General features: G+C 40.5%; 6 protein-coding genes across 9 annotated transcripts; 1 reads left to right on the top strand and 5 right to left on the bottom strand.

Moving 5' to 3' along the window:
• Positions 1–293: 293 nt before the first annotated feature.
• cables2b (Cdk5 and Abl enzyme substrate 2b) lies at positions 294–44,552 on the top strand. Its single transcript, XM_085444630.1, has 10 exons — positions 294–1,026; positions 24,969–25,064; positions 30,854–30,931; positions 33,283–33,391; positions 33,493–33,661; positions 36,737–36,834; positions 40,648–40,754; positions 40,997–41,116; positions 41,922–42,006; positions 43,812–44,552. The coding sequence occupies exons 1-10, from the start codon at positions 419–421 to the stop codon at positions 43,956–43,958; spliced, it is 1,617 nt and encodes a 538-aa protein (XP_085300756.1). The 5' UTR covers positions 294–418; the 3' UTR covers positions 43,959–44,552.
• Positions 44,553–47,524: 2,972 nt separating this feature from the next.
• On the bottom strand, positions 47,525–66,666 carry LOC146685140 (uncharacterized). Its single transcript, XM_085444631.1, has 7 exons — positions 66,147–66,666; positions 65,074–65,427; positions 64,700–64,846; positions 64,231–64,332; positions 50,219–50,244; positions 49,981–50,136; positions 47,525–49,855 (listed from the first exon to the last, which is right to left on the bottom strand). Exons 1-7 carry the CDS (start codon positions 66,178–66,180, stop codon positions 49,670–49,672), a joined length of 1,005 nt encoding a protein of 334 aa, XP_085300757.1. The 5' UTR covers positions 66,181–66,666; the 3' UTR covers positions 47,525–49,669.
• A 10,708-nt stretch (positions 66,667–77,374) lies between these two features.
• Positions 77,375–82,937, bottom strand: LOC146685139 (uncharacterized). 2 transcript variants are annotated; one of them, XM_085444245.1, is made up of 6 exons: positions 82,529–82,937; positions 81,640–81,993; positions 81,260–81,412; positions 80,584–80,685; positions 79,736–79,770; positions 77,375–78,075 (listed from the first exon to the last, which is right to left on the bottom strand). In XM_085444245.1, the coding sequence occupies exons 1-6, from the start codon at positions 82,560–82,562 to the stop codon at positions 77,902–77,904; spliced, it is 852 nt and encodes a 283-aa protein (XP_085300371.1). In that variant the 5' UTR covers positions 82,563–82,937; the 3' UTR covers positions 77,375–77,901. The 2 variants fall into 2 exon arrangements, with proteins under 2 accessions (XP_085300371.1, XP_085300372.1); XM_085444246.1 differs by having other exon boundaries at positions 81,640–81,990.
• Positions 82,938–91,960: 9,023 nt separating this feature from the next.
• On the bottom strand, positions 91,961–93,554 carry LOC146685138 (uncharacterized). Of its 2 annotated transcripts, none has more exons than XM_085444247.1 (3): positions 93,487–93,554; positions 92,408–92,755; positions 91,961–92,180 (listed from the first exon to the last, which is right to left on the bottom strand). In XM_085444247.1, exons 1-3 carry the CDS (start codon positions 93,518–93,520, stop codon positions 92,023–92,025), a joined length of 540 nt encoding a protein of 179 aa, XP_085300373.1. In that variant the 5' UTR covers positions 93,521–93,554; the 3' UTR covers positions 91,961–92,022. The 2 variants fall into 2 exon arrangements, with proteins under 2 accessions (XP_085300373.1, XP_085300374.1); XM_085444248.1 differs by having other exon boundaries at positions 92,408–92,752.
• A 943-nt stretch (positions 93,555–94,497) lies between these two features.
• On the bottom strand, positions 94,498–100,344 carry LOC146685137 (uncharacterized). Of its 2 annotated transcripts, none has more exons than XM_085443819.1 (7): positions 100,239–100,344; positions 99,154–99,501; positions 98,780–98,926; positions 97,846–97,947; positions 95,305–95,342; positions 95,069–95,224; positions 94,498–94,609 (listed from the first exon to the last, which is right to left on the bottom strand). In XM_085443819.1, exons 1-7 carry the CDS (start codon positions 100,270–100,272, stop codon positions 94,499–94,501), a joined length of 936 nt encoding a protein of 311 aa, XP_085299945.1. In that variant the 5' UTR covers positions 100,273–100,344; the 3' UTR covers position 94,498. The 2 variants fall into 2 exon arrangements, with proteins under 2 accessions (XP_085299945.1, XP_085299946.1); XM_085443820.1 differs by having other exon boundaries at positions 99,154–99,498.
• Positions 100,345–109,083: 8,739 nt separating this feature from the next.
• Positions 109,084–113,702, bottom strand: LOC146685136 (uncharacterized). The gene is made up of 7 exons (XM_085444348.1): positions 113,647–113,702; positions 112,644–112,982; positions 112,201–112,416; positions 111,630–111,731; positions 111,257–111,291; positions 111,019–111,174; positions 109,084–110,451 (listed from the first exon to the last, which is right to left on the bottom strand). Exons 1-7 carry the CDS (start codon positions 113,678–113,680, stop codon positions 110,281–110,283), a joined length of 1,053 nt encoding a protein of 350 aa, XP_085300474.1. The 5' UTR covers positions 113,681–113,702; the 3' UTR covers positions 109,084–110,280.
• Between the last annotated feature and the right edge of the window lie 8,194 nt (positions 113,703–121,896).

Raw genomic sequence — 121,896 nt, 5'->3', positions numbered from 1 at the left:
TTATAGGTTATTTAACATGAACAAAGCAGAATTTACAATTAATTAATGTAGATTAATTAGTCTCAAATAAAGATTTGATCATTGCAAACAAACCTTAAGAAGTAATGTAATTACTTTTGGAACTTTTTTAACCCAGCATGTAGAGCTAATGTCTCTAAAAAATGCCATTTCTATTGTTATTATTGTTGTTTTGCAGTTGTACATCAAGCCTTTTATGGTCAGTACAGTCACATTATTAACCAACAGTATGTTGTTGTTTACAGCGTGCCTCAAAACGTCATTACGTATTCCCCCAGCTGGACCAATGAGAGCACAGGAGGGCGTAAAGCGGTCTGGCGCCGGGTAAAAGGGATTTGACAGTAGCAGGTTTCTAGCTGATCCTTCAGTTGACTTCCTCAGTGGGGCCGAGACAGAGACGATGGCGGCGGCTGCCTGCAGCCAGCACACCGCTGTCACTACCGCCACCGTTAGTGGCAAAAAACCGCATGCTAACAGAGAACATAGCCGGAGGAACCGTGAGAACTCTCGACGGAGACAAGCGGCTCTTTTGTTTCTCAGTAACATCTCCCTGGACGGCCGGCCAGTCCAGAGTAATTCCGCTGAAAATCAAGGAACCCGCCACCACAAACACAACGACTCGGAGGGAGCAGACTCCAGCTCTGCGGCGGGGGCTGCAGCCGGTTTGTGTCCGGATACCGGCAACAGTAGTAGCTACGGGACATTCTCTAATGTACCAGCTTCCGTAAGCAGCGGGACAGTCACTCATTCCGCGGCACCGAGAACGGGACTCACCACCGTGCCGCCGATTCTCGTCCTGCCGTCGGACACGGACTTCAACGATGTGGGGAGCACCGAGGTGTTGCTGGAGTGTCGCAGAGGCTCGTTTCCTTCCTCCGGGAACAGTAACCTACTCTCGGCGTCCCCTTCCAACACCAGCCTGCTGCCGTCGCCGGTGGGACCGCGGAAGTCGTCCACTTTGCTGTCGGTTCAAAGCTGTAACTCGGTGTCCTCAGAGCCGCGACAAAGGTGAGATATATACGGCGGCGTTTCTGTTCTCTAATCGGGTGAGCGGTGCCATCTGAGCCTGGCTTTCAAGCTTGAATTTGCATGTTTGTCGTCGGTATTCCCCTTTAAACAACACCTGAAAGTTAACAGGGAGACCAGCTCGGCAGGTAGACTGTAGCAGGAGTAGTTTAGTTTGACTTTGACTCGAAACAGTCTTTCTTGTTCACAAACTGAAGCACCGACATTTCATGCTGAATGTGAGCTGGTGATCCCAGAGTTGATGTGTGAGTTCAGCTACTTTTGCTCCGGTCCACTCACTCCTCAGACATTTAAGGACGTTTTAGGACGTGTCAGCGGTCACGATGCAACAAATTCACGGTTAGTGTTGCTGCCTGGAGGTAACCGTGAACTCAGAGCAAGAGCTTGTGTAGTACAGGACTCATAGCAGTTGAATTTGGGACGCAAACTACTGAAAACCCAATACCACCAGCATTTAATGACATCAGACTCACGCTTGCATTTTTTCATTTAGTGGCGTAATATCCTTTCCTAGAAGAAACAAGACATGTGGTGACAGTGTTGTTTATGTCTTTAACTAGGTTGCATTGCGTGGGAAACGGCTGGCATTTAAAAACGAGCTTTTGTTCTTATTTTGTTTCCTATTTTTGGTTTCTGTCTAATTTAGTTTCAGTTAGTTACCGGAGTAACAGTGTGAGGTTTTGTCTTTTTAACTATTCCAACATAGGTGTAGCAAACTCTTGACTCACTCTCATGCAGACATCCCAGTTAGGGTACCCAAGAGCCTGCAACACAGATAATAAACAAAACAAATTGAAAGTTGATAACCTATAAAATAAAACCTATACCTAAAAAAGACCTATAAACAAAATGTGTTTTAAGAAGCGATTTAAAGAAGGTTCCTGACTTCTTGACCCTTATCTCCCCGGGCAGTTAGTTAAAAGCCAAAGGGTCCTGATGAAAAAAAGCAGGGTCACCTTTAGATTTAAGTCTGGACTTTGGAGCTGTAAGGGTTGCACTGCAGTGTAGCCTGGGCCTAGACCCAGATCTGTGGTTTAAATGGGAAGGGCAAAATCTTAAAATCAATTCTAAAATGTGCAGGAAGCCAAGACTTGAGTGATGTGATGTTTGCTAAAACCAGGAAAAAGCTGCACTGCTGCGTTCTGAACTAATCAAAGTCGTGAGAGTAACCTGTTCAAGGTGTTATAATCAAACCTCGAGGTCTTAGTGTGAAAGTACTGTTTTTATTCTCAAGATCGTCGTTGTTTATGTGTTGTTCACCAGGTTTATGGGCAGGTTTATCTGTTTTTTTTTCTCCCTTGAGAAGGTTATGTTTTTGGTAGGGTTTGTGTGTATGTTTTTCAGTCTGTAAACATGGCTCGAAAAGTATTGATTGAATTCTGATAAAACTTTGTAGAGGTGCAGAGTGGGGCCATATCAGCAGTCCTTTAATATTTGTCTTCAAAATCAGCTTAAACTGGCAGAAAATGGACAGGAAGCTTTATAACTTAGAAACTATCATTCTTACACTTGTGGTGTTTATACAGTACTTTCTGAATGTTGAAAATAAAGATTTACAACATCATGTCACATTTGACCTCTGACCTCAACTTCAAGGATAAAATTTCTCTGAAGGTCAAAGTGATGATGATAATGATACTGTAGCTATTTAAAGTGACAATAAGTTTTAAGACTGACAAGAACATGTTGGCACGGGATTTGTTTTGAGTCTAGTTGAATAATTTTATTATGACATTGTTATGTACACTACAGTAACATGTATTTAGATGGTTATAAGCTAACAATTTGAGTACTTGTATATCGTCACTGATTTCTAGAATCGATTCGATCCACGATTTGATTTGATTCTATTCAAATCGGTAAAATTTTGCCTCAGACAGTCAGAAATATTATAATTCAGATAACGCATCAACATTTCCATATTTTTTGTCTATAAAAAGAAAGCTGACACTTGTGAGACTTTATCCAAGGTGTGAGCATCACAGCAGATGTCTTTGTGTCAAAGTAGCTGAGGATAAAAACAGAAAAACATGAAGGTGATTTTCCTGGCCTGCGATTTTATACAAATATTCTGCAGTAGATCAAAAACGAAAGAAAACCATGAATCACCTCATGAACATTACCTGATGCTGCTGAAGTGAAGCAGAGAAGAGTTACAGAGGTTTTATTAGAGACACAGCTGAGCGTTTTGCATAATTTACATAAGTTTAAATTTGTTCAGTAGCCTATTGAACGGCAGAAATGAGGCTTTCTTGTCGGACGTAGGCAAAGGAAAAAACAGCGTCCGACAGCGCTGTAAACAACGGTAGACTTGCGCGTAATAAGCAAGCGAATAATGCAGAAAACAGATTTTTAGACGGGAAACTGTCCTTGAAGTACACACACACAGAGACAGCGCGCTTTGCATGAAGTGTGATTTTTATCATGCTGGAAGCAAAACAGCAAAAGTCAGAGGGAATTCATATTGGAGAGAAGTAAAACCTGCAGCTTCAGAATCAGCGCAAAAATTACGTAAACACAAGGCACGGACCCGCCGATGGATCAGAATCAGCGAGCTGTCAGCTTTCAGCCCCGACCGTGTCCGTGCCGTCGGGTGAGAAAGGCGACATCTCAATGATTTGATGCGTCGGCGGGTCCGCGCTTTGTGTTTACGTCTTTGTGCAGAATCCGTGTTCCTGCTCTCATTTACTGTTTTAGCTGTTTGGTGGTTGTTGAAATTTTGTGAGGTTTAACCTGAGGGCAAAATAAATGTATATTTAAAAATCGATTCAAGATTTTAATGAATCGATATCACGTTATCCAAGCTAGAATCGATTTTAATCAATAATCAAAACCCACCCCTATGTATAATGTATCTGAATAATTATTTTTTGGAAAACAGGCCAAATAAAAATAGCCTAAACTTTGCCCTTATTTTTACTGCACAATAAACTTCTTAAAGTACATTTTAAAAAGAACAACAAAAACAAAATGAATCTATACAAAGTACAAAACTATGTCCTTAAAATTAAATCGTGTATTAAGAGTGCGTGAATCAAATATGACCTAAGATTGAACCTTGTGGTACACCATAGGTGAACAAACTGTAGAAGATAAATTACTTGCATTGAGAAAGTTTATTTCTCAATAAGTTTATTATTTGGTTTCATTGACATAAAATGAAACCAAATAAGTGCACTTTCCTCATGCATGTTTTAAGTTGATCTACTACTTGAAAAGAATGAAGAGAGTCGTGGTTAGCTTCAAGAGGACCTGCATTGTGTAACGCGCTAAAGCATAATTACCAACAATTTTCTTCATGTGTTGGCAAATTTTACTCTATTAGCAAAGCCTAAAGCTAAAGTAAGGTCCTTTATACACTACCGGTTAGAACACCCCAATTTTCTAGTTATTTATTGCAATTCAAGTCATTCAAGTCCAATGAATACCTTGAAATGGTACAATGATAAGCTGTGAAATGCCAGAGGTTAAAAAAGGTAAGGTTACACAAAACTGAAAAATAATGTACATTTCAGAATTATACACAAAGGCCTTTTTCAGGAACCACAAAATGGGTTTACTTAGTCCCTAAGGACCCCAAAGCCCTTTACACTGCATTCAGTCATTCAGGTAATGGCAAGCTACATTGACAGAGCCGAGGCTGCCGGACACTGGCACCACCAGGCCCCCTGACCACCACCAGTAAGCAAACATGGGGTATCTTGCCCAAGGATATTTGGCATGTAGACTGGAGGAGCCTGGGATCGAACCACCGACCTTCCGGTGAGTAGGTGACCCGCTCTACCACCTGAGCTACAGCCACCCAAAAGATAACCAGGCTAGACCAGAACTACCCCAGGAAGAAGGAGCAATATCTGCCAAAGGTGACACATCAAAGTAGACACATTTGACTACTTTGATGTGTGAAAGCTGTAGAATATATTTTGGTCTATAAATTGATTCCATGAGTTCTTTTTTAACTCCAATTGCTTATTTGTGTTATGCTTTTTTCAGAGTGCAATGACACATTAAACTGCATAATTTTCAATAAAAACTGGAAAAATTGGGGTGTTCCAAAATCTTTGACTGGTAATGTACTCTTTATTTTGTTTTATTAGTTGGGTTTTATTTCTTTTTAGAGTTTTAATTTTAAATGTGTACTTTTTTTATTTTTCACTTGGCTTTTATTTTTCAACCCTGGCTCGTTTTAGTTGACTCTGATGACTGTGGTAGCCAGCTGTAGAAGCCAGCGGCTTTGTAGGCAGGATATGAACCCAGAAACGGTTAAAACCACCAACAGACGTGCCGAAGACGAGCTGCCTTCTGTACCACAGTAACCCCCAGTCGGTTTCAGTGAGGTGTTTACTGCTCTACTTATGTTTCTCTTCCTGAAAGAGGGGGGAATTCAGACATGCCTACAAAAACAGATGGAAATGAGCTGGATAAAAAGAAAGTTGCAGCAGCAATGAAAGTGAGAGATGAATTTCTTAACATAAAGCCTGTGTGTGTTTTTTATTTAGTTATTTAATTTTTTCTTGAGTGACAGGGAGTTTGTGTGTTTATGATGCATTCTCACATGGCAGCGGTTCATACACGCTGATCCTGCGTGAGTGCTGATGGATGGATCAGCATCGTCATCATGTTGGCAGCGCTTCAGACCCAGAGAATGCCAGCCACGCAGCGATAAACACCGCTTAACCTATTTACACCTAACAACAGGCTGGGAAATTACCAGCAGATAACAGCTCATCAGTCAGACTGCTGCACCAGCCTTCAGCTGCAGCTCCTGTTGTGTGAGGATTTGATTAATTTACTGTGATGATGCACTTACAGTGTTTTATTATTTTTCCCAGCAAGTGGGCTGCCAATAATATTAATGAGTAAAATTTACACACCTAATATTGGTCTGTGATGTCAAGAGTGTGCGATGTGAGGATAAACTTCATTTGATTTGATTTGACCACATTATTATCATTTTTGATGGTCATGAAGTGTGAGGAAGTAAACAAAGGATCAAATAAAACCACGGACAGGAGGATAGAAAGATAGTTTGAAGTGCCACAATTCCAATTTTTATTTTATGTCTCATATTTTCAAGCTCTCTTTGAGGCCTTTCAACCTTTGCTTTCGTCTGCAACCTTTAGCTGCATTCGTAGAACAGTGCCCCCTAACAGTGCAACAAAGCACTTAGCTTGTTACTGTAACCATGTCTTTAAATTAGTGCAGTAATCATTTATTAATGCTGAAACACTTTCTACACTCGGGCTGAAGCGCTGCTCACTCGCTCGCTGCAGCAGGAACCCAGTTCCCCATGTAAGTCATTAAACTTTGATCCGATTCCCACCAATAATCCACTCGCTGGTTTAGGAGGGAAACTGTTCTGCAGATTTGGGGCTCAAAGAGCTGCTGAACACATAACAAATGTTGAGTTTCCTGTGTTCATTGGTTGCTGGGCCTGGTTTTAAACACACTGTTCTTCTCACCTAGACTCTTCCTGGTGTGATGAAGTTGGCCATCATCAGACATGACCATCAGTCGCACTCTGTTTAGCCTTGAGGTTCAGTGTGTGTGAAGTGCTGCCAGCCAGCTAGCCAACCACTTCATTTGCCTGCTGAGTGAACAAACTGTGAAACTGACACTCTGTTACAGAGTAAGGACACTTAGCTGTTAGCTAACACACTTTCACTGCTGCTGTTTTGATACACCTTCACTCTGTTCAAGGAGCTTTTTGATATTTGATATCTGGAGGAACTTAAGCATCTTTCTTTCTTTCCGACAGTGGGTTTCCAGTCATGTGTGCATGATATTGAAGACTAGTTTTAACAGGCTTTCATGCATGGTTGGTGGGGCTGTGTATCACTGCTTGCTCATGGTTTGATCCATATCTTTCACACATGATGCATATGCACAGGCCATATTTTCGGCACCTGTTTTGTGTTAACCAGTAAAACGACAGCTTGACCTTCCCACTCAGCTCTCTCTTCACCAAAACACAATGGTAATACATCCACATCTCTGCAGACGCTGCTGCAGTCACTTTTTCCTGTCCTCTGCTTGTGAACGGCGGCCCGGAGATTCTTCGTAAACACACTTTTCTGCTTAAGAGCCATGACCTTAGACTTGGAGGTGCTTATTGTAATGTTTGCAGATCGGCTGGTTACAGCAAAGTGGAGTTATCTGGCAGTGCACTCACTTGCACTTTTGCTTTTCTCAAACTGTCTGCTCCCACAGCTAATTTCATGTGACTGCCTGTCACTGTTGCTTTTCCCTCCGTTTTGCCGGTGTCTCCATTGCAAGTAAGTGGCAAGGTTTGTTATACTCCCACTGTACTTGGTAGTATGCAGTTTATCACGCTGCAGTTGTTATATCAACAGCCGTTTGCCTGTTTTTGGTCAGGAAATGGTGAATAACAAACACAAACAGAACCGATTTATGATGTCTATATATGTAGTGGTTGCTTTGTGATGTGCAATACATGCAATATACTTATTTTTATGTGGAAACTAAGGGTTTCAGGGGGGAAATAAAATACACAGAAAAAAATTAACATTGGGTCAGCAGTGGGCAATATCTTGAGATCATACGACGGCCCTTTAGGGCAGAATTCCACTTCATTGTATCTCAAATCTCTCCAAAAATTGAGTTAAAATGATGTCACACATGGTTAGTTTTGCATTAATAATTACTACTCACACGGCTCCAGTTTTACTCATTTTATCAGGCTTTTACGTTTTTGGCACACTTACTCAGTTGCGGTGCAATAAATCGACACAATTGGAGACGTGCTTTGTGTAAGCCTTTTTAATGCTTGTGGTCTGCTTGTTTCTGGTTCAGCCGGTGTCCCTGTTCTGGTCTGGATGTTTGTATATTCTTCTAATTTCTGGATACAAACCATGTCTTTTCAGCCTAAAGGGCCCGTCTTGCATTGTTTTCACTCTGATTCGATTGTGAAATTTCTGATCAGAAATCAGCACCATGCTGGTTTCTGTTTACGAAATAAATGGCAAAATCAGGATGTGAACTGCATCCAGTGTGTGAACGTATTGTGGTTTTGATCCATGTAATTATGGATCAGATCAGTCAACCCTACTTGATGCTCTCCTCGTGGACTTTCTCTGTTCTTGTAGCTGTAATTTTGCAGTATTATGAAAATGCTGGTTGCTCTTTTATGAGCGTATGACAGATGCATGAATAAATGCATGTACGTGATATTTTGAAATTGGATGCATCCATCATTTGTTGAATAATACTGTTGAATTTACTGCACAACAGAGCACAAAAACAGTTCAGCTGATATCCAGCTTCTTAGTTTTGATTATATTACATAATGACTTTATGTTTGAGCTCAAAAATGAAACAAGATAATTCAGTTCAGAAAGCATAAAAGATTTTTTTCTTTTACAGTTTTATTGCTGCTTTTTTTGGAATTTAGGACAGTGTGAAGTTTCAACTGAACTAAACCAAAACATTTATTAGGACACAGTCTGAAAGGGCGTAAAGCATGTAATGACATAATCTAATTCATGATTAAATTTAACCGAGCTTTAATCTAAACCTTAGGTTTTACATTTCTTTATATCGCTCTCCAGCTGTCCTGGAAGAATTTCTCTGTCTGAGGGAGAAAAAAGGAGCAGAGACTTACAGAGCACCGACTGAGCAAAGTCACCAAAGGGTTTTTGTAGGTAATTTAAAGTGAGCGTGTCAGCCTACTCAGAATTTTGTGCTGCTGAGGAGCATTAAAAACGAGGTGATGGTGCTTTTTCGTAGGGTGCTGGAGTATCCTGTCTGTGCGAGTTTGGCTGGGTGTCAGTTATGTTGTGTGGGTGCATGCGTTTGTGTATCTAAAGGCCTGTCACAGTAATTATATTATCAGCACACTGCGTGATATTTGGATATGACCTCAACCATTTTCCCTTTGATAGCAGATCTACATAATAACAAGTGCAAAGACTTTTATGTTCCACCTTTTAACTATTGGCTCATTTTGCATGGAAAGGTGCTTTTGTCACTTCGGGACTGGTTATGATTTTCTTCTGCATTTTTCCACAAGATTCAAAAGTACTCTACCAATTCAGTGTTGTACTTCTACAGCAGACTCATAATTTAAAAAAAAAACAAAAAAAAAAACAGGATACACCTTACACACTTGTGTCTATTAAGTTGATGTTGCACTGATGAGGAGTTACTACCAAATCCTTAAACTCAACTGTCAGAATCAGCCTTCGTGTTGTACTTTTCAGCCCTCAGCTGTAATAGTCTGATGATATTGTCTCCACCCCTCCCTGATCTCAAGGTCAAGGTCACAAGGTCTTGTCTTTTTCAGTCTTCTTGTACCTGCTGATCTGGGTTTGCTTTGCAGACAGCCACTAATTAAGTTGAGTCAAGCCGTGTTGACAGTAATCAGCCTGTGTGTGAACTTTGCAGGATTAATCACGCCTGTGAGCAGTCTCATCAGTGCACGCTGCTTTTCTAGGTTACTTAACAGGATCTTGGCTGTCCTCAATTCATAGATATGAGAATTTAATAGTGATACTACAATCCAAAGGAAATATGTTGATGTCTGTGTGCCTTATCGCCTCAGCTAAATATAGAGGGGAATACCCTGCATATCTATATGTGCTGTGGGCAAATGTCAATGCTTATATCTGATTGTGACTCCTGCGCTGACTCTGTTTTTAAGTACAGCCACCGTTGACATCATACTTGGTTAGTAAGTCCCATTTTGAAGCTTCAAGCTGAGTTGTTTCCATCCAGCTGTTTGACAGCAGAGCAAGGGCCAGATGTGACTGAGAAGTCCATAAATGCTGCATGTTTGTGGCTTACTGAATTGTCAGTCGCACGCTGAGACACACTCGGCTTCATTCTCCTCCTTTCTGACTTGAATTCAATTAAAGTATTGAAGGACTGTTGTGGTGAAGAGAGAGCTGAGCCGGAAAGCAAAGCTCAGGTTTGAGTTGATCTACATTTTAACCCTCACCTATGGTCGTGAACTCTGGGTCGTGACTGACAGAACAAGGCTGTGGATGCAAGCAGCTGACATGAGTTTCCTCTGTAACGTGGCCTTCGAGAGAAGAACTCAAACATGCGGAGCGAGCTCGGTGGAGGAGATGAAGTTGTTTGGACATCTGATCAAGGAGGCATCCTGATCTATACTAAGCCATTAAAATGCATAATCTTACATTTGCCCTAAATGTCTTTTTCTTTTAGTGCACAGTGTAGGTCTAACATCAAGAAAAAACATGTTTGTGCCAAACGCAGTATTTTTTAGCCTTAGCAAAACACACCTGAGGACTTTTAGTTTTCTTTTTTCCTCCAAGACTGACGCAGCAGATCAGTTTTTGTGCCAGGGGAAACACTAAATCTCTCCTGACCTACCTATTAGGCAGCCACTCAGTCAGGCCTCTTTGGCTGAACTTCCCCTGGAGGTTCAGGTGTTCCCTGAATGACTTCATAGAGTCACTGACATCTAATTCAGACTGACTAAAGAGGGTGGTTCCTTGTTTAAATGGAGATTTTCCACTTGTGATATCAGGCTGAAAAGACTCGCTGAGCTCATTTGCATGGATATGTTTTAGGATCTTTGCATCAGTGTTCATTAAACAGTCTTTTACTGCCAGGAGTTTGTAAGCAGTTACTGGCTGAGAAAACTGGAATAAAGCAGAGGAAGAGCAACTGAAGGTCAACACTAATCTTCTCAGTGGAACCAGATGAAAGAGTGAAGTGGTGTTCACACAAGCGCTGTTTTACAGAAGAAGCTGTGATCTGGGTGTAATTAGCAGGACATTCGTGTTAATTTAATCGCATCCTTTTAAACCAGATCATTACCTTTTACTGGCTGTGAGACACCATCATAGATCCAGCATCACTTTAATGATGTAAAATACCAGGAACAACAGTCCTTCAATGATTAATGTGCATTTTATGACCTCAGAATTGAAAGGAGGCACTTAAATCTCTGAACATCCCAACAGTCGCCAAATAAGTGCGGCTTTAAAATGGACCAATCAAACGTTTCTCTTCTGATACTGGTACAGATTCCTTTGCTTTAGTTTGCTCCCGATACTGAGTAAGAGTTTGATACCAGTGTTGGTGTTCTTGCTTTTATGTGCAAGACATCAAGGTCTTTATTCTACTTTTCATTTGTCTCATGAGAACATTTGAATGCTGCCATTTATGGGTACCCACTCAAGGAAGTGGGTTGGATGAGGCACAGACAAAGAGGAGATAACGTTAATGTTACCCTGACTACAATAAAAGCTGCCTAGCATGTGTTTGGCCACACATTATGAAAATGAGAAAGCGGGGGTGAGGCATTTAGTCATGTCAGCTCACTTGTCCAAACTTTGCGGTTAAACCTACTCTAAACAAACAAACAGCAGATAAGACACACCTCCAAACTGTTGAGTCTTTGCTATTAGCTTCCTCCAGGCCGCTGCTGCTGAAGCGTGGTGTAGTAAAGACAGAAAAATATAACATTTAATTGAATCCATCGGCCCATTATCCTTATCCAAACAGGCTTTCTGGGTCACGATTGGACTGATATCCAAATATATTGGACAGTTACACCCTTATTTAATTCTTTACAGCTTTTAAATGGCCATAAAAGGCACAGTCACAGCAGTCGTTTCAACATTAGGAAAAAGCTATGATGTGGGTCGAATGGAAGATAACTATCATTTTCTTTAGGAGTTGATTGTTTTGAGTTTCTTTTTCTTCACTTTATCTTCCTGTTTTTGGTTTTGTTTTTTTTCTCATCATACTATATTTTTTTGTGGTTGTTTGTATGTTGCCAGACATACGTGGTGTCATGTTGCAATTCCTGTTTCGTGATGCCTGTATGTGGCTCTTAACACGTAGTTATTGCATGTTAGTGTGGTGAAAGCAGTAAGGTTTAAAGACTCTTCATGTAATAAATTAGCTGGAAATGATTCAGACTAATAGAGTTTGTTTACTGTTATTTTTTTTTAGTCAAGTCAAGTGTCTTTGTCGTTCCAAACGTGCACTGATACACTACACAGTGAAGCGAGACAACGTTTCTCCAAGACCGTGGTGCTACATATGACATATGGCAGACAATCTACACAGGACTACATAAAGTGCAATGTGCAAAAACCAAAGCAAAGACAGTGCAACAGCAGACAGAACAGAACGATGCAGGCACAGCAGTGCAATAGAAATGTGCAAAAGACTGAGCATTTTTATTCACCTCCTTCAAGGAAAACTGAGATGAACTAAGTGTGGTTTCAGAGAAAATCTCCTTATCAACAAAACTGAACACTTTTCATGCTAACATAACTTTAAACTACCCAAAAGTAGCTGTTCTTGCTTCGGCCTCTACTACAGTACCTGTCTGCTTACTGTGAAGGAGATATGTTTTGTACCGTAAAAGCAAAATCTGTGTGGAATATCAGTCAGCACTCAGGCAACTGATATGTTGGATATTTTCCCTGCCTCTCGCTCTCTGTCTGCACACACCAAAAGTGTTGCAGAATTTGTTGTCTGAAGGAGTAAACTTATCAGATTCAACTGGAAAACTGATTAGTACAGACTTTGACACACACACACACACACACACACACACACACACACACACACTGTGAGAACAAACAAGGGGACCTGGAATCTGACTGACATCATCTGTGTGTCTTACAGTGTTTGTGTTTGTCTAAACATGCACACCTGTCCAATGAAACCAAATGAAACCCCACTCCCATCCACATCCTTAGCACACGTGACGCACAAACACACTTTCTCGCTTCACATCAGCCTGACTGTTCAGATGATTCTGGTACAAACTCTGAAGTCACAGATCAGAAATTTTAGAAATACTTCAGAGGAAAAACGATCCAGAGCGACATTCCCATTGTTGGATGGTAGGAACTAGGCTAGGCGAGGCTAGTGGTACTGACTAGTTAGCTTTCTAGAGGAAGCATTTTGAATTAGCTCTTTGTGTGGGTGACTTCTCTTGTAGAAGAATGAGGAAGACCTCCTTTATGTCTCTTATTTACCACACTCACCAATCAGTAGCTGCATAAATTGCTTACTTTGACATTGAAATATGCTCCCTTGGCATCTGGGTTCTTATTTTTTTTACACTCTCTGCACCATAAAAATATAACCATGTACTCTTATTTGTATCAGCCTACCATGACTCACTCATGCTACTTCAGAGTACTTTAAATCTTTTCTTAACAAAGTGACATGTTACACATGACTTGTTACTTTGTGTTTTGCAGAGAATGTAAAAGTGAAATCTCACACATGCCCACATGTGGGACAAATTCTTCTGCTAATAAAGATGCCCATCAGTGCATTCCTCCCACAAACCCACCGAGTCTTATCAGTCACATCCAGTTTGCAGAACTTTGTTCTCTAGAAACAGTTTAGGCTTCTCAGTAGGCTGATGAAGGGTCATTTCCTCTCACATGCTTCTGCTTTACTGTTTACTTTGTGCGGTTAAAGCCTTGTTAGTAGTGTCAGAGTATCTAAAACAAAAAAAACCCAAAACAACCTCAGCTTAGTTTTATGTCTCTGAAAGTGGACCTCTGATACTTATTTTTCTATTTTCTCATTCAGTTATTTTTGTTTCTGTGATTGTTCTGAATGTTTGTACTAAACATAGCCAAATAGTTAGGTCAGTGTATATGTAAGAAACCTGTCAGCCAACATGTCTGGCTTCAGACTGACTTAGTTTATTTTGTTTTGTAGCTGCCTGTGTAAGGATTGGGTGATTTGCTTCTTAGTTTAATAATAACGATAATAATAACAACAACAGCGATGACAAGGACGACAATAACAACAACAATAATAATTGTTTTTGTTGTGCTCGTCACGGGTCACCTCTCACTCACAGCAGTTTTTCACAGGGAAAAATGTGCGGTGCAACAAGGTTACAGAGACGAGATAAATGAGCATTTCCGCAGATACGATCGTGCTTGGATTTAAAAATCAATCCAGCAGTCAGAAATGCCCTCTGCCTGTTTTCTCTCGTTTGGTGATGATTATTATGGCTCCTTGTAGCTGCTACACAAACACACATGCATGAACTTACATGTATAAACTCGCCTGTGCGTGCTCAGAGACATCTGTGCTGCATGTGTCAGTCATATTTGGATATGACTGACACTGACTGGGGGTATTGGTTAAAAATCACAGCGAGTTATTCCCATAACCTTTTACCATTATTGATCCCTGACATGAGCATCACAACCCGGGTCTGGTCTGGACACAGACATACTGCACAGGGAGAAACGTAACCACACATTTGTTAAACACTTTAACGAAAAACAGCTTTGATTTTGAAAGATTTGTAAGAAGCAAGAGGACAGGAAACATTTTTCTAGGAATCCAAAAGATAACCAAGAAATATTACGTTTTGGGTTTTTTGAGAAAAAAAAGAGGAGTGAGAGAAGAATGATAAGAAATAATGGAAGTTTTTGTTTTTTGGACCCAGGGGATCAGGCTGAAGGCGAAGCAGAAGGCGTTTGTTAATCCGGTGACGTAAGATGCGCAGCAGGCCTGCTGGGTAGACTTGTGTGTGTGTTGCTCAGTCAGACGTCCATGCAGTGTAATCCGTGTGGTGTCCGCTGTCTGTCAGTCACTGTCAGAAGTGTGGACACTGTCCTTATACACTGCTGTGTGTGTCTGTTTGTGTGTAGGATGGAGATTTAAGAACAACATTTAATCTATGGTTTGTGTTTTTATTAGTTTCTATGTTTGCTCAGGATTTAGCATTTAAGTAATTGTAAGTGTGTGTGTGTGTGTGTGTGTGTGTGTGTGTGTGTGTGTGTGAGAGACACAGAGAGAGGGAGGGACACTTTAAGGCATTCACACACGCTCATGCAGACAAGTAAAGACAAAGTGATGGTATGAGAGCAGAGTGTTTAGAATTTCACTTGCCATTTAGTTCCTTTTTTTTACATGACTGTTCTTATTTTAGTCTGTAGTTCCTGCCTTATTCAAACCAGTTACACTGATGTGCAGCAAAGCAAATCTTTGAACGCCACCAGTGAACCTATGAAGGTAATGATGCCAATAATTAATGATGATTTTAAAAATCATTATTAATGACTGAGACAGGTATTATTTTTTATTATTATTATTATAATTATCATTATTATGATTAATGACTGTTGCCTCATAGCACGTAGGTCCTAAGTTCACTTCCACCATCAGGCCAGGGTCTTTCTGTGTGGACTTCACATGTTCTTCCCGTGTTTGCGTGGGTTGTCTCTGGGTACTCCAACTTCCTCCCACAGGGTCAGGCTGATTAATGATTCTAAATTGCCCATAGGTGTGAATGTTAGTGCGAGTGGTTGCGAATGTTAGCCCTGCGGCAGACCTGTCTGGGGTGTACCCTGCCTCTCGCCCTATGACAGCTGGGATAGACTCCAGCCCCCCACCCCCACCTGCGACCCTCAATTGGATAAGCGGAAGAGAATGGATGGAATTAGAGTGACAGGTGCAGGTTTCCTAAACCTAACTATGTTAACTGACCCAACTCTCAGTGAGGTCAATCATGACATCCTTCTCTGGTTTGTGTATTTTTTAATTGTGTTGATTTAGCAGTAGATGTGCAGACATGCAAACAGATGGTTCAGAGTAATGAGCTGCTTGTGGTTTGGTTCTTTCTGGCTGATATGAGATGACTTTAACAAGGTCAGTATTGCTGCGTCCATATTTAAAATAAGACTTAAAAAATATGTTTTTTCCAACATGAAACTATGAACAAAAATCATCTGTGCAGAGCGAGACATACAGGAGAAATAATAATAATAATAATAATGGATTGGATTTATATAGCGCTTTTCAAGGCACCCAAAGCGCTTTACAATGTCACTATTCATTCACTCACTGGTGGAGGCAGCTACAGTTGTAGCCACAGCTGCCCTGGGGCAGACTGACAGAAGCGAGGCTGCCATATCGCGCCATCGGCCCCTCTGGCCAACACCAGTAGGCAAGTAGGGTAAAGTGTCTTGCCCAAGGACACAACGACAAGGACAGAGAGCCCGGGGATCGAACCGGCGACCTTCTGGTTACAGATACGCTTCCCAACTCCCTGAGCCACGGTCGCCCTGAAATGGACGATAATAGGCCTTACAGGTTTCATATAATAGTTGATGTAGGTACTTATTATCTGTGTTGCCTTTTTAACAACTTGTTTTTCTCATGAGAGGAATTATGACTTTGTCCAAAACCAAATGTTCAAATGTTGGCTGCACCTAATTAGATTTGTAATTTTAATTATGATTTTAGCTCCCAACATGAACAACTTCTCCACTCCTGAGTTGATACTTGGGTTTGGGTATCTGCTGATACTAATTAGTGGTCTGACACCAGTGTGGAGTTATTATCATGTTTCTTCATTTTTACTTAGAGACTAGGAGTCTCATGTCATATAAAATGAACCAATGAACCAAAATCGATGGATAATCCTGATAAATAATCATTAAACCTCAATCCAGTTGATTGTGTTTTGTTGTTGTTGATTTTTGCACATGATCTTGCAGCTCTATCTCAGATGAGAATGATAGGGCATTAACATTTAATCTTTTTAGAAAATTATCACCATAATTATTGAAAATAATTGTGATTATGCTTTTTTTCCCATAACCAAATGGCCTGCTTCCTAATGAATTGGCTTCATTAAAAGTGGATTATTAGCCCTGATTGCATGTACTGATGTGGCAAACCAGCAGTGTGTCAGTTAGTGCACAGGTCATTTTTCAGTTTTCATCCAGCCTCGGTTTATCACCAAAGAACACCAATTAATTGTGTCCTGGTGTTTGAGTGTATGAAGTTACTCTTAAATGTCCTGTGATGAACTGAAGTGTAATATTAGAATGAAAGCAGATATTTTTGGACCAACATAAAGGACTGAGAGAGATGAAGGCAACGAAAAGTAGTGAGGAGTTAAAAGTAGCTCTGGCGCAGAGGAGAAGATTATAGCTGTTTTTCAGACTTCATGGATAACGTGACATCTCCTTTGTTGTGCTGTGACTGACTTTTCAATGGATCTGTCTGGTCTCAATAGCTCTCATCGCACAGCGAGAGAAAGAGGTGAAAGCATGTGGAAAAGAGTGTCGGTGCTCAGTTTAACTTCAACTGTATGTTAGTGTTTTTGTCCAGGCACTTAAATGAAGAGACCTCCAAATAGCTCCATAACTAAATTATTATGACAGTATCTTGTCTGAGATATGCTGGTGTCTGTATCCTAAATGTTAGGAAGTGTTTGTTTTTTTTATGATAACTTGAGTGTAAGTGTAACCATCAGTCTATGACAGGAGCTTCTACAGGATCTGTGATAATGGCAGTCTAAGTGAGAAAGAAATTATAGTGAAACCGGCCACCTTCAGAAAACAGCCTGTCACCACATGGCCTATACTTAAATGCAAAGACCAAAATATGACCTGACTAAAATATGACAGTTAGTTAAAAATACACATTCCCATTTCACAAGTAATAATAGTAATAATAATAAAAGCTTCTTTTGTGTGACAGGGTGTGTGAGAAGGGGATGCAGTGACTGTATGTGACTAAGCTGGGAGAAAATAAAGCAAGTGACTGAAGACGAGAAAACACGTTTCAGTGAGGTAGACAAATGGATGTGGAGATCAGGCCAATAAAGTGCAGTGTAAAAATATCCAATAATCATATCCAGCTGGCTTGTACCAGTTTATTTTAGGCTAAAACAACTCGAGCTATTATTAGTGTGACTCTGGTGATCATGACTCAAACTAAACAAAGTGACTCCGACCCAGACAAATTCATCACTGCGGTTCCTAAAAACAGGAGCAGAACCGAACCTGCTCGCTGCTCACTCGCTGTTTCCTGAAGGTCGCTTTATTTCTAAAAAATGCACTTAAACACTATTCATTCAAATCCTAATGGGTCGACCTAAATATTATTAACTTGAATCATCACTTGGGTTTCACTTAGTTCAATGGTTTTGTTTGTAAAATCATAGTTTTTCATTAATGTACTCTGCAGCAGCAAAGTGTTTGGTTTGGCTTAGTGTGAGTATAGAGAACAACCTGGGAACTCAAATGTTCAAACCCCCAATAAAATGACCCCAAATCACCTTTCTTACAGCTGCAGTGAGTAGCTATGGCTCAGGTCATCTTCTAATTCAGGCCAGTATCAGAAAAAATTGTAATAATTGTAATAATCACCAAAGTCACAAATTGTCATGTTTTTCTGTGATATCAGCACAACTTTGAAACCAATATAGTTAGTGTCTGTTGTACTTATGAGCCTTAAAAAATGGCAGCTGCTGTATTAACTGAAGCCAATCGGTGTGAATGTCTAAATCTAATTAATAACGTTAACTGGAACCGTGATATGTGGTGAAAAACCATCAACCCCCAACCTTGAAATGCAGACTGTTTTTGGCTTTTCAAAATAAGAAAATGTTCATTTTGTGCACGTGGACATGAATCAGTACTGCTCATGTGGGACAGATAAAGAGTCACGTTCAGTGACATGAAATTTGGAGTGGGAAATTTGTATCGAGGAACACGAAAAGAAGCTCAAATTAATTTCCAAAACCACAAATCAATACATAGAGACTGTGACTGTTTCACAAACTGCCATTTGAGTGTGCTGACTGCCCCCTCCAAAGGTACGTATGTCCTTGAAATCAAAATTTCAAAAGTCTATCAAACAAAGCCTTGTGTGAATGCATAAATATGTCTCGTTAGGGTAGAATAACCATTAAAACCAGTCCATTTCCAACTTTCAAGTAAATCACAGCAGGATGCACCCACAGTAGATCATTTCACACAGCAATTGTGACATAGTAATAATATGAGTCAGTACAAACAATAATCTACAACACAACCTACATTATATCTGTATCACTGAAGGAGAAAAAAATACCACTTAAAAGTAGGAAGATATGTTTATTATTATTCTACTTATTCTGCAGAATAGTGTCACTGTACCTATCATTCTTCAGTTAAAACTGCGGCCTCCATTAATGTCGTATTATCAGTTGTAAAAGTTCTGGTATATCAAGTTGGCAAAGAAATCGATGTAAAGCAGGGGTGTCACAAATAAGGCCCGGGGGCCAGAATCAGCCCAATCTGGCCCACTGGATGTCTTTGGAAAATGTGATTGTGGTGGTAATAACTTTTGGACTTTTAATTGTATTTTCATAAAGTTAACATCTTGTCCTACTTTGCCAGAGTCATTCATACTAAATTAATTAACAAAAACGTAGCAGTTTGTGCAACGAGTTCCCAGAACACTTTCTGTAGGGTTGTGCATTCATTTCTTATGATTTAAGTGCAGAGAACTGTGCCGACTGACTTCTTTTGCTACAGCAGCATTTCTTTATCATGTAGAAAAACTGAGACATGAAATTGCTCTTCTTCTTATAGTGAGATACAGCTTTAATATGCAGTCAAACTTCTTTACACTGAGGGAAAATGGATTTTCACCAGTTCAGACCACTGAAAATCAAAGTGTGGTCCGTGATGTAAAATTAGTTTTGACATTCCTGATTTGTATTTGAATATAAACGCAAGACGACATTAGAGTTTGCTTTTGGCTAAACATCCTCTGTAAGAAGGAAGTTATGAAAAACAAAATCAGCGGTAAACAAGATAATAGCACCTCGCGTGGTTGTACCCTCAGTATGTCTTTATCTGATCACCAACAATCATCTTCCTTAGTAGCAGCAAGGGAGTTATCACTGGATCTTTCCGTTCCCACAGAATGGGAATTTTCCACAGCATCCCAGACAGATGAGGCTGGCTGGTTCTCATGAAAATGGGCTGCTGGTCAGAGCGTTGTAATCATGAGCCCGCTGATCCACAGCTCAGACACTGGGACAGATTTAGACTGGGAGAGTGGTGGCGTCAGCTATCTCTCTCTTTGCAGATATTGTTGATGTTTATTCCTACAGCGTTTCCTCACTCAACCCTCCAAGCTGAGAAAATAATTTCAAGATAACTGACAGGGCTGTTTATCATGACAGTGCAAAAAAGCCATTCTGTTAAATGTCAGTCACACTCCAGCTGAGGAATTTTATGATAATTGTGTTTGGGTGTCTGATTGTGGTCTCTCCAAACAGGTTGTTAAAGCCAAATTGTTATTTGTAGCTGCCACTCATGAGATGAGTTACTGTCATTACTGCAGCTGCATATTATTCACCCACGTTCGTAAGAAGGGCTGGGCGACAAACCTCAAATCTTTTTTTGTCAGTGTCATAAAGTCTGAGTACCAAAGGTAGCACGGACTTTCTTTACTTGTTCTTGCTAATTTAACTTAACATATTGGAACATATTCTGTATGACTTTCATCTGTAGATGATGTTGGAAGAAAAAGGTCCAGGTAAGTTGGCCTTTCTCACATGTACCAGGAGATTATCCATATTGGATATGTCCCAATAACTGAAAATGCTCTGTGTGGGTTTAAGGATGGGTAATATAAAGAAAATTTGCAGTAATGATATTAATAATGATATTTCTGACCATATAGAAAAAAAATACAGTTTTATTAGCGCTTTCAGGCAGTAGCATTTATAAGGTATACGTGTAAATAAAGGGTGTTCTTCATCCTTTCCCAATGAGCTGCTGTGATTGTGTTCATTCATTACAGCACAAGTCAAATGTGACTACAAAAGTAGCCTAGGTAGAGTTATCCCTGAAATGAATAAGTGAAAGTATAAAATAACTGCTTAACACTTTAGTTTAATGTTAACTAAAGTGTTTAACATTGTAACTCTTCAGGACATGTACAGTATTTTCTATTTAGAAAAGTTGTTTACTACCCCCTTTAAAGTGCGTCGTTTTGACTAGTGTCGTCGATACTTTTGTATGAAATTTCATGTATCATGTAAAAATGTATATTTTTTTTAAATTTTTTATTTACACTTGTTTGGGATGGATTGGAACGTAAAAGCTCTTCTTCTGTCTGAAGGACTAAAAGTAAACCTCATTTTATCCAGAATCCCGGATCTTGTCTGAGTATTTGATTGGTTTTCATTCCATCTTTGATAACTTTGTCATCTTTCTTTGTTTTACTTTTGGTTCCAAACATCAACTTGTCCCCATGACAACCACGGGCAATCCAAGTGGAGTAGTGTCCTGCTCAAAGGCACTTAAGTAGAGCAAGTGTTTGCTCTTGTAAAAGCAGATATGTCTTTATTTGTCTTTATCTTAAACACTGAGCGCCATCATCTTCGTCATATCCCTTACCATTAACTTCATCCAGTGGGCTCTTTCCCTTCCCACACAATGGAAACAATCCACAACATTCCAGTATGCCGCTCACTGATGGTTCCCTTGGAAATGGAATGCTGAGAAGATTCCATCACGTGAGTTTGGCTACCAAAGATAAAATGTTTGGGATTGATAACAAATGAGGCGTGACAGCTTAGAGGGCTTTCGTGGCTTTTTTAATTTTAAATCTATATTTATATCCACAGGAGGAAAATGATCCATGAGGCTAAATGAAATTGTGAACTTCTGTACTGTGCAGCTAGTGACGTGATGTGATTGAGGTTGGCGGTGCCGAGTTCAAGTTCAGTCTGCACGTTGAAGTAGCATGGAAGAGACTGAGCTCAGTGGATCTGACATAGAACTAACTAATTAATTAATGAGCCAATGAAGTTAAAGAAAAGAAGGATGCTTATTATTAAAACTCTCTTGCAGATGTGACCAAAGTATTGTAAACGAGTCCCGCATGGTTCTGAAATGGCACCAGGCAGGCAGTCAAAAACGATTCATGGGAAAAGAGCGAAACATTTAATAGATTTTCAGGGACATAAAAATGTAATGAATCACGGCACCGCTGCACCATCATAATATCATTTTAATTAAGTGTTTGACCAATAAATGTGGCCAGAAATTATTTAGGAGGTGATAAGTTGCTGTTTGAATCAATTTAAATTCCTTTGTCAATATGTGAATTGTGTGTTTGGTCGGGTATTTGTTGACCAGCAGAAGGCAACAATCCTCTTAAAGCCTCACATTCAGATGTTATAACTGCATAACACACATGTACACAAACACACACATGCACACACACACAGCAGCTCTCATCTCCCAGTCATGTATTACTGAGTCAGACAGTGAGCAGCAGCGATAACAGTGATTTAGACTCCATGTGGTGTGGGATCAGCAAGCCGACCATAAAAAAACAGTAGCAGATGCTGTGTGTGTGTGTGTGTGTGTGTGTGTGTGTGTGTGTGTGTGTGTGTGTGTGTGTGTGTGTGTGAATTCATAGTTGTGTAAGCGTTATGTTTCCCAGCAGACAGCCATCTCTCTATGGGCTTGCAGATCAAATCTCCATTGGCTCCTGTGAGAGTGTTTATAAAATGTTCTGCTTAAAAATATGTTATATTGTCCTTCACGCAAATGTTAGGGACTGTATTGAATGATGGCTGTAATATTGTAGGAAGAGATTGGATATGTTTTTTCTGCATGTGTTTATAACATGTTTTCTTCAGACTTTTTGTAATGTTGTTTCTCAAAATAAAAATGATTGATGTATGAAACAAAAGCCATTTATAAAATGCACAGTAAGGTTGGTTTCTGTTTCCTACCAATGACTCCTGATTATAGTCATGCACACTGTTACGTGGGGGAGAAACCATATAAAATCACCCGTTTAGGAAAGTCGCTAACCGACTATTGTCAAAACTGACGAACGATAGGAAGTACGGAGTCACATCATGATATGAATTGTTTTTATAAACCAGCTTGGGTTGCAAATAAAAACTGAATGCAATGGTTTGCATATTTTATAAATATCATCTTTATTTAAAGTACAACATAGTATGTATAAAATATTTAAAGTGAGAAACGGTGCCATTTTAGAATAATATGTGCTAATATTTGCTCTTTAACATGAGGAGACCAGTTGCTAAAATTTGGCTGCTCGGCCATCCTGGGTCTCCTTTGCTATATATTTAATTTCATGGTGCTTCACATGTTTTCAGTTGGTAAAAGGTCTGGACCACAGACAGGCCAGTGCAGTATCCTAACTCCTCTTACTGCAAGAAGCTTCAAATCCACCATGTGGCGAGGCCTTTCTGTGTGGAGTTTGCATGATCTTCCCATGTTTGCGTGGGTTCTCTCTCTCTGGGTCCACACCCACAATCCAAAGACGTGCACTTAGTGGCATTCATTTCATTGGCAATTCTGTGTGTGTGAATGGTTGTCTGTCTGTGTTGTCCCTGCGACAGGACGGCAACCTGTCTGAGGTGTACCCTGCCTCATGCTTTATTGTAGCTGGGCCACTGACCCTGGATTGTTTTAGCAGAAGAGAATGGATGGATGGATGGATGGATGGATGGATGGATGGACTACAGACAAGCCAGTTCAGCACCCAGACTCTTCTGTAAAGCTATGCTTTTTAAAAATTATACAATTCCTTCCTTGAAAAGAAGTCATCTGGACGAGTGCATGTGTTGCTCTGAAATCTGTAAATACCTTTCAGCATTGATGGTGCCTTTCCAGATGTGTAAGCTGTCTATTCTAATGCACTAATACAATCTTTTCTTCTTCCAAAGATGTGATATTTAACCTGCATTTTGTGGATGGGACACAGTGATTTCTGAAAGTGCTCCCGAGCTCAGCGAGGCGTGCACAGGCGTGACAGAATCACGAGAGCCCAAAAGTCACAGGCATCCAATGTTGATTTTATTGGCTTTGTTTTTTGCGCACAGAGATTTCTCCAGATTCCTGGAAGTTTTTGGAAAACATTATGCACTGAAGATGCAATGTTTTATTTTATAGAACATTATTCTGAAACAATATGTAGGCATATTTTTTCCAGTTTGGTAAACTTCTGCCCGTTTTAACTTCTGAGAAACATGTAGATGTTCAAACATTATTAGTTGATCCTCCACCTGTTTAATTTTACTAGCACTTACTGTGGTAAGTATTTATTATATTTGATATTATCTATTGTGAATGAGTGGAGGATTTTGGACACAGCAGTAGTTTTAAATTCTCAAGAACACAGAAGCTAAATCAGCAAAATATAACAAGAAAAAAACAACAAACTCCCCCCGAAGAAAAGAACAGAAACCAACTCGAGAGGCAGATGTATTTATCCAGTTGCATAATCCTGTATTTATGATCTAGTGTAGAGTTATAGGAGAAATATTCATCACCAACCAATAATAGCAAGAGCATTATAAATGTGAGTTTCTATTTGTGGCCAGTTTATTGGCTTAGTTCAAAGCATTGTGTAACCTGATCTGACTGCAGCACTGCATGCTGGTCCTCTGAGTATAAATGAAATATGGGACTTTTCCTTGTTTTTTCTTACATGTAAGATGAGGAGCAACCCTCGCTGAGGAAGTTTCTGTATGTGTTTGCAGAAATGTATGTGCATGATTGTGGCGACTGTGCTGCATCGTGACATGATGTTCATCATGAGACGATGTAAATGACCGCGGTGCAGTAACATGCAGTTTCAGCTTGTGTAGGTGCCGTACGTGTGTGAGACTAATGCTGATGTCAGTAACGTTATGTAACTGCTGTGATGTCACGGCGCTGAGCTTCTTGGCCCGCTTTCATGTCGAGATCTGTTGTTTTAATCCATGAGGGTCGGCACAGTGATACAACCTGGCTCAGAACTTGACCTTCACCAGGCAGACACACAAACTCGGGATGTGTTTAGAACTCAGAGATGTGAACTGTAAGAAGAATTTATTTATTTTAGTGATCCCTAAACTTGTGCTGTATATTTATTCTGAATGTTTTAATTTGTTGTAAAGATGGAAAAATATGTGTTTTGCTCAAGAAGCTTTGGTAACGTTCCGTCTTGAGGCATTTTTAGGCTTAATTCTGTGACTCTGTGAGAGTGTGTGTGCGTGTCTTTTAAGTGGAAACTGTGTCTACTGGCAACCTCTTTCTTGTTTACAGATTTGAGAGCAAATGCCCTTATTAATATTCATGTTTTTTTTCTGTCTCGCTCTCTCTCTGCAGAACTCGTAACCTCTCCGGTGGTTCTCCCAGACCTCGACACACCAAGAAGATTCACTTCATCAAAAATATGAAACAGTACGACACAAGAGGCAGCAGGTGAGCCACACAGACTCCCACAATTCTGTACCATCAGATTTAACAATGAGCAGTAATACAAACTACTTACTTTAATACTCAGAATCTGCAATACACAGGTACATACCAGGACCCTGAAGGTTCATATCTATATCAAATATTATGATGTCATTATGTTGCCTAGCAATCACCGAGCAAAGAGCTGAAATAATCTGGTTTTAGCATATAAGCATCTATAACACCTAATAAAAGTATCCCGTCATTTTAATTTAATCACAGTGGCATCTCATTTTTATCTACAAAGGTTTAATTATACAGGACATGGTATGATGCCATAAGTTCCCTAGCAACCACCTAGCAACAGGATAAAATAACCTTTTCGAGGAATATAAACATCTACTACCCCCTTTAAAAATAAATAAATAAAGTTTCTCAGTGTGATCATGTTTTGTCACCAGCAGCACAAACATGCTGAACACTACTGTAGCATAAATATGTATCATTCTGTTATAGCTCTATTGTTAAATAGAAGTCTTCAGAGTGCAATTATTTTTCTTGTGAGGTCTGTATAAAGTGCTGGTGACTTTTATATCCCATTTTTGTATACATTTTATATTTGGTGTCTTTTAATTTAGCTTTTTGAATTATCAAATCACAAAAGGATGAAAAGTAAAAACAAACAATACTGAAAAACTGAATCTTTGGTCTTGAACTCTGAAAAACAACAAATCTTCGAAATGTTTTGCCCACGTTTGGCTCCACAGTGAGTCTGAAGTTGTTCCCTTAACTATATTTGAGTTTGAAGGTAAAAAACACGTCATTCAGCTGCTTCAGCCAAGGTGTAGACTGTATTTAGAGGCATGTTGATCCCTAATGTCCCCCAGCATGTGGAACAAGGTCGATGCAGCAGGTTGAGGCTTGTGGAGGTCTGTGAAAGCTTTATGTAGAGGTGCGCTATCAGTAGAGGCTACAATGGCAAATGCTCTGGCTCTTTTTCAAACCGTTCCTCCTACATTGACTGCTCAGGAATCACAATGAAAACTGTGTGGTACGTTTTGTAACGCAAAACTCGAGGACTGGCTGAGGCTTTTCTGCTTCTTTCTCATTGGGGCAGTCCTTTGTGACAGTGTACAGAGGTCACAACACTGATCTTTCCGTTATTGTTAAGTCTCTGTCAGAACTAAGCCCTACATACGCTGCTGACTTGCAGAAGTGTGTCGCCTTTACAGCAGGAGAGGAACCAGAGAAGCCTGGACAGTGTCATTCTGTTCTGCTTAACTCTTCTATTGTATTGTATTCGTGTCCTTCCTTGTGGAGTGTATAAATACAACTCTGGGTCAAAAGGGCCCACAGGGCTGCTCATCACATAATAACAGACTGACTGAGGGGTAATTGTTTTAAAATAGATCCAGTAAAGAGCACCAGTGCTGTTTGAAATTCAGCTAAGTCACCATGTTGTCACAGAGAAGAGGAAATGTTAGAGCTGTCTTCCCTCAGAATGGGCTGTTGTGTCCCATGATCCTTGTTTGGGTCATCCTGGGAGACTTTAAATGGTTCACCTTGAGGTCACCTGTAAAAATTGCTTGTTTACTTCCTTTTAAAAAAGGTTTTCTTTGGAAAAAAGAACCAAGACATTGATTGACAGTGAAATATAGAAACAGCTCACAATAACAGTCGTCTCAAGGTGCTTTATTTTGTGAGGTAAAGAACTTAACCCAGGGACAAGACAACACTCCCTGGGAATGTACTTGGTGAGAGTGGGGAGAAAGACCTCCATTTTAACAGGACGAGACCTCAGGGAGGGACAAGCCATTTCTTGCAACAAGTTGAGTGATGAGTGGAAAGTGAAGAGACCAAAAGAAAGCATAAAGAAAATGGACAAAACATAAACTACTGCAGAGAGTAGACAAAATTAACTGACTGCATGGGCAGTGTGGTACTTTTCGGCATTTATCACACCGCAGGCTAGCAGCTGCACGTGTGCAGAGTGTGGTTAGATGCTGCTTCAGTCGATTGTTTATATATCAGTTTACTCTGACATGCCAACTCTCATTTTGCACATCAAAGTGATGGAAAGCAAACAGATGTCATCTGCTTGTTTTCCACCTCACTTGTTTACAACTATAAGTCAGCTGAAAAGAGGGCCGAGCAGTCAGTGGTGCTCGGTGTCATGATATCTTTGAACCAGCAGGTAACGTTTTTGTACTTTAACAGTAAAATATTAGTAATTAGTTTAAGTGACAGGTGAGCAAAGTAGGTGACCTTTTACAGTGTAGAATATCCACCAAGATCCATCCAAGAATTGTAAAAGTTCTTGTTGTGTTTTTTAAAATCAAATTTATGTTAACTAATTATATTTATATATTTTTTTAGTTTATTTTTTGTTTTGTTTTTTGGGGGAAATGGTGAAATGGAGAGTTTTCTGCTCTAGTTAGTTCCCAGCAAGATGAAAATGTTCTGCTGTTGCATATCATTTATTAAAAAGCATAATTGTAAGTCACATTAAACCTTCCACTACGCATACATTTCACTGATGAAGCGTAATTGGAACATAATGCTGTCTACATTTGATTTGAAACATACAAAAAAATGCTAAATGTTTTGTCATTTTAATTTTTTTATCTATAAATTTCCTTTGTTTGTCTGTTGTCAGTGTAGCTACATAGACAAAGCTCTGGGTCAGTGGTTCAGTCCTCAGTGGGAACATTGTCTGTTTTCCTTGAAGGTGATTATGGAATAATGTGCCCCCAGTGTTGTGAAATGTGGTGTAATAAATGGATGGGTGCAGGGGACAGACTCCCCAGCACAGTCACGTTTTCAGCAGCTGTGTTGCGATGTCTCTGCTGTTTCCACTGAGCTCCCTGGTGACTTCCTGCTCTTGACTTTCCCATGCATCACAGGGAACGAGCTTTGTGTGTATTTTTGTGTCTCCGGCTCACACAACCAACAACGGCAAATTCAAACTCATAATCTGTCTCGAGGGATGATCAGAAGGGTAGGAGGAGCAGCCTCCTGTCTAAATTGAACGAGTAATGATTCATGCTTTAATGACCTTTAATGTTGAATTTTCCATCGCGCTGCTGCGTATTTAGCTTCCTAAAGAATTAAACTTTGAACCGCTGGGCTCCCTTTAGTCTGTTTTCATCCCCTTTAAATGATAAATCACTTAGTAGTGTAATACAGTTTTACATCCCGAACCATAATTAGCAAACATGGGTTAAAACTGCGTGTCTCTATTGAGCCTAAGGTTAAAGTCTACTGAATTATTTACCCAGTTGGATCCTCATTAAGATGTGCTAAGCATTTGACCGGGATCATGTCATCTCTGTAAGAAAAACCGCAGTGTTTGGATTAACTGGCTTCCTTCTTCATATGTTTATCCCTCTGTGACTTTCTAAACAAAGAACAGTGTATACAAGTCCACTACATAACAGTTCTTCAGTCTGATGCCAAAGACCAATGCGAAGAGAAATAAAAACGAGTTACTACACATCATAAATTAAATGGATAATTAAAGATACATTTATATTGTTTGGTAACAGTTTTCCAGACTGGCATCATTTAAACAGTCTGTGATTCAAACCTGGAGTCAGATGAGACGGTCAGTGTGTGAAGTGTATATGTGTAGCTACGTGATATTGACCACTGGCTTCTGCACATCAGCATTTTGGCTGGCGTGAGCTTTTTTGTTTGTTTGTTTGTTTTGAAGCCAAAAGTGATCACAGTTACATCGGATGGTGGAGTGATAATTCTAGTAAGCATAGTGAGCACGCTGCATTTGTCAAGTGTACAAGTGCAAAGCAATGTCCAGTGAAAGGAACTCTAATGCTTTATAATTTTGGATAATTTCATGCTCCCAACTTTATTGAAACAGTTTGGGGACCCTTCCTGTTCCAACTGCACACCAGTGCACAAAGCAAGGTCCATAAAGACATGGGCGAGTTTGGTGTGGAAGAAGTTGACTCGCCTGCACAGAGTCCTGACCTCAACCCGATAAAACACCTATTAGAGCAGAGACTGTGAGCCAGGCTTCTTCGTCCAACATCCCTGTCGGATCTCACAAATGCGCTTCTGGAAGAATGGTCAAAAATTCCCATAAACACTCCTAAAGGTTCCTAAAGCCTTCCCAGAAGAACTGAGGCTGTTATATCTGCAAAGGGTGGGGCGACATCACATTAAATCTTACGGATAAGTAAACTTTTATCCACTATCTACACCTTGGCTGAAGCAGTAACCAAGAATGTGATTGGCCAGCTACCAATCACCAATCACAGCTACCAAAAAAACAATTGAAACGCAGTCTTGGAAGCAGCCTGTAAGCAGCTAAACTAAGGATGCACCAATTGCAATTTCACTGGCCAATTAAAGACCAGCTGATATTGATTTTTGCAGATCCTGATTTTCTTTTTAAGAACTAACTGGCAGCATTGAGTAAAAAACCTCAACTTCTCTTCTATGCTAAATATTACGGTCATAATAAAAATAAATTATTAAACTTCACAGCTTCCCCCAAACTGCACTAAGTTACAGGATCTTCTCTCGATTAAACAGCTGAAAATAAAGGGCTCTGCTACTGGAGAGTAATTAACTGAAAATGATTGCACTCTCTTACCAAAGAAAAGTAGGTGCAGCAGATTTATATAACAAGATAAATCAGACACTTATGTTATTCTCCAGTATGTTTATAAATTCATCATACAATAGAACATCTACCCGTTTCTCTTTTTCATACGTTTCCAAAATTTTCGTCATAACTGCTTTGATCCTTTGCTCATACCAAGGTCTGGTTAGCTTTAGTCTGGATAGGTTTAGCTTTAGCCTCTTTGTCTTTGTTGTCTTTTTCAAAATATCCATGTTGATGAAGGTGATTTAAATGCATGATTAAGTTTGTTACTACAAATGTGTTCATGGTAACCCCCCCCCAAACAGTTTATTCTGGCAATGGGCTAATGACATGCTAGCATGTGGCTATGTGTGTGTACGTGCTCGACTCTTTGCTGCTGGCTGGCCAATATTGTTTAATCCAGGTTATATAACTACTTTGATAAATTTACTGCTCGGTCTGCCAGCATCCTGATGAACTATAGAGCCGATTCGTGCCTTGGCTAAATTGGTAACATTTGCTTCAGTTACTCGGAGACCTTGAAACGCTGACCTTGTGTTGCCTTGACAGACAAAGTTGTTCTAACTGACCGAGAAGCTGCATGTTGGACAATTATCTGTTCAGCTCTGAGCTAAGTGTGTTTATTCACTATGTGTGAAAACATAATCTTTTAGTCTCTTGGTTCCTGAGCCAAATATAATGACTGCAAACATTTTCCTCTTGAGACCAAAACCAGGCCAGCAAGCTGTAGTCTCTGCTCCAGATGGGTTTATACTCAGAGGAGCTGCAATAAAAAACAAACACGGACATGCACGTGCACGCACACACTGTGTTCTCCATAATGAAACTCTATTATATCATGTCATAGTTGAGCAGAATTGAGGGTAAGGGTGCAGCTGGAGCCTTTAACTCAATTAAGTTGGTGTCAAGTGTGCATTTGTGTGTTTTGCTCTTTAACGGTGAGTAAATATTACGCCATGCTGAGGAGCGATATGATCCTTTAAACTTTCAATCCTTAAATTTACCCTGGGATTTAGCTTTATCTTCATTTCACCACAAAGATGCAGAGTTAGCGTCTTCATTTTGAAACTTTGTCTGTTTTTGTGTGTGTTTAGTCAGCAAAATGCCTCAGATGGAGAAAAGTAATTCAGCTGGACAGATGTCAAAACACGATAACCACTGATGTGTGTTTTTGTTTGTGTTTCAGAATCGTGCTCATCTGTGCTAAGAGGTCTCTGTGTGCTGCCTTTTCTGTTCTTCCCTACGGAGAGAGCTTCTACCTCAGGTAATCCGTACAGACACATCTGCTTATGTACTCCCACCTTCTGCCTCTCATGATGAAATCAAGAAAAAGGGTTCGACATAACCAATGGGCTGATGGCAGGGGGAAAAAAGTATTTGTGGAAAGTTGATTTAAACACTGCTGGCTTATTTAAAACTGTTATTTACTGAATTGGTCATCGCTGGCCTAAGTTCACCTGAAGCAAGCTGGCTGAAGGAAACCTTATATATAGTTATCTTCATCCTGCCAGTAGCTGTTTTCACATGAAAGGAAATGTTTGAGGTTGCTGAGATAAAGAGGCTGTTCTACTGGCAGGTGATGCTGGTGATGGCCTCAACAGCGTGGAGGTTTCACTCGCAAAAATAGATTCGTGCAGACCATCAAATGAATTTAGAAGCATGTGAATAAAAAGTTTTCAGAGATTTAGCCCAAGCAGAGGTTTAGACCAGTAACTACCCCTGTCGCTGTTCACTAGGCAGGAAGGAGGCAGCGCCGTAACTAAGAGAGTGAACCAAGTGGAGTGAAAGGAAATGTTTGTCCTGCAGCTCTCAAAAATCCGAGACCTTTATTAGATGGACTTTTAAACATGAAGAAACGTGAGCTTTTCAGCTGTTCCCATACACTGCTGGTTCATCCTGCACAGCAACAAAGAAAATGAATACACAAGTTTCAAGGAAATGCACAAGGGGCCCAGAAAATCACTAGAGGGAACAATGCTTGGACACTTACGAGAAGTAGAGGTAGGGAAGTAGAAGTAGCCGAGGTCTCGTTTCTTCATTGTGAGACAAAGGGACATGAGAGTAGAAGAGGGGATGATGCAGAGGAGTATGAGGGAGAAGAGCCGTTTGTTCGGAGGGGGATGATTTTTTCCCATGTGCATCAGAGCCCTCTGACCTGACCTTAGGTCTGAGTGGCTGATGACTCATACAAACACCACGATCACACACAAACATCTCACAGTAACGACAAGAAGAAACAATAATGGAAACAACAATAATGCTGTTCTCTCCAATAGACAAGTCATCCTGATCAATTTTTTTCTCTTTGTGTTCACACAAACGCACGTTTTTTTTCTCAGCTGAAATTCTGAGAAGTCTTAGTGCATGTTGTGTCATGTCACACTCGCACCATGCGCACATGTAATGTACGCAGCTATTATCATGAACACATTCTCAGTTCCCTCTAGTTCCCATTTATAGATGGTTTCAGATGGTGCCAGAAGAAACTTACTGAAATTACAAACAAATTAGGTAAGAAAAAATCAATGGAAAATATATTAAATATCAACCATTTTAATTCAATCAATGTTGGTTTTTTTTTAATTAGTTTGTAAAAAGCAACGTGTTATACTTCAGAGTTTCAGCATTTTTGTGTCCTTCATCCCGTAAACGATTATCTGTTTAGTTTGAAATCTTATTCAAGCCAACGTGCGATTCTGCAGAGGAGGAGGGAGGCGCCGCATGGCTCCTGTCACGCAGGTGGTTGTCTGTGGGACATGTTAAAATATAAAAAACTAAATCCAGGAAGTCTGGGAATTAGGTGTAGCATCTGGAAAGCACACAATCACTATGAAATGGTTAAAGTACAGTCAGATCATATAAGGAAAAGGAAAGAATTAAACCTGTGAAATGAACTGGTATGTACAGTGAAAGGGTGTAAGTCGTATGCTGTGTACATCTAGTATTACACAGAGAGTAAGATTATATTTAATGAGGTAGGTTTTTCAGTGTGAATAAAGATGTTTTGTTGTAGCGGTTCCAGAAAGAAATTTATTTGGATTCATTTTCTATAAATCATAAAAATCCATCAGTTTGAAATTAAGTCTGCAGTAAAAAAGTGATAATTGCAAAACAAAGTTGTATTTTTGTGTAATTTCAGTTGTGCTCAGGCTGTGATGAACTGCTCATAAATGATTAATTCATCGATTCATTTTCAGTGTCTGTCGTGTCTCGGAGCGACACGAGGCTGAACTGTGATTATTAGAGAAACAAACCACAGCGTGACCCGTCTGAAACGCTCGAGCAGTTTCTTTACGATGCTAGCTGATGGCTTGTGGCAAACCGAAGCTGCTGCTAACTTCTGAATCTGTTTTATGGTGTTGTGAATCTTTTATTGCTGTTGTCCTTAATTTAATTTCCTGTAGGTAAACCAGCTGCACTGAGGGGTTTCTGCTCCAGATGCAGCAGATGTTTGGACTGGTTTCAGCTAGGGCACGAGTCGGAAGAACTGGGAACCAAATATTCCTACTGTATGACAGTGCAGCCGTCTGCTGTGTGTTTACAGGCAGGCTGTTTACCAACATTTTATCAATAATTCTCGCTCTCTTTCTTTTCTTGATGCCTTTTTTTCTCCAGTGATCCTTCGTTAAATCATCCCAGGAGGAGACACTCGTCTGGAAACATCTCTACCACCCTGGAAATGCTGCCGGGGCTAGAGGGTTTTCACCTGGACACCTATGGCAGGGTAGAAAATGTGGACCTACTTCTCATGGATGCTTTTATGATCCAAAACAGTTTCTTGTGGTCAGAGCTCAGTTAATAATAATCTTTCTCTTTCTGTGTCAGTCTGTGTCATACGCACAGTTCCTGTACCCCACTAACGCGCTGGTGAGGCAGAAGCCGTCGTCTGCCAGCGACCTGACGCTGCAGATTCCCGTTTCCAGGAGCACACACAGCATTCCGGGCAGGAGCTACCCGCCCAGCCGGCTGAGCAGCACCGTGGGACTGGATCTGGGTAAGAAATGGAACCGAGCTCAGTCACAGCGTGCACGTCTCCTAAAAATAATAATGATTCTTTTTTTCTAGCAACAGTTTAAAACTGTCAAAAATAAATTTCACCAAAGATGTGGCCATTTATTAGATGTAATGTAGATAATTACTGACATCAAGCCACAGACACAGTTAAAGGATTTTATCATGTTAAAGGGAACAACAAAAACACCGTCTGTTTATGGTTCAAACTGTGAAACAGCACAGTCATGGTGCATTAGGACTCTGAGCGATATGACTGATCTGTTTCCTTGAATTCTGAGATTTCAGAAAAGAGGCTGAACTGTAACTGCTCAAACATTTCTGGATTGAAATGCTAAAGAAGGATGTAACGTGAGGAAGAGAAAACAAACACAGGATGCTGGGATGAAGAGAGCAAACGAGAGCTGCTGCAGCTGTGCTGGAGCATCATCCTCTTTATATTTTAAACACATGTGTATGAGCATGTCCTCACATCCTGTGTCTGTAAACACACACATCCACAGTGACAGAGCCCTGAATTAGCCTCTAAACCCCTCTTTCTAATCCACAACCTTTCATTAACACAATACAGCTGTGTGTGAGCGTGAGGCCGTGCGCAGCAGGTTCGATATTTTTAGTCCTCTGGTGACGTTTTTCTTTAGACTCGCAGCTCTTAAGACTGATATGATTGTTAAGTACTGACAGAAACACCAAAGACTCGTTTACTCAGTTATAAATGGCATAATGTTTTTAGCTGTCGATTAGTACAGAGCTGCTCTTGTACCTGTGCATAGATGCTTGGACCACTGGTAGCACTATGAAAGAAAGCCTGGACGCCTTCTGTTGATTCACAGTTGGTGGCAGCAGAGGGCCAGCAAACACTAAATGGATGAAATGGTGATTGGATGATGAAATGCTCTTTAGGCCACAATATGAAACCAGATGAAGGCTTGGTAAAGTTCACAGGTGGTTCTCAAATCCATTTTGTCTTTTGATTCCAGAGGGAAAAAACAAGACAATCTCTGCAGATATCAGAATGATAGATTTTGGTGCTGCTGCCATTTTCAGATCGCACCCAGTCAGCTCTTTTTCGATCACTAGAACCTGCACAGCGGAGGTCATGTGCTGGATCTCCACCACTGCAATTTCATTTTGGGGAAAGAGGACAAAGATCTCTTTGAATTCTGATGATCGGGGAGGTTGTTAGGGAGCAATGTGTTTGGCATAGCCCCAAAAAAGCACAATACTCTGTGCCATAGTTGGGATGCCAAATGTGCACACATGCCCAGGAGTTTGAAGCCAGCCAGCTGGGTGACTTTGCAGAGTTCAGACTTGCTAAGATGAAGGACAAACAATTTAGACTTTTCAACAGGAAGCACTGTATTGCAGCTCAATCAATCTTGCCATAAGTGTGGTTGTTTTATCACTGTCACTGATAAAGAACCAGAATAAAGTGGTTAAACCCCAGGAGCCATGCTGATGGGTTTCTGTAACTTTCTAATGGTATCAGAATCAGAATACTTTATTGATCCCTGGGGGAAATTATTTTTTGTTACAGTGCTCCATTTTAAACCAACATTAAGACAAGACAGACAATACACTAACTAAGAATAGTACAATATATACATATATATACATACATACATACATAAGTCACTTATAAATAAATATTTGGAAAAGAAACATGTGTAGCTGTAGCAGCAAACAGTGTGTTAAGTGGATGCGTTGTACAGGGAGATGGCCACAGGCAGGAATGATTTCCTGTGTCGTTCAGTGGTGCTTTTCGGTAATCTCAGTCTCTCACTGAACGTGCTCCTGTGACTGACCAACATGTCATGGAGTGGGTGGGAGGTGTTATCCAACATTGTCTTTATCTTGGACAGCATCCGCCTCTCCGACACCACCTTGAGGGAGTCCAGCTCCATCCCCACAACATTGCTGGCCTTACGGATCAGTTTATTAAGTCTGTTGGCATCTGCGACCCTCAGCCTGCTCCCCCAGCATGCAACAGCATAGAGGATCGCACTGGCCACAACAGACTCATAGAAAATCCTCAGCATTTTCTGGCAGATGTTGAAGGACCTCAGTCGCCTCAAAAAATAGAGACGACTCTGGCCCTTCCTGTAAAGTGCTGTGGTGTTTTTAGCCCAGTCCAGTTTATTGTCAATGTGTACTCCAAGGTATTTATAGTCCTCCACAATGTCAACACTGACCCCCTGGATTGAAACAGGGGTCAAGTGTTTCCTGGTCTTCCTGAAGTCCACGATCAGTTCCTTGGTCTTTGCCACGTTGAGCTGCAGATGATTCTGCTCACACCACGTGACAAAGGAGTCGACCACAGCCCGGTACAGTTTGTTTGTAAAGACTTTACACTGACTGAATGAGGAAAAACTGAGATTTTTCTGAATGTGAATGTCTGCAAACTGTGCATAAACTCTGTTAACAGTTTAATAAATTTGCTTTTATAAGTTTTTGTGCAATAATGGCCCTCTTAAAATCAACTCCCGTGTCCCGTGAACTAAACTAAGTTCGACACCTCTGCCTTAACAGTTTGAAACGAATGTTAAATGTCTCAGGATGTTGTAGTAGAGCTCTGCACTGACATCCTGGGACATTTAACATTTAACACCTCTTTACGTGAACCTAACTGTTGTCACCAATGCTGATCACCGAGTGGGGCCCTGTCAGTCTAAAGTTGATGTCTGTAGACTCTGTGAGGTTCATGGCAGAAGGGCAGATGTCCTGGGGGTTAAAAGAAAGTAGTGGTTGAGCTGAAAGCAGTTAAGAGGTGCACAAAGGAGTGAGCTGGAGTAGGACAGGAGCCAAATTTCAAGCTGGTAATGTTGCATCAAAGAGGTTTCCCTTTCCCTCAAAGACAAATTATCAGGACTTGGTCAGAGAAACAGGAAAATGGATAAAATTCTCTTTTCCTTAACTGTCTGCAGACAGATCGTGCTTAGATGCACTAAATGTTTTTGCTGTGAGTCAGAGAACTTGTTGATGACACCTCGTGTTACTCTCCTCACCTCGGTTTTGCTCTTTTGACGATATTTCTGAATCGATGTGTATTGTTGTCCAGGTGTGGAGGATGTGATGGATTATGACCCCAACCTGCTCAGTGACCCCCAGTGGCCCTGCGGCAAACACAAACGAGTGCTGATCTTCGCCTCTTACATGGTAAGAAAACACTGCAGATGGTTTGAAATATAGTTGTTTATTTTCGAGGACGCCCACACGGAGCAAATCGCTGACAGCTGTGCGTCTCCTTCACACCACGTTCAGAGCTCCGCAGGCTGTTTGACACCTTTAATGAGCTTTGTGAGAGGACAGATGGTTTTAGTAAACTAATACACTTTGGAGTCTGTAGCACTGCGAACCTGGTGCTGTAGCCCTTACTAGGCTGTGTTTGTGTGTTATCTTATCAAAGTTCTAAAAATAAGCACATTTTTGGGTTTAAGTGACCTCAGCAAGACAGATTTTAAACAGTCATTTTGGCAGTAACTGAATTCGGAGCCTCCAGCCTTAATCTAAAACAGATTTCTTTCTTCTGCATCATCAGGATTAACAGCCTTCATCATAAAGCTGCGGCCTGGTACGGCAGCAATTTGGAGACAGCATTCCCAAATTCTTTTGCCTGATAACAAGAACGGATCTAATATGGGCTTATTCTGAGGAGCTGCTCTTATTAGGTCTAATATTTGTAGCTTGCATCAGTCTGTTGACCAAAAATGTTAATGTTGAGTTAAATAAATCAAGTTTAGTAACAAAAACAATACATGAAAAAGAAAAGTTCAAATCTCAGGAGATCTGCACTGAAAGCTTTGGCATTGGGGGACTTCCATTCAGATTCAGACTCTGTTTCAGGGTTGAGCACACCTCTTGTTTGTAACTCCTGAGTTTATGGATGGTTCAGTTCTGGAAATAAGATTTAAAATGTGAATGAATATGAAAGAAAATTCAATAAGAAATGTTTGTAACTGCACTCACAAGATGCTAGTTTAATCCCAGTATAGTTGTGAACTAGCTGCTAACTAATGCTTGAAATAAGCACCCATTCTCAGATTTAGAGGTTAACACAAACTAAAGTCCAGAAAAGCACCTTGTCATGAAGCTTTGTGGCTGATGAAATGCTAAGCACCACTGTTGAGCTGTCTGTGCATCGCAGCACGCTCATGCTACGTTCAAGTCCCATCAGACTTATACTGATTACCAATTTCCATCTTATAAATACGCTTCTTTGAACTTGTAAACATTGTAATCTTTCCTGTCATCACCAGCCCTCCCCCATGAAATCGACATCAACATCATGCTTACCACAAGTGTTTGATGTCTGTGATGTTTATGCATCTGTAAAGATCCAACCAGTGAAGTCCTGCACACCCTGTCCAGTGATTAGTGACGGGGTGGCGCATCACAGGGGCCAATCAGATTTCAGCTGGGTCCAGCACCTCTCTGAACACGATCAGAAATCTTACTGAAACACATGTGAGCTATTAAAGAGCTGTGGTTTCTAAATTAATTAAAAGAATTCATCATAACGACAGCCAAAACAACACGACCACTTTGATCTAATTTGCTCTCGGTGCTTCTTGCACCACCAAAACAAGCTCCGACCTGCCACAGCAGGGATTCAGCAGGATGTGTGGAGGCTCCAAGACATTAAGAGCAGATCCTATTAGTCCTGTAAGATTTGGAGCCACTGTTATTCCAACACATCCTCCAACACCCTCTTGGTGTTTCACTGTTGGGCCGATCTCAGATGACTGTTTGAAGGTAATCGTCAGCTCACGGGGAGCGCCCAACGAGCCTCGATGTTTCGGGGCGGCTCTGACTCAGACTCATCTGGCTGTAACACCCGTGACTTTACACCTGCCCCTGCTGCTGTTTTTAGGATGACTGCAACTCTCAGCTTTGCATTTACTGTCTTATAGTGGTGACAACAACACTGATGAGAAATAATCAACCTTATTCACCATGTACAGGGTCATAGTGTTTTTGGCTCACTGGTGTGTGACTCATATGAATAACAGGTTCAGTAAAAACTGAGCTGATCACACCAGTAGGTGGTATCTAATCCGTTTAATGTCATCACATGAATTAATGCATCATCCAAGTCAGATACTCACTAATCTCTGGTAACTGGCAGGATTTCTGTATTTGGCTATTTTATTTTATTTTATTTTATTTTTTTTACACATTTTAATTATAATGTTGAGTCAGACAATAACATCTGTGCTTCGGGGAGATTAAAAGTGTAAATTGATCACATTGAACCCCAATTTTAATTTCTCATGTTCTAATAAACAGGAATAAATCTGAAGGAGAGACAAACAGGGTGAATAAAACAGATGATTGTAAGAGTAATCAGAGTACACATGCTCTTTTCTTTTTCACTGTCCTAGAGGCTGCGGCTCAGTTTGATCCCTCTATAGACAAACACACACACATTCTCGTTTTGATATCTTAGTGAGGACATCTCATTGACATAATGCATTCCCTAGTCGCTCACCCTAACCCTCAAAAATGACGGCCTAATCCTGACCCTCAGCCTAAACCTAACCAGAACCTAATCGTAACCCTGACATTAAGACCACATTTTGAGCCTGAGAAATGCCTTCAAACTCGTGAGGACGGCACTTTTGTCCTCATAAGTGACTGTTGGTCCCCACAAATATAATAATATTCCAATTTTTGGTCCAACAAAGATGTCTAAACAGGTACACACACACACACACACACACACACACACTGTATCACAGTGTTTAATTCATGAGACGATTACAGCTGAGGTGAGCTGCTTTTCACTGAGCTTACTGTGAGCAAGTGTGTGTGTGTGTGTGTGTGTGTGTGTGTGTGTGTGTGTGTGTGTGTGTGTGTGTGTGTTAGTATTACACAGTGTGATTTCACCACCTACTGTCAATGTCGCCTAAACTACAAAACACCCCCCACCCACACCAGTTTGGTGCGTTACATGGAAATGGTGCATGTTACCTGCATATGATAAGGTTTAGATCAGGCTGTCTACCAGGATTATCTCGCAGGCTTCTCTCCATTAAATTAGGCCTTGGAAGTGTTGACATGAGCATGTATGTGACTAAATATCAGGATTAAGGTCTAAACTGAGTTGAGCTGTAAAGAAACTGTTGAGGAACCTGCAGCTCTTCACTGTCACCTCTTAATGCTGGTGACTTTAAAGCTGTTTCATGGAAAGGTGTGTCTGTTTCTTCACTTAAGTTGAGTTGTGTGCCATTTAAATAATGAAAGTTGTAAACATGCAACATGTGGTTAAAGGAGCCCTCTTAAGTTTGCAAAATAAAACAAACCCACTGGAGAGAGAGCAGAGCTGCCTTTGGGTGTTTGAGGCTATTAGTGAAAAAGCAGGAATGCTGTGTGGCAATATTGGATTTCTATAAGATCAATGTGATCTAATACGTCAAAGTATTGAGCCATCAATCCATTTTCTTAACTGCTTAAAGAAATCAGCTGAGGTGGGGCTTGAGACTGTGTTTTGGGTGCACAGTGACCAGGTGATCTGTCCATAACAGGACAGACACAGAGACGGACCGACTCAGTGGAACCAAAGCCTGCGTCGTTGTTAGATTTAAAAATAATCAGCAGGGGAGTTTGACTTTTATTTAGTGTGTAAAGTCAGTGCAGCTGTTTTGGAACAGATTTGATGAGGTTATTGGATACTCCTGCGAACAGTCATCACAATACCTGGAAAGACTGTAAACTAAAGCATGAATGAGTTTCCCTGCGTGAGAAATGGTGCCATCTTTGCAACAATAAGTCACAGAAAGAAATATTTACCCGTCGGTGTTTACATCCTCATCAGATTATTTACATTCACTGACAACTGTTTGACTTCTCATTGTCTCTGCTTACAGTTAAATGTGTTCTGTGCTCTGTTTATGCGTTCTTCCGCTCCTTATTGTTCTGGTATGGTTCATTTTCTTTTGCTCTTTTTCTCTTTGTTCTTTTATCCTGCAGACGACAGTTATAGAATATGTCAAACCGTCTGATCTGAAGAAAGATATGAACGAGACTTTTAAGGAGAAGTTTCCTCACATTAAACTCACCCTCAGCAAAATCCGAAGGTAACGTTTCTCATTTCTGCCAATGAAAGGATTTCAGCACAGTAATGTGAAAAAGGGCCGACTGGATCACCACTTGGTCTTAGAGCTGAAGGAGCTCATGGGATGAGACATGAAACATCTTAAAGAAACTTAAAGCAGTCCAGTCGCTCCTTAGATTACCATGACCTGGATGACTAAGAACCTACACAGATATGTGAAAAGGGAGTATTAAATAATTAGAACATGCTTTATTTCTTTTTCAGCCTAAAGAGAGAGATGAGAATAGTCGGGGAGGACTGCGGCCTGCAGCCCGTCACCCTCGCGATGGCATACGTCTACTTTGAAAAGCTGGTGCTGCAGGGTCGCCTCAACAAGCAGAACAGGTTTGTTCGAATCTCGTCCACATGTAAACAGCTCGTCATCGGTTTCTGCTTCGTTCATAGGCTTCACACTCTGCTTGAAATGTTGGTTAATGACGACTATGGATCATGTGTGACTGTTTAGCTCTGTTTATTGTTATTATAAGTGATTCTGCACCATAATTAGTCTCAGGTAGAAAATCTGATTGGTTCAAGACTTCATCACATTGTGTTCCTGTTAGAAAACGTAAAACAAGATTTGTCTGATAGCTTAAAAGGTGGCTGTGCTGCAGTTTTCTGTGTGGAGTCCACAGTGTGAGGTGTGGAAGTGGCTCCCCCTTGTGTTTATTTTCAATAAGCTCGGTTTAAAAGAAAAACTTCTCACTGTTGCTGATGGTTTGTATTCTTTGATTGTGATGCACTGAACTTCAAGTCCTCACTGTCCCATAAACCACATGAAGGAAAGCTCCTGTCTCTGTTAACTGCCTGGAAAATTATTATTGAAGTGTGTGCATCATCACAGTGACATTTATAGTTATTTTATAGAGTATGTTTACATCCAACTCAAGGTCTTTAAGATCTAACTGATGACTGATTCAGTCAAAAACTGACAACAAGTCTTATAATTAGAAACTGATTGTTAACGCAAAGAAAACACCTGATAAAGACTTGATACATTATTTCAAACAAACTACAAACTAAGACAATAATTCTTTTAAGAATAAATGTTGTCCAGAGAGCGAGCAGTCTGCATTGTTACATTGTTACTCTGCTTTTACTCTGTGGCCTGATGTCCTGTCAGTTACGTAACTGTTGATGTTGTTCACAGGAAGTTGGTCTCAGCTGCATGCATCCTATTGGCAGCTAAGATCAGCAGTGACCTCAAGAAACAGGAAGTCAAACATCTAATTGACGTATGTAATACACACACACACACACACACACACACACACACACACACACACACACACACACACACACACACACACACAGTGTCAGTGAAAAAATCTGCCTTGTGAGTCAGATCATGTTCCTCTTGCTCAGCCTCTGAGGCTTTTCTACCTGAGCAGGTGGAAAACGACCTGCTGAGTGTTCGAGCTGCAGGACTAGAGGCTGTTAATGTCCTTTATAGTCGAGTGTTGAGACCATGCAGGAGAGAATCCCTGAGGTCTGATTGAGTCCTGCATTATCACTGTACTGTATTTATGCTGCATATTCACTTTTGTCATGGCTCAAAAATATTGATTTTAATTGTTTCAGTTCTGCGACCACCAAACCAAAAACCCTGCACGCTACTACCAAGCAGACGATCGTTGCACATTTCTTTAGTTTTTATGGAGTTATGGATCTTTTTAGTTTTACCTCATTTATCATATCTAATGAAACACTGATTACAAATACAGTGCTGTGAAAAACTATTTGTCCTTTTCCTGATTTCTTTATTTCTTTATGCTCATTTGTTACACTTTATTTTTCAGAAAATCAAAAAAAAGGCAAAGATAACCTGAGTAACTAAACTGGTGATTACATTTCTTTACATACTTGGCCCTGTGTGAAAGAGTAATTCCCCCCTTGTTAAATTATTAAATGTGATTAGGGACAGTTTTTGTAAAGCTGAGTTTAAGTTACACTAAATGCACTCGGGCCTTATTACTGTTATACATGTTTAATCAAGAAATCACTAAAATAGAAGTTATCTGACAAAGTGAAACAAATGAAAAGATCTCATAAAGCGACACATCGTACCACGATCTAAAGAAACAGTGAAGTTGGAAAAGGGTTTAGAACTGTGATTTTAACAGTCGCTGACATCTATCAATGAAAGGATTACGAAGCCATTTCTGAGGCATGTGGAGAGTATGAATACCCACAAATGGAGAAAACTGTGGGCAGTTCTCAGGAGTGGCCGGCCGACCAAAAATACTCCAAGAACACATGAACAACTCATCCAGGAGGTGACAAAAGACCTTAGAACAACATCTAAAGAACTGCAGGCTTCACTTGCTTCAGTTAAGGTCAGAGGTCATGGCATGGCCATTGGTCAGAGGAAACCACTGTGACCAAAAATCACACTCATCACACTTTTGCCAAACAACATCTTGATGATTCCCACGACTTTGAGGGAAATGTTCTGTGGACAAAAGCTGAACTCTCTGAAAGAGCCGAGTCCCGTTAAAAAGTAACAAAGCATTTCAGAAAGAGAGAACATCAAACCAGCAATCAAACATGGTGGTGGTAGTGTGGAAGCTCTGGGGCTGCTTTGCCGCTTCAGGACACGGAAGACTCGTGATAATTGATAGCCTGACAGAAACACACCAGCAAACCCACCTCTGAGCGGCTAAAAATAAAAAAATGGAAGTTTGAAGGTGAAAGACTCGTTGGCAGTTATTGCAAACACTCAATTGCAATTCTTGCTGCGAAGAACCCTCAATAGATTAAAATAATTATTTAAAAACTGCAGTTTTTATTTAATTGGGTTCTTTTTGGCTAATAAATTAAAAAAAAAAAAAGAAAAAGAAAGAAAGAAATCAGGAAACAGGGTAAATACTTTTTCACAGAAGTTTAGTTAAAATGAACGGCCAGTATAAAAATGTCAAAAGATACTATGTTTATTTTAATTTCAAGATTTAAAACTCCCACAGACGTGGAGTCAGACATGAAACGGTTTGTGTCATCAGAAAGTATTTGTTCTCTCTCACGTGCTGGTTTGTTCCTGCAGAAGCTGGAGGAGCGTTTCAGGATCAGCAGGAGGGAGCTCATATCATTCGAGTTCACCATCCTGGTCGCCCTGGAGATGGCGCTCTACCTCCCAGAGAGCAAAGTCATGCCACATTTCAGACGGTTGGTGCAGCAGCAGCAGGTATAGCAGTGCCTGGCTGAGCAGCACTGCAGCACGCTTCTCCGCCTCTGCAGAGAACCTCAGCACCTTCGAGCTCCAGCACTGTGACGGATCAGTCCTCGTGATGCCTGGCTCAAAGGCTCAGACGCCACCCAGAAATCATCCTCCTCCTTCCTGCGCACTACATCAGACTTCAGCCACGCTGTCGTGGCAGCAAACGGCTCAAAGACGTCACTGCAGAGGAAAAAGTTCCCTTCCTCTCCTCCGTGAAAAACCAAAGTGATCACACACTGTGACTGACGGTTCAATCACTGGAGGTCAAATCAAAATCAGGAAAATTCAGGTTTTCTTCCTCCAGCATTATTTTTATAGTGTAGGCCATTATAACTGTGGGTTTCAAAAATGTGCAAAAATGTACATGTAAAAAGAAAAAGAAAAACAGACTGTGCACCTTGAAAAAACAAAAACAAAAGATGAAAAACAAACAAAAGACAGAGGGAGAAATTAGCTTTGAACAAAACCAGAACTGTCTGACTCTGAAAAAGCTTTTCTCTAAACTCTGTTTTTTAGGTTCTTTATTTTAGCTTTATTAGAAATATTACGAGTAACACTGACACACATGCATCAGATAATCATATTTTTTACGGCTGAAAATAGTGCTGAGTGTTTTCAGCGACTGTAGCTCAGATACAAACCGTTACGAGGACGCTGCCAGTGACTGAAAAAGGCTGCGAGTTCTGTTTTTGAGAAGAGCAGCAGTGTGGTTTCTTTTCTGGTTTGCTTCTGCTTTATCCTTTATCTTCATGACTTCATGCAATACATTTATTTCATGAAGTCAAAATTTTTCTTCAAGCCTGAACATGTGGCTGCTTTTGCTTCAGCCTGTATTTCTTTTGTAAGGTTTATCCTGCCCTGTAATCAGGATATTTGCTCTCAGTCTCTCCGTTTCTGTGTTGCCAGCTTTACATGCAGCTATCTCTATTTTGACTTCATGCCGTTCAGAGAGTGCAGACGTCCTTTTAAACGAAACTATGATGGGGGTTAGTGTTGGTACACAGAGCCTCTATAACATATGAGACAAACGCTGCTGTGATGCTCACTCGTCTCCAGCTGCTTTGCTTCTGTTTGTTATGGACTGCAGTTAAAGGCTGTCTCACTCTGACGATTGCAGTTTTTGCATTCGCTCCAGTTTTTGGAATAAAACAGTTTTTCTTTTGCACGCGCTGCATGTTCATGGGCTGCATTATCTGAAACGAGCAGCAACACAACTGAAAACCACAGACGACACTGACCTGGTTAATAATAGGAAGAAACATGAAGCGCTGACTGTAAGACTGCAGTTTACAGAAAGGACATCAGAATGTGTCTGTCACACTAAACATGGAGCATTAACAGATACTTAAAAGTTGCAGTTCTGCAATGATCATTTACATTTTTAGCACAGATATTCCTGGAAACTGAAACTTGAGCATCTGTTTAAAGTGAAGCGCAAACACATTCATGATGTTAACAGCAGGAACTCGCTGTGGCTACTGACTTCCTTTTTCTGCACTATTAACACTGCAGTTCCTGAGTTTCTGCTTATGAAATACCTTAGAAACACACATCGCTCAGTAGTTTTCTTTTCATTGTATCGTAAAGGGACAGATATTTAACCAAACTGAGGCCTCCAACAGGACGTCTGTTGAAGTCTGGTGTCAGGACACCAGTGGAAGATTTATAGGAGACTCATTCATGTGGACTTCATGTCCCTTTTCCAGCCTTTGTTGAAAGGAGGCTTCAGAAACACTTCCTGTTGAGCCTCAGTTGTTTTTGCACTTTGCCTTTTAGCATCACAGTCCTCAGACTTTATTTTATCACCAAGTAACAACAGTATATAATATTTTTCTACATTTAAAGTAACTTATTGTAATGATGTGTATTTAAAAACTGCCTGATAATAATTTATTACTAATAATCCTGTGGATGAAGAATCGTGTCTCCTTTGAACCTGCAGGTGTTTTATCCTCTCACCAGATAATGTTGGAAACATGATTGTTCATCCTGAGATTTCCACGTTCTTCCACTCATCTTATTTTCCTTCGTGTGTTTATGGACTTGAGTTTTATAGATGTCAGAGCAGGAGAGCCGAATGAGTTTGGACCAGGGTTCTGCTGTAAGACCCCAAAGAGTTTGGATACGATCCGTTTGGTTTTTGGAAAAGCCTAAAACTTTATCTCCTCCTACCGTAGCTCTTGTTGTCCTGAATTAGCCAAAGTTTGTCTTTCTAACTCGCAGTTCATGTGCTTTTAAGACTGTGTTCACCCATAAATGTTATTTTCTAATAAGACTGATCTGATCCCAGAGGCTTCGTGTTAATATCATGTGTAAGTGAGGTGTGTGACTGCAGCCGTGCATGTCGTGTGTGTGTTTAGTACACATGTGAAGAGCTGTGGGCAGACAGACTGCACAGCCAGTGTAACAAAGAAGAAGCAGTGAATGCTGCTTGTTAATTCAATTTGAAATCTTTGAGGTTTTTACATTTTACATTTCAATCCATCATATTTTAATTAATTTACAAACAGGATGTAAACAACACTGGAGTAGCATCAAGTGAGGGTTAAATGTGTTTATTTTTATATGAAGAATTATTTCACACATGGGCCTGGAGTCAACTTAGACTAACATGGAACCAATGTGACGTTCACTGTGACAAACGACCCAAATAAAATCAGTCTGCTCATTGAGTTTAACCAGCAAAAGCATTAAGATGTATAATTTGCTGATGAAGCAATCAGACGTTGGACTGCTCCAGTAAAGACGTGTTTTACAGACAGTGAGGAAGAATCCACACTCAGTGACTTGCTCTGAGATGCTTCAGTTCTTCATACGTACCTAACAGGATGTAGTAAACAGCAGCGCTGATAAAGTCCGAAAAATGTTCAAAACTTCGGTCAACTTAAAGATAAGAATCTGCTTGAGAGTAGAAACGGCACGTGAGCTTCCAAAATCATCTTCTCTACATTAGAGATTTGTGATATTGACTCTATGCAGCTTTTATTCTGTCATCCTCCTCTTCCTCCGTTTGTTTACCTCTAATGTGCCACAATAAAATTTTTTACCTGTCACTGTTATTTAAATGTCACATTAACATTTTGTATTTAGTTTGAGTGCTTACTATCATTTTATTATTCTTTGAGCACTGCGGTGCTGTAAAGGGAAATATTTACCAAGTGTTTGTTTTTGTTTATATTTACCTTTTTTACCTTCTAAGTTCTCTGTTAACTTAAAAAAAAATTGTAATTTTTGTTGACAACACAGACGAAGCACGCAGCAGTTCAGCAGCGTTGCAGTCGAGGCGTCACATAAGTTAAAGCCACAGAAATATTTTTGTTGCTACTTTTGCATAAATACATTTAATGATCCAACACAGTTGAAATAAAGAGGCGAGACTAGTTAAGACGTGTTGCATTGAATTGATTTGCAACTAAGGTAAATATTCTTTGTATGAGGAAGCTGAGCTCAAATACTTCCACTGCACAAGTGAAGGAAATGTGTGTATTGTAATATTTATAAGATATTTTGTAAAGGATAAAGACCATACACTGTTAAAATGCCAATGTTTATGTTTATTTTCATTAAAATATGTAAATTACTGCATCTCTTCATTTTTTTGTTGTTGTTTAGGTATAAAGTTGATGTTAATTTGTTACAGTTAATTATTTAAAGAACAAGTCTGTAAAGGAAAAACAGTCAAAACACTGATACATGTGCAACAATAACTTTATACATTGTGATTCCACGGCAGCTAAATATTTCAATATATATCTCCAACTACCACATGGAAGCTCATGTCGGGCATCACAGTGGCTAATATGAGCGGGGCACAGATATGACTTGGCAAGTATACCGGAGGAGTGAAACACCAGCTACTGGTGGACGAAACAGTCGCCCAAGACTGCAAGACCAGGCTCACCAACCTGTGCACTGCCTGGATTAACTACAAGAAGACCTATGACTGGATGCCCCACAGCTGGATCCTGGACTGCCTAGAGTTGTACAAGATCAACAGGAACTCAATGGGGATGTGGCGTACAACACTGGAGGCCTACTTTAAGCCAATAGCATGTTACCATAAAGTGTGGGATCTACCAAGGAGATGCTCTGTCCCCACTGCTGTTCTGCATAGGCCTGAACCCTCTCAGTGAGATCATTGACAAGACTGGCTACGGATACCGACTACAGAACGGAGCAATTGTCAGCCCATCTTCTACATGGATAACATCAAGCTGTATGAGTGAATGAGACATCGATTCACTGATGCACTACCAGAGGGCAACACTGCAAACATCGAGGACAGCTACAAGTATTTGGGAATCCCACAACCAAATGGAAACAGTGGAGAGGCCGCTAGGAAAGCTGCAACCACCAAGTACCTGCAGAGGGTCAGGCAAGTCCTGAGGAGTCAGCTGACCGGTAAGAACAAGATCCGGGCTATCGACACCTACGCCTTGCCCGTGATCAGGTGCAGGCTGTGTAAAGATCCCCTGAGACAATCCAGCACATAACAGCAGGGTGTAAGATGCTAGCAGGAAGTGAATACATGGAATGCCATTACCAAGCCGGAATAGTATACAGGAACATCTGTATGGCCTGAAAGTCCTGAGGTCAAAATGGAAGATGCCCCCCTAGGGTGGTGGAGAATGACTGAGCTAAGATCCTGTGGGATTTCCAGATACAGACAGACAAATGGGGATGGCCGGAAAGAAAAGTGGTGGACAAGCAGAGAAAGACGGCCATAGTGATAGATGTAGCAATATGACAGCAACATCAGGAAGAAGGAACACGAGAAGTATTAAGGGCTCAGAGAAGAGCTAGAGAAGATGTGGAGGGTGAAGGTAACGGTGGTCCCAGTGGTAATCGGAGCGCTCGGTGCAGTGACTCCCAAGCTAGGAGTGGCTCCACCAGACCCCAGGAACAACATCCGAGATCTGTCCAGAAGAGCGCAGTCCTGGAACAGCAAAGATGGATCTGCGTAGGACCCTCAAGCTCCGAGGCCTCTGGTAGAGGACCGCCCGCCTTATATCCAGTTGTTTTTTCAACTTTGTGTGATTTTTAAGCTTCGGAATGGAAATGAGGGAGCAATATAAAACTATCCTCTCATGCATGAAAAATTAGCTATAATAACCTGTTTTTTGTCCTCCGTACAGAAGGCTGAAAATCTATTTCTGCTATATTTGGGTCTGCTATGACTGACTTGTGAAGAGTGAAACAATCGGTCATAGTAACACCACATGAAGTAGTTTATTTATCTGCATGCTGTGGCTTTTCTCAGCTAAACGTCATCTGAAAGAGGTGAAACGTCCGGGCTGACCTAATCACTCTGCAACATTCATCCTCACACAGCGGTCTGTACATTAACTTTCTGCAGTCTCAACTGCTAAATGCAATGATGGAATACTCCAAAGACGAGTACAGAAGGCTGGAAGTCTTCAAAATGCACAGTTCTCTTCTTATTGGATCTGTGCTGTAGCATCATACCATAATGCTAACATGTGCTATTATAACTGTGGTATTGCAACATTCTTTAGTTCAATGTTAAGCTAAAATAAAAGTCACTTTATCCCGAGGCTGACTCCACGTTTAACTTCAAAACATGTCAAAAGCAGAAAAATAAATAAACTTTTGTATCAGTTGTGTTGAGCTGTTGTCCACTGAGAGAGTTAAGACTTCATCCATAGCTTAAGTCCTGATGTAGTTCATACTGATGTAACAGTAGAGTACAGAGGAGGTGAAGCATCTTTGGTGTGGTTGGTGGTGCTGAGGTCCTCTGAAGACTTGGAGTAGACGACATCAGCTGTGTTACCACAGGGGGCGCCGTTTGTGTCAGGACTGTGGGAAAAATCCACCGCAGCGTAATAGAGACTATGCGAGTTGTCTTCAACCTGGGATACAAAAGTGAGATCAAACTTTAGAATCTGAGTTTGTTGTCTGAGAACAGATGAATTACTTCACTACACAAACAGTTACCGGGTTTATGGCCTCAGAATCACAACACAGTTTTACTCACGTTGTTCTGAGCAGAGGTGACGAGGCAGTAGATGCCTCCGCTTTCATCTCCACCTGAACGGGGACCTTTGGCGTAATCATAAACTGAAGACACTTTTACAGGAGGTGACCTGCTCGCTACGTCACCCTCTCTGATCTCTTCATACAACCTGTCGGCCTGCAGCAGGAGAATAAACCAGCTGACAGATGCAAAGCAAACAATAATGAAGCTGATGTGTGTCACAGGTCCTAAAACTCACCTCTGTGTCCGTTTCCACAGGAGGTCCTGAAAAACATGCAGCTCAGAAAATAAACGTCTGTCTTTAAGACACATAACAGGAAGAAGAACCTGAGGAACTAAACTCAGGAACGATATGAAGAACTTCATATGAACTTCAGTTAAATAAGACACATCAAGAATCAAAACTATGTCAATCAAATCTGCTACCACCAGTTTCTGTTGTGAGTCATAAATGAACATCCGGTGCTCTTTTTACAAACTGAACTTCAAAGGTGAAAACAGCGTGACAGAAACATCACACCTGACTTAATTCATGCAAACTGGGACATTCTGAGCTGAGACAGATCAGCCATGGTGCCATGTTTTCCTGTTTGTTTTATGGTTATTTGATAAAACTGTAATTTTGAAGGATTATTTTTGAACATATCCAAGTGAGACTCTGTTGGTGATCGTCACCATCCGATCAGTAACACCTTTCAGTCCAACGGTCTGTTTTCACAGCAGCTCTGTCAGTCTGAGATTATCTGGTGTTAACATGACGTAGACTGTGATATTATTCTGTTATTATATGTTACCTTATAGATGTAATCAAAATAGTTGAATTATGATATTGTTGTAGATCATATTATACCCTTTAAAATAGAGTGTGTGATCTGTATGTAGTTTAGTTCTCATTATACTTTTGAGTTAACAGAACATATTCACATATTAGTTCATTAGATAAATGTGCATCACTCTGTATCCTTGATCTGCTGGGAATGTGTGACACTGTTTTCTTGACATGCTTAATTGTTGAATCATGAAGAGAAGGTTGTAAGCAGGAGACTCTGTGTCTAAAGACAGGGGAGATAGATAGACCACATTCCACACCCCCACCTTACAGAAAGCAGAGAAACAACTGCCGAGGTCATAACTTAGGCGCTGTAACAGAGAAAAAATGTGATGTTTTGGCTTTTACGACTAGCTGGGGGCCACTAGAGACTATAAAAAGCTGAGCAACCCATCACCATTTTGAGACATGTGCCTGACCCTCTGGTAGCATCTCTCCCGTCCGGACGTTGTAATGCTCTTATTGTTGAATTGTATGGAAATAAATGATTGTTGATTGAGCATTTATACACCGAGTATTGTCCTTCCTTCAGCCCAAAGATTCAAAGAACTGCGTGTTTTCAACAACTTGGTGCCGTGTGACCCGGATCTTTGGTGTGCTGAGGAGGTGTAGATTTGACCTTTGGTGAGATCGTGAGGCGAGGTGAACAGAGGACCGGTCCAAAAATAAAAAGGTAAGCACAGCCTGTTGTATTATAAATACCAAATGTGCATATTGGGCTTTCCAAATTAATCTGTTCACTGAGTCACATGTATTTTCACAGTAAATTTGTCGGTGTCTGGTTTTTGGCGCAAGATACTAACAACATAAGTTGAGGCTGAATTCCAGGGTGTTAAATAAACTGCTTCTACCGAGATACTAATAACATACTACGTTGGTCTAGATTGCAGTAATCTGCCTCTACCGAGATACTAATAACATACTACGTTGGACTAGAGTGCAGCCACTTTACCTTCCACATTTAATTTTGTCTAATACTGGCTTCTGTAGCAATAATACGTTAGAATTTCTTCTGAAGACGCGGCCATTAGTTCAGTACATTGAAGTCGAGGTTTGAAGTTTGTTTATGGTGTCGGTTACGTCCTGGCTCTTGCCGGCTATGAAATAGAAGTTGATTTAAGGAAAAGCAGATGCTGACTTCACGGTGCGGTTAAACACTGGCAACGCGAGAGCGAAACACGTCCGTAGGTTTGGTTTATGATACGGCGTGTTCCGGTGATATGCGGCCGTGAAGTGCAGTAGTGGTTGGTGCTAATTTTAGTACATTGAACAGAGGTTTGACGGTGGTTTGTGGCGTCAGTCGAGTTTTTTTTTTAAGGGCTGCGGTCATAAAACAAAGAAAATTTTACTTGCCAAGAAGTACATAGAGCAAAACCTGGTTTATGATGTCTGGTATAACTTCGGGGATGCAAGCATCACTTTTATGATGCGACTTTGCTCCGTTGTGGCGGTCATAAGCGCAGAGAAAAGGGTATTTTGGTCTATGGTGCAGTGTGCTTTAAGAAGATCTAATAGTTGAGCTCAGAGGTTTCTGTGTAAAATTCCCGCTGAGGAAAAGTGTTGTGTGTGAGTGTCAAAGCGCGCTCTGGGTGAGAGAGTGTGTGTGAAGCTGCGAGGCGCGCTCTGGGTGCTGTCTTGTGGGTGAAGCGCGCACTGAGTGAGAGTGTGAGTGAGGCGCGCTCTGAGTGTGTTTTGTGTGGAGTGTGAAGCGTGAACACAGTGACAGTGACGGTTAATGTGTTTGATTAGGAGGACATTAGAGCAAATACACATTTTAGGATCAAAGGTTGATGCCTAGTGTACCTGTGGAACTTTGCCCTAGGAGTGGCGACCCTCCTGTCCGTGGACGCGTGGCCAGGACCGGCGTTGTCCGGGTGCCGAGGTGGTGACTTGGGGAGGTGAGGGCCCCCGCATAGCTACGGAAATAACACTGGAACGGCCGTGTAATCACGGGTTCACATTTATTTCCGGACTAGAACAAGACACATTTTGCGAACAAACGTTGAGTCTAGATTAGTAAAGAAAAATAAAAAGGTTGAATTCCTCGTTTCAGTGGTTGAAATTGTTGTGTGCCTGTCCCCTGACGAGTGTGAAATTAAAATAAAGAGGGAATTTGGAGCCACATAGAGATAGACGGGCATAATTGGGTGTATTACTCTGTGGTGTAATAAAAATAAAAAGGAGAGATAGTAAGAGGTGTGCAGTGGAGAATTATAGAGGAGTAGAGAGAGGAATGTGTTGGGAGACTGGCGTACAGTTTACGCTGTCAAGGTAGGCGTGTTGCCTGCTTATCGGTTTAAAAGTGATGAAAATGAAATTAAAATAAATCTCTTAGTGTGTTAATACAGGAAGCTGCGGACCTGGACCAACTGCCCCCACAAGCACAGCGGCCGAAGCAAAATTATAGGTAATGGGAACCACACCCAGCACGAATCAGCAGCTGTGAAAAAGACAGCAGCGAGGAGAGAATTAGAGGAGAAATTAAGAGAAGTTTTAACACATAAAATTGGGGCCAACGGACTTGTGGAGGTTGGGAAGGCGTCCGGAGCATCACAACAAAAGGTGAAACAAAAACACACACAAGCAGAGAAATCTGAGAGAAAGGCTCCTTTTAAGGTAACGCCTAGTTTGAGAAAAGATAAAATTAACCTGCTTTTATACAAATGCACATACACGCAATGAAGAAACAGCTTACACTCATGAACACGTGAAGAATTTCCAGCAAGGTTAAAGAAAAATTAACATACTTAAATGATGAAGTCTATACATTACTGACAAAGAAACCCTCTGGGTTGCAGGACAACAATTTAACAAAAAAAAAAAAAAAAAAAAGGGGGAGAGAAGGCTGACACAGGGCCTGGCCCCATTGTCTCCCCTCTGAATAACACAGCCAACACAACATCATTTTCCTGTTCATTTGTTTTTGTTTTTTGTTTGTTTTTGTTTTGTTTTGTTTTTGTTTTTTCTATACATATTTAATTACAGGCTGCTTTGCCGGCCCTGAAAGCCGAGGCTGACTGGACTCCTGCTCTCCCCCATACGTGACACTGACCAAATGCTGCAACAGCTGGACCCACAACAACGACCTGAGAATGTCAACAGACCTGCAGGAATGTGATCTCATGCAGCCGAGACGGAGAGCACTAAACCTAAGGCACTACACGGGGGAAAAATTCCCAGACTGCGTCAGCTGACAGAGCTGTGACGAGACGCCCGCCAAGCCCGAATGAAAAGTAAGGCCGAGCGAAAGAATGCTGACCTTGATAACTTTGCATTCACACTGTGCAGGACAGTGATGGACCAACACGGATGATCGGGTGGCGAAAAAGGGCGTGACCGAGACAGGAGGAGTAACTGAGGTCGGAAGGCACCTCAGAATGGACAAAAACACAGAAGAAGATGCAGGTTTCACCTGCGGTGAACATCGACACTGGAGAAAGGACTGCCCCAATTGGGGTCAGAACCAGGACGGACTGAATTTTGAGCAGCAGCAGCAGCAATGGTCGCAAACAAACTGAAAAAGGAGGGGGGCAGGACCCCAGGGCACGCTTCAGGCCGTGGTTTACCCAGAACACCAGAACAGGAAAGTGATGAACACAAACACCCACACAAACACACACACACACACACACACACACACACACACACACACACACACACACACACACACACACACACACACACACACATCTACATGCACTGACTCAGAATGAAGAGAAACACACACACACACACACACACACACACACACACACGTCTCCAAACACACAGATTCAGAATGAAGTGAAATACACACATGAACACGTGCACTCGTTGAGTGAGTGAGAAATGACACACACACACACACACACGGGAATGTTGATTCACTGAGAAGTGATGCACACACATACACATGCACACGCTTGTGCAATGAAGAGTGATCCACACGCACACACACATACACGCTGATGCAATGAAGAATGCTTTGCTTATGCTGATATGCAAAATGCTGCACACAAACATCCCAAATGCATAATTTTTATGAGGAGCCATTGATTACCATTAAATACTTAGAATGTGTTATATGTCACCCAGAGGGCATTTATGTAGATTTTAGGAATAAGCTCTAAAACGGTTTGGTTATGAAAACAATGTCTGTGCGTGATGTCTGTTTATGGCTCAAGGCCTTGACTGAATTCTTTGCTGTGCTTCACACAGCCCTGATGAGGAACAGTGGCACAGAGTGAAATTGATGAATTAATAGTGTAAGTTTAGGTCGGAGTACGGCATTTTCTGTGATTGAGTTTTAATTCAAGGAGGAACAAAAGGTGTTACGGCACCTGAGCTTCTCATTCCCACACAATATTGTCCCGGCAGGAAGCAAAATGTTCCTGTGAATTTCTGGTTGATTGTTTGGTTTTGCTTAGCGCTAGCTTGATTTTATCAGTGAGCTTTGGCTTGTGTTCTTTCTCGTAAGCGAGAGAGGGATAGTTTTATGCTTGGACATGTCTGCAACGGGCCCTAGTTTGTGTTATTTTAGTAGTATTTTGTTGGTTATGTCTGTTTTCGTTTTTGTTACAGTGCACTGGAGAAAAAACATCTGAGAGGTGTGATCCACCGGTGGTGATATGTTGATATTTTGTGAGTTCATGATTTAACAATCAGCTCTTTAAACAAGGCCTGAAAGATTGAAATTTAAAGCGCTATAAAATATTATTACTGTAAACAGTTGCAAAGTGTGCTTCTCCATGATTGTAATTGGCTTGGGAGAAATTCACTTATAGGGAACACTGATCTAAAAGGATTGCACCGAGTCAATCCGGCCCAAAAAACAACAAGGAATTGTTTTCCTTTAAAATGATGACGTCATCTTGCTGGTGATGGATGCTCGAATAGGTTGCGCGTGAGACTCCATTATCAGCAACATCTGGTATGAATGTGTATGGAGGTATGCATGTGAATGGACTGTGATGGACTGACGACTAAAAGCTTTGACTGACTTGATACTGAGACAATGACTGCACCCACTTTAGGATTAGTAAATGGTTTTTCTTGTGTGGGCTTTTCAAGTGCACTTTAAGGTTAGTGGGACTTTTAGTTTTATAAATGTCCCTCATGTCCCCCTGATGACCCAGTATTCCATTTTTGCACACTGTAGTACACATTTTAGTTTTTGCTTGTAGCTCGCATACTCTACTTGCCACTCCTCTAATTCCTGATGTTTCTTAGAGAGGGCAACAGTACCTTTAAAATTATATCACACGTGTGGGGGTATGGCCTTGCCAATTGTTTTGCCCACCTTTTCAAAATGGCTGGCGTGCCCACAAGCATATTTCATGGAAAAAGAAAGGTAAGCTTGATATTTACATTTAAAATGTTTTGTTAAACTCAGATTTTTATTTTATTCTTTTTGCAAGTACCCCTCCTCGGTGGCGAGAAACTGTTGGTGTGGTCAAGTGGGTGCTCTAGAAACAAACGCTCAGGACAGAACAGTTATCAGTCATGTACTTCCTACAAATTTTGCATATGTTTTATTCCATATTGATCCTCTGAGTGTAATGGTACATTTTAATTCGAATTTATCCAAACTAAACACAATATTTTCTTTATTTACTTTGCTCTTGTTCTTTTACAGTACCACATCCTATCAAATGTCCCTGTCGATTATATTCTACATTTAATAACTTACTATTTCAAGTGAGAACCTAAATCATGTGGACCAATGTTTATTATTGCATATCTCTATTCTGAATGTGGCCAGTCATTCATAGGTATTGTTCAATTTTGGCGATTTTCCTCTATAAAATTTAATTGACTTTTTACAGTGGCCTGCTGTGGTTAATAATAACATATTCCAGTCATGAGTGGTATCAAAAGTCTTCTCCACTGTAGCATTTGGCATTCCCAATAATATAACATGATACCTTAATCAAAACACAGCTACTATAGCACAGTTTTCTTAATGCAAACATCAGTAACTCAAAATCAGCAACCACAGTGTTAAGTCTGCAGTTCATACTTATGTGAAGCTAGAGTCTCCTCCTCCAGTCTCTCTTATCCTCCTGCTCCTGAAAAAACAAAACAAAACAAAGCGAAGCATCCACCCTTCTCTTGTCGGCTGGGTGAATTGTTTATGAATTGTTTATTGGCATTTACTAATCCTAAAGTGGGTGCAGTCATTGTCTCAGTATCAAGTCAGTCAAAACTTTTAGTTGTCAGTCCATCACAGTCCATTCACATGCATACCTCCACACACATTCATACCAGATGTTGCTGATAATGGAGTCTCACGCGCAACCTATTCGAGCATCCATCACCAGCAAGATGACGTCATCATTTTAAAGGAAAACAATTCCTTGTTGTTTTTTGGGCCGGATTGACTCGGTGCAATCCTTTTAGATCAGTGTTCCCTATAAGTGAATTTCTCCCAAGCCAATTACAATCATGGAGAAGCACACTTTGCAACTGTTTACAGTAATAATATTTTATAGCGCTTTAAATTTCAATCTTTCAGGCCTTGTTTAAAGAGCTGATTGTTAAATCATGAACTCACAAAATATCAACATATCACCACCGGTGGATCACACCTCTCAGATGTTTTTTCTCCAGTGCACTGTAACAAAAACGAAAACAGACATAACCAACAAAATACTACTAAAATAACACAAACTAGGGCCCGTTGCAGACATGTCCAAGCATAAAACTATCCCTCTCTCGCTTACGAGAAAGAACACAAGCCAAAGCTCACTGATAAAATCAAGCTAGCGCTAAGCAAAACCAAACAATCAACCAGAAATTCACAGGAACATTTTGCTTCCTGCCGGGACAATATTGTGTGGGAATGAGAAGCTCAGGTGCCGTAACACCTTTTGTTCCTCCTTGAATTAAAACTCAATCACAGAAAATGCCGTACTCCAACCTAAACTTACACTATTAATTCATCAATTTCACTCTGTGCCACTGTTCCTCATCAGGGCTGTGTGAAGCACAGCAAAGAATTCAGTCAAGGCCTTGAGCCATAAACAGACATCACGCACAGACATTGTTTTCATAACCAAACCGTTTTAGAGCTTATTCCTAAAATCTACATAAATGCCCTCTGGGTGACATATAACACATTCTAAGTATTTAATGGTAATCAATGGCTCCTCATAAAAATTATGCATTTGGGATGTTTGTGTGCAGCATTTTGCATATCAGCATAAGCAAAGCATTCTTCATTGCATCAGCGTGTATGTGTGTGTGCGTGTGGATCACTCTTCATTGCACAAGCGTGTGCATGTGTATGTGTGTGCATCACTTCTCAGTGAATCAACATTCCCGTGTGTGTGTGTGTGTGTGTCATTTCTCACTCACTCAACGAGTGCACGTGTTCATGTGTGTATTTCACTTCATTCTGAATCTGTGTGTTTGGAGACGTGTGTGTGTGTGTGTGTGTGTGTGTGTTTCTCTTCATTCTGAGTCAGTGCATGTAGATGTGTGTGTGTGTGTGTGTGTGTGTGTGTGTGTGTGTGTGTGTGTGTGTGTTTGTGTGGGTGTTTGTGTTCATCACTTTCCTGTTCTGGTGTTCTGGGTAAACCACGGCCTGAAGCGTGCCCTGGGGTCCTGCCCCCCTCCTTTTTCAGTTTGTTTGCGACCATTGCTGCTGCTGCTGCTCAAAATTCAGTCCGTCCTGGTTCTGACCCCAATTGGGGCAGTCCTTTCTCCAGTGTCGATGTTCACCGCAGGTGAAACCTGCATCTTCTTCTGTGTTTTTGTCCATTCTGAGGTGCCTTCCGACCTCAGTTACTCCTCCTGTCTCGGTCACGCCCTTTTTCGCCACCCGATCATCCGTGTTGGTCCATCACTGTCCTGCACAGTGTGAATGCAAAGTTATCAAGGTCAGCATTCTTTCGCTCGGCCTTACTTTTCATTCGGGCTTGGCGGGCGTCTCGTCACAGCTCTGTCAGCTGACGCAGTCTGGGAATTTTTCCCCCGTGTAGTGCCTTAGGTTTAGTGCTCTCCGTCTCGGCTGCATGAGATCACATTCCTGCAGGTCTGTTGACATTCTCAGGTCGTTGTTGTGGGTCCAGCTGTTGCAGCATTTGGTCAGTGTCACGTATGGGGGAGAGCAGGAGTCCAGTCAGCCTCGGCTTTCAGGGCCGGCAAAGCAGCCTGTAATTAAATATGTATAGAAAAAACAAAAACAAAACAAAACAAAAACAAACAAAAAACAAAAACAAATGAACAGGAAAATGATGTTGTGTTGGCTGTGTTATTCAGAGGGGAGACAATGGGGCCAGGCCCTGTGTCAGCCTTCTCTCCCCCTTTTTTTTTTTTTTTTTTTTGTTAAATTGTTGTCCTGCAACCCAGAGGGTTTCTTTGTCAGTAATGTATAGACTTCATCATTTAAGTATGTTAATTTTTCTTTAACCTTGCTGGAAATTCTTCACGTGTTCATGAGTGTAAGCTGTTTCTTCATTGCGTGTATGTGCATTTGTATAAAAGCAGGTTAATTTTATCTTTTCTCAAACTAGGCGTTACCTTAAAAGGAGCCTTTCTCTCAGATTTCTCTGCTTGTGTGTGTTTTTGTTTCACCTTTTGTTGTGATGCTCCGGACGCCTTCCCAACCTCCACAAGTCCGTTGGCCCCAATTTTATGTGTTAAAACTTCTCTTAATTTCTCCTCTAATTCTCTCCTCGCTGCTGTCTTTTTCACAGCTGCTGATTCGTGCTGGGTGTGGTTCCCATTACCTATAATTTTGCTTCGGCCGCTGTGCTTGTGGGGGCAGTTGGTCCAGGTCCGCAGCTTCCTGTATTAACACACTAAGAGATTTATTTTAATTTCATTTTCATCACTTTTAAACCGATAAGCAGGCAACACGCCTACCTTGACAGCGTAAACTGTACGCCAGTCTCCCAACACATTCCTCTCTCTACTCCTCTATAATTCTCCACTGCACACCTCTTACTATCTCTCCTTTTTATTTTTATTACACCACAGAGTAATACACCCAATTATGCCCGTCTATCTCTATGTGGCTCCAAATTCCCTCTTTATTTTAATTTCACACTCGTCAGGGGACAGGCACACAACAATTTCAACCACTGAAACGAGGAATTCAACCTTTTTATATTTCTTTACTAAATCTAGACTCAACGTTTGTTCGCAAAATGTGTCTTGTTCTAGTCCGGAAATAAATGTGAACCCGTGATTACACGGCCGTTCCAGTGTTATTTCCGTAGCTATGCGGGGGCCCTCACCTCCCCAAGTCACCACCTCGGCACCCGGACAACGCCGGTCCTGGCCACGCGTCCACGGACAGGAGGGTCGCCACTCCTAGGGCAAAGTTCCACAGGTACACTAGGCATCAACCTTTGATCCTAAAATGTGTATTTGCTCTAATGTCCTCCTAATCAAACACATTAACCGTCACTGTCACTGTGTTCACGCTTCACACTCCACACAAAACACACTCAGAGCGCGCCTCACTCACACTCTCACTCAGTGCGCGCTTCACCCACAAGACAGCACCCAGAGCGCGCCTCGCAGCTTCACACACACTCTCTCACCCAGAGCGCGCTTTGACACTCACACACAACACTTTTCCTCAGCGGGAATTTTACACAGAAACCTCTGAGCTCAACTATTAGATCTTCTTAAAGCACACTGCACCATAGACCAAAATACCCTTTTCTCTGCGCTTATGACCGCCACAACGGAGCAAAGTCGCATCATAAAAGTGATGCTTGCATCCCCGAAGTTATACCAGACATCATAAACCAGGTTTTGCTCTATGTACTTCTTGGCAAGTAAAATTTTCTTTGTTTTATGACCGCAGCCCTTAAAAAAAAAACTCGACTGACGCCACAAACCACCGTCAAACCTCTGTTCAATGTACTAAAATTAGCACCAACCACTACTGCACTTCACGGCCGCATATCACCGGAACACGCCGTATCATAAACCAAACCTACGGACGTGTTTCGCTCTCGCGTTGCCAGTGTTTAACCGCACCGTGAAGTCAGCATCTGCTTTTCCTTAAATCAACTTCTATTTCATAGCCGGCAAGAGCCAGGACGTAACCGACACCATAAACAAACTTCAAACCTCGACTTCAATGTACTGAACTAATGGCCGCGTCTTCAGAAGAAATTCTAACGTATTATTGCTACAGAAGCCAGTATTAGACAAAATTAAATGTGGAAGGTAAAGTGGCTGCACTCTAGTCCAACGTAGTATGTTATTAGTATCTCGGTAGAGGCAGATTACTGCAATCTAGACCAACGTAGTATGTTATTAGTATCTCGGTAGAAGCAGTTTATTTAACACCCTGGAATTCAGCCTCAACTTATGTTGTTAGTGTTACGGAGTATAGCATGGTGGGAAAGGACGGAGAGAAACCCCCCCCCCCCCCTTAAGTTTTGTTGGTTTTGTTTTTGAGTTTGTTTTGGATTAATTGCATGTTTTTGTGTTTATTTACGGTTGTTGCACCTGTGTGGGAGGGGAGATTTTACTCTAGCCTAGCTGCCAGTGAGGCGGAGTTGAATACAGGGAGCGGCTGATTGGAGTTCCTCTTTATAAAGGGGAGAGGAAGCAGGAAGTGTGGTTGTTGTTTTTAGTAGGACCTCGGTGAAGCAGGAGAGCCCCGGAGATCCAGGACAAAGTGTGCGCATTTTTAATAGAAAGGATTTTTTTAGCCTGGCCTGGTTTTTGCTTTTAACGAAACGGAGGATGTGGAAAGGAGGACGTATTCCTATGGAGCTGTGAGAGGACGTGCTGGAAAAGAGAGGACGTGCTGGAGAAGAGAGGACGTGTCGGAAAAGAGAGGACGTGCTGGGAAAAAAGGACGTATTGGAAAAGAGGAAAACGAGCACTAGACTGGAGACCTCCTGCGCCCCGATAAGAAGAACTGGACCAGCTCGGGGAAGCTTAACTGCCGGGAGGTAATGTGGAGACCCAGCCTCGAACAAAGTTAAAGCCTGAAAAGGTGGGTGGCAAACCTGTTTTATGGAGCTGCAGGATTGATACGGTTGGTTGCGTGTTCGTGCAGTGACCCTCTCTCCCCTGTTTGTAACTAGGCGAAGAACTCGGACCGCGGTGGTCTTTGGGCTTTGGATCCCTGGCCGGGGTTGTCTTCAGCCGGTAGTTTGCCTAGAGGAAGAACGAATAAATTTTGTGTAACCCATTGCAGTGTGTGCGTGGTGGTTTGTTGCTGGTCCTCACTAGAATTCCTATTCTTTTTGCATGGAGGCTCTCTTAACAGACCTCCCGTAACATTAGTATCTTGCGCCAAAAACCAGACACCGACAAATTTACTGTGAAAATACATGTGACTCAGTGAACAGATTAATTTGGAAAGCCCAATATGCACATTTGGTATTTATAATACAACAGGCTGTGCTTACCTTTTTATTTTTGGACCGGTCCTCTGTTCACCTCGCCTCACGATCTCACCAAAGGTCAAATCTACACCTCCTCAGCACACCAAAGATCCGGGTCACACGGCACCAAGTTGTTGAAAACACGCAGTTCTTTGAATCTTTGGGCTGAAGGAAGGACAATACTCGGTGTATAAATGCTCAATCAACAATCATTTATTTCCATACAATTCAACACAATGGTTTTATGAACATCTTATGACGTTATTTCTGTGTTTAATAATTTAGCTATGGTAAAACTTAAGCTTATAATGTGTTAGACTTAGAAAGGGTTCACTAATTTTTGATTTCTTTTACACACACATAGATTATGATTAGAATAGGTCCTGAACATAATATTTTAAACCAAATTTGAATCATTAGAACAACAATGGATAACAATATTAGATTATCAAGGCTAGGGAGAGAGGTTTTGGTTTTCTGTCTCTTGCAGAGAAAGGAACAGACACCAGACGGGGGACACGGAGATGTGAGGACCCTTCACAGCAGAGACAGATGTAGGGACTGCCGAGACAGCAACTGGGGTCAAGTGTCATGACGTTTGGGCTCCTGGAGAAGATGGATCCCACAAACACAGCAATAACCATGAAGGGGTTGGCGAAAACCAGGAACACCAGACCAACGAGGTTCGAGAGGCTCTTGGCAAAAAGGGGGACACGCCGGTGAACCCAAAACACACAGATCCTTGTTTGAAATCGGGGCGGAATAATCCCCAGAACTGTGCAATGACTAAAGGGTGGTCTAACCCCGGAGGTCGAAGAAAGAAGCTGAGAATCACCCAACTGGAAGACACTGGTAGCTGCAGCAATAAAAATAAAGGTTAAAAGCTCCTTAGACAGAGGTTCTAGTCTAAGTACATTTGAAAGGTATAAGGGGGCATTAAAATGGGAGTGGAAAACTGGAGCACCAAAATAAAGCTGTGGGAAAATGGGGAGTGATGGGAGTGTCATCTGTAACTGCTGTTATGGTTGTAAATCTAACTTTGCTTGCATCTGAACTGCGTGAACACAGAGGTCATCCCCCATATGGTCCACCCGTTAAAGGGGGACAGAGGGCCTCAGGATCAAGAAAACTTGGACCTTGCAACGCTGAAGTGCTTGTTATTAGTGATCTCTTTAATGAGAGATCAAAAGAGGGTATTGTGATATTATTCTGTTATTATATGTTACCTTATAGATGTAATCAAAATAGTTGAATTATGATATTGTTGTAGATCATATTATACCCTTTAAAATAGAGTGTGTGATCTGTATGTAGTTTAGTTCTCATTATACTTTTGAGTTAACAGAACATATTCACATATTAGTTCATTAGATAAATGTGCATCACTCTGTATCCTTGATCTGCTGGGAATGTGTGACACTGTTTTCTTGACATGCTTAATTGTTGAATCATGAAGAGAAGGTTGTAAGCAGGAGACTCTGTGTCTAAAGACAGGGGAGATAGATAGACCACATTCCACACCCCCACCTTACAGAAAGCAGAGAAACAACTGCCGAGGTCATAACTTAGGCGCTGTAACAGAGAAAAAATGTGATGTTTTGGCTTTTACGACTAGCTGGGGGCCACTAGAGACTATAAAAAGCTGAGCAACCCGTCACCATTTTGAGACATGTGCCTGACCCTCTGGTAGCATCTCTCCCGTCCGGACGTTGTAATGCTCTTATTGTTGAATTGTATGGAAATAAATGATTGTTGATTGAGCATTTATACACCGAGTATTGTCCTTCCTTCAGCCCAAAGATTCAAAGAACTGCGTGTTTTCAACAAGACACACTCTCATCGTGGTGACTGGATCAGAGTTACACTGATACAACAAAAAATGAAAAACTGTGGAAGAGAAAAAATCTTTTCTACTTGGTTGTTGTGTTTAAATGGTGATAAAAAATTATACTTTGTCATCATAAACACCTTTTAAAGGCAGATTATTTACCAGTACACTGAATAAGGCAGCAGATTATAGCGTACATGCTACGTTTTGACATTTCTATTGTTTGACAGAATATTAAATCTGTGCCTCACCTCTGGGTTTAGTGGTCCTCCTCTTCATGTAGAAAATCAGCAGAGCTGCTGATAAGACGACGATCATAACGAGCAGAATCAGACCCACATAAATCAGCACATCTGCAGGAGTTTAACAGAGAAGATTTCTTTTACTCGCAGTGTAAACATGTGGCCTCCAGGTCTGTTCATCTAGCAGTAAAGTTGTGCACATACAGAGTAACAAGTTGTGTTGCAGAAGGCAGAAATGTGCTGATCACAGTCTATATCTGTCTCATGCAGTGCTGCTGTGAGGAAGTCAGCCATGTCCTCTCTCAGCTGCTGTGGTGGAAACTTATTTCTCTTTATTTCTACAGTTTTTCTCTTTTACGTCACTAAAAGATCAGAGTGATTCATCCACAGCTCTTAATGTGTCATTCTTGTGTAGTTCACTCAGTAATGGATCTTCATCACATGTAAATCTGCATACATCTAAAAATCTATAACGTACCTGAACTTCCAGACGAGGCTGATGAAGGTGTGGAGCTTCCTGAAGTTGAGTTTAAACTCTGTGCTGTTGGTGGTGTGGAGGCTGATGAGAGAAACACTGAAGCTGAAAAAGGTCTCAGAGTCCCGTTTGGTGTTGAAGTGGTTGAAGCTGTGAACAATGAAACCATCAGAGTCATAATAAGACCACTTGAAGCAGTTTATATATCTGCATGTGACTGACGTGGTTATGGGCTGTTTGACAGCAGAACTGATGAAACTTGATGTTTCAGATAAATATAACATCTGTAGGTGATTTGAAGGAAAAGTAGCTGCTTTTGAGACGTGAAGCTTCTGTCACACCTTCAAAGACAAACACGACTGTTAGCAGAAACTCACCTTCTGTGACAATCAGCTCAAAATCAGAGTTTCCATCTGTCCACCAGCGTTCGTCCAAAGAGCACCTGTACCGTCCTGAGTCAGACTGTTTCAGCTGTGTGATGCTCACATACATAATATCATATGAGGTAACACCTTTGTTTTCTACATATTTAATGCTGTATCTGCCGTTCTGAGCTGCATCATCAGATGTTTCAACAAGAATGTTTCCATCTTCACATTTTTCCTTACAGAAGAGTTTCCTGCTTCCACGGAAATAAAATTTGCACCCAACTGTGATGTTTCCTCCTTCCTTTTCTGTACGAGTGAGAGTTTGTGCTTTGACCAAACCAGTGTTTCCATCCTGAAGTGCTGCTGAAAGGATGAACAATCATTAGTTACAATCTTACTATAGATTAAATGTGACAGATGATTATGAATTTGAACTGGTGACAGAAGTTCAATTACGGTAACTTCATTTTTCTGTTTTTATTTGCAAACAGCAAACTTCCTGTTTTATACACAAACACAAAACATCTGATGTGGAAGATTCAGAGTTTAAGGTTGTGAAAAAGATTTATTATTATTAATCTTTGATGACATCATCATCATCACCATCATCTGTTTCTATGTTTGCATGTGAAATGAGTGTTTTACATCTGCTGCTAAACATCCAAACGTTTCAGTTCAAAAAGAAATGAAACACAGAGTGCTGTTTCATCAGTGTTGTAAGTCTGTCTCTCAAAGAGGAGGAAAAGTATTTGATTACAGATTCTGTCTACAACATAAAGTAGAAATTTTGGGGATCAAACTGGTGTGAAACAAAAAAATTTGCAAACTGCAAGAAACAAGTTTGTGGAAACATTTAAATTTCACATGTTTATACATTTCAAGGAGTTTTCTTATGCTTTCAATAAGCTGCATGTTTGATTCATTTCCAAACTTCACACTATGTTTAACCACAGAAACCAGTAACTATGACAGAGAAGAAGTGAGTTGTAAAACTGAGCGATTACCTACAAATGAAAATAAAATGGAGACAAATAAAAGTTAGAAGAGAGAAAGTGACAGAAATAAGAAGAGAATTTACTCACTGAGGAAGATGAAGCAGAGCAAAGTGTGTTTCATCTCAGAGCTCTGATGGTTTAATGCTGCTTCAGTTCTTCTTCACTTCAAACCAGGAACTTCTTACTTCTCTTAATGACGAGGTCACGCCTTCAAACCACACACACACACACACACTCCTTCTCTCTCACCAGTCGAGGGTGAGTGATGCGATCCTAAATCCCTGCAGTCTGAGTGTGTGTGCAGGTCTGGATCCTGGAGGTCACGCTGGAAGGATCCATCTAGTGGAATCTCTGGACTCTCTTCATGGAGCTCATGGCTCAGTAAAACAGCTGACAGAGACACGGAGCATCGTTGATCACATGAAACCGGAACTTGTGCGATTTTAGCGGCTTCTCCCGAACATTCATCTGACTGTTAGGGGCCAGCTGATAAACGTCAACAGCTCTGACTCAAGGACAACTTTGATGGAGCTAAACTTCAGCAGACGAGACAGTTTCTGTCTCTAATCACGATCGTGTCAAGTTACCTGGAACAACGTGATGCAGAACTTCCTTTAAATTTCCAAAATAAAGGCTCCTGTTTGACTTAGCAGGAAGTGGAGCAGATAAAACTCTTTTTAGAAGACCAGTATGTATATTTAAATGGAAATAAATGGAAATAAAGAATAACTAGTTATTTAAGCCAGCCTGTTTCCAGCATGGTTATAAGAGGTGTTAGTTATAATACACTGTCAGTCCTGCAGATCAAACAGAACACTACAATCCTACTAATTAATTTTTTCTACATCTAAAAATCAGCATAAAAGTTCTTCACCTACATTTATTTTAGTAAATGTAGAAAAGTAAAAAATGTTATTGCTTGCTGGCCTGACTCCTGTTTACCTGTCAGACCTTCTGCACCCAAACACTCCACAAAGGTCTCTCAGATCAGCTGACCAGTCAGTCCTTGCTGTCCCCATGTCGAGACCGAAACATTGGGGGGACCGAGCTTTAGCTGCTGTGGCCACCAATTTATGGAATCAGCTGCCCCTCCATATCTCCATATTAGGCTGGCCCCAAGACTTGAAATATCTACATTTCTTTTAAAAATGTAAATTTTCTCCAAGGTGTGTTAGGAGTCAGCTTTTAGTAAGTTTTTATTTCGCTTTTGGCCGCTCTCAATCTTTTTTACTTTGTTAATTTCATTTATTGTATAAATAAAATACTCATGTTGTATTATAATCATTTTAATATTGAATGATTTTTTCATTTATGTATTTATTTTATTGTTATTTAACTTTCTTTGTCTGTTTAATGTATGGTTTCTAAACTTTTATCTGTTTTTTATAGGAAAGCACTTTGATCAAACATGTTGTTTTTAAAGTGCTCTATAAATAAAGTAGGATTGGATTAATTAATCAGATATTTGTAGAAAAAGTGAGAAACAGATGAAAAGTCCATCATGACGTGCTTTTGAAATTAAAAATGATGTGATCACAGGAAGACAAAGAAACATTTTCTGTTTTAATGAAAGGTTTTATTGGTTCAAGATATCAATTCACAGGAAAGATTTGATCATAAGCAAATATTAAGCTTTTGTAGACACAATAAAAGAGCAGAACTGATAAATCCAGAACAACCAAGTAAGTAAGTAAAGTAACATTTTATTTGTATTGCACCTTTCAAGATAACAATCACAGAAAAGCTAAAACATAAAAACACAAATCAACCAAAAGCAAGTTTAAAAAGATGAGTTTTTAGCTGTTTTTTGAATGAAAACACTGAATCCACAGATCTCAGGCTCAAAGGAAGGGAGTTCCAGAGTCTGGGGGCCACAGTTACAAACGCTCTATGATGAATGCATCAGAGAGCTGGGATAGGCCTGTGGTATAAACAATAATGACCACAGGCCAATCCCAGCTCTCATTCACATTATATTTACTTTATTGTATCAAATAGTTATTAATTGGTTTTTTTTTCTGGCAAGTGAAATGTTTCAGATTTCTTTTAAATTTATTCTGATCATAACGTGTCCTCTCTCAGCTGCTGACCTGCTGCGGTGGAAACTTATTTTTCATTTATTTCTACAGTTTTTCTCTTTTATGTCTCTAAAAGATCAGAGTGATTCTTCCACAGCTCTTAATGTGTCATCCTTGTGTAGTTCACTCATTAATGGATCTTCAACTCATATAAATGTACATATACACCGCGTTCCAAATCATTATGCAAATTACATTTTCCTCTGATTTTCCTAAGTAGTCGATTCAAATGACAGTCGGCACAACCACAAATCTCTTAACATGCTGATCACGCTTAAGTATTTTCGAAATAGCTGAGTTTTTCATTACATGTCCAAGGCATTCAACTGTTTCATGCTTTTCAGCAGCAGAGAGATCATTTTTCCTTCCTATTGCTTGAAAATGGTGGTGTGCTCAATAATGCGAAACATCCTGCTTTAGTAGTTTTTCCTTTAATTGGGCTCACCTGGCAAACTAATGATAGGTGTCCGAGATTGATTTCAGTCATGCAAAGAGCCCTGAGACACAATTCCATCCATGGGTTTAATTGAAAAAAAAAACTTATTTAATCCTTAAACACAATTTGCATAATAATTTGGAATGAGGTGTATATAATCTATAACGTACCTGAACTTCCAGAGGAGGCTGATGAAGGTGTGGAGCTTCCTGAAGTTGAGCTTAAACTCTGTGCTGTTGGTGGTGTGGAGGCTGATGAGAGAAACACTGAAGCTGAAAAAGGTCTCAGAGTCCCGTTTGGTGTTGAAGTGGTTGAAGCTGTGAACAATGAAAGCATCAGAGTCATAATAAGACCACTTGAAGCAGTTTATATATCTGCATGTGACTGACGTGGTTATGGGCTGTTTGACAGCAGAACTGATGAAACTTGATGTTTCAGATAAATATAACATCTGTAGGTGATTTGAAGGAAAAGTAGCTGCTTTTGAGACGTGAAGCTTCTGTCACACCTTCAAAGACAAACACGACTGTTAGCAGAAACTCACCTTCTGTGACAATCAGCTCGAAATCAGAGTTTCCATCTGTATGCAAAGTTCTGTCCAAAGAGCACCTGTACCGTCCTGAGTCAGACTGTTTCAGCTGTGTGATGCTCACATACGACAGAGTGTCTGTTTTTTCATATTTAATGCTGTATCTGCCGTTCTGAGCTGCATCATCAGATGTTTCAACAAGAATGTTTCCATCTTCACATTTTTCCTTACAGAAGAGTTTCCTGCTTTCACGGAAATAAAATTTGCACGCAACTGTGATGCTTCCTCCTTCCTCTGCTCTGTGAGGGAGAGTTTGTGCTTTGACCAAACCAGTGTTTCCATCCTGAAGTGCTGCTGAAAGGATGAACAATCATTAGTTACAATCTTCTTGTTGTGATATTTTGATACCATGGTAGCATTTACAGGATATTGTTTTGTAGTGATATTATACAGAAAAGAGTTACTCAATAAGGCCCATTTACTAGTTGTTTTTCTCTTTCTCTCTGACCCAAGAATTGATGTGTAAGACTCACAGGCTGGTACCCCAAGGTCGAAAATACCACAGAGACGAGACCACTTCCTTACTCCCATCCTCCCTTCTTTATCTCTTAGAAAAAGGCTCGTTAAAGGCCAGGTGGTTTGTTTCAGAATTCACTAATGAAAGAACTCTGTATTCTATGTCTAGGAGTGTATTTTGCTGGAATGATCATAAATTGTAGCTGAACTGATAAACTACACAAAGGATACTTCTTTGCTCACAAGGCAGGAAGACGTTTCCTTATTTGGTCTGTACCGGTTTTGAACTGAGAACCTGCTGACACACGAACCTTTTTTTCCTCTATATAAGCTGTTATGTACTAAATAAACCTTTGAGTTGATTTGGGAAAGCAACCTGAAGCAGTCTGTGTTTCCTTGTTCTCCCAAGCTACTCCCGGCGCTGTAACTAACCCAGCTGAACGGCATACTTGAGTGTTACTTTGAATAATTAGGAATCTACTAAAGAAAGGACAGAACTCTGCTTATCGGTGCTCGTGCCTTGGAGGGAAACCGGGACGGAGATTTTCCCTTCACTTCTTATATGTTAAACTAAGACAGATGGTTGTCACTGTGTTGTTCCTCTTCAGTATATGAAATAAATAATAATTCAGTGTTGCTTAAGGAGCTCTACTAAGATGTTCAGAAGGATAGAGAAAAAAAATATTTGATTGCAGACTAAATGTACAATAAAAATTCAAAAAGTCATTTCTGGGGTTAAAAGTGAAATCAAAATGATTTGCACAATGCAGTGATGCAAAAGCAGAAGTTTGTGTAAACCTTTGAATTCGACGTATGTTTATATTTCAGGGTTTTATCTTTTTATAACTATTAAAAAGTGTCCTTTCTATAAGCTGCATGTTTGAGTGACTCTTTTCCAAACACTCAGTTTAATCACAGAACGAAATAATTTGTATGAGAGAGAACAAAGTGAAGCAAGTTGTAAAGCCAGCTGATTACATACAAATGACAATAAAATGGAGACAAATAAGACTTAGAACAGAGAAAGTGACAGAAATAAGAAGAGAATTTACTCACTGAGGAAGATGAAGCAGAGCAAAGTGTGTTTCATCTCAGAGCTCTGATGGTTTAATGCTGCTTCGTTTCTTTCTTTACTGCAAACGAGGAACTTCTTACTTCTCTTAATGATGAGGTCACGCCTTCAAACCTCAGGATCAGGACTTTTATGAAACTTTTATGAAAAGTAAAATGTTAGATTATTTAAACAATGATCATGTTCAGAGAGCAGTTTCTCTGATCAGTCAGACATTAAAAACTAAACAAGAAACTAAACCAAGAAGAACAATAACAAAATAAACACTCACTAATAACCACATCAAAAAAGTGTTTTTTCATCTCGCAGTGATGTGCTGTTATACTTCTGCTGTGCATGCACAAAGTTTCACAACACAGCTTGTAAAGAGCTGCAAACTTCTGTATACAGGTACATGTAAGAACTGTGTGTATGTGTTGAGGATACATGATTGGCTAATATTGACCATTTCAACAGTTCACTGCTGCTTCCCCTTAATCCTCTGCAACAGCATGTTTAGATGAGCTTCAGCTGATCTGCATGGACTGCTGGCTGAGCTTAACCCAGGATAATGTGTTTTCAATGTTAAAATAGAGGATCATGTCATGTGTCATGTAAATAATCGTTCATTTGTTTCAATCTGCTCTACCATGATTAACTGAAATTAAGTAGGGGTAATATTGAAGCAGGAGTATATAAACAGTGTTGTGGAGGTGAAGAGAGTGCCAGACAGAATCATGAAATTAAAGCTGGATATTGAAGCTGTGATGATGAGTGTTGTCAGTGAGTTTTCCCCACAGGTTGGATTTCAGTTAGAATAAAGAGAAATTCTGCAGCAAGTATGATTAAGTGTTAAAGAGTGCCACCGGGGGGAGAGAGTGACGACCGAAGCAGACTTCAGTGGACAATGGACAGACTTCAAGGGAACAGAGGCGAAGAGGAAGTGTGGGGTAAGTATGATGTAAAGGAGGGAAATGCAGGAGGGCACACGGTTGTTAATGGTGTGAAAATGATGGAAACGGCTGTAGTGAACACGCTTCAACCAGAGATGACTGATAATATACAGCTGTAGTGCTGAGGGAAACTGCCAAGCAGGAGCCGTAGGTCAGCGTGCCTGGGGGACCCGGTCAATCCGAGCCAGAGGTCAGCACGTTGGAGGGACAAGGTCCACGTCCAGCACGGCCTGCTCGGCCTGCACGTCCACGTCCAGCATGGCCGCCTGAGCTGCAACGCAGCCGCCACTGGACTCCACTATTTTGTGGGAACTATTTAGATACTGCTGGTGGATGCATGGTCGGATTTTGGGAGTATGAACCTGGAAGAGTTTTTTCCTTTTGTTTATTTTGGGAAGGCTCTAGCTCTCCGTGCTAGACCTCCCACCACCCACCCTGGGTTGGTCTGAACTCTGTTTTTGGTTGGTGATTGTTTTTGGGCCTTCGGGAGCCGGTCCTTAGAGGGGGGGGGGGGTTACTGTCAGCAACCTGGGTTTGAGCGACCCAGGGTCCCTGAGCAGTTGTGGACTTTTTTATATTTTGTGAAAATGTGTGTGCACTGCTCTGCTGTCAAGTTTTTTTGTTCTCATGCGTGTATGCATAGGGAGGTGTGTGTGTGGGAGTGGCTGTAGCCGGAAGACCACGAAGAGGATGCTTAATGGTGTGGTGAAGCATCCACCGACCGAGATGATTGAGTGAGACTCCATGTCAGTGTCTTGAGAGCAAAGTCTAAGTCAGTGTATGCCCGCAGGGGTAGTGTGCCTTGACAGCTGTGTCTATTGCATAGGTGTCAAACTCTGGCCTGTGGGCCAAATTTGGCCCGGGGGTCTTGATGGTTCCTCCTCTTCCTGCTCTTTCTTGGGTTTCTGCTGCCCGAGGCCAGTCCCTGGCCTCCTTCTTTCCGCTTAACATACACTCACTAATAACCATATACTTGGCGGTTGCAGCTTTCCTAACAGCCTCTTCGTGGTTCCCATTTGCCTGTGGGATCCCCAGATACTTGTACAGTGGGGCAAAAAAGTATTTAGTCAGCCACCGATTGTGCAAGTTCCCCCACTTAAAATAATGACAGAGGTCAGTAATTTGCACCAGAGGTACACTTCAACTGTGAGAGACAGAATGTGAAAAAAAAATCCATGAATTCACATGGTAGGATTTGTAAAGAATTTATTCGTAAATCAGGGTGGAAAATAAGTATTTGGTCACCTCAAACAAGGAAAATCTCTGGCTCTCACAGACCTGTAACGTCTTCTGTAAGAAGCTTTTCTGTCCCCCACTCGTTACCTGTATGAATGGCACCTGTTTGAACTCATCATCTGTATAAAAGACACCTGTCCACAGCCTCAAACAGTCAGACTCCAAACTCCGCCATGGCCAAGACCAAAGAGCTTTCGAAGGACACCAGGAAAAGTATTGTAGACCTGCACCAGACTGGGAAGAGTGAATCTACAATAGGCAAGCAGCTTGGTGTGAAAAAATCAACTGTGGGAGCAATCATCAGAAAATGGAAGACATACAAGACCACTGATAATCTCCCTCGATCTGGGGCTCCACGCAAGATCTCATCCCGTGGGGTCGAAATGATCATGAGAACGGTGAGCAAAGATCCCAGAACCACACGGGGGGACCTGGTGAATGACCTGCAGAGAGCTGGGACCAAAGTAACAAAGGTCACCATCAGTAACACACTACAACGGCAGGGAATCAAATCCCGCAGTGCCAGACGTGTTCCGCTGCTGAAGCCAGTGCATGTCCAGGCCCGTCTGAAGTTTGCCAGAGAGCACATGGATGATACAGCAGAGGATTGGGAGAATGTCATGTGGTCAGATGAAACCAAAGTAGAACTTTTTGGTATAAACTCAACTCGTCGTGTTTGGAGGAAGAAGAATACTGAGTTGCATCCCAAGAACACCATACCTACTGTGAAGCATGGGGGTGGAAACATCATGCTATGGGGCTGTTTTTCTGCCAAGGGGACAGGACGACTGATCCGTGTTAAGGACAGAATGAATGGGGCCATGTATCGTGAGATTTTGAGCCAAAACCTCCTTCCATCAGTGAGAACTTTGAAGATGAAACGAGGCTGGGTCTTCCAACATGACAATGATCCAAAACACACCGCCCGGGCAACAAAGGAGTGGCTCCGTAAGAAGCATTTGAAAGTCCTGGAGTGGCCTAGCCAGTCTCCAGACCTCAACCCCATAGAAAATCTGTGGCGGGAGTTGAAAGTCCGTGTTGCTCGGCGACAGCCCCAAAACATCACTGCTCTCGAGAAGATCTGCATGGAGGAATGGGCCAAAATACCAGCTACTGTGTGTGCAAACCTGGTAAAGACCTATAGTAAACGTTTGACCTCTGTTATTGCCAACAAAGGTTATGTTACAAAGTATTGAGTTGTATTTTTGTTATTGACCAAATACTTATTTTCCACCCTGATTTACGAATAAATTCTTTACAAATCCTACCATGTGGATTCATGGATTTTTTTTTTCACATTCGTTCTCTCACAGTTGAAGTGTACCTCTGGTGCAAATTACTGACCTCTGTCATCATTTTAGGTGGGGGAACTTGCACAATCGGTGGCTGACTGAATACTTTTTTGCCCCACTGTAGCTGTGCTCCATGTCTGTAATGTTCCCTTCTGGTAGTTTGATCCTCTCAGTTCTGACTACCTTCTCTCTCTTTTTTTATCATCTGACTACACTTCTCCAGTCCAAACGACATTCCAGTATTGTTGCTGTATATCCTGGTGGTGTGGATCAGTGAATCGATGTCTTATTCTCTCTTGGCATACAGCCTGATAGAGGATGAGCTGACGATTGCTCCATTCCATAGTCAGTATCCGTAGCCAGTCTTGCCAATGATCTCAATGAGGGGGTTCAGGCCTATGCAGAACAGCAGTGGGGACAGAGCATCTCATTGGTAGATCCCACACTTCATGGTGACTTGTGCTGTTGGCTTGAAGGTGGCCTCTAGTGTTGTCCGCCACATCCCCATTGAGTTCCTGATGAAGGCTCTTAGGGTCCTGTTGATCTTGTACAATTCTAGGAATTCCAGGATCAAGGTGTGGGGCATCGAGTCATAGGCCTTCTTGTAATAAAGCCAGGCAGTGCACAGGTTGGTCAGCCAAGTCTAGTTAATGTTAAATTAACTAGTTAATCTCTGGCTCAACAGAGATCTGACTTTTTGTGAGCCTGGCTACAGCGCTGAAGACAAACCTAGGGTTCATCTTATTTTCTGCAATCAGTGAAGAATAGTAAGAGGTTCTAGTTTTACAGATGGCTTTTTTATACGGGGTATATAGACGGGTTTTTTTTTTATAGTGGGCTCTTTACATTTTGAGAGAAGCCAGTTGAGTCTAATAATAGATTTAATGCCATATTAAAGCTTTCATTTTCACACGTTCACATTTTTGGGGGTCGATAACAGGAGACTGCAACTCTGCAGCTTCACCAGGCACCCGACGCAACCGACCATTGAGTATTTTACGTTATTGTATTTTTGCACAACTCTGTTGCTTGTGAAGCTCGCACACAAGAATTTCACTCACATGTACTGTACCAGTGTACCTGCACATGTGATGTGACAATAAAAGTGATTTGATTTGATTTGAACTCTGCTTCCTGGTCACACCTCTGATTAGTCACATTTTGGGGTCTTTCTTACATTTGGCTAGATTGGCTAGAAATTAGAGCAGGTCCATCCAAAGTGGGATGGATGCTGTCTCTCCTGACAATGCCAGGTTTTCCCCAGAAAGTTTCCCATATATCTATAAAGCCCACATTGTTTTTATTTTGTCAGGTGATCACCATCCTCTCCCTCTGTCTGTTTACCTTCAATGCCCTGACATTTATTTTTAAAAAACCTGTCACTTTTATTTTAATTGCACATGCACATGCTTTATTTAGTTTGCTTGGAGTATTTACTGTTATTATATTTTTCTTTGAGCATTGTAATGCTGTCTGTAAAACTTTCTGTATGAGTGTAAGAGGTTTTTTTCTGCTTCCAACTGTCACTTTTATTTAAATCTTGCATTGACACATACTGTTTCCAATTTCAGTCCTATATTAACTTAATTTATTTGATGAGCCATGCAGCTGCTTAGCAGCGTTGTAGTCAGAACATCACGTAATTTAGATATACAGAAATATTTTTTGTTGCTACTTTGTACATTTAATGATTGAATACATAAGAAGTAAAAAGGTAAAAATGATTAACAACATGTTGCTGGAATAACAGTGTTTTGATGATGAATCCTTTATTTGGACCCCTTCCAACCATTCATACATTACACAAACATCACACTGGGGAGACAGGTCGGAACAGGTAGCATTAAAGAAGTTGCAGTTGTTCTTAATGTCGACCACTGGTCACCAGGTCTATTAATTTCCCGTTGCAAAGCCATATTGCGTTCAATAAACACAGTCTCAGTACTCATGCCTTGCCCTTTGTCAATCAGCCAGCCTTGTGGGGTTTTGAACAGCTGTAACCGCTTTCTTTGTTCTTCGATAAGCCTGGTCCGAGCCATCTCCGATCAGCCAGAACTCTGTTATCATGGTGTCATGTCATTCAGTGTCCTCCATCGAGAGTGTCGCCAAGCACCCGACGCAACCGACCATTGAGTATCCAGCAGCAAATGTCTCTGCAGGACAATCAGGCTCTCCGAGCCTAGGCTTCTGGTCGAGGGTAGGGTGTCAATTTTGGTAAGGGACCAGTTGATCAAATCAGGTTTTAGAGAGCAAGACTGAGAGTCTCTCTGAGGGTTAGAGTTAGACGAGACTAGACAAGGACATAGAAGCCAAGCAGGAAAGATAAGGGAGGGAGAGGGTGAGAGATGCATCCGCCACCACCAAGAGCTCCCTTATGTAGCAGGTTTTCAGCTAAACTCAGTGCTCATGCCAGTGCACTTCAGACCAGGACAGACCCTAAGACAAACACTAGCTCACCCCAAGGGAAAAAATCTCAAACACAAGCTAATCAATAAATAACAGGAACAAATTACAAACTTGGAAAGCTAGAAAAAAACAGGCAATAAATACAACACCTTAGCAACATTGTGTATGGTGTGCAGTGAGTCCATGGAGCATCCACCCCATAAAAGCATGACAAACATAGAAGAGCCACTTCGACAGGACGAGACTCAGATATACATCTGCACCTTATTCTTTAAAGACGAAAGACATATTTTAAAGAGTGCCAGTGTTCCCATTTCGGACCAAGAAGACAGGTGTTTCTAAAGTGGCCGTCTATGTCCACTGTAAATGACCATCATTGAACAGAGGTGGTGATTTATGAGCTCACCTATCAGCCATCGACAAACAAACCAGTTTTGAGATCCCTTCCCAGGTCCTTCAATCCTAACTCACACCTTGCATCAGGTGACCTCAGTAGATCACATGATGGTGTGGGGCAATAAATATGGCTTCACCCAAAATTGTTTTTCACACCTTGGCTCATTTGATGAGGCACATGATCAATAGTGGGCCAATGACCACTAGGATTCAAACACCTGGGATTCTCCACCTCTGGGTTTTTAGAACTGAAGATGAAACATCCTCAAAAAGTTTAAGAAGTCCTGTTGCTTTCTTTTACAATATTGTTTTTATGAAGAAGCTGAGTCTAAATATTTCCACTGCAGAAGTGAAGGAAATGTGCGTATTCTAATATTTATAAATTATTTTATAAAAAAAACCATACACTGTCAAAAGTGCCAATGTTCATGTTTATTTTCATTAAAAACATGTAGATTACTGCATCTCTTCACTTTTCGTCTTCCTTGAAAGATATCTTGTTTCCAAGCAGTCTGTTTTCTGCAATCGTTTCACTAAATTCATCCAGAATCATAAAAGCAACATTTTTATATTATATATCTGTTGAGCTAAATTATAAGCAGCTCTAATAAAAACAACTTTAACCTCAGGCTATATAACTGCATACTTCAAACTCGATTTTTCCCCCACCCTCATTGTTTTCTCTCGTTTTTCTTTCCTTTTTCTTCTTCTAGTCCTCTGATTTCTTCTCCTGTCTTTTGCCAATTCATCCCTCACCCCCTGTCCATTCCAGCTTAATATCTATACAGAGAAAAATATGAATAATAAAATAAAATAAATAAATAAAACAAAAACCTAAAAAGAGTCTATGGTGCTCCTCTTGGGAAAGCAAATATGTTTGGCACAACAAAGCATTCAGACCATTATTCTGCGCGACAGGACAGATTTAAAAAAACACTACTGATGTAATTCATAGTGAGGCAACAGTAGCGTACAGAGGAGGTGAAGCATCTTTGGTGAGGATGGCAGTACTCAGGTCCACCTGAGGCATTGAGTAGACAACATCAGTTGCTTCACCACAGGGGGCGCTGCTGGTGACAGGAATGTGGGGAAAATGCACTTCAGCGTAGCAGAGGTTATCTGCCTTAAAGAGATAAAGAGGTGAGATCAAACATTAGACTCCAAAAATATGTTATAATTAAAAAAAATCTTAAATATATGAAAACCAAAAACCAAAACAACCCTTTAATTATCATAAAGCCTCTGAAATCATCTTTCAAAATACTTTTGTAACAAAACAACTTTTGATAGACTTGTTTTCCACCAGAAAGGTGTTTATATATATGTGTATATATATCTATAGATATATGTGTGTGTTTGTGTGTATACATACATGTATATGTTTTGCCTGTCCCATTTGATACTTGAATAATTCAGACAATAATTCTGATTGCTAAAGTAATCAGAATTATTGTCTGGAGGCCAAGAAAGATGTCCAATGGATTTATTTTGACCAGTGGATCATTATGGTCTTTGTTGTTATTATTTATTTATTTTATTTCAAGTTATTACAGACCGGACAGACATGACTGGGGGATAGGTAAGGGAGAAAGAAAGAAAGAAAGAAAGGAAGGAGGGAAAGAGGGACAGTGAGAGAAGACACTAGAAGACACTAAAAAATCCACTCGCTCAGCTGTTGAAAGAGAAAAAAAAGAAAACAAGCAAAAAGAGAGCAACACAATAAACACAACACCACAGCAATAACCTAGATAAGTGTTAACCAACAGTAAATACTAAATATTGAATGTTATTGTGCAGCACGTGACCAACAGTGCACGATGTGCTTTGAGGTAGCAGAAAGATATAGTTTGTGTCTGTGAGCACCTGTGTGCACACCTGTGTGCAAACCTGTATGCGTGAGCGTGCTTGTATTCAAAAGGTTACTCCATGTAACAGTCCGCTAGAAGGTGTGGGGAGCCATAGCCCCGTTCCCCAGGGCATGAGCATGCATGCAGGAGATCCAAACCCCAGACATTCAGAGGCCCCCAGAGCACGAGCCCAAGGAGGACCATCCACAACTACCCCACCCTCCTGGAAGGAGCTGAGCCACAGGCGCCAGGCCCTGCCAAGCAGCCACCAGGAGTGCACAGTACATACCTGAGCGCCCAGCCCCCAACACTGAGACACACCAACCACCGACGGCTGAGGGCATCTGCCACTGACAGGGAGTGTGGTGAGATCTTCCCAGAGAGATGGAGTCTAATACCCAACCTGACACACAGACACAAGCATGCATTCCCATCCTCATGCACACATATACAAATACTCAGCGCTCGCCCAACGTGGAGACAAACAGAAAAGGACACCGTACACACACTCACACTCCCCAAGCATACTCTACACACCAGGTCCAGGTACCCTCGCCCCCAGAGGGGCAATCCGCCCCTAGACCCAGGAGATGTTACCCCTTTTCCCTTGGGTGGAGACAAGCAGACTGCCCCTGCAGCAGCAGGGAAGCCCTGCATCCCAGATCCCGACCAGACAGCCAACTCCTCCTACCAGCCTCTGCCCCAATGTCAAAAGAGAACGCGGGTGTGAGGTCTATAATTTCAACTCCATCTGCCTGGGGGTCGTTGGCGGTGGCATAAACTGAAGACACTTCTACAGAAAGTGACCTGCACGGTATGTCACACTTTCCAATATCTTCATAGAACCCGATGGTCTTCAGCAGGAGAACAAACCAGCTGACAGATACAAAGCAAACAATAACGAAGCTGATGTGTGTCACAGGTCCTAAAACTCACCTGCATGTCAGCATACTCTGTTTCCACAGGAGGTCCTGAAAAACATGCAGGTCAGAAAATAAACAGCTGTCTTTAAGACACATAACAGGAAGAAGAACCTGAGGAACTAAACACAGGAACAATATGAGGAACTTCATATGAACTACAGTTAGATAAGACACATGACTGATAAAGAATCAAAATCATATCAGTCAGATTCTGTTGTGAGTCATAAATGAACATCTGGTGCTCTTTTTACAAACAGACTGAACTACAAAGGTGAAAACAGCGTGACAGAAACGTCACACCTGACTTAATTCATGCAAACTGGGACATTCTGAGCTGAGACAGATCAACCATGGTGCCATGTTTCCCTGTTTGTTTTATGGTTATTTGATAAAACTGTAATTTTGAAGGATTATTTTTGAACATATCCAAGTGAGACTCTGTTGGTGATCGTCACCATCCGATCAGTAACACCTTTCAGTCCAACGGTCTGTTTTCACAGCAGCTCTGTCAGTCTGAGATTATCTGGTGTTAACATGACGTAGACACACTCTCATCGTGGTGACTGGATCAGAGTTACGCTGATTTTATACAACAAAAGGTGGAAAACTGGGGAAGAGAAAAACTCTTTTCTATTTGTTCTCCGTGTATAAATCTAAATGACAATTACACTTTGGTAAATAATCTGCTTTAAAGGTGTTTATGATGACAATACACTGAACAAAGGAGCATATTACACATGCTGCATGTTGACATTTGCGTTGATTGACAGAATATTTAATCCAAGCATGAAAAAGTGAGAAAATAATTTTTACTGTGATGAAATGTGATGAAAACACTGTGTTTGTTTCCTGTAGCCTCACCTCTGGGTTTAGTGGTCCTCCTCTTCATGTAGAAAATCAGCAGAGCTGCTGATAAGACGACGATCATAACGAGCAGAATCAGACCCACATAAATCAGAACATCTGCAGGAGTTTAACAGAGAAGATTTCTTTTACTCACAGTGTAAACATGTGGTCTCAACATCTGTTCATTTAGCAGTAAAGTTGTGCACATACAGAGTAATGTGTATTTTTAGATTGAAAACAGTTCCTCAAACATTACCTGACAAACTGTTTATCAAGCATGATGGAACAATTTTTATTTAAAACCACTGACTTCAGTTTCCTTCTGCATTAAATTATTTAATGAAGTAGTTACTCAAAAGCATAGAAACTGTTTACTTTTTCACTAAGTTTTTCTGCATTGAGCACCTGCTTCTCATTTAAGTCACTTAAAGATCTGAGTGCTTCTTCCACAGCTCTTAATGTGTCATTCTTTTGTAGTTCTCTGATAAAAACACATTATGAACCCAAAGCCCTTTTCTACTCGAGCACTCATATGACCTGCCTTATTCATCTTTTTAGACAAACACTTTTGTGCTTTCTATCCAACAGTGACACTGATGAGCACACTGGAATTTGGGATCAAACGACTGGCCCTCCAATTAGCAGATGACAGGCTCTACCTCCTGAGTGACAGCCACCCAGTATATTGTACCTGCATGTTTGGTTTCAGAGGAGGCTGATGAAGGTGTGGAGCTTCCTGAAGTTGAGCTTAAACTCTGTGCTGTTGGTGGTGTGGAGGCTGATGAGAGAAACACTGAAGCTGAAAAAGGTCTCAGAGTCCCGTTTGGTGTTGAAGTGGTTGAAGCTGTGAACAATGAAAGCATCAGAGTCATAATAAGACCACTTGAAGCAGTTTATATATCTGCATGTGACTGACGTGGTTATGGGCTGTTTGACAGCAGAACTGATGAAACTTGATGTTTCAGATAAATATAACATCTGTAGGTGATTTGAAGGAAAAGTAGCTGCTTTTGAGACGTGAAGCTTCTGTCACACCTTCAAAGACAAACACGACTGTTAGCAGAAACTCACCTTCTGTGACAATCAGCTCAAAATCATGGTTTGGATCAAACCGTAGAGCAATGTCCAAAGAGCACCTGTACCGTCCTGAGTCAGACTGTTTCAGCTGTGTGATGCTCACATACATAATATTATATGAGGTAACACCTTTGTTTTCTACATATTTAATGCTGTATCTGCCGTTCTGAGCTGCATCATCAGATGTTTCAACAAGAATGTTTCCATTTTCACATTTTTTCTTACAGAAGAGTTTTCTCCTTCCTGAGGAATTAAACCTGCATTTAACTGTGATGCTTCCTCCTTCCTCTGCTCTGTAGGTGAGAGTTTGTGCTTTGACCAAACCAGTGTTTCCATCCTGAAGTGCTGCTGAAAGGATGAACAATCATTAGTTACAATCTTCTTATATGTTAAACTAAGACAGATGGTTGTCACTGTGTTGTTCCTCTTCAGTATATGAAATAAATAATAAGTCAGTGTTGCTTCAGGAGCTCTACAAAGATGTTCAGAAGGATAGAGAAAAAAAATATTTGATTGCAGACTAAATGTACAATAAAAATTCAAAAAGTCATTTCTGGGGTTAAAAGTGAAATCAAAATGATTTGCACAATGCAGTGATGCAAAAGCAGAAGTTTGTGTAAACCTTTAAATTCGACGTATGTTTATATTTCAGGCTTTTATCTTTTTATAAATATTAAAAAGTGTCCTTTCTATGAGCTGCATGTTTGAGTGACTCTTTTCCAAACACTCAGTTTAATCACAGAACGAAATAATTTGTATGAGAGAAAACAAAGAAGTGAAGCAAGTTGTAAAGCCAGCTGATTACATACAAATGACAATAAAATGGAGACAAATAAAAGTTAGAAGAGAGAAAGTGACAGAAATAAGAAGAGAATTTACTCACTGAGGAAGATGAAGCAGAGCAAAGTGTGTTTCATCTCAGAGCTCTGATGGTTTAATGCTGCTTCAGTTCTTCTTCACTTCAAACCAGGAACTTCTTACTTCTCTTAATGACGAGGTCACGCCTTCAAACCACCCACACACACACACACACACACACACACACACACACACACACACACACACACACACACACACACACACACACACACACACACACACACACACACACACTATTGCAACAGTGTTTCTTTATGGCTCAAAAGAAACTGACTGCTTGAGGTTTACTGAACTACAATTATACATTATTAGTTATAAACTAGACTTGCTCATTGTACTAAAATGCTGTCAGTCCTCCATTTTCATCAGATCAAACACAACACTACAATCTTCCTAAAGGCTATTTTTGCATCTGCTCTGCAAAAATGTTTTTCACAGAGGCATATCTGGAACTTTTGATCAATAAAATGCACCGTTGTTTAACTATTTGATCTCAATACATTATGTCTGATGAAACAGACATAAAAATAACAAATGAATGAAAGTCAGTTAAAGACTTTGGAAATTAAAGAGGGGCAGTATGCAAACAAACAATATTTAATATTTCATTTATCACAAGACTCAGAAATAAAATCTTTATTTATTTAAAATTTCTATTTTAAATTGTGTATCATAACATCTTTTAATGTTCAGAAATTCATGCATTCTCTACCCAAACCTAAACACAATAATGGAGGAAAGGAAAATATTTACCAAGTGTTTACTTTTGTAATAATTCTTTTCTTCTTTATTTGAAGTTTATTTTTTTAATATTGTGTTGTAACAAAACTCTGACCAAACAGAATAACCTTATATATGTTACGTTTTTATTTTACCCATTCACAAGAAATTGTAACCCCAGGTCAAAAAGATACAAAAGAAGTAGACTATATATATATATAAGTCATAATAAATATAAATGTATCCTGTCCACCGCTCAGTTACATAACAACGTGGAGGCAAGGACCTCACAGCACAAGCATACTCCCAGCCTATTATAAGAGTTGCACACAGAGTACAAAAGTACAGACAAGCAATTGCTCCTGAATATTTGGTAGAAAGGCGCACGCGATACGTTTTTGTTTGGGTTGTAATTTTATTTTGCTGACACAATATCTGTGTTTGCTGGTGAAGAGGAGGTAAAAAAAATACTGGTTAAACATCAGTTGGAGCGTGGCTCTTTACTCTAGCTAGAAATCATTTATGGCATACATGTATGCCCTAAATGATCTCTAGCTGCAGCTAGAGATTATTTAGGGTATACAGCTAGAAATCATTTAGGGCATACAGCTAGAAACACAGATATGTAGAGCCAAATACTGTCAATAAGGCCTCTGCAATATTCTGAAGACAGTTAAACTTGTTAGGTAGTGATGTTCAGCAGGTGAAAATGCAAGCTCCATGAACACGCACAGCTGTGGATTCCAGCTGCTTCGATGTTGCATTAACTGGTATTAACTCAGCCAGTTAATGCGAGACAAATCCAGATGCTCATTAAAGATTTCTGGTTTGATCAGAAAAGAAAACATTGGTCCAAACACCTGAAAGTCCCAAAAACACATTGGGACTTCCGTAGACTGTCTCGAGTCTACGGATGTATCCGTGTGTTTCCGTGGTGCTGATGCTGCGCTGAGCGGAAAGCTCCTGAAGCTTTTGAAGTGTCAGAATGTGGAAAGCTAACAACGTCCCTCTCACCAGAAGTTATTTTTAGCCAATTACAAGTTGAATCTGGTAGTTGGGGTTGTTAGCTAAGATACCGTCATTAAGAAGAGTCACAACTAATGTGTCTATGCGAGCTGATTTGCGATGTGCACTGCTGGTGCAGCCATTTATTTTTTGATGCACCCTCTCAGATTAATTCACTGCGTGTCGAGCCCAGGGCTGTACTGGGACAAAAAAACAGCCCGGGCATTTTGACTAAAAGAATAAACAACAATTTTAGGGATTTCTATGAAACTTTATACTAACCACAAATAAACCCGTCTAAAAATGAAATTGATCAGTTTTTTGATGATGTAACCCTTCAAAAATTACTAGACAGTCGAGCAATAGCACTGGATTCGCCACTGACGCCAGGCGAACTCCAGGAAGCTCTGATAAGTATGCCCAATAATAAGGCTCCAGGTCCAGACGGCTTTCCAGCAGAATTCTACAAAGAATTCTGGACAATTCTGGCTCCAGTATTCCACAGAATGTTCCAAGAAATTAAAGAAAATGCCAGACTTCCACCAAATATGAATTCTGCCAACATTAATCTCCTGCAAAAACCAGGCAAAGACCCTTTATTTCCCTCAAGCTATCGTTCAGTATCCCTGATTCATGTAGACCTCAAAATAATCTGCAAAGCTTAGAGAAAATAACCCTTCTCTTAATTCATTCTGACCAAACCAGTTTCAGGCAGGCACTCATCAACAAATACATGTAGATTACTTAATTCAATAGACTAATCATGCAATAAAAACACTGAAATCACAATATTGTCTCTAGATGCAGAAAAAGCATTTGGCAGAGTTAACTGGAAATTTTTATTTGCAGCTTTACAAAAATGTGGTTTTGGAAACTCTTTCATAAACTGGTTAAAATATATAATTCCCCAACAGCCTGTGTCAGAACAAAGGACCAAATATCCTTCAGCTTCTGTCTCCTGAGGGGCACCAGACAGGGATTCAGACAATAATTCTGATTGCTACAGTGCTGAACGGGATAGGCAAAAAATAAAAAATAAAATAATGAAGTAGTTACTCTGAAGCATAGAAAGTATTTATAGTTATAGTATTTATAATCTTTCCTCTGTCTGTGTCTGTTACACTGACACTTGTGAAAAAGCTCTGAAACCAAACAGCAACTAATCACAGTCTGTATCTGTCATCTAGCACAGATCTCATGCAGTGCTGCTCTGAGGAAGTCAGCCATGTCCTCTCTCAGCTGCTGACCTGCTGTGGTGGAAACTTATTTATTTAGCTGTTGTGCTTTTTACTGAACTCACTGCAATGATCAGTTTACAATCAAACACATGCTACATACATTTGACAGTTTTGACTTTAATTCTACTTTGATTGCAATATTTTTGTATTTTCATTTATTTCAACACATTTTTATCTTTTACTCAGAATAGAGTAGCCATTTATTGTCATTCTACATGTACATCAACACCGAGGAAAGAAGTTTACATTTCAGAAATGTTCTTCTTCCACATCTCACAGTGTGTCAGTACTAGATAGTTCACGCATTGATGGATCTTCATCACATATAAATCTGCATACATATAAAAATCTATAACGTACCTGAACTTCCAGAGGAGGCTGATGAAGGTGTGGAGCTTCCTGAAGTTGAGCTTAAACTCTGTGCTTTTGGTGGTGTGGAGGCTGATGAGAGAAACACTGAAGCTGAAAAAGGTCTCAGAGTCATGCAACTGCGATGTTTCCTCCTTCCTCTGCTCTTTGGGTGAGAGTTTGTGCTTTGACCAAACCAGTGTTTCCATCCTGAAGTGCTGCTGAAAGGATGAAGAATTGTTAGTTACAATCTTACTATAGATTAAATGTGACAGCTGTGTTTATGTTTGCATGTGAAATGTGCGTTTTAGTGGTAGGACTGCAAAACATCCAAAGCTTTAAGTTTGTCACCGCTCACTGTGCTGTTGCTCTTCAGCTCATTAAAAGAAGAAATAAAACACAGTGTTTGTTTCATCAGCTCTACTATTATAAGTTTGTCATTCAAAGAAGAGTAGAGGAAAAATAAAAAAATATTTGATTACAGATTCAATGTACAATAAAAAGTAGGAAAATATTTCTGGGGACCAAACTGGTTTGAATCTCAAAATAATTTGCAAACTGCAAGAAACAAGTTTGTGGAAATATTTAAATTCCACTCATTTCCAAACTTCACACTATGTTTAACCACAGAAACCAGTAACTGTGGGAGAAAACAAGCAAACACAGCCTCTCCCTGACAGTTTTTACCAATCAGATAGAAGCACAATTCCATATATAATCCTGTGTAATGTTAAGTGAGCGTCATTTTCTTTCAGCTACTTGCAGACTGTGGCTTTTTGACTAAAGGAGAATCCATGTACAGTAGTCCCTCGCTAAATCGCGGTGCACCTTTCGCGGCTTAGCTGTTTCGCAGATTTCTTTTTTGTGTGCAAATTTGCATGCTTTTTTGTTTTGTTTTGTTTTATTTACAGCGCATTGTGTTCTGCGTGCTGATTGGCTGTAGGCCATTGTCCATCAATCTCGTGCCATGTCTCCTGTACAGTCCAGAATGCATTCAGCTTGTCATATTTACATAAACCTTCGATCGGTGTGACTGTGTGCTGTACTGTTGTTTGTAAGTTTTCTCCCCAACAAATGTGCCTTTGGTTTCATTGTACAACATGTTGTACATGTTACAGTGTGGGTGGGGTGTTTGCCTGCTCTCTCCGCCTCCTTCTCTCTTGCCACTCCTACCCCTCTGTCTCTCTCACCCATCTCTCTCCCCAGGACACAGCTGCTGTTCACTGGCCTCGTTTACCATCTGGGCCCAGTCAGTAATCACCTCTGAGGTTATATAAGCTGGGGATGACCTGTGTGTGAATTGGTTTTTCCCCTGTTGCTCTACACAATTTCTTCTAGGTGTTGGAAAGGCTCCTTTGCGTGTTTGTCATGCCCGTGGTGAGCAGTTACAGGCTTGTGGGCCCCACAGGTGTCTCCCCGTGGCGAGGAGTTAAGTAAGTAGTGTGAGAAGCGGGAAGCGCCTCCTTTATTTGTTTGGTAGTTTTTTTCCTTTGTTGCTGCGACTACTTCCTTTGTTTTTTTTGGCATTACTGGTAAAAAACGGCTTTGCTGGCTCTTTAAGTTAAGATTATTTGTAATAAAACTATTTTACATACTGAACACCTCTGTCTGGTTTCCTTTTCATTCCATTCCTGACCCATTTATCACCGGTCCCCACACTCACACCCCTTATTTTTCTACGAAGGTTTGAGCTTAAACAAGAGAAAATGTGAAAATGTTCATGCCTGTCTGAGAAAAGTGTATAAAGTGTGTAGTGAGGGGTTTTACAGCCTTACATCTATACAGAATATTTTTACATCTATAATAAACGAGGGAACACTGTACATGTTTTGTACACTGATTGTACAAAACATGCACTAAACAAATCATACTTGTGAGTCCTCAAAGTTACACACCAATCATTGTGTACATTTGTAAATCTTACTTTATGGTTGTGGATCATATCGTACATATTTGCAAACCTTCTCTCCATATCTATGCTACGTCAACGTTTCTGACACTATTTAGAGAACAAATAAAAGGAGACACTTCAGACCTTCATCCAGTCTCAACTGAAACTTCAGCGCTGTTATGCTGAAAAGTTAAATATTAACAAGTGTAGGTATTAAAAAACATTTTTTACATTGGAATTTTTTTTTCTGTCTTTTTATTGTGTTTGTTTCAGTCTGACTGATGACAACAGTAACAGGTGACACAGCAGTTAATCGGAGTTCCATTGGTTTGGTAAAATACACACTAACATAAAATAGATGAAGTTAGCCACCTGGAGCTTTGTTACTGACTACATTTAAGGATCGTGCTCCAGGAGCAGCCTGCCAGTCATACCATCATGCCATCTGTTAAACTAAACTAAAAGTAGCTGTAATAAAAACAACATACAGTGTAATTGTTTGACAGCAAGTAATAAAGATGGTCATAAACAGAAAAATATACTGTTGTATGGATTCTGTTCATCTGTTAGCCACCGAGCTTTCATCAGCAGCATCACTAGGCCTACTGATGTTTTTGGACATATGAAGAGGTGAAGCATCTGCGGTGTGGTCGGCAGAGCTGGCATGTACCTGGGGACGAAGTACAAACATAAATTGCATTACCACAGGGGGCGCTGTTGGTGGCACGATAGTGGGAGAAATCCACTTCAGTATAATCAACTGCATTCATGTCATCTTCAGTCCTAAAGGAATCAAACTTCAGTCTCTCAAAATATGATGTAAATGAATAAAAATTCATACAGATAAACTCTGAGAGAAGATAAAATATGTGTACAAGAAATATTTATGTATGAAATCTTAAAAAACATTTGCTATCAGCTTGTTAATGAAACAAGAATGAACCAAAAAAATGCAATTTCTGTTAAATGCAAAAAAAACAAACAAAAAACTAAAAAGCAGCATTTTTAAGCATTAATACTAGCAATCGCATAAAATATCTATCAATGATAAATTACTTTAATGCACAAACTGTGATCTAGATCCTAATTTCTGACCTCAGAGCTTAAAATCCGACCACAGTTTTACTTACTTTGTTGTGAGGAGAGGTGGAGAGGCTGTAGAGGTCTATTGTTTTCATCTCCATCTGGTTGGAGGTTTTTGGTGCAGCATCTGTTGAGGACACTTCTGCAGGAGGTGAACTGCTCTGTCTGTTCCCCTCTCTGATCTCTATATATACATTGTTGCCCTGCAGAAGGAACAAACCAGCTGATTGATACAACTCAAGCTGTGATGAAGCTCAGCTGTCTCACAGTTCCTAAAACTCACCTGTGTGATGTCAGCACGCTCAGATTCCACAGGAGGTCCTGAAAAACATGCAGATAAGAAGATAAACATCAGTCTTTAACCAGTGGAACTACATCTGTAGATCTGAAAGGATCAGGCAAAGAGGACCAACGAGGGATTAATACTAAAGAAAAAGGAGCCTGCCTATCAATAATGAAAATTTCTTTTAACCAGTCATTGTTCTTATTCCCAAATGAAGAACTGATGGTGTTGACAAAGACGGAAGGGTAGACTGATTAGACTGGATAGACTCTGTTTTAAATCTTATTTTCAATTTAGTTTTCAAAAATAATATCAAGAATGTTGGTCATGTGTTAAATATAAATAAAAACAATGCAATGATTCCCAAATCTCTTAAACTGATATTTTATTCATTAGAAAATTAAAAAAAAAAAAAAAAACAATCAAATGAGGCTTTTTTTTATAATGTCATGAAACACAGTAGCTCATTTTGAATTTGATATCAGAAAAAATGCCTCACAAAAGTTTGCATGGGTGCAACAGGAGGCTGGAACAATAAGCATTGCTAAACCCAAACAGCTGGAAGAATAACTCTTTCGTAACAGGTCAGTAACTCGGTATAAAAAGAGCATCTTAAAGAGGTGAAGTTTCAAAGAAGTAAAGGAGTCTTCTCTCAGCTAAAGATCAATTTTCATTGACTGAAGCAAAGTGGAAAAGTGTTCTGTAGTGAGATCAATTAAAAGCTGAAATTCTCTTGGATGTTGCGTCTGCTGGACTAAAGAGAAAGACTGTTCCGTTTATTATCAGTGCTCGGGTCAAAAGCCTGCATCTCTGATGGTACGGGGGTGCATCAGTATCTGTGGAATTGGAAGCTTAAACACCTGAAAAGGCGCCATCAATGCTGGAAGGTGTACTCCCATCCAGACGTCTTTTTAAGGGAAGGTCTTATATATAGGTATATTTCATCAACACAATATTAAACTGCATTCTGTATCTACTACACCAGCCTGGCTTCACGGCCTGGAGTCCAGACCTTTGACCAGCTCAAAATATTTGGAGCATCATGAAACCAAAAACATGACAGAGAAGACTCAGGACTGCTGAGCAGCTCGAAACCTCTAACAGACAAGAACAGGACGACATTCCTAACAGCTAGTCTCCTCAGTCTCCTCGGTCTCCAGATGTTTCCAGACTGTTGTTAAAAGATGAGGGGACGTTATGGTGCGCCATCAAATTCAGAATGAGCTAATAGTTTTCTGAAAATGGTACATGTTCTCAGTTTAAACATTTGATGTAATTTATGTGTTCTATTTGAATTTTGTGTTCATAATGTGACGAAAATGTTATTTTCCCAGTAAACAAACTGCATGATTTTAGAAGTTCTGACAGACTGAATTTGAGAATATTTGAGCCACAGTTGGAAGCTCATTTCAGGCTTTTAATTGTCATTTTCCTTGTGTTACTTATGTTGTCAGGACATTAATATTTTCTGGACAGAAACCAGTTCCCTATGATATGTATTTCTAAATTTTACTATGTTTAAGTTTTTAAAGGGTTTAATGGGACGGCTCTTTGTTATATTTCCCTAAAAAGGTCCAGGGGATGAGGGAAAGTGATAAAAAGTGTCTGGGTCGAAAAAAGGAGACAGGGAGGCAAAATGGTTAAACTAAAGAGTTTTATTAATGCTTCTGTTAGTAACTGAACTAAAAGACATGGTTAAGCCGCTATCACCATTTAAAGAAGCAAACCAAAACTCAGGCATCAGTCAGTGAACTGAAAAAGTAGATTAAAAAAAAGGATTAGTCACCAAACACTCCTCTCCACCGAGCAGGAGCAAACAATCACCAAACACAGCTCACTAGCTGCACCCACCAACATGGCTCTCTGGCACCAGAGCTCACCTTTCTCTGGCTTTTAATTGCTGATGGGAGTCAGCTGTACAAAAAAATGTGGCAGGAGAGACAGCAGGACACACAGGGCAACTAAAGAGTTAAAAACACCATCGTGCGTGTTTCCTGTAGCCTCACCTTTGGGTTTAGCTGTCCTCCTCATCATGTAGAAAATCAACGAAGTTGCTAAAAAGGCGCTGATGATAATGACCACAATAAGACGCACATAAATCAGCACATCTGCAGGTGTTTAACAGAGAAGGGTTCTTTTACTCGCAGTGTAAACATGTGGAGCAAAGCCGGTTCATTTAGCAGTAAACATACAGTATAACATGTGTTTTTGGACTGAACACAGTTACTCAGGCATTTATGTGACAAACTGCTTATCAATCATGACAGAAAAACAAATCAGAAAAAATCAGTTTCCTTCTGCATGAAATTATTTAATGAAGTAGCACAGAAAGTATTTATACTTTAACCAAGTTTTCTGTATTGACTACCTGCTGTTGTACTTTCTGCTAAAACATGAGCAGCTCCCTATTCTGCTTCACTCAGTAACAACTACAGCTCCCACAATGCTTTCCTCTGTCTGTGTCTGTTACACTGACACTTGTGAAAAAGCTCTGAAACCAAACAGCGACTAATCACAGTCTGTATCTGTCATCTAGCACAGATCTCATGCAGTGCTGCTCTGAGGAAGTCAGCCATGTCCTCTCTCAGCTGCTGACCTGCTGTGGTGGAAACTTATTTCTTTAGCTGTTGTGCTTTTTACTGAACTCACTGCAATGATCAGTTTTCAGTCAAACACGTGTTACATTCATTTGACAGTTTTGACTTTAATTCTACTATCATGCCAATATTTTTCTACTTTAATTCGTTTCAACACATTTTTATCTTTTATTCAGAATAGAAAAGCGATTTATTGTCATTCTACATGTACATCAACACCGAGGAAAGAAGTTTACATTTTAGAAATGTTCTTCTTCCACATCTCACAGTGTGTCACTACTAGATAGTTCACTCATTAATGGATCACATATAAATCTGCATACATATAAAAATCTATAACGTACCTGAACTTCCAGAGGAGGCCGATGAAGGTGTGGAGCTTCCTGAAGTTGAGCTTAAACTCTGTGCTGTTGGTGGTGTGGAGGCTGATGAGAGAAACACTGAAGCTGAAAAAGGTCTCAGAGTCCCGTTTGGTGTTGAAGTGGTTGAAGCTGTGAACAATGAAACCATCAGAGTCATAATAAGACCACTTGAAGCAGTTTATATATCTGCATGTGACTGACGTGGTTATGGGCTGTTTGACAGCAGAACTGATGAAACTTGATGTTTCAGATAAATATAACATCTGTAGGTGATTTGAAGGAAAAGTAGCTGCTTTTGAGACGTGAAGCTTCTGTCACACCTTCAAAGACAAACACGACTGTTAGCAGAAACTCACCTTCTGTGACAATCAGCTCAAAATCATCGTTTCCATCTCGAACCAAAGTTCTGTCCAAAGAGCACCTGTACCATCCCGAGTCAGACTGTTTCAGCTGTGTGATGCTCACATACAGAGTATATGACAGAGTGTCTGTTTTTTCATATTTAATGCTGTATCTGCCGTTCTGAGCTGCATCATCAGATGTTTCAACAAGAATGTTTCCATTTTCACATTTTTTCTTACAGAAGAGTTTCCTGCTTCCAGGGAAATAAAAGTTGCATTTAACTGCGATGTTTCCTCCTTCCTCTGCTCTGTGGGTGAGAGTTTGTGCTTTGACCAAACCAGTGTTTCCATCCTGAAGTGCTGCTGAAAGGATGAACAATCATTAGTTACAATCTTACTATAGATTAAATGTGACAGATGATTATGAATTTGAACTGATCACAGAAGTTCAGTTAACTTCACTTTTCTGTTTTTAGTTGCAAACAGCAAACTTCCTGTTTTATACACAAACACAAAGCATCTGATGTGGAAGATTCAGAGTTTAAGGTTGTGAAAAAGATACAAAAATGAAATTTGACTTTTTTTATCTTTGATGACATCATCATCATCAGCAGCAGCAGCAGCAGCTATTTCCATATTTGTATGTGAAATGAACATTTTAGTCGCGCTGCTAAACATCCAGTTCTCACGTTGTCACCGCTCACTTTGTTGCTCTTCAGCTCATTAAGAGAAGAAATGAAACAGAGTGTTTGTTTCATCAGCTCTACTATTATAAGTTTGTCTCTCATAGAAGAGTAGACGGAAAGTATTTGATTATAGATTCCATGTACAAGAAAAAAGTAGAAATTTCTGGGGATCAAACTGTTGGGAAACTAAAAATAATTTGCAAAGTGCAAAAAAAATTTTGTGGAAACATTTAAATTCCACTCATATCCAAACTTCACACTATGTTTAACCACAGAAACCAATAATTATGAGCGAGAACAAAGAAATGAAGAAGTGAGTCGCAAAACGAATTATAAATGAAAATAAAATGGAGACAAATAAGACTTAGAACAGAGAAAGTGACAGAAATAAGAAGAGAATTTACTCACTGAGGAAGATGAAGCAGAGCAAAGTGTGTTTCATCTCAGAGCTCTGATGGTTTAATGCTGCTTCAGTTCGTCTTCACTTCAAACCAGGAACTTCTTACTTCTCTTAATGAGGAGGTCACGCCTTCAAACCTCTCTCTCTCTCTCTCTCACACACACACACACACACACACACACACACACACACACACACACACACACACACACACACACACACACACACACACACCTTCTCTCTCACCAGTCGAGGGTGAGTGATGCGATCCTAAATCCCGTGAAAATGTTCATGCCTGTCTGAGAAAAGTGTATAAAGTGTGTAGTGAGGGGTTTTACAGCCTTACATCTATACAGAATATTTTTACATCTATAATAAACGAGGGAACACTGTACATGTTTTGTACACTGATTGTACAAAACATGCACTAAACAAATCATACTTGTGAGTCCTCAAAGTTACACACCAATCATTGTGTACATTTGTAAATCTTACTTTATGGTTGTGGATCATATCGTACACATTTGCAAACCTTCTCTCCATATCTATGCTACATCAACGTTTCTGACACTATTTAGAGAACAAATAAAAGGAGACACTTCAGACCTTCATCCAGTCTCAACTGAAACTTCAGCGCTGTTATGCTGAAAAGTTAAATATTAACAAGTGTAGGTATTAAAAAAGATTTTTTACATTAGAATTTTTTTTCTGTCTTTTTATTGTGTTTGTTTCAGTCTGACTGATGACAACAGTAACAGGTGACACAGCAGTTAATCTGAGTTCCATTGGTTTGGTAAAATACACACTAACATAAAATAGATGAAGTTAGCCACCTGGAGCTTTGTTACTGACTACATTTAAGGATCGTGCTCCAGGAGCAGCCTGCCAGTCATACCATCATGCCATCTGTTAAACTAAACTAAAAGTAGCTGTAATAAAAGCAACATACAGTGTAATTGTTTGACAGCAAGTAATAAAGATGGTCATAAACAGAAAAATATACTGTTGTATGGATTCTGTTCATCTGTTAGCCACCGAGCTTTCATCAGCAGCATCACTAGGCCTACTGATGTTTTTGGACATATGAGGAGGTGAAGCATCTGCGGTGTGGTCGGCAGAGCTGGCATGTACCTGGGGACGAAGTACAAACATAAATTGCATTACCACAGGGGGCGCTGTTGGTGGCACGATAGTGGGAGAAATCCACTTCAGTATAATCAACTGCATTCATGTCATCTTCAGTCCTAAAGGAATCAAACTTCAGTCTCTCAAAATATGATGTAAATGAATAAAAATTCATACAGATAAACTCTGAGAGAAGATAAAATATGTGTACAAGAAATATTTATGTATGAAATCTTAAAAAACATTTGCTATCAGCTTGTTAATGAAACAAGAATGAACCAAAAAAATGCAATTTCTGTTAAATGCAAAAAAACAAACAAAAAACTAAAAAGCAGCATTTTTAAGCATTAATACTGGCAATCGCATAAAATATCTATCAATGATAAATTACTTTAATGCACAAACTGTGATCTAGATCCTAATTTCTGACCTCAGAGCTTAAAATCCGACCACAGTTTTACTTACTTTGTTGTGAGGAGAGGTGGAGAGGCTGTAGAGGTCTATTGTTTTCATCTCCATCTGGTTGGAGGTTTTTGGTGCAGCATCTGTTGAGGACACTTCTGCAGGAGGTGAACTGCTCTGTCTGTTCCCCTCTCTGATCTCTATATATACATTGTTGCCCTGCAGAAGGAACAAACCAGCTGATTGATACAACTCAAGCTGTGATGAAGCTCAGCTGTCTCACAGTTCCTAAAACTCACCTGTGTGATGTCAGCACGCTCAGATTCCACAGGAGGTCCTGAAAAACATGCAGATAAGAAGATAAACATCAGTCTTTAACCAGTGGAACTACATCTGTAGATCTGAAAGGATCAGGCAAAGAGGACCAACGAGGGATTAATACTAAAGAAAAAGGAGCCTGCCTATCAATAATGAAAATTTCTTTTAACCAGTCATTGTTCTTATTCCCAAATGAAGAACTGATGGTGTTGACAAAGACGGAAGGGTAGACTGATTAGACTGGATAGACTCAGTTTTAAATGTTATTTCAATTTAGTTTTCAAAAATAATATCAAGAATGTTGGTCATGTGTTAAATATAAATAAAAACAATGCAATGATTCCCAAATCTCTTAAACTGATATTTTATTCATTAGAAAATTTAAAAAAAAAACAATCAAATGAGGCTTTTTTTTATAATGTCATGAAACACAGTAGCTCATTTTGAATTTGATATCAGAAAAAATGCCTCACAAAAGTTTGCATGGGGGCAACAGGAGGCTGGAACAATAAGCATTGCTAAACCCAAACAGCTGGAAGAATAACTCTTTCGTAACAGGTCAGTAACTCGGTATAAAAAGAGCATCTTAAAGAGGTGAAGTTTCAAAGAAGTAAAGGAGTCTTCTCTCAGCTAAAGATCAATTTTCATTGACTGAAGCAAAGTGGAAAAGTGTTCTGTAGTGAGATCAATTAAAAGCTGAAATTCTCTTGGATGTTGCGTCTGCTGGACTAAAGAGAAAGACTGTTCCGTTTATTATCAGTGCTCGGGTCAAAAGCCTGCATCTCTGATGGTACGGGGGTGCATCAGTATCTGTGGAATTGGAAGCTTAAACACCTGAAAAGGCACCATCAATGCTGGAAGGTGTACTCCCATCCAGACGTCTTTTTAAGGGAAGGTCTTATAGGTATATTTCATCAACACCATATTAAACTGCATTCTGTATCTACTACACCAGCCTGGCTTCACGGCCTGGAGTCCAGACCTTTGACCAGCTCAAAATATTTGGAGCATCATGAAACCAAAAACATGAGAAGACTCAGGACTGCTGAGCAGCTCGAAACCTCTAACAGACAAGAACAGGACGACATTCCTAACAGCTAGTCTCCTCAGTCCCCTCGGTCTCCACATGTTTCCAGACTGTTGTTAAAAGATGAGGGGACGTTATGGTGCGCCATCAAATTCAGAATGAGCTAATAGTTTTCTGAAAATGGTACATGTTCTCAGTTTAAACATTTGATGTAATTTATGTGTTTTATTTGAATTTTGTGTTCATAATGTGACTGTCAATGGAAAATTGTATTTAGTAGTCAGTATAATCTTTTAGTGATATAAGTTTGCTTATGGTAGAATGCTGTTTGTAGTTATTTGGTAGTGACAGGATGTGTGATTTTTAGCAGGCTTGGTTCACCCCCCCACATCCTGGGAGCATGGGAGAGGTCGTACCTTGTTTTATTGTTTTAACATAGCTATGTTTGTTTTAGTTTAAGTGCTTTAACTGCTGGACTTCCTCACCGTGCCATCTAGGGTGGGGGAGACTACCCTCTTTATGACCAAGGATGTACCTTTTGTGCTTTCATGTTATATGACCCTTTGATCAGCAACACACACACAAACACACACACACACACACACACACACACACACACACACACACACACACACACACACACACACACACACACACAATGGAGTATAAAATAAAGACCGGGGCAGTTCTCTCACTGGAGTCTCTTAGAGTGGAGGCTGCCCTTGCTAGCAAGAAGTTCTGTGTGTTTCTCTTCTCTGAGTCTTTACTGAAGAAGTGTTTTATAACATTTTCCCTAACAGTGATGAAAATGTTATTTTCCCAGTAAACAAACTGCATGATTTTAGAAGTTCTGACAGACTGAATTTGAGAATATTTGAGCCACAGTTGGAAGCTCATTTCAGGCTTTTAATTGTCATTTTCCTTGTGTTACTTATGTTGTCAGGACATTAATATTTTCTGGACAGAAACCAGTTCCCTATGATATGTATTTCTAAATTTTACTATGTTTAAGTTTTTAAAGGGTTTAATGGGACGGCTCTTTGTTATATTTCCCTAAAAAGGTCCAGGGGATGAGGGAAAGTGATAAAAAGTGTCTGGGTCGAAAAAAGGAGACAGGGAGGCAAAATGGTTAAACTAAAGAGTTTTATTAATGCTTCTGTTAGTAACTGAACTAAAAGACATGGTTAAGCCGCTATCACCATTTAAAGAAGCAAACCAAAACTCAGGCATCAGTCAGTGAACTGAAAAAGTAGATTAAAAAAAAGGATCAGTCACCAAACACTCCTCTCCACCGAGCAGGAGCAAACAATCACCAAACACAGCTCACTAGCTGCACCCACCAACATGGCTCTCTGGCACCAGAGCTCACCTTTCTCTGGCTTTTAATTGCTGATGGGAGTCAGCTGTACAAAAAAATGTGGCAGGAGAGACAGCAGGACACACAAGGCAAGTAAAGAGTTAAAAACACCATCGTGCGTGTTTCCTGTAGCCTCACCTTTGGGTTTAGCTGTCCTCCTCATCATGTAGAAAATCAACGAAGTTGCTAAAAAGGCGCTGATGATAATGACCACAATAAGACGCACATAAATCAGCACATCTGCAGGTGTTTAACAGAGAAGGGTTCTTTTACTCGCAGTGTAAACATGTGGAGCAAAGCCGGTTCATTTAGCAGTAAACATACAGTATAACATGTGTTTTTGGACTGAACACAGTTACTCAGGCATTTATGTGACAAACTGCTTATCAATCATGACAGAAAAACAAATCAGAAAAAATCAATTTCCTTCTGCATGAAATTATTTAATGAAGTAGCACAGAAAGTATTTATACTTTAACCAAGTTTTCTGTATTGACTACCTGCTGTTGTACTTTCTGCTAAAACGTGAGCAGCTCCCTATTCTGCTTCACTCAGTAACAACTACAGCTCCCACAATGCTTTCCTCTGTCTGTGTCTGTTACACTGACACTTGTGAAAAAGCTCTGAAACCAAACAGTGACTAATCACAGTCTGTATCTGTCATCTAGCACAGATCTCATGCAGTGCTGCTGTGAGGAAGTCAGCCATGTCCTCTCTCAGCTGCTGACCTGCTGTGGTGGAAACTTATTTCTTTAGCTGTTGTGCTTTTTACTGAAGTCACTGCAATGATCAGTTTTCAGTCAAACACGTGTTACATTCATTTGACAGTTTTGACTTTAATTCTACTATCATGCCAATATTTTCTACTTTAATTCGTTTCAACACATTTTTATCTTTTATTCAGAATAGAAAAGCGATTTATTGTCATTCTACATGTACATCAACACCGAGGAAAGAAGTTTACATTTTAGAAATGTTCTTCTTCCACATCTCACAGTGTGTCACTACTAGATAGTTCACTCATTAATGGATCACATATAAATCTGCATACATATAAAAATCTATAACGTACCTGAACTTCCAGACGAGGCTGATGAAGGTGTGGAGCTTCCTGAAGTTGAGCTTAAACTCTGTGCTGTTGGTGGTGTGGAGGCTGATGAGAGAAACACTGAAGCTGAAAAAGGTCTCAGAGTCCCGTTTGGTGTTGAAGTGGTTGAAGCTGTGAACAATGAAAGCATCAGAGTCATAATAAGACCACTTGAAGCAGTTTATATATCTGCATGTGACTGACGTGGTTATGGGCTGTTTGACAGCAGAACTGATGAAACTTGATGTTTCAGATAAATATAACATCTGTAGGTGATTTGAAGGAAAAGTAGCTGCTTTTGAGACGTGAAGCTTCTGTCACACCTTCAAAGACAAACACGACTGTTAGCAGAAACTCACCTTCTGTGACAATCAGCTCAAAATCATCGTTTCCATCTGGAACCAAAGTTCTGTCCAAAGAGCACCTGTACCATCCTGAGTCAGACTGTTTCAGCTGTGTGATGCTCACATACATAATATATGAGGTAACACCTTTTTTTACATATTTAATGCTGTATCTGCCGTTCTGAGCTGCATCATCAGATGTTTCAACAAGAATGTTTCCATTTTCACATTTTTTCTTACAGAAGAGTTTCCTGCTTCCAGGGAAATAAAAGTTGCATTTAACTGCGATGTTTCCTCCTTCCTCTGCTCTGCGGGTGAGAGTTTGTGCTTTGACCAAACCAGTGTTTCCATCCTGAAGTGCTGCTGAAAGGATGAACAATCATTAGTTACATTCTTACTATAGATTAAATGTGACAGATGATTATGAATTTGAACTGATCACAGAAGTTCAGTTAACTTCACTTTTCTGTTTTTAGTTTCAAACAGCAAACTTCCTGTTTTATACACAAACACAAAGCATCTGATGTGGAAGATTCAGAGTTTAAGGTTGTGAAAAAGATACAAAAATGAAATTTGACTTTTTTTTATCTTTGATGACATCATCATCATCATCAGCAGCAGCAGCAGCAGCTATTTCCATATTTGTATGTGAAATGAACATTTTAGTCGCGCTGCTAAACATCCAGTTCTCACTTTGTCACCGCTCACTTTGTTGCTCTTCAGCTCATTAAGAGAAGTAATGAAACACAGAGTGTTTGTTTCATCAGCTCTACTATTATAAGTTTGTCTCTCATAGAAGAGTAGAGGAAAAGTATTTGATTATAGATTCCATGTACAAGAAAAAAGTAGAAATTTCTGGGGATCAAACTGTTGGGAAACTAAAAATAATTTGCAAAGTGCAAAAAAAATTTTGTGGAAACATTTAAATTCCACTCATATCCAAACTTCACACTATGTTTAACCACAGAAAACAATAATTATGAGCGAGAACAAAGAAATGAAGAAGTGAGTCGCAAAACGAATTATAAATGAAAATAAAATGGAGACAAATAAAAGTTAGAACAGAGAAAGTGACAGAAATAAGAAGAGAATTTACTCACTGAGGAAGATGAAGCAGAGCAAAGTGTGTTTCATCTCAGAGCTCTGATGGTTTAATGCTGCTTCAGTTCGTCTTCACTTCAAACCAGGAACTTCTTACTTCTCTTAATGACGAGGTCATGCCTTCAAACCACACACACACACACACACACACACACACACACACACACACACACACACACTCCTGCTCTCTAACCAGTCGGAGTGAGTGATGTGATCCTACTACAAGGCAGATAAATCCCCACTGTCTGAGTGTGTGTGCAGGTCTGGATCCTGGAGGTCACGCTGGAAGGATCCATCTAGTGGAATCTCTGGACTCTCTTCATGGAGCTCATGGCTCAGTAAAACAGCTGACAGAGACACGGAGCATCGTTGATCACATGATCTCTTATCTTACCTGCTTAGCCTCTTGTGTCCTTGTCTAGTCTCGTGTTTTTTGTATTACTTTTCCCTGGAACACTCTCTCACAAACTTAAAGAGGAATTACGGATTTGATCAACTGGTCCCTGAATGCAATTCACACCCTTTTCTCAACGAGAAGTCTGAGCTCGGTTGAGCCTGAGTGTTGAAGATATCTACCTATTCGGAACCATGATAACAGGGTTCTTGCTGATCGGAGCTGGCTTGGCCCTGGCTTATCGAAGATTAAAGAAAGCGGAATCAGCTGTTCAAAACCCCCCACAAGGCTGCCCGCTGAGATTGAAACAATGGGACGAGTAGTGAGTTCTCAAAATGGGCTCATTGAGCACAGCACGCATAAGATCTTGGAGAAGCTTACAGCTGCTGTGAACACTCAGAATACGACCTCTGAGCGAAACTTGATCACATCTTGGAGAAGCTCACTGTGGTTGTGAGTTCTCAGAATCGGCTCTTTGAGCATAAAAAGGACAACATCACGGAGCGTAAGTTTGATAACATCATGGAGAAGCTCACGGCTCTCCAACGGGAGATTGAGAGACCAGTGTCGGACTGTTAGAACAGCTTTGAAATTCACATGAGTTGTTCGCACTAAAGTAAAAACCCGGGGAAGATGGCGGTTGACTGGACCAGCGCAGACATGCTGCAGGACCAGATGTGCTGTCTACACCGGCTCTCTCTTACCCTTTACCTGCCCCTGTTGCTTGTGCTCTTGTGTTTCTATGGTGTATTAATAGTCATGTGCTTGCACTTTATGCAACTCACACACAAGTGCAGAGTTTAACACGTAGTTTTTTGCTTTGTATCTGTAACCAGACCTTAACAAAAAATGTGTAACTTGTGTAAATATTTTTTTTCAAACACAAATCTTTTTTTACACACACACAAATTCTCATATATCATTGCACAAACATTTTCAGATATTTCGGTTTACAAGGTAACAAAACTCAGTCCACAACTACACATTTGATTTACAAGTACAAAATATTTATGGCCACAATTTGAGCCCACACACTCCCATCCAATCTGTGAAATGTGCCATGATACTTCTGCTGTGCATACACAAAGTTTCACAACACATCTTCTAAAGAGCTGCAAACTTCTGTATAGATGTACATGTAAGAACTGCATACACACGCTGAGGCTACATGACTGGCTAATATTGACCATTTTAACAGTTCACTGCTGCTTCCTCTTAATTCTCTGCAGCAGCATGTTTAGATGAGCGTCAGCTGATCTGCATGGACTGCTGGCTGAGCTTAACTCAGGATAATGTGTTTTAATGTTAAAATAGGGCTTCATGTCTTGTGTCATTTAAATACTTGTTCACTTGAAAACATTGTTTCAATCTGCTCTACCATGATGTAGATAGGATGTAAAATGAAGTAGGGGTTATATACTCAAGAAAGAGTATATAAACAGTGTTGTGGAGGTGAAGAGAGTGCAAGACAGAATCATGAAATTAAAGCTGGATATTGAAGCTGTGATGATGAGTGTTGTCAGTGAGTTTTCCCCACAGGCTGGATGTCAGTTAGAAAAAAGAGAAATTCTGCAGTAAGCTGGATTAAGTGTTAGAGAGTGCCACCGGGGGGAAGAGAGTGACGACTGAAGCAGACTTCAATGGACAATGGACAGACTTGAAGGGAACAGAGGCGAAGAGGAAGTGTGGAGTAAGTACGATGTAAAGGAGGGAAATGCACAAAGGACACACGGTTGTTAATGGTGCGAAAATGATGGAAACGGCTGTAGTGAACACGCTTCAACAAAAGATGACTGATAATATACAGCTGTAGTGCTGAGGGAAACTGCCAAGCAGGAGTTTGATATTTCCTCTGGACAAAGATTTAAAAAAGACAAGGAGAAAAGTATACAGGAGTGCCTGGATGCATGCAAAGGGAGACGTAACAAGGAAAAAGACAGAGACATAAAGCTGGAAAGAATTTTCAGCAGGTTAGAGTGATTATGGATAGAGATGGAAATGTAGTGAGACACTAATGAAAACAGAGAGCGAGACAGAGGAGGATAGATGGTGGAAAACTTGTGAGGACTAAAAAGAATGAAGTAAGGGTACTAGTGGATCCATCCATCCATCCATCTTCATCCGCTTTATCCGAGGCCGGGTCGCGGGGGCAGCAGCCTAAGCAAAGAGGCCCAGACCTCCCTCTCCCCAGCCACCTCCTCAAGCTTATCCGGGGGAATACCAAGGCGTTCCCAGGCCAGCCGAGAGATATAATCTCTCCAGCGTGTCCTGGGTCTGCCTCGGGGCCTCCTCCCGGTGGGACATGCCTGGAACACCTCACCCAGGAGGCGCCCAGGTGGCATCCTTGTCAGATGCCCGAACCACCTCAGCTGGCTCCTTTCGATGTGGAGCAGCAGCTGCTCTACTCTGAGCCCCTCCCGGATGGCCGAACTTCTCACCCTATCTCTAAGGGAGAGGCCAGCCACCCTTCGGAGGAAGCTCATTTCTGCCGCTTGTATCCGCGATCTCGTTCTTTCGGTCACTACCCACAGCTCGTGGCCATAGGTGAGGGTAGGGACGTAGATCGACCGGTAAATTGAGAGCTTCGCTTTTACACTCAGCTCCCTCTTCACCACGATGGACCGGTGCAGCGTCCGCATTACTGCAGCTGCAGCCCCAATCCGTCTGTCGATCTCCGGCTCCCTTCTCCCATCACTCGCGAACAAGACCCCGAGATACTAAAAGATCAAAAGATTCAGTAAAATTCCTGAGATACAAACACATCAGTTGGACATGTTATCTGCTAGACTTGTAGTCAAGACCTCCTAAACCAAGACCAAGACAATACCAAGACCAAGACAGACCGAGTCCAGACCAAGACAAAGACCGAGACGAGACCGAGACTGAGACAGAGACAAAAAAGTCTTTAAACTGCAGCCAGATGCTGCTTCGTTTACGGGTGTCAGGCATATTTATGTGTTTTTGCGATGCACTCGCACAGCCCTCCTCACCGCTGTCTACTGTCTCACTCACTTACTGAGAGGACAGACACACGCTCCACTTGACTGTCGCGTCTCTCACCCTCTCTGTTTTTTACATAATGATATTATCCTATATCCTCGCATGTGATTGGCCACAATATGGAGGGATTGGAGCATAGTTGAGTCACTGTGTGAGAGCTGAGCAGCGAAAGGAAATTAGGTGAGGAGCCGGCTCTCGCTCAATGGGAGTCGACTCCTCTGATTCACTACAAAGCACTCTCTACGCACGGCTCTTAGAGCTGATGCGTTTGCGCATCACACATTATCGAACGTTACGTTGTGTGTCATGAATACTGTTGACTCCAAATCTCCCGACAACTATGTGGATCTTAGACAGCAAGACCGAGACAGCGAGACCAAGACAAGACCGAGACCACGTAACCGGTCTCGAGACATCCAACTCTATTATCTGCATATCAGTAATTATCATACACTAAAGTTTTAATGAGCTTAGAGGTAAGTATAGGGGCATCTGTCCTGGAAGCATTTTTAAAAAATCATATTTACTTTTAATGAAGGCCACAATGTGGTCGAAATCAAGCCTCATTTACTCATTATTAAAATGTTTTATTACAATATTTCCTCACTGTGGTTGAACACATTTTATCACTTTATGTTGGTCACTATTAGACATCAAACAGCAAAACTACAAATTGTCAAATTCAAAATGTTGAAAGTCACTCCAATACAACATTAGTGAAATATGTTTAGTTTTAATACAGTATTATTATACTGCAATAATATATATAGTATTACAATAAACACCTATGTGGAGCAATTCACATCCTTTCACACACAGACTGATGCATCACAGTATTTTTTGCATCATTTTAAGAAGGGCTGTATGAGAAAATTGTGATGACCAAAGTACGAATGTCACTCTGCCTTCACTCTGTGACCGATGTCCTGCCACTAACACTATTGCTCTTGTTGTTCACATGAAATTGGTTTTAGTTGCCTGCCTTATACTATCTGATAAGACCAGCTGCGACCTCAACAAACAGGAAGTCAAATATGCCATCGATGTAAGTAATGCAAACATACAGTAGTAAAATTTGCCCTTGTCAGTCAGATCATGTTCCTCTTGCTCACGGTATTTGTGAGTCAATCGAACATGAAAAATTGAAGCACAAGGTCCTGCTAAAGAAGCTAGCTGTACAAATGAACAAGCTGCTAATGGATGAGACGAACTCAGAATGGCTAAGAGATGGCCAGACAGTCCTGATCCCAGGACTCTAGAAGGGATGGATCCCATTTAACTACCAACCAACAACCTTCCTCAGCACAATGTGGAAGCTCCTGTCAGGCATTATAGGGGCCAAGATGAACAAGCACATGACTCAGTACATGAGTGGAGCACACCAGAAAAGAAGTTGGCACTAGAAGCCAACTTCAAGCCAATTGCACAAGCTACCATTAGGTGCAGGATTTAGCAAGTAGACGCTCTCTCCCCATTGCTGTTCTACATAGGCTTGAACACCCTAACCAGATCTGTAACAAGACTAGCAACGTCTTCTTCAGATACCCTGGTGGGATGATAAGCTCCCCAAAGGAGGAGATAGAAGCCACTGACATCAAGACAAGGCATGGAGGGTTCCACCCCAATTTTACACAGTTTCTCTTAATTTGTATTTTACCTTTCTGCAAAGGACATGCTGCATGTTCATGTTCAAGCAGCAAAACAACAACAACAAAAAAACGCAGACCAGACTCGAGTATAAAGTTAGATGTTAAAAGAAGGAACTCACTGTGAGTTCCTCATTTCTTTTTCTGCGTTGTTAACATCAAAGTTCCTGAGAAAAAATTCTGCGTGTGATCCAGCTTTGAACCACATTTCACTCTGTTTTTCTCATTGTATCATAATGGGACAGATAGTTAACCAGACTGAGGTCTCCAACAGAATGTTTGACACTGCTGTGAAGTCTTGTGTCAGGACACCAGTGGAAGATCGAAAATACTGCAGGTTCGTATTTTTTTGTTTCTAGCCTCTGATGGTAGGAGGTTGCAGAAACACTTCCTACTGAGCCGCAGTTGTTTTACACTTTGTGTTTTGGTGTCACAGCCCTCAGACTTTACTTTATCACAACATGCATGAACACATATTTCAACATTACTGTGAAACAGGATGCTTCTAATTTTGGAGATATTGCGAAAATGAAAGAGAGCAGTCTTACATATTTGTTGAATGTGTGCATTGAAGGACTAGATAGACACCATATTTCTAAGGCTTTTAGGGCTGCACCCTGTGGAACTCCATAATTAACCTTTGTGTTGAAAGAGGACTCCCTATCTACATGAACAAACTGGAGTCTGTTAGATATGATTCAAGCCAGTGCAGCACAGTACCTTTAATACCCACAGTGTCACGGTACTGGTTCTGTGACCCAGTGTTTTGTGTTTAAGTTATATTCCTTGATTATTTGTTATTCATGGCTTTGCTTTTCTTGGTGGTTTTCTGTTTATATTATCTTTATAGTTCTAGCTCCTAGTTTTGGTCACAGTGTCTTCCTTTTGTTCCATGTTGCATATCCAGTCAGTCATGTCTCAGTGTCAAGTCTGTGTCTCTGAGTTTGTGTCTTTGCAAATGTCTCTGGCTTCCTGTTTTACTTTGAGTGTCCTTGTCTTATGTCAGCTTTGTTCCCACTTGTTCTCCATCCTCTCGTTAGCTGTGTCCCAATTCATAGGCCCCATCCTTCGGAGGCCGCTTTGAAAGCCGATAATGTCACAGCCAGGCAACAAAGGCTGTCCCAATTCGAAGGCTGCTCGAAATGCGGCGCACAAATGCGTCCTCCTTTTCTCTGGATATGAAGGATGGGTCGGGTGTATCCTTCGTGGCCCAACCTATCCCAGGATTCATAGCGCAGCGGTGGCTGTGGATAATTTTTTTTAATGGCAGATGGCTTAAGCGGGCTGGCTTAACAGTAAACTTTTAAAAGTACTGACTTTTATGTCACGTATTTATGCGGCGGTAGACGCCGTTCAATTGTTGACCTTAATCTTAAGCGAATGTGATGATTTTGTGGATAATTAACTCAGTAATAAATACACAAACAGAACAAGCTCATAGTCTGTGAAGGCTGCCATGTTTAGTCCCAAATATCACGGCACAAGCAGGATTCACTGCACTGTTAATGTTGCTATTTTGCTGCCTCTGTTCAGTGGTTAAAGCCAAACAGACTTTGACGTTTGATTTAACAGTTCACTTGTTAAGCTAAACAAAACGTGCTTTATTCATAGGAGTCAAACATGTGGCCACTGTACCATCTGGGAACTCTTCTTATTTAGTACTCGTAATAACACAAACAGAAAATACTCCTTCTCTTTCGCTGTTTTGTGTAGTAGTGTGTACCAGCGGTCCCCAACCTTTTGATGTCCGGAGTGGTTTAATGTCAGACAATATTTTCACAGACCGGCCTTTAAGGTGTCGCGGATAAATACAACAACATAAAATGATACGACCAAGACAAAAACTGGTATTTTGTAAGTATAATAATAAACGCAAATTCACAGTGTAATTGTGTAACTTTATTCGTAGCGTCCTCCTGAAATGCGGCAATAACATTGAGAGTAGCATCCTCTGCCCCTTAATGCTTTCTGGTCTATGGTAATGCATAAATATTTCTTTCAAAATAAGATACACAACTACAACATAGGAAAAGACCCAGGGAGACCGAGTTAACGATAAAAACCCTGAAAACCATAAATTGCACACCCGAGGCCATCTGAGACCATCACCTTTTTGTCTGTCCTGCACTCTCTCTCTTTTTCTTTCTCTCTGATTGTTAAATAAAAGTATAAACATGTATTTATAAGTTAAACTTGTGTTTGAATCCTGTAGGTTATCACACATTTGATTTCCATGTGTGAGAACTGCAAGTGTCCAGAGTGAGGACAGACTGAGGGACCCACTGCTGTACATCATCTGTGAGACTTTGCGTGTGTGGGGAAGAGGAGGAAGAGGAGGAGGAAGAGCCAGCACCAGCTGACAGATGGAGATAATAGAACTTTGTGAACGACTGCTAGAAACGTTTAAAAGCAGCGATGTGGTTGGGGATGAGGAGTAGGTCTCTAGCCCTCCACCATCACCGGCCTCCTCCATCATCCCTGCTCCCTCTTCAAAGAGGAAGTGGCATCCACGCCGCGACGCTCCTCACCACAGCCGCTTTCCGGGACTTCTGAACAACCGGCTGTGGTGAGCAACGCAGATATTTTCTAGTCACCTACTAAAAAATTGACTATTTGCTCTGGGACAGTGTATTGTGTGGGGAGCAACGAAGCCCGTTTTTCTTGTGCTTCTTCTGAGCCAAGGATTATTACCATGGGCACTGTCCATTTCGAGGACTTGCATATTAATCCTGTGAATAAGTAGATTTCCCCCTCTGTTTCTCTAGTCAGCCCTGAGTCTGTCAACTCAGTGACTGTTCATTCCGAGGAAATCTGCTCCGAATTAATGGATTTTAAGAAGTGTTCCCTCCGGAAGATTTAAAGACTGTTTCTCCTGAGAGCTCAACTGAGCTGCCATTTTTCTGTTCCACCAAAGGTTTTCGCACCATCTGGTTCAGTTTCTGTTCCCGCTGGGGGCTCAGGAGAGCCACTCCAGCCATCCACGGCTTCCACGCCACCCTCTGTTTCTGCTGGGGGCTCTGAGGAGTCTATCTGGAGAGTTCGTCCAGTTGTCCAATGCTTCCATGCTGCTGCCTGTTCTCGCTGGTGGCTCAGGAGAGTCCATCTAGCTGCCAGCACAACTGTCTGCGGCTGTCACGCCGTCACCTGTGCCTCCACCACGCATGGCGTCCATGCCACTGCCTACTCAACTGCTAGCTCAACCACCAGCTCAACCATCCACAGCTGCCACCAGCTGAACCACTTGCAACCGCCATGCTGCCATCTAGTCCAGATCCGTATCCGCCAGAGGTTAGTGCGCTGTCTGGTCCTGCCTCGCCTGGTCCTGCTACGTCTGATCCTGCCTCGCCTGGTCCTGCCTGCCGGCCATGTGAATGGCCATCATTGAACAGAGAGGGTGACTGATGACACCACCTACTAAGCAGTTTTGAGATGCCTTGCTTCAGGTGACCTCAGTGGGTCATATGATATATCACAGTGTCTTCACCCTAAATGTTTTTTCACAGCTTGGCTCATGTGATGAGGCACATGATCAATAGTGGGCCAATGACCACTAGGATTCAAACACCTGGGATTCTCCACCTCTTAGTTTTTAGAACTGAAGAAGCCTCCTGAATGAAGCATCTTCAAAACACTGCTGAGCTTCAAAAGAACTCCAGTTGCTTTCTTTTTCAGTATCCTTTGTTAGAAGAAGTTGAGTCGAAATACTTCCACTGCAGAAGTTAAGGAAATGTGTGTATTTTAATATTTGTATATTTTTATTTATATTTTATAAAAAAAATAAAAACCATACACTGTTAAAACTGCCAATGTTCATGTTTATTTTCATTAAAAATGAGTAGATTACTGCATCTCTTCACTTTTTGTCTTCCTTATATCACATGTCCTTAAAAGATAGCAGTCTGTTTCCTGGTTTCAATGAATCTATCCTATAAAAACCATAATATCAACATTTTTTGTATCTGTTGAGCTAAATTATAAGCAGCTGTAATGAACTTTAACCTGAGGCCATATAACTGTGCAGTTAAGCTATAAATATGTCAAAAGTAAATAAAGATAAACTAACTTTAGTATCATTTATACTGAGCTGTTGCCCGCTGAGATAGTTGAGGTTTCAACTATTTTCTACACCCTGCCTGATGCCGAGGCTGGCTGGTGATCGGGGGACTGGTTGACTGCGTCCCGGGATCACTGCTGGCTATGGGAAGGCACCTGTCCATCCACACTTCAGAGTGTGGGGATGGCTGTGTGTGTCCGGGGCTAGCTTGGGCCTCTTCGTCATGCGGTGGGGGCTCCGCTGGGCGTTGGGCAGTTATTGAGTCTCGCCTTTGGCTTGTGCTGGGGTGGCCAGCGGGGTCAGTTGCCTGCTGGCTATAGGAACTCCGTCCGGGGCCTCTGTCTTCCCTCGGCTAGGATAGAATGCATGGTTGTCGGGATTCAGATCTTCAGATCTCTTGGGAGCTATAGATAGCTGTGGTCTCTTGGGTCTTTCCCGGCCTTCACCCTCATTTTTCAAGTATTTTTAAGTACGTTTCATGACAAACAATCATGCACACTTCCATCTTCTCTCTCTCTCTCTCTCTCTCTCTCACACACACACGATGTGCTTTGTCTTTCAGGTGTCTTTCCCTATTGTTTGTATACTTTGTCACAGCTGTAGCAGTCAGAGACCCAGCATGTCTGTTTGTTTCATCCTCAATTTTTCCCCCACCCTCATATTTTTCTCTTGTTTTACTCTCATTTTTCTTCTTCTATTCCTCTAAATTTCTTCACCTATCTTTTGCCTTCACACCCTGTCCACTCCAACATAATATCCACACACAGAATAATATGAAAAATAAAATTAAATAAATAGATAAAACAAAAACATAAAAAGAGGAGCCTACAGAGAGTCTACAGTGCCAATCTTGGGAAAGCAAATATGTTTGGCACAACAAAGCATTCAGACCATTACGCTTGTTACAGCTGCTGGACAGGACAGGTTTAAAAAAAGTACTAATATATTCATAGTGAGGAAACAGAGTACAGACGAGGTGAAGCATCTTTGGTGTGGATGGCAGTACTCAGGTCCACCTGAGGCATTGAGTAGACAACATCAGTTGCTTCACCACAGGGGGCGCTGTTGGTGGCAGGAATGTGGGGAAGATGCACTTCAGCGTAGCAGAGGTTGTCTGCCTTAATGAGATAAAGAGGTGAGATCAAACATTAGACATAAGACTGTTAAAATTAAATAATGTTGAATATTTAAATTGAAAAACCCACATCTGAAAAAAACAAAAATCAAGAATACATTTTTGTCATGATCATCATAAAGTCTCTGAAGTCACCTTTCAAAATACCTTTGTAACAAAATCTGAACATGACAACGTTCACAAACGAAGGATTTACTGCTTTTTTTTTCCTTTACTGGACAGTGTTTTACAGTTGTGTTAAATACAGATTAATTAACCTTAACGTTTGATAGACTTGTTTTCCACCAGAAAGGTGTTTTTTTTAAATCCCACTGAGTATGAAGCTGATATTTATTCAAAAATACACATTTCAGAATAGAAAGGATTCTTTTGATTCTTTTTCTCAATTTAAAAGATTTTATCTGCTCCAAACATAGAGGAAGAACTTTTATTTCTTCAGTCTTCAGTGGAACATGGCTCTTTGTGTCTGAGAACAGATGAATTACTTCACTACACAAACAGTTACCTGGTTTATGACCTCAGCTTAGAATCAGACCACAGTTTTACTCACATTGTTCTGAGGAGAGGTGACGAGGCTGTAGAGGTCTATATTTTCAACTCCGTCTGCCTGGGGGTCGTTGGCGGTGGCATAAACTGAAGACACTTCTACAGGAGGTGACCTGCTCGGTATGTCACACTTTCCAGTATCTTCATACAACCTGTCAGCCTGCAGCAGGAGAACAAACCAGCTGACAGATACAAAGCAAACAATAATGAAGCTGATGTGTGTCACAGGTCCTAAAACTCACCTGCATGTCAGCATACTCTGTTTCCACAGGAGGTCCTGAAAAACATGCAGGTCAGAAAATAAACAGCTGTCTTTAAGGCACATAACAGGAAGAAGAACCTGAGGAATTAACAGAGGAACAATATGAGGAACTACATATGAACTACAGTTAGATAAGACACATGACTGATAAAGAATCAAAATCATATCAATCAAATCTGCTACAATTAGTTTCTGTTGTGAGTCATAAATGAACATCCGGTGCTCTTTTTACAAACAGACTGAACTTCAAAAGTGAAAACAGTGTGACAGAAACGTCACACCTGACTTAATTCATGCAAACTGGGACATTCTGAGCTGAGCATGTTTAGCCTTTTCTGTTTTCCTAGCCTCACCTCTGGGTTTAGTGGTCCTCCTCTTCATGTAGAAAATCAGCAGAGCTGCTGATAAGACGACGATCATAACGAGCAGAATCAGACCCACATAAATCAGCACATCTGCAGGAGTTTAACAGAGAAGATTTCTTTTACTCACAGTGTAAACATGTGGTCTCAACATCTGTTCATTTAGCAGTAAAGTTGTGCACATACAGAGTAACGTATCTTTGGACTGAAAACAGTTCATCAAACACTATCTGACAAACTGTTTATCAAGAATGACAGAACAATTTATTGCTTCTAATTTAATCACTAAAATATCAGAGCGCTCCTTCCACAGCTTTTAATGTGTCATTCTTGTGTAGTTCTCTGATAACAACACATGAATGAACCCAAAGCCCTTTTCTACTCGAGCACTCATACGACCTGCCTTATTCATCCTTTTAGACAAACACTTTTTTCCTACACCTTGTGCTTTCTATCCAACAGTTACACTCTGATAAACACACTGGAATATGGGATCAGACGAATGGCCTTCCAATTAGAAGATGACTTGCTCTACCTGCTAAGCGACAGCCACCCAATATACCTGAGCTTGCATGTTTGGTTTCAGTGAAGGCTGATGAAGATGTGGAGCTTAAACTCTGTGTTGTTTCCATTTTGTGTGGCGTGGAGGCTGATGAAGGTGTGGAGCTTCCTGAAGTTGAGCTTAAACTCTGTGCTGTTGGTGGTGTGGAGGCTGATGAGAGAAACACTGAAGCTGAAAAAGGTCTCAGAGTCCCGTTTGGTGTTGAAGTGGTTGAAGCTGTGAACAATGAAACCATCAGAGTCATAATAAGACCACTTGAAGCAGTTTATATATCTGCATGTGACTGACGTGGTTATGGGCTGTTTGACAGCAGAACTGATGAAACTTGATGTTTCAGATAAATATAACATCTGTAGGTGATTTGAAGGAAAAGTAGCTGCTTTTGAGACGTGAAGCTTCTGTCACACCTTCAAAGACAAACACGACTGTTAGCAGAAACTCACCTTCTGTGACAATCAGCTCAAAATCATTGTTTCCAAACCAGCGTTTGTCCAAAGAGCACCTGTACCATCCTGAGTCAGACTGTTTCAGCTGTGTGATGCTCACATACATAATATATGAGGTAACACCTTTTTTTACATATTCAATGCTGTATCTGCCGTTCTGAGCTGCATCATCAGATGTTTCAACAAGAATGTTTCCATCTTCACATTTTTCCTTACAGAAGAGTTTCCTGCTTCCAGACAAATAAAAGTTGCACCCAACTGTGATGTTTCCTCCTTCCTCTGCTCTGCGGGTGAGAGTTTGTGCTTTGACCAAACCAGTGTTTCCATCCTGAAGTGCTGCTGAAAGGATGAACAATCATTAGTTACAATCTTACTATTGATTAAATGTGACAGATGATTATTAATTTGAACCGATGACAGAAGTTCAGTTAACTTCACTTTTCTGTTTTTATTTGACTTTGCAAACAGCAAACTTCCTGTTTTATACACGAACACAAAGCATCTGATGTGGAAGATTCAGAGTTTAAGGTTGTGAAAAAGATAAATAAAAGTCAAAATTAATTTTTGTATCTTGGATGACATCATCATCATCATCATCAGCAGCAGCAGCAGCAGCAGCTAATTCTATATTTGTATGTGAAATGAGCGTTTTAGACGCGCTGCTAAACATCCAGTTCTCACTTTGTCAATGTTCCAAAGTGATTTCTGGGGATCAAAGTGATGTGAAACTAAAAATTATTTGCACACTGCAGTCGTGCGTGCAAGAGCAGAAGTTTGTGCAAAAATTTTGTATTTCTGGGTTTTATCTGTTTATAACTATTACAAAGTGTCCTTTCTCTGAGCTTTATGTTTGAGTGACTCTTTTCCAATTTGTATGAGAGAGATCAAAGAAGTGAAGCAAGTTGTAAAACCAGCTGATTACCTACAAATGACAATAAAGCGAAGGTAAATAAGACTTAGAACAGAGAAAGTGACAGAAATAAAAAGCAAATTTACTCACTGAGGAAGATGAAGCAGACCAAAGTGTGTTTCATCTCAGAGCTCTGATGGTTTAATGCTGCTTCTCTTTTTCTTCACTTCAAACCAGGAACTTCTTACTTCTCTTAATGACGAGGTCACGCCTTCAAAACTCACCCACACCCACACAAAGACTTTTTTTAACTGCAATAATGTTTCTTTATTTAAATTTCCTGTTTCCTCACATAACTTTAGTGTTTTTGATTTTCAGAGTATCATTCATGCTCTAAAGAAACCGACTGTGTGAGGTTTACTAAACTATAATTATAGGATATAAACTAGACTATTTTATAACTAGACTAGTTGATTCGTGTTGGCTGTCCTCCATTTTCATCATACCAAACAGAATAATCTTTAGTATTTCATTTATCAGACGATGCAGAAATAAAATGTCTATTTATTTACGACTTCTATTTTAAGTTTTGAGTCACAAACTGAATCTTTTAATGTTCAGAAGTTCATCCAGTCTCTATCCAAACTTAAACACAGCAATGCTTTTAAAGGAAATATTTACCAGGTGTTTATTTTTTTATTTATTCTTTTTAGATTATTTGAAGTTCATTTATTTTTGATATTGTGTTGTTTCTGAAAAAACTTTGACCAAACAGAATAACCTTATATATGTTACATTTTTATTTTACCCGTTTATAAGCAATTCTACCCCCAGGTCAAAAACATACTAAAGAAATAGACCAGTAGCCCCCAACCCCCGGGTCATGGAGCGGTACCACGCCGTGAGAGTTGATGCTTGTTTTTTATCCTTAACTCGGTTTCCCTGGGTCTTTTCCTGTGTGTTGTGAATAAACCTCTTTGTTTTGGTACCGTTACTGGTTTTATTTTGTTGTATTTATCCGCGACACCTTAAAGGCCAGTCTGTGAAAATACTGTCGGACATAAACCGGTCCGTGGCGCAAAAAAGGTTGGGGACCGCTGAAATAGACTATATATATATATATAAGCCATTATATGTGTGTGTGTGTGTGTGTGTGTGTGTGTGTGTGTGTGTGTGTGTGTGTGTGTGTGTGTGTGTGTATATGTAAAAGTAAATAAAAGTACAGGCTCTGAAATGTAAAGCAAAAGTAATAAAGTAAAAAGTAGCTCTTTGGAGGATATTTCCATTTTGGTGCAAAGCTAACTGAACCTTGTGCTATAATAACATAATTATAAAATAATATCACTAGATGGGAATAAAAACTTTTGTTACGGCAGTGAGCACCGGTGTGTTTGTGGGTCAGACCCAAAAGCAGACACAGGAAAAATGAACTGATGATCAAACAAAAAGCAAGCCTTTATTACGGCTGATACAAAAACAAACAAACAAACAAACAAACAAACAAACAAACAAACAAACAAACAAACAAACAAACAAACAAACAAACAAACAAACAAACAAACAAACAAACAAACAAACAGAAAACAAGGACAGAAAGACAAGGCCAGGTGAAATACACAGGCCGGTAATGAGGGAAGAGAAACACCTGGGGAGACACAGCTGACACAAATAATCATGACCCCACAAGTGGAAGTAAAACAAAACACAGTGAACATGGACAAGACAGACTACATGGAGGACAGGAAAAGACTCATAAATCAGGAGACATAGATGAAACAAAAACTAGAATAAAACTTCACCAAATCGTAGCTCATAATAACAACACAAGAACTTAACATATTTCCAATAAAACATACGGAATCCAAAAGTACAAAGTAAACTCAAAATGCTGCATCACAGACCAAGCCCCCGACAACTTTAGTCTAACTTTTTAAAATTCTAATTATACTCAGCTTGGATCTGAAGAAAAAGAAGGAAAATATATATCCATTATATCCATTTTCTGTTGCCTTCATTGTAGAGGGTGACTTTGCCTCTAAACAGGAAAATGTGTAGCTGTCCCAGTAAGATGTGATTATATTGTTCAAAACTGGCCATTTAATGTCATTCCTATGTTGTATTGTTGCCACCTTCTGGTGGACCTGAGTATTGCGCTTTCAGGTGCGCATGGTTTGGACAGTTGTTTAATTAAGGCACACATGTCGCCAGAGAGTGAAGACTCAAGCCAGAAAACAAGCTAGTCAAAGTCAAAGTCAGTTTTATTTTTAGCTTTATTGTCAGCTGTAGCTTGTGGATAAAGAGCAAAACTGGACAACAGGGACTGCAATTGCTCCTGAATGTGTGGTAGAAAGGCACACGCAGCATGTTTGTGTATTTTACTTTGTGTGTACGTTTTTATTTGGGTTGTAATTTAATTTTGCTCACACATTATTCTGTGTTTTCTGGTGAAGAGGAGATTAAATTACTGGTTAAACATCAGCTGGAGCTTGGCTCTTTATTCTACACCAAACATAAAAAATAACCTTTGGGGGCAGTTACATGTAGTCAGGGGTTAAAGTGGATTCAGCAGGTGGGGAACCCTAACATTGGTTGTAATGGTTCAGTGAGAGGAAAAGAATCATAACTCACAATCATTTCTACTGAAAGCTCCAGCGGATTTTCTTAGTGCAGAGGCTGTGGTCAGCCGACCGGCTGCTCTTTGTGGATGTGAGCAGATGTTTCAGAGTTGTTCTGCCTGATTTGCATCCTCTACACTGTTTATGCTGTATTTTTTTTAGATGGTATAAAGTTTGTATGAAAGTGGAATTCAGTGGATGAATCTAAGCATCATGAGCTTAACTTCAATTCATCTCTGCTAAACTTGATACAACCTTACTCTGACCATGAAACCACAGCCACTGTGCACCAGTCAAACACTGTTCTCTAAGTCCATCACAGTACAGATCCTGCACTAACCTTCGAGGATTTTCATGCAGCCTTTAAATAACACAGTTATACTACCTCAGTTTGTTTTGCACCATGATATATATACTGAAAAAACATAATGTCACATGTACAGACCCAACATTTAAAAACATGAGGACTTACACGTAAGCTTTATATGAGGAGTCCTTCCCTTTAAAACTAAGTTCTCTTCTTCCTCTCCTGTCTTTCTTATCTTTCTTCATCTCTGAGTGAAGTTAGCTTTAGTTTTTCTACATGTGAAATACAGCAGCTGGACCTTTAGCTAGCAACACACTGTGAGACAAACTCCACAAACAGTTTGTGTGTTTGCTGATGTTTGTTGAGCTGACTGAAACGCTGCATTTGAAATTACCTGACACTTAAAAAACAAGTCACTCACTTTATGCTTGCTCCTCTTCTGTAACGCTAGTCAGATGCTCAAATACCTTAACCGCAACCATGGAAACCTGCAGTCGTTCCATTGTTGAGACCAAATCAAAAACAGAACAAAACAACAACAAAATACCTTCCTACTTTTAACCCCTGACTTTGCACACGTCATTTCTTTTTATGCAACATCGAACAAGATTGCCTTTCATGTGCTTCTGTTCAGGCTCGAATTGATTTGATGTTTGAAAGCTGACAGTAACAAAATAATACTTTGACCCAAATGTGTTAAACCAAAAGTGAAAAACCTGTTTTGAAAATGTAGGGAGTCAAAGTAATAAAAATAACTGAAAACTGTACTTTAGTACAGTAACAAAGTATTTGTGCTTTGTTACTTCCCACCTGTGGTTGCACATTATTATATATGATGTATTTTTATCTATCATGTCTACAAATGTCAAGAAGTCACAAACAAATGGAGAACATGTCACAGGTTTATTCATTAAATCATTTATTAAACATATAGACATAACGTTATTTTTTTACACCCCAAAAATACATGTTCAAAGCACCACAGCGATATTCCGATATCAGCTCAGATAGAATGGACAGTCACAATGAAGCAGTTCATTTTAATTTGCTATGCGCTTCATATTTTTGGCCACCAGATGTCACCAAAGAGCACTGTGTTGAAAACCTTGGAGTAATGATCCCTTTTTCAATACAAGCTTCAGAAAGCAGCCTGTGGCTATGTCAGCTTATATCGGTCATGTGATTTGGAGGTGCGACGTCCGTCAACGCCAGAGAGCTAATAACACTCACCTTAATTCAATTTTCAGAGTGGAACAATCAACCAACTGTGTTTAAATCTGAAATGTCCATGGTGTTGATTCATAATGTGCTCTGGCACAATCACAGGCATCCGTAAAGCCGCTCTGCACTATGAGCTGCACCATTTTTAAATGGTGGAGGGTAGCACCAGGGGTGTCAGGAGATCATTTTAGTGATTTTTAAGTGAGTGGTAAAATGAAGAAGAAGATTTGGGTAAATGCTGTTTTTCTTTTCTAATGAATGCCACAATGTGATGAAAATCAAGTCTGTGTTTCCTGTTTGTAAGATGAGCTGTAGCTGATAAATGTTTTATTAACATATTTATCTCGCTGTGGTTGAAGAGTTCGAAATCAGAGCCAACAAGTTTTATCGCCTTGTGCTGGTCATTATTAAACCACCGACCTACAATATATAAAACAATGAACGGCGAACCTCTGTGGAGCACAGCGGATTCTTTCATGTATTACACACAGTGTTTTATATATTGAAGGCTCTATGAGAAAATTGTGGTGACAATAGTCACTCAGCAGACAGATGTTACATTTTTGCCGTTGGTTTCATCTGCATGTATCATATTAGCTGATCAGCTGTGACATAAAGAAACAGGAAGTCAAACACCACATTGTGGTAAAATTTGCCTCGACCGTCACATCATGTATCGTGCTTCAAACACATTTTCTGTATTTTGAATTCTCTGCCCTCATTTCATGCCGTTCAGAGAGAGCAGAGATCCTCTTACACAAAGCTGCGATGGGGGTTATTGTTAGTACAGCGATTCCTCTAAAACACTGATGTGATTGTCTCTGCTGCTGTGACATCCAGTTAAATTACTTTCCTTCTGCAGTTAGTTTGCTTCTTTAAGAAACATCAACACTGTGTCCCAAGACAATGTAATGGTCTGCAGTTAAATATCGTCTCACCCTGAGGAATGCAACCCTGTCTTACAGCAGTTGTTCTAATTACACACTCTTTTCCCTTTAGGGTCGACTCAGAAAAGAAGACAGTTTTTCTGTTTTTACGAAGGAAACTCTGCCTGTTCTTAGGCTGCAAACCACAGACCAGACTGACCTGGTTAATAACAGGAACAGAAATGAAGATCTAACACTGCAGTTTATAGAATGAATATCAATATTTGACTATTTGGTGTTAAACACAGGACTTTGATAGCTCCTGATACCTTATAGACTGCATTATTAAACCACAAAAATATTGTCTTTAGTTACAGTTCTTTAATTGTCATCGTTTCAACTTTTAACACTCAGCACACCCCGGTGATGACTCATTTCTGGGCACTAAACCGCGACCTTCTCGTTTAGACAAAGCGCAAATGCATTTCCCACGTTAACAGAAGAAACTCGCTGTGGCTACGGACTTCCTCTTTTCTTTTTCTGCACTATTAACATCACAGCTCCTGAAAGTTTCAGCTTATGAACTACCTTAGAAACACATTTCACTCAATGTTTTTGTTTTCACGGTATCACAAAGTGACAGATATTTAACCAAACTGAGGCCTCAAAAGTCTGATGTCAGCACACCAGTGGAAGATTTGTAGCTGAGTTCTTATTATTTTTATAGCCTTCAATGACAGGAACCTGCAGAAACACTTCATACTCACTGACCTCAGCTATTTCTGCACTATATACAGGATGTAAACTAGTACTTGAGTAGTAATATATATATACTAAAGTCGGGGTCAAGTCATCACTTATTTTACATCATAAATTACTATCAGTCTGGGCCACAGGTGTCGAACTCCAGGCCTCGAGGGCCGGTGTCCTGCAGGTTTTAGATGTGTCCTTGATCAAACACAGCTCATTTAAATGGCTAAATTACCTCTTCAACATGTCTTGAAGTTTTCCAGAGGCCTGGCAAGGAACTAATCATTTGATTCAGGTGTGTTGATCCAGGTTGAGATGTAAAACTTGCAGGACACCGGCCCTCGAGGCCTGGAGTTCGACACTCCCGGGGGCTATACCGACAACACCATGTACCACGTAAGCAGCAGAATCATATATTTAAACTGTATCTACATAAAAGGAAGTAAAGCTTTGCTGTAGACAGCAGAACTGAGGGAGTCAGAAATATATTCTAACACTTCAACAAAGTGAAAATAACACTCGGCTTGAGAGAAGAAACAACACATGAGCTTCCTAAATCATCTTCTGTGTGACATTGACTCTGTGCAGCATTTATGCTGTCGCCTGACCTTCATCCTTTCTCTGTTTACCTGCAGTGTCTCATTATTTCTTTCAACCTTTCACATGCTGTATTTAGGCTGTTATTTCTAATATTTACTAGGATGATAGTTACTGCATCTAGATGTAGAATTTTAAACCTGCCAATCTTCATGTTTTTTTTCACAAAACAACAACAACATGTCTCTGGGTCTGAGCTTTTTGGGTTAATCAGTTAGAGCCCAGGAAGATCGTCAGTGTCCAAAACGTTCTTCTCTAAACCAAATGTAGATCTGCAGGGTCACAGATTCAGTGTCCAAAAACTGTCCAGGTGCCAACTATTGACTTTTCAGGGTCTTGGGTTCAATGACCCAGCACCCAACTGTCGAGTATGGCACAAAAAACTCCTATACAGGTAGTCTGGTTGTGCTCTCTGATTATAAAGTCTTGACCTGGTAACCTGTAAGAGCTTTGTGAGCTAATAAAGAATACGACTCAGACTTTACTGTTTCACAAAAGGTTAGAAAGTGAATGCCCACAATTTAGACTTTAAATGCAAGAAATTTTATGCAAGAAATTTAGCAAAAGCAAAAAAGAAATCTAATAGTTTAAGTGATGATTTTTACTGTCTTACTACTCACTTATCTACCTGAGCTAATGCTGATTTTGCTCTTATCTTTGGTGAGGAGAGGCTGGAGAAAGGATGAGCACACCTGGATCTGAAGATGCACTTATCCTCATGTTCTGAGTTGATGATAATCACTCAGCAGGAAAGCCACTGGGCAGTGGAAGTATAAATGTAAATGAAAATCCATCTGAATTAACTAAAGAGGCAAAAATGAGCAGATGAAAAGCCAAAAAATACAAAATTTTCCACATTTACAGGTTGGACTGCAGTTTCCCCTCGAGCATCGCTGCTGGAATTTGAACTGTGAACCTCTTAGATCCAATTGTCTGAACCGCTCATCTCACAGAAGACAAAAGGGAAGAACTCAGAATCTCTTCTTCATCCCCCTTTTATACCCACTCACCCTTTCTCCCCCTTCCTTCACTGGATGTCACATCTTCACATTTTAGCCATCCAATCAAGGTGCTGACATTTAATTATCCAAGGTCCACCCACACCTTATCCCCTCTGTCTATCTGACTGTGTTACTATCAGTAAAACCACAAATCATGGTTCTGTGTTTAACAATGACAATAGTTAATAATTTTTCTCCCGGTGGCGCCAGTGTCCGGCAGCCTCGCCTCTGTCAGTGCGCCCCAGGGTGGCTGTGGCTACAATGTAGCTGCCATCACCAGTGTGTGAATGTGTGTGTGAATGGGTGGATGACTGGATGTGTAAAGCGCTTTGGGGTCCTTAGTAAAGCGCTTTACAAATACAGGTCATAAAGAGTCTGTGACACAGTTCTCAGATATCATCATTTCTACTACTCAAACTACATTTCTCATTTACATATTGATCAAACTTATATTTTGATTTATCTTTGATTAAGAATAGAAATGCTTTATTAGCAGGAAACAGTTTCCTCTGATCATTTTTAATCACCTAATGCTGGATATTAAGACTGTTAAACCTCTTAGCTGTGATGTAGAGGCAGTAAACTTCAATCTCTGCTGACCTCAGATCACAAGACAAAGTTGATTTATTACAGTTCAGTTATTTAAACAGCATTATTGTTTTACAGTTTACTGCATCCTAAAAAAAATACTGTAATGCTGAGCACAGTGAAACATAAATAACAGATATAAAACATATACATATATATGCAAATGCAATAGCTTAAATGAATATAATAATATTGTTTTTAATTTAACAAAATAAAATTTGTTAAATTAATACAGTAAATTCAGTACATTCATCATTTTCAGTGTAAAATGACATAAATAAGAAGTTTTACGGTGACACTGTTGGGACCTTATATTTGTGGCCAATATCTATTAAACAGTTTGTAGAATTTCATTCCAACCAGCTCTTATTTCATTTTGTATTAAAGGTCGGGAGGATACAAAGAGATCTTCTCAGAACTACTGCTGCTATTATAAGAGACATCCATCACTGACA

Source organism: Copadichromis virginalis, linkage group LG20 (genome assembly GCF_057382275.1).
Source record: "Copadichromis virginalis isolate Kocher_CV1m ecotype Utaka linkage group LG20, C_Virginalis_male_GT1.1, whole genome shotgun sequence".
Classification (NCBI taxonomy): domain Eukaryota; kingdom Metazoa; phylum Chordata; class Actinopteri; order Cichliformes; family Cichlidae; genus Copadichromis; species Copadichromis virginalis.
Note: the sequence above shows the minus strand (reverse complement) of the source record. Positions and strands in the feature narration are given on the sequence as shown.

Coding starts and splice junctions, on each gene's coding strand:
- cables2b (XM_085444630.1), top strand. CDS start 419: ATGGCGGCGGCTGCCTGCAGCCAGCACACCGCTGTCACTACCGCCACC. Junction 33,392..33,492: donor ACCTGGACACCTATGGCAGG/GTAGAAAATGTG, acceptor TTTCTGTGTCAG/TCTGTGTCATACGCACAGTT. Junction 36,835..40,647: donor TGATCTTCGCCTCTTACATG/GTAAGAAAACAC, acceptor TTTATCCTGCAG/ACGACAGTTATAGAATATGT.
- LOC146685140 (XM_085444631.1), bottom strand. CDS start 66,180: ATGAAACACACTTTGCTCTGCTTCATCTTCCTCA. Junction 50,137..50,218: donor CTGTGGAAACGGACACAGAG/GTGAGTTTTAGG, acceptor CTCCTGCTGCAG/GCCGACAGGTTGTATGAAGA. Junction 49,856..49,980: donor TCACCTCTGCTCAGAACAAC/GTGAGTAAAACT, acceptor TTTGTATCCCAG/GTTGAAGACAACTCGCATAG.
- LOC146685139 (XM_085444245.1), bottom strand. CDS start 82,562: ATGAAACACACTTTGCTCTGCTTCATCTTCCTCA. Junction 81,994..82,528: donor GCTCTGCTTCATCTTCCTCA/GTGAGTAAATTC, acceptor TCATCCTTTCAG/CAGCACTTCAGGATGGAAAC. Junction 80,686..81,259: donor CTCTGAAACCAAACATGCAG/GTACAATATACT, acceptor AAACTCCTGCAG/ATGTTCTGATTTATGTGGGT.
- LOC146685138 (XM_085444247.1), bottom strand. CDS start 93,520: ATGAAACACACTTTGCTCTGCTTCATCTTCCTCA. Junction 92,756..93,486: donor GCTCTGCTTCATCTTCCTCA/GTGAGTAAATTC, acceptor TCATCCTTTCAG/CAGCACTTCAGGATGGAAAC. Junction 92,181..92,407: donor TGAGCTGATTGTCACAGAAG/GTGAGTTTCTGC, acceptor CATTGTTCACAG/CTTCAACCACTTCAACACCA.
- LOC146685137 (XM_085443819.1), bottom strand. CDS start 100,272: ATGAAACACACTTTGCTCTGCTTCATCTTCCTCA. Junction 99,502..100,238: donor GCTCTGCTTCATCTTCCTCA/GTGAGTAAATTC, acceptor TCATCCTTTCAG/CAGCACTTCAGGATGGAAAC. Junction 95,225..95,304: donor AGCGTGCTGACATCACACAG/GTGAGTTTTAGG, acceptor TTCCTTCTGCAG/GGCAACAATGTATATATAGA.
- LOC146685136 (XM_085444348.1), bottom strand. CDS start 113,680: ATGAAACACACTTTGGTCTGCTTCATCTTCCTCA. Junction 112,417..112,643: donor TGAGCTGATTGTCACAGAAG/GTGAGTTTCTGC, acceptor CATTGTTCACAG/CTTCAACCACTTCAACACCA. Junction 111,732..112,200: donor AACCAAACATGCAAGCTCAG/GTATATTGGGTG, acceptor AAACTCCTGCAG/ATGTGCTGATTTATGTGGGT.